The sequence below is a fragment of the Bos indicus genome, chromosome 18 (genome assembly GCF_029378745.1).
Source record: "Bos indicus isolate NIAB-ARS_2022 breed Sahiwal x Tharparkar chromosome 18, NIAB-ARS_B.indTharparkar_mat_pri_1.0, whole genome shotgun sequence".
NCBI lineage: Eukaryota > Metazoa > Chordata > Mammalia > Artiodactyla > Bovidae > Bos > Bos indicus.
The window spans coordinates 19133086-19261110 of NC_091777.1; the positions used below are offsets into that span (position 1 = coordinate 19133086).

The window sequence follows — 128025 nt, forward strand, 5'->3', positions numbered from 1 at the left end:
TCCTCTTTCAGTATCCTATCATTTTGCCTTTTCATACTGTTCATGGGGTTCTCAAGGCAAGAATACTGAAGTGGTTTGCCATTCCCTTTTCCAGTGGACCACATTCTGTCAGACCTCTCCACCTTGATCTGCCCATCTTGGGTGGCCCCACATGGCATGGCTTAGTTTCATTGAGTTAGACGAGGCTGTGGTCCGTCTGTGTGGTTAGATTGAGAGACTAGTTAGGACTATTAATTGACCTAATTTCAGTATCATTTTGTCTCAGGGAATAGGGATGCCCAATAGAGGGAGAGTTAACGGAACAGCCCATTGGTGGAGCAGTCAGTACACACACAAAACTTGGGAATTCCCTGGTGGTCCAGTGGTTAAGAATCCACCTTCCAATGTGGGGGACATGGGTTGGACCGCTGGTTAGGGAACCAAGATCCCACGTGCTGTACAACAGCTAACCCTATGTGCAGCAGCTACCAGGCCTACGTGCTACAACTAGACAGAAGCCTGTGTTGCAGTGAAGATCTGAAGCACATGGTTAAGACCCAATGCAGCCAAAAATTAGATAAATCTCTTTTTTTTTAAATAAAAGGAGCACAAAAAATTTATTAAGTTCATCATCTTATCTTATAGCATCACTGACTCAATAGGCATGAGTTTGAGCAAGCTCCAGGAGTTGGTGATGGACAGGGAGGCCTGGCATGCTGCAGTCCATGGGGTCACAAAGAGTTGGACACAATTGAGGAACTGGACTGAGCTGATTTTATCTAGGTGTGGTTCGTGGTGCCCCCAGATAATTACAATAGTAAACATCGAAGATCATTGACCACTGCTGCTGCTGCTGCTAAGTCACTTCAGTTGTGTCTGACTCTGTGTGACCCCATAGATGGCAGCCCACCAGGCTCCACCATCCCTGGGATTCTCCAGGCAAGAACACTGGAGTGGGTTGCCATTTCCTTCTCCAATGCAGGAAAGTGAAAAGTGAAAGGGAAGTCGCTTAGTCATGTCTGACTCTTAGCGACCCCATGGACTGCAGCCCACCAGGCTCCTCCGTCCATGGCATTTTCCAGGCAAGAGTGCCCATAATTGACCACAGAGCACCATAAAAATATAACAATAGTGAAAATTTTGAAACATTGTGAAAATTACCAAAATGTGACACAGATACAGAGTGAGTGAGCAAAATGTGACACAGACAGAGTGAGCAAATTTATTAAAAAAAAAAAATGCTGTTATCTGTGAAGCACAAGGTGTGCTAATTTAACTCATATATAGAACATGGGCAATGTTAGCACTCTCATCTCCATATCCAGAAACTCTTTGTGTTCAGCAGCAATTAAGTTGTATTATACTATTTTAAAACATCTGCTTTTAAGACCAGAACTCTTCCTTTCCTTGCCATTTTGTTTTTTAAAAATAGGGATTTATAGAGTATTGTTAGTCCATATATTCTTTCCCCTTCAAAATAAAGTCTGTCATTGTCTCTATCTTGTTACCACTTAGATTTTTTTTTCAATTTCTTTCTTTTTTTTTTTACTTTACAATATTGAATTGGTTTTGCCATACATCATTTACAATGCTGTGTTAATTTCTGCTGTACAGCAAAGTGATTCGTTTTATGCATGTATACATTATTTTTCATCTTCTTTGCCATTATGATTTATCACAGGATATTGAATATAGTTCCCCGTGCTGTATAGTAGGGCCTTGTTGTTTGACCATCCTATATGTATGAGTTTGCATCTGCCAATCTCAAACTCCCAGTCCTTCCCTCCCCCACTCCTCTTCCTCCTTGGCAACCACGGCCTGTTCTCTGTGTGTATGAGCCTGTCTCGCTTTCACAGATGAGTTCACTTGTGTTGTGCTTTAGATTCCGCATATAAATGACATCATATAGTGTTTGTCTTTCTCTTTCTGACTTCCTTCACATGGTATGATAATCTCTAGGTCTATCTGTGTTGTTGCAAATGGTATTATTTCATTCTTCCTTATGGCCTAGTAATATTCCATTGTATATATGTATCACGCCTTCTTTATCCATTCATCTGTTAGTGAACATGCCATGTCCTGACTGCTGTGCATAGTGCTGCTATGAACATAGGGATGCTGTGTCTTTTCAAATTAGACTTTTGTCTGGACATATGCTCAGGAGTGAGATTGCTGGGTCACATGGTAGCTCTATTTTTAGTTTTTTGAGGAACCTCCATACTGTTTTCCATAGTGGCTACACTAATTTACATCCTCACCAGCAGTGAGAAAAGGAGGGTTCCCTTTTCTCCACCCACCCTCCATCATTTGTTATTTGTATATTTTTAAATTATGGCCATTCTGATTAGTGTGAGGTGATACCTCATTGTTTGCCTAGATTTATTTCTAAGCATTTTTTTTTATTTCTAAGCATTTATTTTATTTATTTCTAAGCCTTTATTTCTGTTTTAAGTGGACTGTGGTAATGATTGTCTGTTGCCAAAGAAATTCTTGGTCCTTTGGTTGATTCTGCCCTAGGACTTGGACTGTTGTGGAACCAATGGAAAGTCAAGGATTAGTGAGATATTCCCAGCAGGAACACGAGGCCTGTGCTCACACTGGTGTTCTCTTTGGGGTGGCAGCTTCTTACTAGACGGCTCCTATGACTGCACCAGGTCCCTTGTGTCCTGTGTATTTCCAGAACCGATCCTCCTGCCCTCTCATTAATTTTTGAGCTACCCTAGAATAATAAGCTTTCTTTTTAATTTTAAATTTTTGATTTTGTCTTGGGGTATAGCCAGTTAACAATGTTGTGATAGTCTCAGTCCGGGGGGACTCAGCCACACATATACACATATCCATCACATGTATCCATGCTCCCCAAACTCCCTCCCATCCCAGTTGCCACATAACTCTGAGGAGAGTTCCATGTGCTATACAGTAGGTCCGTGTTGGTTATCCATTTTAAATACATCCATGTGTATGTGTCCATCCCAAACTCCCTAACTATCCCTTCCCCCCAGCAGCCATAAGTTTGTTCCTAAGTCTGTGAGTCTCTCTGAATAAACTGTTTTTAATAGCCATTCTCGATTTCTGTTGCTTGCCACCTGAAAACCCTGATCCTTCCAGTACTTTTCTGGGCACATCCATCTATACCTACATGAAAATATTCTTTCTACAACAGGAACACAATGTTCAGCAGCTTGGCTTTTTTCTTTAACAGTAATTCAGAGATGTCATGTCAGAATCATGATTAGGTCTTAGGGTAAACCTTGTTTCTTGAACAGGAAAAATCACTTCATTTCCACATGAGAGTCTATTAGATCTCAGTCTGATAGATTGGGGTGGTTTACTTTTTTAGGCCGCCTCTTTTTTTGTTTAATTGAAGTATAGGTTATTTACATGTTGTATTAATTTCTGCTGTACAGCAAAGTGATTCATACACACACACACACACACACACACACACACACACACAGACATGGGCTTCCCTGGTGGCTCAATGGCAAAGAAACTGCCTGCCAATGCAGGAGATGCAGGTTTGATCGCTGGGTTGGGAAGATCCCCTGGAGAAGGAAATAGCAACCCACTCCAGTATTCTTGCCTGGAAAATTCCATGGACAGAGGAGCCTGACAGGATGCAGTCCATGGGGTCACAGAGTTGGACATGACTGAGCCTGCACACACATGTATAAACATATATATATATATATATATATATATATATATATATATGTTCTTTTTAATAATTCTTTTCCATTATGGCTTATCACAGAATATTGAATATAGTTCCCTGTGCTACACAGTAAGACCTTGTAGTTTGTCTATTTCACATATAATGTGGATTGGATATTTGCATCTCTAGGCCTGTTCTTGAGACAGCACTTTTAAACATTCTTTTGAGTCTTCCAGTGATTTGGAGAATTGAATCTCCTCATTTGTTGGAAGCAATCCCAAACTTGTATTAAAAATAAACCCAGAAGAACTATAAGATGGAAACCAGAGATTTTTAGAAATCTAGTACTTATACAGTAGTAATTCCTAGCCTTTTCCAGGTCATTAATTATGCTGAGAGTCTGATGAAAATCATAGACCCTTCAAATAAATGCACTGCATTAGTAGTTATCTCCTGTGTAACAAGTTATCCCAAATTTAATAGCTTAGAGCAACAAAATTTATTACCTCACAGTTTCTGTGGATCAGGAATTGAGGAGCAGCTTAGCTGGGTGGTTCTGCCTCAGGGTCTCACAAGATTGCAGTGAAGATGTTGCCCAGGGCTGCAGTCAGCTGAAGGATTGACTGGGCTGGAGGCTTTCTTCCAAGGTGGCCCATTCACTTGGCTGTTGGCAGTCAGCCTCCGTCCTCATGACACAGCAAGTGGCTTTCCCCAGAGTCGAGATTCCAAGAGAGAGAGAAGGAGAAAGCAGTGATGCCTTTTATCATCTATTTTCAAGAATATGAAAAGGAATATGTATGCGTATAACTGAATCACTTTGCTGTACAGCAATTAACACAAAACTGTAAATCAACTCTACTTCAATAGAATTTTGAAATTAAATAAACCTGTTTTCAGAAGTAGCACACCATCACTCCAGCCATGTTCCATTTGTTGTAAGCGAGCCACCAAATCCAACCACAGTCAGGAGGAGGGAAACTAAGATCCACATCTTGAAGAATGGAAGAGCAAAGAATCGGTGGACATATTTTCAAACAGACATACCTTTATTCTGCATCAGAGTAGAGGTTGCTTTTGGATTTTTCAACTCACCCATGGACATTAGGTTGAGTTTTGTGATTTTATACTGAGTTGCTTACTCTTCCAACTTTAAGTCAAAAAGTATTCTGAACACTGCTAGATTCAATTGTCCATTGACTTTTAAAAATTTTTATTGAAGTATAGTTGATTTACAATGTTATGTTAATTCCTGCTATATAGCAGAATGACTCATCTGTATATGTATCCATATTTTTTCATAGTCTCTTCCATTATAGTCTATCCCAGGATATTGAATATAGTTCCCTCTGTTATATAGTAAGACCTTGTTGTTTATCCATTCTATATACACCAGTTTGAATCTGCTAATCCCAAACTCCCCATCCTTTTCTCCCCTCTTCCTTGGCAACCACAAATCTATTCTCTATATCTGGGCATCTATTTCTGTTTCGTAGATTGCAATTTGCAATAATGTAAATAGCATTATTTCATTCTTTTTTATAGCTGAGTAGGTAAAGAATCCACCTGCCAATGCAAGAGATGTGGGTTTGATCCCTGGATCAGAAAGATCCCCTGGAGAAGGAAGTGGCAACCCACTCAAGTATTCTTGCCTGGTAAACCCCATGGATAGAGGAGCCTGGTGGGCTACAGCCCTTAGGGTCACAAAGAATTGGACACGACTTAGCAACTGAACGACAACAAGTATTCTACCACATCTTCTTTATCCATTCATCTGTCCATGGACATTTAGGTTGCTTCCGTGTCTTGGCTACTGTAAATAGTGCTGCTATGAACATAAAGATACATGTATCTTTTCAAATTATAGTTTTGTCTGGATGTATGCCCAGGAGTGGGATTGCTAGATCATATGGCAACTCTATTTTTAGTTTTTTGAGGAACCTCCATACTGTTTTCCACAGTGGCTGCACCAATTTACATTCCCACCAATAGTGAAAAGCACCCTCTCCAGCATTTATCTGTAGACATTTTAATCATGGCCATTCTGATTAGTGTGAGGTGATACCTTATTGCAGTTTTGATTTGCATTTCTCTAATAAATTAGCAATGATGAGCTAGATGTAATTGTCTATTAATAGATTTCTTTTATTCATTCAACATTTAATGTTTTATTAAACAAATATTGCTCCACTGTTATATTTTCTCCACACTGGAGTAAGATTAGTCTTTTTGAAACATGAGTGAACTCATGTTGCTTCCTTGCTTTTTACTCTGGATACTTCAGTGGCTCCCATTACCCAGAAGACCAAGTTTGAAATCCTTGCCATCACCTGCGAGTATGCCCAGGTTTGCCTACGAGTCCAGCATAATTACTAATAGGACTGTATTTGACTATCAGAGGTGCTCAGGATTAAGATGAAAGGAAACCAATGATACAGTGTGAGATTCAGAATAGGGTCCAGGACCAGGGTAGAAGCAGCTGTAATGGGCATAACAGACAAGTGACCAAGTTGAACGTGTCATGAACTAGATAATAGTATTTTATCACTGTCAAATGTCCTCATTTGATCACTGTGATTGTGAAAGGGGGTGTTCTTGTTCTTAGGAAATGCACACTGAATCATTTAGAAGTAAAGGAGCAAAGTGTCTCTGTGTGCGTCTTAGTCACTCAGTCATATATGACCCCTTGTGACCTCATGGATTGTGGCCCGTCAGGCTGCTCTCGCCATGGGATTCTCCAGGCAATATCTCTTCTCCGGGGGATCTTCCTAATCTAGGGATCGAACCCAGGTCTTCTGCATTGCAGGCAGATTATTTACTGTCTGAACTACCAGGGAAGCCCTCTGATGTACTCTCAAATGATTCAAAGGGGAAAAAATTCATTTATATATAAATGTAGAGAGAAATAATGGAGAAGGCAATGGCACCCCACTACAGTGCTCTTGCCTGGAGAATCCCATGGACGGAGGAGCCTGATAGGCTACAGTCCATGGGGTTGCTAGGAGTCGGACACGACTGAGCGACTTCACTTTCACTTTTCACTTTCATGCATTGGAGAAGGAAATGGCAACCCACTCCAGTGTTCTTGCCCGGAGAATCCCGGGGACGGGGGAGCCTGCTGCACTGCCGTCTCTGGGGTTGCACAGAGTCGGACATGACTGAAGCGACTTAGCAGCAGCAGAGAGAAATAAAGCAAAATGTAAACTGTGGGACAAAATGGGACAAAATGTAAACAGTGCATTAGGTAAAGGGTACATGGGACCTCTTTGAACTATTCTTGCACTTTTTTCAATAAGTTTGAAATGTTATCAAAATTTGTTGTTGTTCAGTCACTCAGTCGTGTCCACCTCTTTGCAACCCCATGGACTACAGCACACCAGGCTTCCCTGTCCTTCACTGTCTCCCGGAGTTCGCTCAAACTCATGTCCATTGAATCAGTGATGCCATCCAACCATCTCATTCTCTGTTGTCCTCTTCTCGGCCTGCCTTCAATCTTTCCCAGTATCAGGATATCAAAATTAAAACTTAGGAAAGTAACGTTTTTAAATTGGGGAAAACAAAGTTCTTCAGTTTAAACAGTAAATTAAAAGATCATCCCAACCATAATCCCCTACATAGTCTGGTCCTGCTTGAACCTCTCATTTCTCCTGCTCTACTACCTGCCTTGTTCTCTAAGTTTCAGCCTTCTTGTCCTTTATTTGATTGTTTGAATACACCATGTGCCTCAGTATCACATATGTATGCAAACCTACCATCTGCTTGTTTTTGCCCCTTAATCTAGTTAAGTCCTATTCATCCTTCAAAAGTCAGTCAAATAGCAGTTTCACGGGGGAGCTTTCACAAATGCTCAGGACAAGATCTAGACACTCAGAGGGTCTTGTATTATATACCCTTCCTTCATAGCACTTCATTCTTCATCTGAATGTTAGTATTTGCCTAACTGTGTCCCAGGTCAGGTGGTCTGGTATTCCCATCTCTTTCAGAATTTTCCACAGTTTATTGTGATCCACACAGTCAAAGGCTTTGGCATAGTCAATAAAGCAGAAATGGATGTTTTTCTGGAACTCTCCTGCTTTTTCCATGATCCAGCGGATGTTGGCAATTTGATCTCTGGTTCCTCTGCCTTTTCTAAAACCGGCTTGAACATCTGGAAGTTCATGGTTCATGTATTGCTGAAGCCTGGCTTGGAGAATTTTGAGCATTACTTTACTAGCGTGTGAGATGAGTGCAGTTGTGTGGTAGTTTGAGCATTCTTTGGCATTGCCTTTCTTTGGGATTGGAATGAAAACTGGCCTTTTCCAGTCCTGTGGCCACTGCTGAGTTTTCCAATTTTGCTGGCATATTGAGTGCAGCACTTTCACAGCATCATCTTTCAGGATTTGAAAGAGTGCAACTAGAATTCCATCACCTCCACTAGCTTTGTTCATAGTGATGCTTTCTAAGGCCCACTTGACTTCACATTCCAGGATGTCTGGCTCTAGGTGAGTGATCACACCATCGTGATTATCTTAATTGTGAAGATCTTTTTTGTACAGTTCTTCTATGTATTCTTGCCACCTCTTCTTAATATCTTCTGCTTCTGTTAGGTCCATACCATTTCTGTCCTTTATTGAGCCCATCTTTGCATGAAATGTTCCCTTGGTATCTCTAATTTTCTTGAAGAGATCTCTAGTCTTTCTCATTCTGTTGTTTTCCTCTATTTCTTTGCATTGATCACTGAGGAAGGCTTTCTTATCTCTCCTTGCTATTCTTTGGAACTCTGTATTCAGATGCTTATATCTTTCCTTTTCTCCTTTGCTTTTCACTTCTCTTCTTTCCACAGCTATTTGTAAGGCCTCCCCAGACAGCCATTTTGCTTTTTTGCATTTCTTTCCCATGGGGATGGTCTTGATCCCTGTCTCCTGTACAATGTCACGAACCTCTGTCCATAGTTCATCAGGCACTCTATCTATCAGATCTAGTCCCTTAAATCTATTTCTCACTTCCACAGTATAATCACAAGGGATTTGATTTAGATCATACCTGAATGGTCTAGTGGTTTTCCCTACTTTCTTCAATTTAAGTCTGAATTTGGCAATAAGGAGTTCATGATCTGAGCCACAGTCAGCTCTCGGTCATGTTTTTGCTGACTGTATAGAGCTTCTCCATCTTTGGCTGCAAAGAATATAATCAATCTGATTTGGGCACTGTGTGGATCACAATAAACTGTGGAAAATTCTAAAAGAGATGGGAATACCAGACCACCTGACCTGCCTCTTGAGAAACCTATATGCCAGTCAGGAAGCAACAGTTAGAACTGGACATGGAACAACAGACTGGTTCCAAATAGGAAAAAGGAGTACATCAAGGCTGTATATTGTCACCCTGCTTATTTAACTTATATGCAGAGTATATCATGAGAAACGCTGGGCTGGAAGAAGCACAAGCTGGAATCAAGATTGCCAGGAGAAATATCAATAACCTCAGACATGCAGATGACACCACCCTTATGGCAGAAAGTGAAGAGGAACTCAAAAGCCTCTTGATGAAAGTGAAAGTGGAGAGTGCAAAAGCTGGCTTAAAGCTCAACATTCAGAAAACGAAGATCATGGCATCTGCTCCCATCACTTCATGGGAAATAGATGGGGAAACAGTGGAAACAGTGTCAGACTTTATTTTTGGGGGCTCCAAAATCACTGCAGATGGTGACTGCAGCCATGAAATTAAAAGACGCTTACTCCTTGGAAGGAAAGTTATGACCAACCTATACAGCATACTCAAAAGCAGAGACATTACTTTGCCAAGAAAGGTCCGTCTAGTCAAGGCTATGGTTTTTCCAGTAGTCATGTATGGATATGAGAGTTGGACTGTGAATAAGGCTGAGCGCTGAAGAATTGGTGCTTTTGAACTGTGATGTTGGAGAAGACTCTTGAGAGTCCCTTGGACTGCAAGGAGATCCAACCAGTCCATTCTGAAGGAGATCAGCCCTGAGATTTCTTTGGAAAGAATGATGCTAAAGCTGAAACTCCAGTACTTTGGCCACCTCATGTGAAGAGTTGACTGATTGGGAAAGACTCTGATGCTGGGAGGGATTGGGGGCAGGAGGAGAAGGGGACGACAGAGGATGAGATGGCTTGATGGCATCACCGACTCGATGGACGTGAGTCTGAGTGAACTCCGGGAGTTGGTGATGGACAGGGAGGCCTGGTGTGCTGCAATTCATGGGGTCGCAAAGAGTTGGACACGACTGAGCGACTGAACTGAACTGAACTGTGTCCCAGGCACTCTGCTCCGAGGACACCAAGGTCAGGAAAATGTCTTTACAGGGCTTATGGATTCATAGGAGGCAGACATAGTCAGTGTAAAATTACAAAAGTGAAAAGTGCTGTAGAGAGTACACGCTGCTCTGAGGCTGTAAGAGAGACTTGCTGTAGATAGTGAGGTCAAGGGTAGTCTTACCAGGATGCACAGGAGTAACCTGAGAGCGAGGAGAAAAACCAGATGAACGTGAAAACGGGGGCACTAGGAAATGCTTTCGGGAGGAAGGGGCTAAGATTGTGGAATGTGATTAAGGTCCAGAAAGAGGAGAGATGAAAAGCAGCCACTGGTTTAGTGACTCAGATATCATCAGTGTCAGTTAGCAAGAGCTATTTCTGTGGAGTGGTCAGGTCAGAGGTCAGCCTGGGCAGAGTTAGGGGAATGTGAGGAAATGAGTCTGGGGCAGAGACCAGTCTTTAGAGAGATTCGTGAAGGGAGGAAGAAAATAAGGCAGCAATTGAAGGAAGGAGCCATTCTTGTTCACTTACGATAAATCAATGAATGAATGAATTGCTGATGCACTGGTGTGTGAGCGTGCTCAGTTGCCAGGTCTGGTCTGACTCTTTTGTGACCCCATGGATTGTAGCCATCAGGCTCCTCTGACCATGATTTCCCAGGCAAGAATACGGGAATGGGTTGCCATTTCTTTCTCCACGGTATCTTCCTGACCCAGGGATCGAACTCGCGTCTCCTGCCTTGGCAGGTGGATTCTTTTCCACTGAGCCACCTGGGAAGTCCATTGGATATGGACGATAGAGCAAAAGAAAATCCAAGAATGACCCTGGTTTCCAGCTTATAGAACTAATTGAATAGTGGTCTGTTTTTCAAGATTAGAAGCAGACCTAAGTTAGGTAGAACATACCTGTAGCTTAGATCAAGGAAGCTTTTATCTAGAAAACTTTTTAGAGAAGTTGGTTTTTTTCTCTCCAAACCTCAAAACCTGCTTACTGCTTCTGTTGGTAACAAACATGGAGAATTTCAAAGTCTTAGTAAAAGCTTTTTTAATCTTATCCCTTCTTAGTTTTACCATCTAACCAGGATAATGTCATATCTTCATATAATGGAAGATTCTCAAATATTGCCCTATTAAAGAAATTTATATCTTTCATTGAAACTATTTTGATCCCCTCAATTGAGCATTTTCTTATTTTAATAAACAGAACTAACTTGAGTCATTTTTTTCTAGGCAGAGTGAGAAATTACAAGCAAGTGGTTTCCAGTATTTGCTTAAATATATTTTTATCCTCCCTAATCTCCTATAGGAATCCTAATTATGAGAACACAGTTGCCCTAAAATTTTAACATTTTCAGCAATGTATGCCTGTCCATGAAAAGAACAAATTCTTTTTGAATAAAGGAGATACAGTCTTTGATTACTTTCATTTACTGTTAATGAAACCAGGAAAAAATGCTTTCTTACTCTCATTTGTAGGAACCAATTTCCTGATTTTATTTAACATAAAGATAATTAAAGTTATTCAAGTAAAATAGAAAGAAATGAAGATTTTTTGGGAAACTGAGTGCTATTGAATTAAAAGAATAGTGGATTCATTTTTAGGGCCATGAGATTTTAAATTACAGATAATGGAATAGGTGCCGAACATGGAGCCAAAATTATTTCACAAAGGTGTTGGAAATAGTTGCCTTCCTTTTTCTTTTTTATTTCAAAGGTTAGTGTACAAAGTCAGAAAAGAAGCTTGAGATCATGGCCACTTTAAAAACATTATACACTCCAAGGAAGTAACTCCATATTGTGCAATTATTTTCATTAAAATTTACTCGTGAATTTAATGCGTTTCACAATTTGATAAAAGTAAGCTGATAAGTCACCCAAAATTTTTTAAGCCATATGAAAGTTAACGAAGTTTTCACCTTAGGTCTTTTACTTTGACCTTGAAGTATAAAGTAAGTTCTGAAAAATTTCAGAAGATGAGGGCTTCCCTGGTGGTCCAGTGGTTAAGAATCCACCTGCCAGTGTAGGGGACATGGATTTGATTCCTGTTCCCTCGGAGAAGGCAATGGCACCCCACTCCAGTACTCTTGCCTGGAAAATCCCATGAACAGAGGAGCCTGGTGGGCTGCAGTCCATGGGGTCGCTAAGAGTCGGACACGACTGAAGCAACTTAGCAGCAGCAGCAGTAGCTAGGAAGATCCCATATGCCTCAAGGCAACTAAGCCGACACAGCACAATTGTGGGCCCCTGCATTGCAGCTGCTGAAACTCAGGTGCCTAGAGCCCATGCTCCACGACAAGCAGCTGCAATGAGAAGCCTGCACAGTGCAGCAAAGAGTTGCCCCCACTCCCTGCAACTTGAGAAAGCCCGTGAGAGGTAGCAAAGATCCAGCACAGCCAAAAGTAAAATAAACCAATACATAAATCTTAAAAAAAACTCAGATGACATTTTCCATTGCTCTATTGGCAGAAGTTTTATTTCCTTTCAATTTTTATTACATTTATTTTAAAATATTTTTAATTTAAAAGATTTTAATTTTTGACCATACTGTGCAGCTGGCAGGATCTTAGTTCTCTGACCAGGGATTGAACCTAGGTCCCAGAAGTGAAAACGCTCAGTCTTAACCACTGGACTGCCAGGGAATTTCCTCAATTTTTTAAAGTTATAGTCAATAAAATAGGTATTACATGTGCATGATAAGCAATTAAACAATACCAGAAAAGTCTTTTTTTTTTTTTTTTTCAGAAAAGTCTTAAAAAATTTTTCTATCTCCCAGTTCCTCTGCCCCCCAAAAGTATACCCCTTTATACCCCTTCTGTTTTTACATGCATCCTTATAGAACCACTGTCTAACTGATACAGCACATACACGTGTTCTTCCCCTGTTTTGTAAAAATGTTAGTGTAGTTTTCACACGTTCAGTATCTTCATGCTGTTAGTTAATATCTTCAAGAGATTTCCATATCAACTGTTATAAAACTGCCCTCATTTTTTTTCTTTTTTTTGGGGGGGTCTGCACTTCGTGGCATGTGGGATCTTAGTTCCCTGACCAGGGATTGAACCCATGCTCCCTGCATTGGGTGTCTTAACCACTGGACCACCAGTGAGGTCCCCCCATTTTTTTAAAAAAAGCAATGCCTTAGAATTCCATTGAAGTGTTGGAACCTTGATTTAATTAATCTCCCCTCAGAGGAGAAGACAGCATCCAAGTCAAGTGTTCAAACTCTGAAGCTGTATAGCCTGAGCTTGAATCTCGATTCTGCCACTTCATCACTGTGCTAAGTTGGACAAATGACCTGATTTCTGTGCCTCAGTCTTCTCATCTGAAAAAGGGAATAATGACTTTATGCCCTTAATAGGTTTCTTATTGATCATTAAGTGAGTTTATATCTGTAAAACACAGAACAGTGCCTGACACATATTAAAAGCTATACAAATGTTTCTTACCTAGATAGATGGCTAGACTGTTTCTAGTCTTGGCTGCTACAGACACTGCTGAAGTGAATATTCTAGTACTTACACAAATATCTATGCACAAGATCCTAGAACCTGAATTACTAAAGGGTAAGAACTGTATAAGAAAGCCTTCTTCAGCGATCAATGCAAAGAAATAGAGGAAAACAACAGAATGGGAAAGACTAGAGATCTCTTCAAGAAAATCAGAAATACCAAAGGAACATTTCATGCAAAGATGGGCTCAATAAAGGACAGAAATGGTATGGTCCTAACAGAAGCAGAAGATATTAAGAAGACATGGCAAGAATACACAGAAGAACTATACAAAAAAGATCTTCACGACCAAGATAATCACGATGGTGTGATCACTGACCTAGAGCCAGACATCCTGGAATGTGAAGTCAAGTGGGCCTTGGAAAGCATCACTACGAACAAAGCTAGTGGAGGTGATAGAATTCTAGTTGAGCTATTCCAAATCCTGAAAGATGATGCAGTGAAAGTGCTGCACTCAATATGCCAGCAAATTTGGAAAATTCAGCAGTGGCCACAGGACTGGAAAAGGTCAGTTTTCATTCCAATCCCAAAGAAAGGCAATGCCAAAGAATGCTCAAACTACCACACAACTGCACTCATCTCACACGCTAGTAAAGTAATGCTCAAAATTCTCCAAGCCAGGCTTCAGCAATATGAACTTCCATGAGCCATGAACTTCCTGATGTTCAAGCTGGTTTTAGAAAAGGCAGAGGAACCAGAGATCAAATGGCCAACATCTGCTGGATCATGGAAAAAGCAAGAGAATTCCAGAAAAACATCTATTTCTGCTTTATTGACTATGCCAAAGCCTTTGACTATGTGGATCACAATAAACTGTGGAAAATTCTGAAAGAGATGGGAATACCAGACCACCTGATCTGCCTCTTGAGAAATTTGTATGCAGGTCAGGAAGCAACAGTTAGGACTGGACATGGAACAACAGACTGGTTCCAAATAGGAAAAGGAATACGTCAAGGCTGTATATTGTCACCCTGCTTATTTAACTTATGTGCCGAGTACATTATGAGAAACGCTGGACTGGAAGAAGCACAAGCTGGAATCAAGATTGCCGGTAGAAATATCAATAACCTCAGACATGCAGATGACACCACCCTTATGGCAGAAAGTGAAGAGGAACTCAAAAGCCTCTTGATGAAAGTGAAAGTGGAGAGTGAAAAAGTTGGCTTAAAGCTCAACATTCAGAAAACAAAGATCATGGCATCCGGTCCCATCACTTCCTGGGAAATAGATGGGGAAACAGTGGAAACAGTGTCAGACTTTATTTTTCTGGGCTCCAAAATCACTGCAGATGGTGACTGCAGCCATGAAATTAAAAGACGCTTACCCCTTGGAAGGAAAGTTATGACCAACCTATACAGCATACTCAAAAGCAGAGACATTACTTTGCCAACAAAGATTTGTCTAGTCAAGGCTATGGTTTTTCCTGTGGTCATGTATGGATGTGAGAGTTGGACTGTGAAGGCTGAGCGCCGAAGAATTGATGCTTTTGAAGTGTGGTGTTGGAGAAGACTCTTGAGAGTCCCTTGGACTGCAAAGAGATCCAAGCAGTCCATTCTGAAGGAGATCAGCCCTGGGATTTCTTTGGAAGGAATGATGCTAAAGCTGAAACTCCAGTACTTTGGCCACCTCATGCGAAGAGTTGACTGATTGGAAAAGACTCTAATCCTGTGAGGGATTGGGGGCAGGAGGAAAAGGGGACGACAGAGGATGAGATGGCTGGATGGCATCCCTGACTCGATGGAGGTGAGTCTGAGTGAACTCCGGGAGTTGGTGATGGACAGGGAGGCCTGGCGTGCTGCGATTCATGGGGTCGCAAAGAGTCAGATATGATTGAGCGACTGATCTGATCTGATCTGTAGAAGTGTATATATATACCCACACATGTGTATATATATACACACACACTTGTACATATATGGTACATTATATATAATTATAATACATAGTAATAGTACACCATATGTGTATGTGTGTGTGTATATATATGTATATATACATTTCTTATCTTTTAGTAGTTGTGACTAATATATATTATATATAGCATATATAATGATGTCCGTTCCCACCCCCCTCATCTAAAATAGCATACCCTTGGGAATTCCCTGGCAATCCAATAGTTTTGTTGTTGCTTGGTCACTCAGTTGTGTCCGACTCTTTGCGACCTCATGGACTTTAGCCCACCAGGCTCCTCTGTCTGTGGCATTTTCCAGGCAAGAATACTGGAGTGGGTTGCCATTTCCTACTCCAGGGGATCTTCCGGATCTAGGGATTCAACCCATGTTTCATGTGTCTCCTGCATTGTAGGCAGATTCTTTACCTTTAGGACTAGGTGTTTTTACTGCTGGGGCTATCTTCAATTCCTGGTTGGGGAATTAAGATCCTGCAAGCCGTTTGGCTCAGCCAAAAGAAATAAATAAAATAGCATACCTGATGCACACTATACCGCTTTCCTCTGCTGTATATTTCTTTTTTGGTACTTATTGCCATATGATGTATACTTTTATTTGGAACATTGTATTTTTAATTCCATAAATCAGCCCAGATTTCTTCTCTTTATATTTGGAAAGAAGAATAGCAACCAGGAACCAGAGAGATTTCCTGCATTCTAGGGTTTTTCATTGCTTTAAAGAGGGCTTTAGGAAGAACAAGGCATCTGGAAGCCTCATGTTTTGTAGTGCTCACCTGTGCCCTTTCCTGCTTGTGTAGGAAGTCACTGTTCCTGCCTTTGGGGGCTGCAGGGTCCCTGTAGAGAATGAGAGGTGTGTGAGGTTCTGTGATGTGTAATGACATTGGGCAGCTGAATAAATTCTGGAAGAAATAGGAGAAAAGAGGCAACTAATCCTGCTTAGAAGTTTCAGGAGGACATATATGGTGATGTTGTCAAGCAGATTAGCGCTCATCCTTGCCCCTTTGGTGCACACCCGCCTCATTTCCAGCTGCCAGCCCCCTCCTTTCCTTGCCTGAGGACTTTGCTTGGCCCCCAGGTCTTCCTTTGCCCAGCATGACAGGCATGGAGGAAACTTCCCCCTCCCCAACGCCTCCATCGGTGACTGACAGGAGGAGGTGTAATAACTGCCCAGCACACTTGCCCTGGATAGGGTGGCACCGAGGTCCTCGCGTGCTGCTGCAGGGTTAAGTCTTAGTTACTCACGCTGGCACCCTGCTTGAAAACAAACGCTTCACTTGCTGCCTGTCTTCCCCATCTGGCTTTCCTGCTCCCCACTGGTGTCTCCTGGGATCACCTCCCACAGAAACCGTCTTCAGTTGAAACCTTGGCCCAGTGCCTGCTTCTGGGAGAACCCAAAGCAACACAAGACATATTTAAGTTGTGTTTCAGGGGGAAAAACTGTGTGTGTAAAATCCATAAGTTTATAAATTTATATCCTGGGTGTGCAAGAGCTTTGTGCATTAGCCGCAGCCATGGAGTGGTGCTGGGCAGTGCACAGGATGATGATCATAGATTCCCTGCCTTAGGAGGGAAGAGAATTCTCATTTCTATTTATCAAACTAATTTCCTTCTGCAGATATCAAAAATTAAGTCTCTTAGTTGTGTCTGACTCTTTGTGACCCCATGGACTATAGCCCACCAGGCTCCTCCATCCATGGGATTTTCCAGGCAAGAATACTGGAGTGGGTTGCCATTTCCTACACCAGGGAATCTTCCTGACCCAGGGATCAAACTCTGGTCTCCTGCATAAAAATTGCTTATGCCAGCCCACATCTCTATTTAACAGAAATTAATTTGATGATTGATTAAATTACATTTCCATCGACTTAGGATCAGAATAATATAGCTATCTGAAGAAAAATGGGTTATAAAATACTTAGTGGGAAAGTATGATGGCACATCCCACCACTTGTCATGCCATTGGCAATTACAGGGGAAGCAAATTCAAAAGGGAAATCTTTCATCCTAAAGCTCAAAATGGCTTGTGGATTCTGAGGTTCAAACAACTAACTTCAAAGCTGATTTTTGAGACCTAATCTTTGAGTGTGTGGATGGAAATACTTGCTGAACTACATGTGAAATTGCTCTAGAAAAGCTAATTGATAAGTTCTTGTCTAACAGGAGTGAAAGGAAATGACATAGCAGAAAATCAGAGCTACACACCTAGTTTGAAAAGTAATGTTTTAATCCAAGAGAGATAACAGGAATAAAACGTATAAGAACTTGCTTATCTAAATTGTGCCTGGGACTTCCCTGGTGCTCCAGTGGTTGGAGATCTGCCTGCCAATGGAGACGCAGGGGACGCAGGTTGGGTCTCTGGTCTGGGAACATTCCACGTGCCTTGGACAACTCCTTGTGCCACTACTACTGAGCCCGGGCACCTTAGAGCCCATGCTTCGCGACAAGAGAAGCCACGAGAATGTGAAGCCTGCCCACCGCAACTAGAGAGTAGCCGCTGCTCACCCAAACTAGAGAAAGCCCTCGAGCAGCAACAGAGACCGAACGCAGCCAAAAATAAGTGAATAAATAATTGTGCCTCCATTTCTGTATCTGTTAAGAGGGATCACCTTGATGATTACTTGCATAGGTCTAGGGATTTAGAAAACTAAAAATAAAGTCGTTATTAAAAGACCTGCTTTGGGGGCTTCACTGGTGGCTCAGTGGAAGAATCTGCCTGCCAATACAGGGGACACGGGTTTGATCCCTGATCCGGGAAGATCCCACATGCCTCGGGGAAACTGGGCCCCTGCCCCTGAAGAGCTGAGCCTGTGCTCTGGAGTTGGTGATCTGCAACAAGAGAAGCCACCGCGATGAGAAGCCCATGCACTGCAACTAGAGAGAAGCCTGAGCAGCAACGAAGACCCAGCACAACCAAAAATAAATAATTAAATAAAATAAAAAAAAATAATAAAAGACCTGCTTTTAAGAGGCAGAGTGGCAAAGGCTCCTATGAAGATCTTCTTTACAGCAGTGCTTATGATAGCAAAAGACTAAGATGGGTATGTGTCTGAGGGAACGTGTGTGTATGTTTTATTTTCACATTTTTTATTGTTTTTCTCCCCTACTAGATAGTAAGTCCTATCAAATCAAGGACTATGTTTTATATGTAATGTTCACTGCTCTATGTACCTTCAGTGTGCTTACCAGGAGATCAGTAGTTATTTTTATTTATGTGTGTGTGTGTGTGTATGTTCCTCTTCTTTTTTTGTGGTAAAATATACATAAATATATTGTTTAAGTATAATGTGAACTTATAATTTTAACTCTTTTCAAGTGTACAGTTCAGCGACATAAAGACATTCACATGCTGTAGAACCATCACTACCATCCAACTCAGATTTTTTTCACTTTCCTCAACCAGAACTCTGTACCGTTACACATTAACTCCCTTCACCCCACAGCCCCTGACAAGCATTGTTCTACTTTCTGAATCTATGAATTTGACATACTCTAGGTACCTCCATGTAAGTGGAATCATAATATTTGTTGTTTTGTGACCGATTTATTTCACTTAACGTTATGTATTGAAGGTTTATCTATGTCTGAGGATGTATCATTTTTTTTTAACATTTGTCTGTTCACAGACACTTGGGTTGCTTCCACTTCTTGGCTATTGTGAATAATGCTGCTATAAACATGCGTGTATATGTATATCTGCTCAAGTGTCTGATTTCAACTCTTTTGAGTATATATCCAGAAGTGGAATTGCTGTACAGTGCGGTAGTTCTATTTTTAGTTTTTTGATGAACCACCATAATGTTTTCCACAACAGTTTCCACAACATCCCTACCAAGAGTGAAAGGTTGCAATTTCTCCACATCCTTGATAACACTTGCTATTTTTGATGCTTTGATAATAGCCATCCTAATGGGAGTGAAGTAGTCACTAGTTATTTTTTAAATAAACAATATTTCTAAAATTCAAGTATTATTTTTGGATGGCATCTTGTCTAAGGATATTAATGTTACAAAAGAATAACTATTAGTCACTCAGTCATGTCTGACTCTTTGTGATCCCATGGACTGTAGCCCACCAGGCTCCTCTGTCCATGGGATTCTCCGGGTAAGAATACTGGAATGGGTTGCCATTTCCTTCTCCAGTTACAAAAGAATACTTGTATCCTTTTGAGATGCACTCTTTCAGTCAACTGTATCCAGATGTTCAAGCTGGTTTTAGAAAAGGCAGAGGAACCAGAGATCAAATTGCAAACATCTGCTGGATCATGGAAAAAGCAAGAGAGTTCCAGAAAAACATCTATTTCTGCTTTGTTGACTATGCTAAAGCCTTTGACAATGGGGATCCCAATAAACTGTGGAAAATTCTGAAAGAGATGGGAATACCAGACCACCTGACCTGCCTCTTTAGAAACCTATATGCAGGTCAGGAAGCAACAGTTAAAACTGGACATGGAACAACAGACTGGTTCCAAATAGGAAAAGGAGTATGTCAAGGCTGTATATTGTCACCCTGCTTGTTTAACTTATATGCAGAGTACATCATGAGAAACGCTGGGCTGGAAGAAGCGCAAGCTGGAATCAAGATTGCCAGAGAAATATCAATAACCTCAGATATGCAGATGACACCACCCTAATGGCAGAAAGTGAAGAGGAACTAAAAAGCCTCTTGATGAAAGTGAAAGAGGAGAGTGAAAAAGTTGGCTTAAAGCTCAACATTCAGAAAACGAAGATCATGGCATCCGGTCCCATCACTTCATGGGAAATAGACAGGTAAATAGTGGAAACAGTGTCAGACTTTATTTTTTTGGGCTCCAAAATCACTGCAGATGGTGATTGCAGCCATGAAATTAAAAGACGCTTACTCCTTGGAAGGAAAGTTATGACCAACCTAGCATGTTAAAAAGCAGAGACATTACTTTGCCAACAAAGGTCCATCTAGTCAAGGCTATGGTTTTTCCAGTAGTCATGTATGGATGTGAGAGTTGGACTGTGAAGAAAGCTGAGCGCTGAAGAATTGATGCTTTTGAACTGTGGTGTTGGAGAAAACTATTGAGAGTCCCTTGGACTGCAAGGAGATCCAACCAGTCCATTCTAAAGGAGATCAGTCCTGGGTGTTCTTTGGAAGGACTGATGCTAAAGCTGAAACTCCAATACTTTGGCCACCTCATGCGAAGAGTTGACTCATTGGAAAAGACTCTGATGCTGGGAGGGATTGGGGGCAGGAGGAGAAGGGGACGACAGAGGATGAGATGGGTGGATGGCATCACCGACTCGATGGACGTGAGTCTGAGTGAACTCCGGGAGTCGGTGTTGGACAGGGAGGCCTGGTGTGCTGCCATTCATGGGGTCACAAAGAGTTGGACATGACTGAGTGAACTGAACTGAACTGAACTGAACTGATGAGCACTGGGCTTTCCATTTTATACATTATATCTAATAGACCCTAAGACAAAATATAATGCTAAACCCAAATTACTGCTTTAACTATGATAAATATTGTCCATTGTCAGAGAGACCAGACTAAAAGATCTTTCAAGATCCTGTCATATACTGGTCTCATTTATGGCAGGTAGCTGAATATTTAAATACAATAAAAAGTAACATTGCACCTCAAAAAGTTGAAACATAGAATTACCATATGATCCCACAATTCCATTCCAGGTAGGTACCCAAAAGAACTAAAAAGAGTAATTCAAATTAAAACATGTAAACAAACGTCCTTAGCAGCACTGTTTGTGATAACCAAAAATTGGAAACAAACCAAATAAATGCCCATTGTGGATGAACAGATAAGCTAAATGTAGGATATTCATACAATAAAATATTGTTCAGCCATAAAAAGGAATGATACATGCTACAGTATGGACGCACCTTGAAAATCTTATCCTAAGTGAAAGAAGCCAGGCAGAAAGGCCACACTTTTATGATTCCATTTATAAGAAATATCCAAAGAAGGTGACTCTATAGAGATGCAAAGCAGGTTAATGATTTCTAGGCTCTGGGTGGGGTGGGAGACTTATTACTCGTTTTGGGGGTGATGAAGATGTTTCAAACTAGAAAGAAGTGATGGGCATAACACTGTGAATGCCCCTTAGGCATTTATCCCCTTGAATAGTACACTTTTAGATGGTTAAAATGGTGAATGTTTTTCTACGTGAATTTTTACCTTAAAATAAGAAGTAACACACCTTCACCTAGCAGTGAGGGTAGTCAAAGTACTAACCGTATGAAAAGGTATAAGGAACAAATTCTTCTTCCTCATGCCCCCAGTCTACTCCTTAGAGATGATGATGCCAATGGTTGCTTGTAAATCTTCCAGAAAATATCGGTGCTTAAACATATTTTTTCTTTACAGAAATCGGATCATGTTCTACAAACTGCTCTGCACTGTGCCTTTTCTACTTAATGGTATAGTTTAGTGAGTTCTCCATGTCAGTGTGTTTAGTGCTGGCTCATTCATTTTAATAGTTGGATAGCAGTATTTTACTGACTGAGTGTACCTTAGTTTGACTAGCCCCCTCCTGATGGATGCTTGGGTTATTTATAATTCTTGGCTACTGTAGATAATAGAACTTTAATCATTCTTATTTTTTAAGGTTTTTTTTTTTTAATGTGGGCCATTTTTAAAGTCTTTATTGAATTTGTTACAATACTGTTTCTGTTTTGCGTTGTTTTTTTTTTGGCCATGAGGCATGTGGGATCTTAGTTCCCCAACTAGGAATTGAACCTATATCCCCCTTCATTGAGGTCTTAACTACTGAACCACCAGGGAAGTCTCTAAACATTCTTATTTAAAGATCCCTGGACACAATGCAAACACAAATGCAGGATAAATCTCCAAAACTGGATTTGCTGGGTGTTATGAACTATACTCGGAGAAGGCGATGGCACCCCACTCCAGTACTCTTGCCTGGAAAATCCCATGGACGGAGGAGCCTGGTAGGCTGCAGTCCATGGAGTCGCTCAAAGTTGGACAGGACTGAGTGACTTCACTTTCACTTTTCACCTTCATGCAGTGGAGAAGGAAATGGCAACCCACTCCAGTATTCTTGCCTGGAGAATCCCAGGGACAGGGGAGCCTGGTGGGCTGCCATCTATGGGGTCACACAGAGTCGGACACGACTGAAGTGACAGCAGCAGCAGCATGAACTATACTATGCCCCTAACTCCTTCCCCCTGCCAAATTTACATCTTAAAATCCTAACCCTCATTGTGTATTTGGAGATAGGATCTTTAGCGAGGTTAAGGATCCTAATTAAGGTTAAAAGAAGTCATAAGAGTGGGGCCCTAATCCAACAGAACTGGTGTCCTTTTAAGGAGAGGAAGGGACTCCAGAGATGACTCTCTTCCTGTGTGTGCACTTTTAGGACACAGGGGGGAAAATGTTATCTATGAGTTAAAAAGAGAGTTCTCACCAGAATCCAACCCCATTGGCACCTTGATCTCAGACTTCCAGCCTGCAGAACTTTCAGCCCCCTGGTTTGTGATATTCTGTTCAGTTCAGTTCAGTTCAGTCGCTCAGTCGTCTCCGACTTTTTGCAACCCCATGAATCGCAGCATGCCGGGCCTCCCTGTCCATCACCAACTCCCGGAGTTCACTCAGACTCACGTCCATTGAGTCAGTGATGCCATCCAGCCATCTCATCCTCTGTCGCCCCCTTCTCCTCCTGCCCCCAATCCCTCCCAGCATCAGAGTCTTTTCCAATGAGTCAACTCTTCTCATGAGATGCCCAAAGTACTGGAGTTTCAGCTTTAGCATCAGTCCCTCCAAAGAAATCCCAGGGTTGATCTCCTTCAGAATGGACTGGTTGGATCTCCTTGCAGTCCAAGGGACTCTCAAGAGTCTTGTCCAACACCACAGTTCAAAAGCATCAATTCTTCGGCACTCAGCCTTCTTCACAGTCCAACTCTCACATCCATACATGACCACAGGAAAAACCATAGCCTTGACTAGACGGACTTTTGTTGGCAAAGTGATGTCTCTGCTTTTGAATATGCTATCTAGGTTGGTCATAACTTTCCTTCCAAGGAGTAAGCGTCTTTTAATTTCATGGCTGCAGTCACCATCTGCAGTGATTTTGGAGCCCAAAAAAATAAAGTCTGACACTGTTTCCACTGTTTCCCCATCTATTTCCCATGAAGTGATGGGACCGGATGCCATGATCTTTGTTTTCTGAATGTTGAGCTTTAAGCCAACTTTTTCACTCTCCTCTTTCATTTTCATCAAGAGGCTTTTGAGTTCCTCCTCACTTTCTGCCATAAGGGTGATGTCATCTGCATATCTGAGGTTATTGATATTTCTCCCAGCAATCTTGATTCCAGCTTGTGTTTCTTCCAGTCCAGAGTTTCTCATGATGTACTCTGCGTATAAGTTAAATAAACAGGGTGATAATATGCAGCCTTGACATACTCCTTTTCCTATTTGGAACCAGTCTGTTGTTCCATGTCCAGTTCTAACTGTTGCTTCCTGACCTGCATACAGATTTCTCAAGAGGCAGGTCAGGTGGTCTGGTATTCCCATCTCTTTCACAATTTTCCACAGTTTATTGTGATCCACACAGTCAAAGGCTTTGGCATAGTCAATAAAGCAGAAATAGATGTTTTTCTGGAACTCTCTTGCTTTTTCCATGATCCAGTGGATGTTGGCAATTTGATCTCTGGTTCCTCTGCCTTCTCTAAAACCAGCTTGAACATCAGGAAGTTCACGGCTCACATATTGCTGAAGCCTGGCTTGGAAAATTTTGAGCATTACTTTACTAGCATGTGAGATGAGTGCAATTGTGTGCTGGTTTGATATTCTGTTATGGAAGCCCAAATAGACTGAAACACTGGGACAAAGAACATACTCACTTTTAATTTGATAGATATGACCAAAATAATCCTCAGAAGTTCTGCCCTACTTCACCCTTCTAAAGGGCTTCCCGGTGGCTCAGTTTGTAAAGAATATGCCTGCAATGCAGTACATCTGAATTCGATCCCTGGGTCAGGAAGATCCCTTGAAGAAGAAAATGGCAACCCATTCCAGTATGCTTGTCTGGGAAATCCTATGGACAGAGGAGCCTGGTGGGGTCCATGCAGTCCTAAAGAACCAGACACAACTTAGCAACTAAACCACCACCACCACACTTCCACACACACTGCACGCATGCATAGTTACTTTAGTCGTGTCCAACCCCATGGACCATAGCCTGCCAGGCTCTTCGTCCATGGGATTTCCCAGGCACGAATACTGGAGTGGTTTGCCATGCCCTCCTCCAGGGGATCTTCCAGACTCATTGCAGGTGGATTCTTGACTGCTGAGCCACAGGGGAAGCCCTCTACACACAGTAAACAAGGACTTTTTGTCCGGTATCCTCACCAGCACTTGGTATAACCATACTCTTTCATCTTTGTCAATCTGAGAGACACAAAAATTGTACCTAATTTTAATTTATGCATGAAATTGAGATTTTTTTTTCCTCCCAAAAGTGTGTGTGATTTTTAGAGTGAATCCTTTATCTTTCCTCTCAATGCCTGGAAGCCCATTATGTGGTATTACATGAAAGCTCATCCAACTCCCCAGGGACATTTCAAATAACTTTCTTATTCACTTTCCATTTCCTCTTGCTTCTTTAATAATTTATGAGTTTAAGTGGCTATAAAAAATAAAGGTAAGAGAACATTAAGGAGGGGGTCTCTCATATTTGGTAGTAAGATATTTAATTCACTATGATTTGGAAAAATGAGCTATAGATCATATAATGTAATTGATGAACAGAGTTTCCATAGAGTCCAATTTTGTCAATTGCCTGATTGCCTTGTGAAATGTATTTGAACAGTTTTAGAACAGAAGTTATAGTAACAACTGATAGAAGTAGGAATGAGGGAGATGTGCAGTTTTGTTCTTTGAGATATGTTGAGCTAGGTTAGGGCATGTGCCACCAGGACACTCTGCTCCAGGGGCTCCCAGGTGTTCCATTTAAGTTATACATACCTTATGCCTGTCCTCCAGGTTCTTGCATTCCAGCCAAATGAAAAAGTTTGGGCTGAAAAGACATATGGGTTTCCCTCATGGCTCAGACAGTAAAGAGTAAAGAATCTGCCTGCAGTGCAGGAGACCTGGGTTCAATCCCTGGGTTGGGACTATCCCTTGGAGAAGGGAACGGCAATCCACTCAAGTATTCTTGCCTGGAGAATTCCACAGACAGAGGAGCCCGGCGGGCTGCAGTCTTTGGGATCCCAAAGAGTTGGACACGACTGAGCAACTAACACATACACACACTAAATGACGTATATTGATGAGAAAACATGCCAACACACCCATGGACCACTGGACTATGAGCAATGTCCCTGATGTATGCCTCTTTGTACATGAGTGTTAAATGTTGGCAGAATGAGTAAATATATATATGTATGAATGTATGGCAAAGATACCAATTAGGTAAGTTAAATGTTTCTTGGGAAGGATGTTACTTTGGCCAAGAGGCTGCACACAGCTTTTGACCTTCATAGGACTTAGTCATGAACTTGTAGCCATATTGGTGAATTTCTTGGCTTGAACTGATTGCACAATCAAACTGATCTATGAAAAACTGAAATGTTTACATACACATATACACATTCACATGAAGTGAACTATGCTTTGAGAAGCTGGACAGCGATGATATAACTGTTCTTAGCCATTAATTCACAGATGTTGATTAATCATTGAACACTCATTATGATTGTGTGTTTCAGATTTAGAACTTTGAACAAGGTCAATAATCTTATGTTGCTGTGGTCATAGTCCCTCACTAATTGCTGAGAGTGAATAATTATGTCAAAACATTTTCTAGAGCACTAGGAGAAAGGCTTTCAGCAACTCTTAAATTTGTTACATAAGCTAGTTTCAAAACAGATCGGGGCTACACACTTGAAACTATCTCACTGACCTGATGTCTGTAGTTTTTTTTTTTTTTTTTTTATTCATTTATTTATTTTTGACTGTGCTGGGTCTTTGTTGCTGCATGGGCTTTTCTCTAATTGGGGTGAACAGAGTCTACTCTCTGTTGTGCTGTGTGGGCTTCTCATTGCAGTGGCTTCTCTTATAGTGGAGCATGGGCTCTAGGGTGCAAGGGCTTCAGTATTTGCTGCAAATGGGCTCAATAGTTGTAGCTCCCGGGCTCTAGAGCACAGGCTCAGTGGTTGTGGCACATAGGCTTAGTTGCTCTGCAGCAAGTGGGATCTTCCCAGACCAGGGATCAAACCTGTGTCTCCTGCACTGGCAGGCAGATTCTTTACCACTGAGCCATCAGGCAAGCCCTATAGGGTTTTTTTATTTTCTTTTTGTAAATGGTAAACTTGGCAGTTTCTATCTGAGACACACAGTGTATGGCCTCCTAGAGCTCCATGCTGTACTCTCTGACTCAGTTTTCCTTGTTGTGTAATGGGTCCATTTGTCCTCGGCCTGCAAATTTTAGTTGGTTTTTGTTTACCTCTTCCAAGCCAGTATGGAAATTGACCTGCTACCCCATTATTTTGGTCACACTTTTTAAAGCTTATCAGGCCATCCACCTGCCAAGCAGGAGACATGGGTTCAATCCCTGCATCACGAAGATCCCCTGGGAAGGAAATGGCAACCCACTCCAATATTCTTGCCTGGGAGATCCCATGGATAGAAGAGACTGGTGGGCTGCAGTCCATGGGGTCACAAAGAGTCGGACACGACTGAGCGACTAAACTACAACAACAAAAACTCCAGGGTAACTTCATAAGTTAAATTATTCACATTTTTCTTGAATGAGATGCTTTTTAGACTGGATACATGATAACAATAAAGAAAAAACTTGGCACCTCTTGTCTTGAATGGTACTGTAGAAAAGGCCCTTGTGGCTTGGCTTACGCATGTCTGGAAACAGAATTTGCCTTTCTGCTCCTTTGTGAGGCAGTCAAAGCATGATGTGCAAGTGCAAAATATATTTAGTCCTGTCTGTAGCAATTCTTTTGTTGAAGACTGTTGCCACGAAACATCTTGGAGGGAGATTGGGTGGAAATGAATAATAGACCAGGGCGTTGCTTGGATGGGTCAGGCAGAGCACTGCCTAAAGGAGTAAATGCTGAAGAAATGCTTTTACTTTAGAAATCATTAAAATTTGAAGTCACGGGAGCGATTTTGTTCAGTTGTGTATGTGTTTAAGTAATACCTTTATAGCATAAAAATATTTTTCAAATAGTTCAAAAGGGTTTAAAATAAAAGTCTCCTCCCTTCATGGATTTCTAGTATTTTCATTTTCCTCCCTAGACTTTTGTCAGTTTCTCGTAGACCCTTCTAGAGAAATTCTACATTTATGCGGTTAGCTACACACATATTCACACATGAGTGGTAGCATATTATAGCCATATTGTCCACTTTGTTTTCTTTCTCTGTTTTGCTTTTTCATAACAATATACTCATTCAACAGACATTTATTGAGCACCTACCTAATACTGTATCCTGTTCTAAGGACTCAGGAGAGAACAATGAACAAAACAAATTATATTGGTTTTCTATTGCTGAGTAACAAAGTGCTACAAATTTAGTAGCCAAGAACAACAGACATTTATTATCTCTCAGTTTCAGCGGACCAAGAGTCTGGGCACTACTTAACTGAGTGTTCTGCTTCAGGATCTGGCCAGGCTGCAGTCAACATGTTGGCAGGGCCGCATTCTCATCCGAAGGCTCAGGTGGATTCTTCATCTGCTCCCAAGCACACTCCAGTTGTTGGTAGAATACATTTCCTTGCGCTGACTGGACTGAGTGCTTTAGGTTTTCAATTGGCTGTCAGCCGGAGGTCCTCAGTTCCCAGACGCCACCCTCAGACAATTCACAGACATCAGCTTGCTTCTTCAAGACCAGCAGGAGAGTGAGAGTGGATCTGTGAGCACAGAGGCCCCCAACCCCTGGGACACAGACGACTACCAGTCTCTAGCCTGTTAGGAACTGGGCTGTACAGCAAGGGGTGAGCAAAGGGTGAGGGAGCAAGTGAAGCTTCCTCTGTATTTACAGCTCATTCACATTCCCGCCTGAGCTCTGCCTCCTGCCGGATCAGTGGTGGCATTAGAGTCTCATAGGAGCACAAACCCTACTGCACTTGAATCATCCCCAAAACATCCCTGCCCTCCCACCCCTGACCCCTGGAAAAACTGTCTTCCGTGAAACCACTTCCTGGTACTAAAAACGTGGGGGAACCACTGAGCTAGAAAGACAAAGTCTTATATTATGTAACATAGTCATGGGAATGACAGCCCATCACTTTGCACATTCTGGTGGTTGGAAACAAGTCACAGGTCCCACCCACATGGAAGAGGAAGGAATGAAACAAAGACGTGAACACCAGGAGGAAGTGCGGATCATGGGTGGGGGTGCATCTTAGAGTCCATCTGCCTCACAAACCAATCCCCCTCGGGAACTCTACTCATTGCTCTGTGGCAACCTAGATGAGAAGGAAATCCAAAAAGAGGGGACACGTGTACATATAGCCAATTCACTGTGTTGTACAGTAGAAACTAGTACAACTTTGCAAAGCAACTATACTCCAATAAAAATTAATCTAAGAAAAGAAGTAAAACTAGCAGACATTCTAATTAAACACACACACACACACACAAACGCAAGCCCTTGCAGTCATGAAGCTGACACTGTAGGAGGGGAAGACAGACAACAAAGGAATAGACAGATAAATGTTGGGTGCTACAAATAAGTGCTAAATGCATGTGTGCATGCTAAGTCCCTCAGTCATGTCTGACTCTTTGCAACCCCATGGTCTGTAGGCTGCCAGGCTCCTCTGTCCGTGGGAATTCTTCATGGAGTGGGTTACCATGACCTCCTCCAAGGATCTTCTTGACCCAGGGATTGAACCTGCATCTCGTACATCTCCTGCATTGGCAGGTGGGTTCTTTTCCACTAGGGCCACCTGGAACGATAAAGCTGGCTAAATGGAGCAGACGTGCAGGGTACAGTCAGGGCAGGCCTCTCGAGGGGCAGCAATGTGGGAGCAGAGCCCTGACGGAAGTGAGAGGGCCACACAGAGAGCTGAGGGAAGTGGGCTCCAGCCTAAGACAGCAAGTGCATGGGCCCTACCTTGTGAGCTTGCTGAGGCTCCTGCAGCCAGGACTCAGGTGGTAGGACACGAGGCCAGAAAGGAGACAGGGAGAGATGAGGTAGGGCCTTGTGGGTGGAAGGGGTCTCTGAACGAAATACAAAACTGTTAGAAAACTGGGGGCAGAGGAGAAGCACTGTTTGGCTTACCTTTGCAAAAGATTACGTGGTTCCTGGGGTGAGAACAGCCTGAAAGGAGGCATCTGTGGAAGCAGGGAGACCAGTTTGTAGGCTGTTTTAATCATCTTGGCAGAAAACAATGGTGGTTTGGATCGAAGTAGCACTGGTGTGTTTCCTGGAAAGTAGGTGGCTCTAGTTGGAGGTGGAGCCTGTTGCCCTAAGGGTGGAGTGGATGTGCTTGCAGTGGGAAGAAAAGAGAGTGGTTACAGGTGATGGCAAGGATTTGGGCCTGAGCCCCTTGAAGAATGGCATCACCATTTACTGAGATGCAGAAGACAGTGGGAGGAAGAGGTTTTGGAAGAAAAAAAATCTAGAACTGATTTTATTATGTACTTGAAGGAGAAGAATATAGTCAACCTCTGTGCCACGTTGGATTGTGAAGTTAAAGTGTGGATGCTTTGAGATGACAATTGGAAAGGTATTGTGGTGGCCTAGGCAAGGAGTGTTGGTGGCCCAGGGTCAGCAGAATAGGACGGGAGGAGGGACTTCCTGGTGGTCCAGTGGCTAAGACTCTGTGCTTCCAACGCAGGGATCCCAGCTTCGATCCCTGGTCAGGGGACTAGATCCCACATACCACACCTGAAGATCCAACAAGCCTCAACTAAGGCCCAGTGCAGCCAAATGAATGAATGAATATATAAATAAATGAATGAAAAAAATAAAGAATAGAGTGGAAGGACAGGGAAGTGAATGGTCTTGCAATGTGTTCATTGTGCTTGCAATATGACCTCCAATGTGTGGAAGTAAAATAGGGCAGATCAGGAGGTTATCTGAAGGTAGTAGGAACATTTTTGTTGCAGGTAAGACCATACTTGTCTGACAGGCATAAAGCAGAAGGTAAGTCTCAAAGTCAGAACAAGAGCAATTGTAAAACTGGATTCTCGCCAGGGGCTTTGGGAACTTTTTTCATGAAGAAGTGTCTTAGTCAGTCCAGGCTGCTATAGCAGAATACCACAGAAAATCTTAAGGTGGGTTATAAACAACAGGAATGTATCTTCTGCAGTTCGGGAGCCCGGGAGCCTGGGGTTAGGGTTCCAGCATGGTCAGGTTCTGGTGAGGATCCTATTCCAGGTTGCAGACTGCCAGTTTCTTGATGTGTTCTCCTCTGCTGGAGAGCAGAGAGGAAGCTAGTTCTCTCCTGATGCTTATAAGGGCATCAGTTCCATTCGTGAGGACTCCATCCTTATGATGTCATCTAATCTTATATCATCTAATCTTATAATCTTAGAGATACCAAGGGAACATTTCATGCAACGATGGGCTTGATAAAGGACAGAAATGGTATGGACCTAATAGAAGCAGAAGATATTAAGAAGAGATGGCAAGAATACACAGAAGAACTGTACAAAAAAGATCTTCATGACCCAGATAATCATGATGGTGTGATCACTCACCTAGAGCCAGACATCCTGGAATGTGAAGTCAAGTGGGCCTTAGAAAGCATCACTACGAACAAAGCTAGTGGAGGTGATGGAATTCCAGTTGAGCTATTTCAAATCCTGAAAGATGATGCTGTGAAAGTGCTGCACTCAATATGCCAGCAAATTTGGAAAACTCAGCAGTGGCCACAGGACTGGAAAAGGTCAGTTTTCATTCCAATCCCAAAGAAAGGCAATGCCAAAGAATGCTCAAACTACCACACAACTGCACTCATCTCACATGCTAGCAAAGTAATGCTCAAGATTTTCTAAGCCAGGCTTCAGCAATATGTGAACCATGAACTTCCTGATGTTCAAGCTGGTTTTAGAAAAGGCAGAGGAACCAGAGATCAAATGGCCAATATCCGCTGGATTATCAAAAAAGCAAGAGAGTTCCAGAAAAACATCTATTTCTGCTTTCTTGACTATGCCAAAGCCTTTGACTGTGTGCATCACAATAAACTGTGGAAAATTCTGCAAGAGATGGGAATACCAGACCACCTGACCTGCCTCTTGAGAAATCTGTATGCAGGTCAGGAAGCAACAGTTAGAACTGGACATGGAACAACAGACTGGTTCCAAACTGGGAAAGGAGTACGTCAAATCTGTATATTGTCACCCTGCTTGTTTAACTTATATGCAGAGTACATCATGAGAAATGCTGGACTGGAAGAAGCACAAGCTGGAATCAAGATTGCCGTGAGAAATATCAATAACCTCAGATATGCAGATGACACCACCCTTATGGCAGAAAGTGAAGAGGAACTCAAAAGCCTCTTGATGAAAGTGAAAGTGGAAAGTGAAAATGTTGGCTTAAAGCTCAACATTCAGAAAACGAAGATCATGGCATCCGGTCCCATCACTTCCTGGGAAATAGATGGGGAAACAGTGGAAACAGTGTCAGACTTTATTTTTGGGGGCTCCAAAATCACTGCAGATGGTGACTGCAGCCATGAAATTAAAAGATGCTTACTCCTTGGAAGGAAAGTTATGATCAACCTAGATAGCATATTCAAAAGCAGAGACATTACTTTGCCAAGAAAGGTCCGTCTAGTCAAGGCTATGGTTTTTCCTGTGGTCATGTATGGATGTGAGAGTTGGACTGTGAAGAAGGCTGAGTGCTGAAGAATTGATGCTTTTGAACTGTGGTGTTGGAGAAGACTCTTGAGAGTCCCTTGGACTGCAAGGAGATCCAAGCAGTCCATTCTGAAGGAGATCAGCCCTGGGATTTCTTTGGAGGGAATGATGCTGAAGCTAAAACTCCAGTACTTGGGCCACCTCATGCGAAGAGTTGACTCATTGGAAAAGACTCTGATGCTGGAAGGGATTGGGGGCAGGAGGAGACGGGGGCAACAGAGGATGAGATGGCTGGATGGCATCACTGACTCGATGGACATGAGTCTGAGTGAACTCCGGGAGTTTGTCACGGACAGGGAGGCCTGGCATGCTGCGATTCATGGGGTTGCAAAGAGTCGGACATGACTGAGCGACTGAATTGAACTGAACTGAATCTTACATCCAACACCTTGGCCATCTGATGTGAAGAGCCAACTCGTTAGAATAGACCCTGGTGCTGGGAAAGATTGAAGGCAGGAGGAGAAGGGGACGACAGAGGACTAGATGGTTGAATGACATCACTGACTCAATGGACATGGGTTTGAGCAAGCTCCGGGAGATGCTGAAGGACAGGGAAGCCTGGCATGCTGAAGGACAGGGAAGCTTTGGCATGCATGGGGTCACAAAGAATTGGACATGACTGAGCAACTGAACAACAACAGTCTTATACCCATCCCATCCCCCCACTCCTATACCATTACATCAAGTAGTTGGGTTTCAACATGTACATTTGGGGAGGACATAAACTTTCACCCCATAATATTCTGCTTCTGGGTCCCCCACATTCATGTCCTTCTAACAAATAAAATATATTTGTTCCATCCCCCAAGTCTCAAAAGGTATTAAACTCATTCAACATCAACTCTAAAGTCTGAAGTCCAAAGTCTCTTCTGAATAGCATCCAAATCAGGTATGGGTGGAACTTGAGATACGATTCGTCCTGAGGTTAATTCCTTTCCAGCAGTGAAATCTATGAAACCAAACAAATTATGTACTTCTAACACATAAAGATGTCACAAGCATAGGAACAGACATTCCCATTCTAAAAGGGAGAAATCAGGAAGAAGGCAGCAAGTCCAGAGTCCAGCAAGGAAAACTTCATAAGATCTCAAGGCTCCGGAATAACACTCTTCAGTTGCGTGCTCTCCCCTTCAGGCCCACTGGGGCAGAAATCCCACGTTTCTGACGCACTGGGGCAGTGGTTCCACCTCCACTGCCTCCAGAGCCCTAGGAAACCCCATCCCTACAGCTCTGGGGGGCCCTTCCCCTCTGGCTGTGGGCAGAGGCTGTCTGACCTGTTGGAAGCAAGGCAATGGTTATCTTTCCGGAAACCAAGGAGGCAGCCCTGATGATCTCTGAATTGCCTTTGGGGTCACTTGTCTTTAAAAAATATATTTTTTAATTAATTAATTTATGTATTTGGCTGTGCTGGGTCTTAGTTGCAGCATTCAGGATCTTCCACCTTCATTGTAGGATGGAGGATCTTGAGATGCAGCATGTGAACTCTTAGTTGTGACATGTGGGATCTGGTTCCCTGATCAGGGGTTGAACCTGGGACCCCTGCATTGGGATCACGGAGTCTTAACCCCTGGACCACCAGGGAGGTCCCACTCTTCCCTTGCCTTAAAGAATAGCACACGATCTCACCAACTAGGCCTATGGTCTCGTCCTGTAAAATTCATGAAGTCTGACAGCCTTCCTTCATTCCTTCCTATTTCCTTCTTCTTCAGTTCAAACTGGTAGTTTTCCTCCTGGGATGGCTGACTCCTCCTGTGGTTCACACCCCTACTCATTTCCCAGTGCCCCATATGGTCACTTGGCCATATCCTTAGTGTTCTCATTTGTTTTTTTTTGCAATATGGATAGGCTGAGAATTTTCCACATCATTAAGTTCGACTTCCTTTTTGCTTAACAAGCTGTCTTTAAGTCATTTCTCTTTGCTTGAATTTTACTACAAGCCGCCAGGAGGAGCCAAGCCATACCTTCGACACTTTTTTTAAAAATCACTTCAGTTAAATATAAAATTTCATTGGTTGCAAGTTCTATCTTCCACAAAACACTGGAACACAAATCACAGCTCAGCCAAGTTCTTTGCCACTTCTTACAAGGATTGCCTTTCCTCTGGTTTCCAGTAACATGCTCTTCATTTCTATCTGAGACATCACCAGAATGGTCATTACCACCCATATTTCTACCAACATTCTGCTTCAGTTCAGTTCAGTTCAGTCGCTCAGTCGTGTCCGACTCTTTGTGACCCCATGAATCACAGCATGCCAGGCCTCCCTGTCCATCACCAACTCCTGGAGTTCACTCAGACTCACGTCTATTGAGTCAGTGATGCCATCTAGCCATCTCATCCTCTGTCGTCCCCTTCTCCTCCTGCCCCTAATCCCTCCCAGCATCAGAGTCTTTTCCAATGAGTCAACTCTTCACATGAGGTGGCCCAAGTACTGGAGTTTTAGCTTCAGCATCATTCCTTCCAAAGAAATCCCAGGGCTGATCTCCTTCAGAATGGACTGCTTGGATCTCCTTGCAGTCCAAGGGACTCTTCAAGAGTCTTCTCCAACACCACAGTTCAAAAGCATCAATTCTTCAGCACTCAGCCTTCTTCACAGCCCAACTCTCACATCCATACATGACCACAGGAAAAACCATAGCCTTGACTAGATGGACCTTTGTTGGCAAAGTAATGTCTCTGCTTTTAAATATGCTATCTAGGTTGGTCATAACTTTCCTTCCAAGGAGTAAACGTCTTTTAATTTCATGGCTGCAGTCACCATCTGCAGTGATTTTGGAGCCCAAAAAAATAAAGTCTGACACTGTTTCCCCTTCTATTTCCCATGAAGTGATGGGACCGGATGCCATGATATTTGTTTTCTGAATGTTGAGCTTTAAGCCAACTTTTTCACTTTCCACTTTCACTTTCATCAAGAGGCTTTTGAGTTCCTCTTCACTTCTGCCATAAGGGTGGTGTCATCTGCATGTCTGAGATTATGGATGCTTCTCCCGGCAATCTTGATTCCAACTTGTGTTTCTTCCAGTCCAGCGTTTCTCATGATGTGCTCTTTATATAAGTTAAATAAGCAGGGTGACAATATACAGCCTTGACGTACTCCTTTTCCTATTTGGAACCAGTCTGTTGTTCCATGTCCAGTTTTTTTTTTTTTTTTTAATTCTATTTTATTTTTAAACTTTACAATATTGTATTGGTTCTGCCATATATCGAAATGAATCCGTCCATGTCCAGTTCTAACTGTTGCTTCCTGACCTGCATACAGATTTCTCAAGAGGCAGGTCAGGTGGTCTGGTATTCCCATCTCTTTCAGAATTTTCCACAGTTTATTGTGATGCACACAGTCAAAGGCTTTGGCATAGTCAATAAAGCAGAAATAGATGTTTTTCTGGAACTTTCTTGCTTTTTCCATGATCCAGTGGATGTTGGCAATTTGATCTCTGGTTCCTCTGCCTTTTCTAAAACCAGCTTGAACATCAGAAAGTTCATGGTTCACGTACTCCTGAAGCCTGGCTTAGGAATCCCCAAAGAAGACTGAGACTTTCTCTACAGACTTCTTTTCTTTGACCTGTCTTCAGAACTACCTTTAAAAAAGGGAATTCCCAGACCTCCCTTGAGGTCCAGTGGTTAAGAATGCACCTGCCAATGCAGGGTAAATAGGTTCCATCCCTGGTCTGGGAAGATTCCAGAGCCTGTGCTCTGCAACAAGAGAAGCCACAGCTCAAGAGTACCCCAACCGGCTGCAACTAGAGAAAGCCTGTTTCGAAGACCCAGTGCAGCCAAACATAGATACACAAACTAGTAATTTAAAGAGATCAAATTGCCAACATCCATTGGATCATAGAAAAAGCAAGAGAATTTCAGAAAAACATCTACTTCTGCTCGATTGATTACGCCAAAGCCTTTGACTGTGTGGATCACAACAAACTGTAGAAAACTCTTAAAGAGGTGGGACTATCAGACCACCTTACCTGCCTCCTGAGAAATCTGTATGCAGGTCAAGAAGCAACAGTTAGAACCAGACATGGAACAATGGACTAGTTCCACATTGGGAAAGGAGTATGTCAAGGCTGTATATTGTCGCCTTGCTTATTTAACTTTCATGCAGAGTACATCATGCAAAATGCCAGACTGGATGAAGCACAAGCTGGAATTAAGATTGCAGGGAGAAATATTAATGACCTCAGATATGCAGATGACACCACCTTTATGGCAGAAAGTGAAGAGGAACTAAAGAGCCTCTTGATGGAAGTGAAAGAGGAGAGTGAAAAAGCTGGCTTAAAACTCAGCATTCAAAAAACTAAGATCATGGCATCCAGTCCCATCACTTCATGGCAAATAGATGGGGAAACAATGGAAACAGTGGCAGACTTCTTGGGCTCCAAAATCACTGCAGATGGTGACTGCATCCGTGAAACTAAAGATGCTTGCTCCTTGGAAGAAAAGCTGTGACCAACCTAGACAGCATATTAAAAAGCAGAGACATTACTTTGCTGACAAAGGTCTGTCTAGTCAAAGCTATCGTTTTTTTCAGTAGTCATGTATAGATGTGAGAGTTAGACCATAAGGAAACCTGAGCACTGAAGAATTGATGCTTTTGAACTGTGATGTTGGAGAAGACTCTTGAGAGTCCCTTGGACAGCAAGGATATCAGACCAGTCAGTCCGAAAGGAAATCAGTCCTGAATATTCATTGGAAGGACTGACACTGAAGCTGAAACTCCAAAACTTTGGCCATCTGATGTGAAGAACTGACTCATTGGAAAAGACCCTGTTGCTTGGAAAGATTGAAATCACGTGGAGAAGGGGACGACAGAGGATGAGATGGTTGGATGATATTACCAACTCAATGTACATGAGTTTGAGCAAGCTCCGGCAGTTGGTGATGGACAGGGAAGCCTGGCGTGCCGCAGTCTATGGGATCACAAAGAGTCGGACATGACTGAGCGACTAAACTGAACTGAATAATTTAAAAATTGAAAAATAATTTTTTTAAGTGAGGGGGTATTCCTTGGGGGTCCAGTAGGATCCCATGCTTTCATTGCCAAGGGCTCAGGTTCAATCTCTGGCCCGAGAAATAAGATCCCAAAAGTCACATAGTAGGAAAAAAAAAAAGAGTTACCTTTAAAGGGCCGTTCATGGCAGTGTAAGCTTTTCTAGCAATTGCCTCCAAATACCCCAGTCTCTACCCTTTTCCCAGTTTGAAAGCTGCTTCCATATCTTTAGGTATTTGTTAGAGCAGTACCCCAACTTCTTAGCACCAGTAACCTGTAATAGTCAGGGTTGTCCAGGGAAACAGACCAGGAGGATATATATATTGTCTATTTGGATTTATTATATATTTATGTAATATATACCCAGATATAGAGATTTATGTGGAGATTTATTATGAGGAATTGACTCATACAACTGTGGAGGCTGAGAAGTCTCTTGATCTCCTGTCGGCAAGCTGCAGACCCAGGAAAATCAGTGGTCTCATTCAGTTCAAGTCTGAATAGCTGAGAACCAGGGACGCTAATGATATAAGTCCTAGTCCAGGCTGGAAATCATGAGCCAGATGAGATATCTCAGCTGAATCGCAAGGCATGCAAAAAGGGGTCAATTCGTCCTTCCTCTGCCTTTTGTCCTATTCAGACACTGAACCCATAAGGCCCACCCACATTGTTATTTTACTTTTATTATTTATTTATTTGGCTGCACAGGTGTTCGTTGTGGCATGTGGGTCTTCGATCTTCACTGAGACCTGCGGGATGTTTAGTTGAGGCCTGTGGGATCTAGTTCCCTGGCCAGCGCCCCCTGCACTGGGAGTTCCAAGTCTTAACCACTGGACCACCAGGGAAGTCCCCAGGGCACACCCACATTGGGAAGTGTAATCTACTTTTCTGAGACCACTGATTCAAATCAAATGATTGCTTAATCTTGGGCATTGCATAGTCAGTCAAGTTGATACCTAAAATTAGCCACCATACTAAATAACTATTTTTTAAGGAGAAATTCTGGACTACCTTTCAACTTATGTAGGTCCTAGCAAGACAATGTTCTAGAGCAGCAGTCCCCAATCTTTTTGACCCCAGGGACTGGTTTCTCGGAAGATAATTTTCGACGAATGGCATTGGGGGATGGTTTCAAGCACATCGCTTTTCTTCACAGTGCATTTCTTGTGCACTTAATTTCTCTTATTATTACATCAGTTCCACCTCAGACCATCAGGCATTAGATCCCGGAGGTTGGGGACCCGTGTTCTAGGGTGAGGCTCCAGTTTTTAGTAAGAGTCTTTGTCTTTAGAAATGGAATTTCTCTGCTTGAGTTGTTCGATGATGGATGACAAAAGTAAATGTGGGTGAATACTTTCTTCGGCAAGACTGCCTTTCCTGGGGTCTTCTCTCTCATCCACACACTGCCCTGCGGTGACGAGTTATAAAAAGAGATGGTAAAATGCAGTTATGTGAATGTTGCATTCTGACCAAGTTTCTGGGCTTTCTCTCCAGAGAGTGGTTGCCCAGGGACTGTCAGCATCTGCTTTGCCCACTCAAGACCAAGGATGCTACTTTCCTTACAAACAGAAAGGCAGTAGAAGGAGTTGCCTCAATAGCTTTGTGGAAACTTAAATTTGAAAAATGTATGGACTTCTTACAGACAGGTCAAGAATTATAGGAAAATGCACTCATTCTGGCAGTATTTTCTATTTTTTTTTCTCCCATGGTCCATTAGGCTGGGCAAGCAACTCTTTGTTGGGGCTTTAGCAGCTACCGTGGTCATATTATATGAAAACACTGCTCAGAACAGAGATTATCAAGGCAAATCAATAGGGATAGAAAGTAGATTAGTAAAAAAAAAAAAAAAAGAAAGTAGATTAGTAGTTGCCTGGGGCTGGGCAAAGGGACTGGTTGCAAATAGGCCCTAGAGATCTTTTTAGGGTTGGAAATAATCCAAAACTGGATTGTGGTGATGACTGCACAACTTTGTAAGTTTAGTGAAGTAAAGTGAAGTCGCTCAGTCATGTCCGACTCTTTGCGACCCCATGGACTGTAGCCTACCAGGCTCCTCCGTCCATGGGATTTTCCAGGTAAGAGTACTGGAGTGGGTTGCCATTTCCTTCTCCAGGGGAAATTCCCAACCCAGGGATCGAACCCAGGTCTCCCGCATTGTAGGCAGACACTTTACTGTCTGAGCCACCAGGGAAGCTGGTGTAAACTTAAATTTAGTAAAAGTCATTAAATTGTACACTTAAAATGAGTCAGGACATCCCCTGGTGGTCCAGTGGTTAAGAATCTGCCTTGCAATGCAGGGGACATGAGTTTGATCCCTGGTACAGGAATTAAGATTCACCATGTCTCAAGGCAACTAAGCCCATGTGCCACAAATACTGAGCCTGTGCTCTACAGCCTGTGAGCCCAAACTACACCTGTGCACCCTAGAGTCTGTGCTCAGTAACAAGAGAAGCCACTGCAAGGAGAAGCCTGCTCACGGCAGCTAGACAGTAGCCCCTGCCTGGCGCAACTAGAGAAAGCCTGAACACAGCAATGAAGACCCAGTGCAGCCAAAGTAAAGAGAGTGAATTTTATGGTATAGGAATTACAGTATAAAGATTTTAAACACACACGTGTGTACCGTGCACACACACATACACACACAGATACTTTCACTTCAAAAATCCCAGAATGCACACAATTTGAGCCATTTTTTTCCCTGAAAGTTAGGAGTGAAGAAATTTTCACTGTGCAGAACGAGATACAGCCTTTCACATTGCCTGTTCTGTTGAAGTCTCATTGAAATTTAATTCCTTACTTGGAATCCTCTTTGTATTCACAAGAGAGGAAACAAACATGGTACAATGCTGTATACTCCATGCAAAAAAGGGAAAGTTGTAAATGGTGCCTAAGCCCCAGGTTATTAATACCTGGAGCAAATGCTTCATTTCCTAAACACAGAAGATACTAATCACTATAAGTATATGACTATTATTCATGGTTTTGGGAACTCTGGAGTGGAGTAATCACACTAAGATTTAATTATAATGACAATTATTTATAATATGTATGTGCAATTCCCCTTCTGTTTTATTCAAGCTGATAAATCAACAAAATCATATTTAAATTTGCTTGATTCTTGGGTAACTTGCTTCTCATTTCTCTATTCAATTTTCACTCTGCGCAATCTTGGTGTTTCTGTAAATCTTACAAGTTGAGATCATCAGCTCAATATTTTCCCCTCTAAGAATGACTAACAACAACAAAGAGCATGAATACTGAGAATGATAGGACATTACATTATGCAGGAAAATGTCTGGGGTTTTGATAGCTGTATTTTTTGGCTCATCAATTTAATGAAGGTGGTTTTAAAGAATGTAATGTTCTAAATAGCAAAATGAAAAGGTTGAGTAATCAAAATTTATTATTGATATTGGTATAGTCTTTCTCTTTGCTTGCAGTAGTAGATTACTTTGTGACAAAACATCGCAGATTTGTTAGGGAAAGTGAATATATTCTTAGGTATTTTAAAGTTCCCTGGGTACAGTGGAAAGGAATCCACCTGCCAATGCAGAAGGCACTGGTTCAATCCCTGGTCTGGGAAGTTTCACACAACTCTGAGCAACTAAGCCCCTGCACTGCAACCACTGAGCCCATATGCTGCAACTACCAAAGCCCATGTGCCTAGAGCTTGTACTCCGCAATGAGAGGAGCCACTGCAGTGAGAATCCCATGCAGAAGAGTAGCTCCCGCTAGCCACAACTAGAGAAAGTTTGTGCACAGCAACAAAGACCCAGTGCAGCCAAAAAGAAATTCTCTACTGGTTTACTTTAGACCAGAGAGTTTTGAGGAAACTCCCAGAAGAGACAGTCTATGATTCCACACATATTCAACACAACTGCATTGCCTTATCATCCTGCACACAAAGTATATTCCTGCCTCAGGGCCTTTGCACTTGCTATTCCCTCTATTTGATGGATCATTCCCTAGATGGTCATGGTCTACTCCCTAACTTAAGTCCCTGCTCAAATATCACTTCCTCAGAGCAGTCTTCCCTGATTAGCCCATCTAAAAATAGCACAGTCACTAGCCTTTTAGCTTGATTTCTTTCTCTGCACAGCATTTAGCTGTCTGTCTGACCTTATATGCTTGCCTTACTAGAATGCAAGGTTCATGAAGGCAGGGACTGCATCATGTTCATTGCTATATCCCCAGATTCTTATATATTCCCCACATAATAATTGCTCAAGACATATTTCTTGAATTAATTAAATGAATTTTAATTTGACTTTGAATATTTACTTTTTGCCTCCCTAACCAGACAATCGGAGAAGGCAATGGCACCCCACTCCAGGACTGTTGCCTGGAAAATCCCATGGGCAGAGGAACCTGGTAAGCTGCAGTCCATGGGGTCGCTAAGAGTCGGACACGACTGAGAGACTTCACTTTCAGTTTTCACTTTCATGCATTGGAGAAGGAAATGGCAACCCACTCCAGTGTTCTTGCCTGGAGGATCCCAGGGACCGGGGAGCCTGGTAGGCTGCCATCTATGGGGTCGCACAGAGTCGGACACGACTGAGGTGACTTAGCAGCAGCAGCAGCAACCAGACAATACCTTCATGGAAGACAGGCAAAAGTCCTGGTCACTTATTTATCATCTCTAAAATGATTAGCTCAGTTTTACAAGGATACTAGACATTCAACCAAAGTTTACCGAATGAATGCCTTGGAACATGGGTGTGTGACATGGCTGACTGGTCAGTATTGCCGGCAGGTGAACAAGAAGAGTAATATCTCACCTTTCAGCCCATATTTTACAAAGTATACTTTTATGTATACCAATTCATCTGATCATTTTGTTAATACTTTACTAGGTCTTAAGGTTTGCCTGAAGAAACAAGCACTCAAAGATAACAAGTGTTGGTTTCTGACATTTCAGTCAGTTCATTCTCTCACTCAGTCACATACGATTCTTTGGGATCCCATGGACTGCAGCATGCCAGTCTTTCCTCAGTTCAGTTCAGTTCAGTCACTCAGTCATGTCCAACTCTTTGCGATCCCATGAATCACAGCACGCCAGGCCTCCCTGTCCATCACTAACTCCCGGAGTTTACTGAGACTCACGTCCATCGAGTCAGTGATGCCATCCAGCCATCTCATCCTCTGTCATCCCCTTCTCCTCCTGCCCCCAATCCCTCCCAGCATCAGGGTCTTTTCCAATGAGTCAACTCTTCACATGAGGTGGCCAAAGTACTGGAGTTTCAGCTTTAGCATCATTCCTTCTAAAGAAATCCCAGGGCTGATCTCCTTCAGAATGGACTGGTTGGATCTCCTTGCAGTCCAAGGGACTCTCAAGAGTCTTCTCCAACACCACAATTCAAAAGCATCAATTCTTCAGCACTCAGCCTTCTTCACAGTCCAACGCTCACATCCATACACGACCACTGGAAAAACCATAGCCTTGACTAGACGGACCTTTGTTGGCAAAGTAATGTCTCTGCTTTTGAATATGCTATCTAGGTTGGTCATAACTTTCCTTCCAAGGAGTAAGTGTCTTTTAATTTCATGGCTGCAGTCACCATCTGCAGTGATTTTGGAGCCCCCAAAAATAAAGTATGACACTGTTTCCCCATCTATTTCCCATGAAGTGATGGGACCAGATGCCATGATCTTCGTTTTCTGAATGTTGAGCTTTAAGCCAACTTTTTCACTCTCCACTTTCACTTTCATCAAGAGGCTTTTGAGTTCCTCTTCACTTTCTGCCATAAGGGTGGTGTCATCTGCATATCTGAGGTTATTGATATTTCTCCTGGCAATCTTGATTCCAGCTTGTGCTTCTTCCAGCCCAGCGTTTCTCATGATGTACTCTGCATATAAGTTAAATAAGCAGGGTGACAATATACAGCCTTGACGTATTCCTTTTCCTATTTGGAACCAGTCTGTTGTTCCATGTCCAGTTCTAACTGTTGCTTCCTGACCTGCAAACAGATTTCTCAAGAGGCAGGTCAGGTGGTTTGGTATTCCCATCTCTTTCAGAATTTTCCACAGTTTATTGTGATCCACACAGTCAAAGGCTTTGGCATAGTCAATAAAGCAGAAATAGATGTTTTTCTGGAATTCTCTTGCTTTTTCCATGATCCAGTGGATGTTGGCAATTTGATCTCTGGTTCCTCTGCCTTTTCTACAACCAGCTTGAACATCAGGAAGTTCACGGTTCACATATTGCTGAAGCCTGGCGTGGAGAATTTTGAGCATTACTTTACTAGCATGTGACTTGCTCAAACTCATGTCCATCGAGTCGGTGATGCCATCCAACCATCTCATCCTTTCTCGTCCCCTTCTCCTGCCTTCACTCTTTCCCAGCATCAGGGTCTTTTCAAATGAGTCAGTTCTTTGCATCGGGTGGCCAAAGTTTTGGAGCTTCAGCTTCGGCATCAGTCCTCCCAATGAATATTCAGGATTGATTTCCTTTAGGATGGACTGGTTGGATCTCCTTGCAACAAGAGATGCCACCGCAGTGAGAAGCCCGAGCACTCCAACTAGAATAGGAGTAGCCCCCACTTACCACAACTAGAAAAAGCCCAAATGTGGCAACAAAGACCCAGCACAGCCAAAAATACAATAAAAAATTAAAATAAAAAAAGCTAATAAAGACTGTCTTGAAACATACATATGCATGGAGAGATTTTTTGAAAAGCGTTTATTAGTCTTCACAGTAGTTATTTCTAGACAGTGGGAACTTGCTATTACATATTTTGGCTTTGCATTTCTCACTTGTATTTTTAAAGCCAACTTGAAGTTATGAAAATAAAGTTTTTTTCTATACATGCTTTATTTTTTAATTTGTCAATGTGAATAGCATAAAAATATCACTACTCATTTTCCTGGCTATGTAATTCTCAGAACACAGCAAACTTCATTGAGACAACTTTTAATACTGATTTATAGTAAAGCAATAACAAACAAACAGAATGAACCAAAATTCTTTAGCTTTTGTGTGTGTGTTTTCCATATTTATGCCCATGTTATTCTCTGAGCAAGAAAAAAGGTAAAGTGATGCTTTATATTTTCATCTTTGCCAAAAAAACCTTTCCAGGATATTGAGCTCCCCAAATCGGGCGTTAGGGACTCACTCTGGACTTTGGACCAACCTTAAGAGGGCACACATGAAACATGCTCATTTCTTTTCCTTTTTTCTTTTTATGATTTGAAATACTTAAAACACCCTTTTGCTTGTCTTTCACCACAGGGATTTGTGGAAAATCTCTACTGGTGCCAACAATATGGTCCCCAAATTAGGCTTAAAAGGTTTTGGGTTTTCTTTAATTTTGAACTAAGAAGGGTTTTTCATGGTTGCTGATGCATCTTCGGGCACGTGGTTTCTTCACACGCTGAGTGGCTTGTGTGTCTGTCTCCCTGCCTGTGGGTCTGCGTGTGTTTATGTGTGCAAGTCTTTGTAGAGTGGTTTGGGGTGTGTGACGGTGGTTTTGAGCCCATGGCTTACGCACTCTACGAAGAAGCGTGCCCAGCCCTGTAGGTGGGAGCAGGTTTCTTGTTTCGGGGTCGCGTGGGGAAACGCTCCACCAAGTCCTGCGGCTCCCAGTTCTGGCCAGGGCGCGGCAGGGAGGGCGCTGGGGGCAACCGGGTGGCCAAGCAACAGAGGAACCAGCGCAGCTTGCATCCGGGCAGGGTCCCGGACACGTGCTCTGCTGGAAAGAGGGACGCACTTTCCGCCCTCTGGAACGGTGCTTAGAGCGGAGATCTATCCTGGGAGGGGTTAGAGAAGCCCGAGGATCCTGGCGCTGCAGCCTGGGGGAGGGGAGAGTGGGCGGGGCGGCACCGCCCACAATCTATTCCCTCCGGAGCTGGCGGCGACAGGCCTACGTCCGGCCTCACCCAGCCTCGGGGGCCAGGAAACTGAGACTGGAGGCGGCACGCGCGTCAGGGGTGCCCTGACGCCCAGGTACGTGCGACCCCTGCCCCCCTCCCTAGCCGGGGTCGGGACGGTTAGACCGGGCGGTTGCGGCTCCTAGACGCGCCACACCGCAGCCTCTGTGACGCACAGCGCGGCCTCTGGGGCTGGACTGGCGGCTCGGCCCGGCGGGGGCGGGGCAAGCACGGGAGGGAGGGGCGGGGCGGGGGCGGAGCGAGCGGGGCGGAGCCGACGGAGGCCCCGCCCCGGGCCCGGAGGAGCAAGGGCGCTACGGAGCAGGCGCGTCCCCCCCCCCCCGCCTGCCGCCGCCGCCGCCGCCGCCGCCGCCGCCGCCGCCGCCGCCGCCGCCGCCGCCGCCGCCGCGCCGCAGCCGCCGCCGCCGCCGCCGCCGCTAGCCCTTCTCAGGAGCAGCCGCTGCCGCCGCCATTTGCACGGGGACCCCGGTGACAGGGGCTTGGCAGAGGGGCGGAGGGAGGGGGGGAGGGCCCGCAGAGCCCCCGAGGGCGGGAGCGACGCCGCCTGCGCCGGCCGGGCTCCTTGCGCGACCGCGCCGCCCGCGGCGGGCCCCGAGCAGCAGTAGCAGCGGCAGCGGCAGCGGCAGCAGCAGCAGCAGCAGCAGCAGCCGAGGCCGGGCGTGCGCCTGAGGCGCGGCGGCGGCGGCGGCGGCCCTGCGGGCAGCCGGGAGGGGCGGGGGCAGCGGCCGCCGCCGTTTGATGGATCCGAGGATCGCCTGGTTCCAGCCAGAGCAGCTCGGACCGTCCAACAGTCTGTGGATGCAGATCTGGGAGACCACCCAGGGACTGAGGAACCTCTACTTCAACCACCACTGTCACAGCAGCGGCGGCGCGAGCGGCGGCGGCGGCGGCGGCGGCAGCAGCACGGCCACCGGCGGGAGCGGCAGCAGCACCGGCAGCCCCAGCGGCGCTGCCCCGGCCCCGGCCCCGGCCGGCATGTACCGCTCCGGGGAGCGCCTGCTGGGCGGCCACGCGCAGCAGGCGGAGCAGCGGGACTTCCTGCCCCTGGAGACGACCAACAACAACAACAACCACCACCAGCCCGCGGCCTGGGCCCGTCGAGCCGCCGCGGGCCCCTCTGCGTCCCCATCCCCCTCGGCGTCCCCGTCCCCGCACTCCTCGACCGCCGTCCCCGCCGCGGAACCCGCGGACCCAGCCTCGGGCAGCAGCAACAAGAGGAAGCGGGACAACAAGGCTAGCACCTACGGACTCAACTATAGCCTGCTGCAGCCCAGCGGAGGGCGGGCCCCGGGGGGCGGCCGGGCAGACGGCGGCGGGGGCGTGTACAGCGGGACCCCGTGGAAGCGGAGGAACTACAACCAGGGAGTCGTGGGGTGAGTGGTGGCCTTGCGGCCTGGTGGCCTGGCCCTTGCACACGCGCAGCCGGGCACACGCCCACAGAGGGGGGGCTGGGGGGGGAGCCTGGGTGAGGCCCCCCCCAACCTCGGCCTGCCTTAGTTACTGGTCCTCAGGGGTCTGATGGCGTCCCTTCTCCGTCCACACCTTCTCTCAACCTTCGTTAGCAGTCCACACCTTTGCCCCCTCCCTCTCAGCTCCACGCCTTTTCTGGACATCCTCTCAACCCTCCACAACCTCCCCTCACCTCCCTTAGTCATTCACATCCTCCTTCCTAACCGTTCACATCTTCCCTGGACCACCCCCACCCCCACCCCCACCCCCACCCCCCATCCATCCATCCACTCTTTCTTCCCATCCCCCCCTAGTCAAACACACCTTCTCTCTCTTCTCTCCCCATGTCTCTAGCCCTCTCCACCCTGCCCCCCACATCATCACACCCCAAAATGAAGTCGCCTAGCACAGGCAAATCATTCATTCCCTGAGAACATTCCTGTGTTAGTGCCTTTTCACGGTACCGGACCTGGAGGTGCTTTCCTTGCCAAGAATAGAAACATCCAGAAAGCTCCTCCCCCTCCCCCAATCCCAAACAGGAATCGTGGCAGCCCTGAAAGGCTTTGCTGGCTATTGACCCTTTGGCCCATCTCTCTATTTTTTATTTCTTAGAATTTCCTATGTTAGTGATGCCTTGCTGTGTCGGGAGTGAGGAATGAGGTGACAGTTAAGCTTAGGCTGGTGGAGATGGTGAGCTCTTCTTTTCAGGCGCATGGAACTTTCTAGGAGTTCATCGTCCTCGGCCCCAGTTTCTCACTGTAAAGTTGTCATCCTGGCAGAGACAGCCAATGCTTTTCATTCTGGGGGGTAACTTTATGCTAATGAGTGAATGTTGCACCACTAATGACTTTCTGTTTAAAGTTCAGCTGTTACAAAATGGAATTTTACCTGACCCCTAGTGAATTATGTACATAAGCAGTGACTGTTTCCAGGTTGATTTCCCCTGTGCTGGGATAGACTACAAAGTCTTACAAAAATTTTGTAAAATGAAGGTTTTGGGTTATGTGTGTGTGTGTGTGCGTGTGTAGCTTGAGTATGGAGAATGAGCTGTAAAATTGCTTTTCACTCTTCAGATCCTGTTTTACATCATGGGTTACAAGTAGGCAGGTGAAATCACCATTAATAGTCCCTTGTGGAACCTTTTCTTAGATTCACCCATTCAGATCTGCCCTGCTTTGGCAAGCAGAGAGAGTTCTGTGTACCTTTTTGAAGGTCTGGGTAAAATGAGTTGGTGGGTTCCATCTGCTTCTAGTGGGCTGGTGTCTGCTCTATGCTACTATTACAACTCCCACCCTTTATGGAAAATGCAGTTAAGCATTTTAAGACTGGCAATGGGGTATATGTCAAACCTGTCCTCACTTTCCAGGGGGGATCATTTTGGATTGAGTCCTCTACTGCTAAGCTTCAAGGGCGCTCTCCATGGTCATCTTCTTTCAATAAAAGGCTCATGGTTCCATCCTGATAGCATTTCCAAGATGAAGTATAAACCTGTAGTTTGATGACAGGCAAATTGATATTGAGGGATTCTGATAGTTTCATTTCACAGGAATAAGCTCCAGTTAAGTAATCACTGTCAGTTAAAACCTCCAAGTTCCCTAGTTTCGTTTTACTGAAGCGTCTGCTTATGTATGTAGCAAAGGTATATTATAAATCCAAAATGCTGGCTGCCTTTCTTTGATAGCTTAGAAATTCCTTTTTACTTGCTATTTTAATGTTGAGGATACTGTAAAAGGCTCACATTTGAACTTAGGTAGAAGCAAGATACTCTTAGTCCTAGATTCAAATACTACATTGTCCTCAAAGGGATTAAGGAGAGGAATTTCCATTTCCAGAGGAATTGCTGTTTAAAAACGGATTGTAAACCTGTCTTAAAACTGCTTATCGATTCATCATTCTTTTGCCTTCTCCTTTAGAGGATGTCAGCAGTTAAATTTTTAAAATTTTATTAAGTGGGACCTAAGTGTTTTTGTAAGAGTGTCTGAGTGCTTAAAAATTCTTGTTGTGATTTATGGGCCCATATTTCTTAACTTTTAGGAAAGTCTTGCTGTTTTTAATACAGGTATTTTAAAAAATCTGAATTCAGAATGCACCTCAATGTTACGCTATTCTGACATTAGGTATAGTAAAACTATTGAGAGTTCTTGGGATGTGACTGACAGTTAGCTAATAGGTTAAAAAATTGTTGTGGTCCTTGGCCCCTGAACTGGCACGACCATCTAGGTAGGGAGAGGAAGAAAAAGCGCATGAACAGTGGCCTGGAACCTGGGGCAGCTGGATACCCACTCTGTCCCACATCTGTGATCTATTTGTGTTCTGTTTTGCCACAGCAGGTTGACACTCCCTGAACACTCCAAGATGCAGTTCAAAATCCTGAGTTCATTGCTCATGGTCTTGATTTTTTTGTACTTTCTCTAAAATCTTGCAGTGCTTGTTTTGTGCTCTTGGCATAGTTGCTTATGTTTAATTTTCCTTTTATATATATGTTTTATCCACTAGGTTGCTAGTTAAGATGAAACTTCTTTCTTCCTTTCTTTTTTTAGTTGAGGTAAGATGGAAATTTCTTAAATGTAGAGTAAGATGTTTGCATGGCATCCTGAAATCCTCATAGTCCTCTTTCAAAAGGACTCCTCTCATCTGAGCGTACCATCTCAGCCTTCTCCAGGTATCCCTGATCCAGGGAGTTTGTTTGCTTTCCATTTTTTCTTTATCGAGTTGCTTTCACTTACTCTACTTTTGGGGGTTCATTCCCTTCCAATGCTGGCCATGGTGTAGGAAGAAGTCCACCTGCTCCTGGTTGTTCATGAAAGTGAGCTTTAAGCCCTTTTCTTTTCAAAGATTTAATTGTTGATCATCATGGAGAAAGAAGAGATGACAAAAAGTAGCAAACATAGGAAACTTTTGGAGATTCAGAGGCTTTGGTCCTGAGCCCAGGTGTCTAGAAGCTTCCTTTGGAAGGTGCTTGGTGCTCAAGCTCATGAGGATAGGCTTATGTTGGCCACGTGGCCAGATCTGTAAATATTTTTCCAAGGCTTGGATGACTTGTTCAAAACAATGTTTTGGAGTATGAATTTGACAGTGGGACATCAAGAAGTCCCTGCTGGGAAACTTGGGTTTAAGGAATAATTTCTTGAACTGGAATGATGGGGTTGGAAATGGGAAAGAATGAATGTGAGAGGTACTACAAAGTAAGAATGGAAAAGATTCTAACTCTCTTCATGGCTTTAAATCCATGGTATTAATAACAGCTTTGAATTTGAGTGACTGGGGAAATGTTAATGTTATTGTTGAACGTAAGGATTAGGACCATTGGTTTGGAGCAAAAGGTACGGTGATGTTTAGATGGAACTGTCTAGCAGGTCGAGGAAATTTGGGGGCTGAGATATAGTCGTTTGCACTGCAGTGGGGCAGTGTCCTTCCTTGCGTATGTTGTACAGCGTAGCACAGTTAAGTCCAAGATGCTGACACTGTTCTTCAGCACTGACCTTATGGCCTCTTTCTGTTTCTACACAATATGATCAGTGGGATTGATGTTAGTGCTGGCTCCAGAGTGATTGGGCAGATTAATATGAAAGAATTTAGAGGCCTTAGTCCAAGGGCTTGTTCTAAGTATAATTTGGTGGCGCTAGTGGTAAAGAACTTGCCTGCCAATGCAGGAGACATAAGAGATGCTTGAGCCCTGGGTGGGGAAGATCCGATGGAGAAGGAAATGGCAACCCACTCCAGTATTCTTGGCTGGAGAATCCTGTGGACAGAGGAGCCTGATGGGCTGCGGTCCATAGGGTCGCAAAGTGTCGGACACAGCTGAAGTGACCTAGCACATAATTTCTATGTATTTGCGTATGTAGCCCACAGGAATTCTTCAGTGCACTAGGACCTTCAGGTTATGGAATTTTTCTGTATTTGGGTGCTGAAGTGTGCTTTCAAGAAGACATTAGGTTTTCTGCACTGTAGATTCTACACTAACAATGTAATTCGTGTTTGAGAATCTCACATCTGGTATACCGTGTATAACCAAGCTGCTTCCATGCCACAACTCATCTGTCTGAAATCTGTGACAATGAACAGTGTCACCCTGTCAGAATCATTGGCATTTTAGCCTGTTTTAGGTGTTGAAAGGCAAAAGGGAACAGTGACTGGAGCTTTCAGGAATCTACCCTGGGTTCACACAGAAGGTTTAGCTTCTTTTGGAAATGAAGCGTGAGAAAGTGAAAAAGGGATACCAGGAAAGTCTAAGGTAGGGAGGAGGAGGGCGTGTGTGTTCCAGCAATCCGGTCCTGGTGTGATAGATGGCCTTATGTCACAACTTCTTCCGTGAAACCCCATCAGTAAATCCTAGTGTTCGGAATCTGCAAGGGCCATGGGAAGAAAGTATATGGGCTCCCTTGCTGATACTGAACTGATCAAATAGTTGTGGTTAGGTATTCTTATACCTGATGAAGCTGAGAAAAATTTAAGGTACTTTTTTCTAAGGAAAGTAGAAAAGCAAGGTGTTGTGTGATTTTACTCAGCTTTCTCTTTTTCCTTTAGAATAAAATTTAGTGGAGAAAACTGTTTCAGGGTCACACCCACTGCACTGGAGATTGTTAATCATTTAAACACACATGGGTATGGAGTAGTCTTGAAGGGGCTAGAGGCCAGAGAGGATGCTCATTGGAGAATTAGGGTCCAGCTCCCAGCAGCTGACTGAGACTCCTGTTTTGACTCTTTCCTGCCGAGCTGGCTGAACAGCTCAGCCTGCTTCAGGAATTCAGAGGACGGCCAGTAGAATGTTCTTTGTAACCCTCAGAATATTTGTTAGGGACTCAGTTGCTACAGAACACCAAAAAGACTTTCAATTCATTTTTTTTACCATTTTTGACATGACACAAAATTATTTTTTTCTAAGAGTATTTATTGATGTTGAGGATGCCCTCAAGCTAGACTTTTCATTAATTTGAACCCAAACAGCAGCTGTTAATTTACTCCATCCTGTGAGTTACTTGCTGATATTAGAGACTTCTGTATACTTAAGGGCTTTGGGTCATGTTGAAGTTAGAGTTAAAAGATTTTGGGAAAAAACTGAATGTGGAGATGTTTTTGTTGTGTACTGGCTCCTTAATCATGTGAACAGTGTCAGAATGTGAAAAAAAATCTTGCCATGTACATAAGAGATTTCATATAGTATCTGACAGCTGAACTCTGGAATTGTAGCTCAAGTCATGCTTTCTGCTGAAATAGTTTGAATAGTATGCAGAAACCTATGTTTTCAAATTAGTTGCTTTATTAAAAATGCTCTATTCTGTAAAAATGCTCGTGGAGCCTTTTTACCATGTTCCATATACTAACATATACTATGTTAAGCCTTTTGTATTTGTTATATTTTTCTCATGTGTTAGCCCCATCTAATTTGTTTTAAACTTTTTATTTTGAAATATAGATTCCCAGAAAGTGGCAGAAAATAATACAGAAAGATCCCATGTTCCCTTCACCTAGTTTCACTCAGAGATAACATCTTACATAACTATTGTTTAATCTCAAAACCAGGAAATTGACATTGTTATAATCCATAGCATTATTCAGATTTTGCCAGTCCTATATATACTCATTTGTGTAGTGTGTGTGTTTAGTTCTGTGAAAATATTACATGTGTAGATTTGTGTGACCACCACCACAATCAAGATACAGAACTTATACCATCACCTCAAAGATCCCTCATGCTATCCCCTTATTTTCATGCACACGTCCCCTCATTTCTGACCTTTGGCTACTAATCTGTTCTCCATATTTACATTTTTTTTCATTTTGAAAATGTTATATAAATGGAATCATATAGTACTTTGACTTTTTTCCAGTTACCATAATTCCTTGCTGCTGCTGCTGCTGCTGCTGCTAAGTCGCTTCAGTCGTGTCCGACTCTGTGCGACCCCATAGATAGCAGCCCACCAGGCTCCCCCATCCCTGGGATTCTCCAGGCAAGAACACTGGAGTGGGTTGCCATTTCCTTCTCCAGTGCAGGAAAGTGAAAAGTGGAAGTGAAGTCGCTCAGTCGTGTCCGACTCTTAGCGACCCCATGGCCTGCAGCCCACCAGGCTCCTCCATCCATGGGATTTTCCAGGCAACAGTACTGGAGTGGGGTTAATAGTTCCTTCCAGGTCTTAGTTGCACATGCCTGATCTTTAGTTGTGGCATGTGGGATCTAGTTCCCCAACCAGGAATCAAACGCAGGCCTCCTGCACTGGGAGTGATTAGACCACCAGGAAGGTCCAGTCGTTCCTTCCTTTTTAATGCTGAGACACGACTGAAGCAACTTAGCAACAGCAGCAGCAACAGTGTTCCAAAGGGCTTCCTTGGTGGCTCAGCGGTAGAGAATCCACCTGCAGGAGCAGCAGGAGACATGGGTTCGATCCCTGGGTCCTGGAGATCCTTAGGAGGAGGGCATGGCAATCCACTCCAGTATTCTTGTCTGGAGAATCCCATGGACAGAGAAGCCTGGAGGGCTACAGACCATGGGGTCGCAAAGAGTTGGACACGACTGAAGGGACTTGGCATGCATGCACAGTGTTCCAAAATTTGGAGGTACCACAGTTTAACGATGGAAGGACATTCTAGAAGAGTTTATATATCATTTTTGGCTTTTGCAAATAAAATGTTTCATGAAGTACACATTTTTATGTAAATATATGTTTTCATTTTAGAGGGATAAATGCCCAAAAGTGCTGGGTCATTTGGTAAACACATATTTTGAAAGAAATGGGTAAACTGTTTTCTAGAGTCACTGTATCAGATTACATTCCTGCCAGCAGTGTATGTGTGATCTGGTTTCTCTGCATCCTTGCCAGCATTTGGTATTATCACTTTTTTATTTTAGCTGTTCTCATATGAGTAGCAATAGTTTATTATGCTTTTATCATAATAACCTTCTCATGAATAACTCCACCTAATTTTAACTTTTTAATTTTTATTTTAAAAACTTCTTGGCAGTACTGAGAACGTCTGCAGTTAAAAATCTAAGTAAAATTAACTTAAAAGGGCCTTATTTTTCAGTTTGCTTTGATTTTAGCAATATCGCTTGAACTCTCTTATCTTTGAATTACTTTGCAGTGTTTCCTTTACATGTTTCTTTTTCTTGGAAACTGGCATGAAGTAGAGTTTTATTTTCATTTAACTAAAAACATATAAAAGAGTAACTGCAGAGTTGATTTCAAAATTTAGAGTCCTTCTTTTCATATGTTTTGAGTACACTTTATTTTCTCTTGGCGTGGCTGTATTTTGTGGGAGTAAGCCCTGTGCTTAGTGGTGATTTTTTTTGTTGATGGTGATAGTAAGGTTTTGTTTTTAACAATATTTTTATATCTGAACAATACCTTCAGACTGTGTAGAATAAATATTTTATCTTCATACCTTTGCTAAAATAAACTTTCATTGGAACCATTTTCTGGACTGAGAATTGGGACCTGGCCTTTTATTTTTTCGTTACCAGTCCCTTGGAGTCACTGTTTGGATTTTGTCAAAATAACATAACTTTTAGCACTGTCACGTTTGTATTATAAATTAAATTTATTATATTGTAGATTTCTGCCAAAGCAAGAGTAAGGATGCATTAGGATTGTGGTTGTGGAGTTATCGTCTAGTAATTTGGATTTACTAAAATAGGCCTGTGATGAGGTTTTAAATTTGATGTCTTTATTCTTTTATTCACCTTTTATTTTCTGCTTTGTTTGAGGTGTTAATACCACTGTTTGTTAGGATATTTGTTTTTAAAACCAATATATATTTATTTGTTACTTAATAAGTGCTAATTGTCAAAAAAATAGAAAAATACAGCTAAACCAAATGAAGAAAAAATAGCCCCTCTAATACTACTACCTGTGAACTTCCTGATGTTCAAGCTGGTTTTAGAAAAGGCAGAGGAACCAGAGATCAAATTACCAATATCTGCTGGATCATGGAAAAAGCAAGAGAGTTCCAGAAAAACATCTATTTCTGCTTTATTGATTATGCCAAAGCCTTTGAGTGTGTGGATCACAATAAACTGTGGAAAATTCTGAAAGAGATGGGAATACCAGACCATCTGATCTGCCTCTTGAGAAATCTGTATGCAGGTCAGGAAGCAACAGTTAGAACTGGACATGGAACAACAGGCTGGTTCCAAATAGGAAAAGGAGTACGTCAAATCTATATATTGTCACCCTGCTTATTTAACTTATGTGCAGAGTGCATCATGAGAAACGCTGGACTGGAAGAAGCACAAGCTGGAATCAAGATTGCCAGGAGAAATATCAATAACCTCAGATATGCAGATGACACCACCCTTACAGCAGAAAGTGAAGAGGAACTCAAAAGCCTCTTGATGAAAGTGAAAGTGGAGAGTGAAAAAGTTGGCTTAAAGTTCAACATTCAGAAAACGAAGATCATGGCATTCGGTCCCATCACGTCATGGGAAATAGATGGGGAAACAGTGGAAACAGTGTCAGACTTTATTTTTCTGGGCTCCAAAATCACTGCAGATGGTGACTGCAGCCATGAAATTAAAAGACGGTTACCCCTTGGAAGGAAAGTTATGACCAACCTAGATAGCATATTCAAAAGCAGAGACGTTACTTTGCCAACAAAGGTCCGTCTAGTCAAGGCTATGGTTTTTCCTGTGGTCATGTATGGATGTGAGAATTGGACTGTGAAGAAGGCTGAGCGCCGAAGAATTGATGCTTTTGAACTGTGGTGTTGGAGAAGACTCTTGAGAGTCCCTTGGACTGCAAGGAGATCCAACCAGTCCATTCTGAAGGAGATCAGCCCTGGGATTTTTTTGGAAGGAATGATGCTAAAGCTGAAACTCCAGTACTTTGGCCACCTCATTCGAAGAGTTGACTCATTGGAAAAGACTCTGATGCTGGGAGGGATTGGGGGCAAGAGGAGAAGGGGACGACAGAGGATGAGATGGCTGGATGGCATCACTGACTCGATGGAGGTGAGTCTGAGTGAACTCTGGGAGATGGTGACAGACAGGGAGGCCTGGCATGCTGCAATTCATGGGGTCGCAGAGAGTCGGACACGACTGAGTGACTGAACTGAACTGAATACTACTACCAGCACATAACTACTGTTAGCACATTTTTAGACTTTTTAATGTATGTATACATATATTTTGTTTTTTCTATCATTATGGATTCCACTATGGGTATGCTTAATTTTTTTTTTTTTTTTCCTATTTAAGGAAAAAAAATTTTTAAACAACAGAAATGTATTCTCTTGCAGTCTGGAGGCCAGAAGTTAGAACTGGTTTCTAAGATTGTTTTCTACTTTGGGAGAAGGGCATCAGACTATTGTGGGCATACTTTTGTTTTTAAGACTTAAAATTTTTAAAAATGTATTTATGTTTAGTTGCCCAGGGTCTTCGTTGCTGTGCACAGGCTTTGCGGCGAGCAGGGGCTGCTCTTCATTGAGTGCGCGGGCTTCTGATTACCATGGATTCTTTCGTCGCGGAGCACAGGCTCTGGCCACACGGGCTTCCGTAGTTGCAGTACTTGCGCTCAGTACTTGTGGCTTGGGGTCCCTAGAGTGTGGGCTTCAGTAGTTGTGGTGAACGAGGTTTGTTGCTCCAGGGCACGTGGAATCTTCCTGAACCAGGGATCGAGCCTGTGTCCCCCTACATTGGCAAGCAGATTTCTATCCACTGTACCACTAGGGAAGTCCTGTAGGCATCCTTTTTTGAGTTAAAAAAATGTATTAATATAACAAATATCTTGCATATGAAATACATTTCTACAGAATTTTTAAATACCTCATTACCCTTAGTATGACTCTGTGTACCTACTGTGTGTGGACGTGATAGTCCCTTGGTTGAATGCACCTTAATTTATTTCACCAGCTCCCAGGTGAACATTTAGTATGTTTTTCCAATCTTTTGTTTTTTATAAAAGATGTGTCTTTAGCTAACCCTTTGCCCCAGAGAGGATTATTTATTTTTTTTACTTATTTTTACTTAGATAAAATTCATAATGCTGTCATATTTGCCCTTTTAAAATGTACAGTCCAGTGGTTTTTAGAATATTACAAGATTGTGTAATCATCACAGCTCTCTTAAACCCTGTACCCATCATTGCTCTCCACTCTTCCCTTCTCCTTCAGATCCTGGGAGCCTCAGACAGACTTTCTGTCCCTGTGGATTTATGATTTCTGGACATTTCATAAGAATGGGATCATGTAATATGTGGCCCTTTGTGTTTGGCTTTTGTTTCATGAAAACATGTTCTCAGTGTTTATTCATGTTGTAACATGTATCAGTCTTTCATTTCTTTTATGCCTAAATATCCCCGTGTACGAATATACCACATTTTCTTTATCTGTTTATTAGCTGGTGGACATTTGGTTTGTTTCCATCTTTTTGGCTATTATAAATAATGAACATGCATATACAGAATCTTTTGTAGATATGTGCTTTCATTTTTCTTGGGTTAAGTGCCCAGTAGTAGAATTGCTGGATTATATAAAGTGGCAATAGTATTTTTCATTCTCACCACCGGCAGTGACTGAGGGTTTCTAGTTTCTCCATGTTCTTGTCAACACTTGTCATTATCTGTCTTTCTGATTATAGCCATCCTAGTGAGTGTGAAATGGCAACCCTCTCCAGTGTGCTTGCCTGGAGAATCCCAGGGACAGGGGCGCCTGGTGGGCTGCCATCTATGGGGTCAAGCAGAGTCGGACACGACTGAAGTGACTTAGCAGCAGCAGCAGCAGCAGCAGTGAGTGTGAAGTGATGTGGTATCTCTTTGTGTTTTTGATTGCATTTCCCTAATGACTAAGGAAGTTCTTGAGCATCTTTGCATGTGCTGGTAGGCTGCATGTATGTTTTCTTTGAAGAAATGTCTATTCAGGTTGCTTGCCCGTGTTTTCTTTTTTTTAGTGGATTGTCTTTTTACTGTTTATTATAGGAGTTCCTTATGTATTCTGGATTATAGACCCTTATCAGATGGGTGATTTGTAGATACTTTCCCCTATTCTGTGGACTGTCTTTATACTTTCTTGATATTATCCTTTGAAGCAAAAGTTTTGTTATTTCTATCTTATAAATTCCAATTTATCCATTTTTCCCCCTGTTATTTGTGCTTTATGTGTCATATCTAAGAAACCATTGTGTAATCCAAGATCAGAAAAATAGACCCTTATTTTTTCTTTTAAGAGTTTTATATTTTTAGCTCTTATATTTAGGTCTCTGATCCATTTGAATTCACTTTTATATATGGTGTGAGGTAGACATCCAACTTCATTCTTTTGCCTGTGGATATCAGGTTGTCTCAGCACCATTTGTTAAAGACTGTTCTTTCCCCTTAAATTGTCTTGTCATGTGGTTATTTCTTGAGGATGAAGTTTTAGATTGGAGAGTGTTTATATCTTTTAAGGCTTTTGCCAAAATTTCCTGGGGAAGATCAAGTCAATTTACCCTAATGTCATTAGTGTGCATGAGTCCAAATTTTCACCAATGCTGCTGCTGCTGCTGCTGCTAAGTCGCTTCAGTTGTGTCCGACTCTGTGCGACCCCATAGACGGCAGCCCACCAGGCTCCCCCGTCCCTGGGATTCTCCAGGCAAGAACACTGGAGTGGGTTGCCATTTCCTTCTCCAATGCATGAAAGTGAAAAGTGAAAGTGAAGTCACTCAGTCAGAATACAAAAGAAAACAATTTCTTGCCAATTTTATAGGTAAAAAATAGTAACTTACTGATTTCATTTGTGCATGCCTTTACTTGTCTGTGTATTTTTCTTTTCAATTTCTTATTTTCCTTGCCTATCTTTCTCTTGGAAATGTTTGTCTTATTAATTTGTAAGAGCCCTTGATCTGTCCTATTACAAATACATGTAATTTAAAATTCTGATCTTATGATTTATAGTTTTTATTAGAATATAACTTACATAGAGTAAAATTCACCCATTTAAATTGTACAAGTAGGTGACTTTTGAAAATATATACAGTTGTGTAACCATAACAGTCAGTAAGTAGGAAGAAGATATAGACTATTTCCATCACTCAAAAGGTACAGAAGGTACCCTCATGCCAATTCAGCCATTCTTTCCCTCCATCCTTTGCCCTAAGCACCCACGTTTGCCTTTTCTGGGATTTCAATTAAACGGAGTTAAATTCGTATATAGTAGATAGTCTTCTGCACCTGACTTCTGTCTCTCACCATGGTGTTTTGGAGATCCATCCATATTGTGTGTGGCATTGTTGTTTGTTAGTTCTGAATGCCGAGTAGCATTCCATTGTATGGATCTACCACAGTATGTTCATCTGTTCCTTATGACCTGTAGATTTTGCAAACATACCCACTCTTTTTGATTCTATATTACTTACTATTTTGTGACTCATCTCTGAATAGACCAGAATGAGCCACACATTTTTTGGTTGGAAAATCAACTGCTCTATGCAAGCCACTGTGCTAGGCTTTTTGTGGGAAGTAAAGACAGAGAACATTCTCTGCCTTCTAGGAAATTACGGGCTGGTTGGATAAACTATTAATAGATAAGGTGGAGAGGTTGCTTATGACTAGTGAGATAAGGCAAACTTTGAGAAGAGTGGAGATTTTTGCTGTTTTGAAAGATTGGTTAGGTTGTGGAGGATTGGAAAGGACAAATTGATTGTATGGGTTTCATATGATAAACCCTACTGGAATAGGTTGGATATACAGTTGTCCCTGGGTTCCATGAGCCCCTGTCAATACCAAAATATGGAATGTGCAATCCCTTATGAAAAATAGTGTAGTGCAGTGAATACAGTTGGCCCTGTCTATCCGTGGGGTTTGCACCTGCCAGAATCAACCAACTTCAACTGAAATTTTGATCCATGGATACGGAGGACCAACTGTGTGGTATTTAGCATAATTGAGATAGATGAGGAGCAGGATCTACTATGATGGTTGACCTTTCTCAGGAATTGTGAGATCTGAAATTACTTCATTTCTTTAAACCTTTTTATTATGGAAAATTACAAACAGTATGGAGTTAGACGGAAGAGATAATGAATGTCCATGTATTCATCACGAAACTTTGACAGTCATCAACCCATGACCAAACTCATTTTACCTGCATGTCAATCCATTTCCACCCCACTTTATTTTGAAACAAATTCCAAGTGTCACATCATTTACATAAATATATTTATATGTGTCTCTAGATAAGGATTTTTAAAGAAACCATTATCATAATACCATATTAAACCTGAATGAACAGATTACAATAGCTCCTTAGAAAGTGAAAGTGAAAGTCGCTCAGTCCTGTATACATTCCCTTCTCCAGGGGATCTTCCCAACCCAGGGATGGAACCCAGGTCTCCCACAATGCAGGCAGATTCTTTACCAGCTGAGCCACAGGGGAAGCCCAGATAACTCCTTAGTTGCATCAGATATCCAACGTTTATATTTCCTCTCCCATAATTTTTTTTTTTTAACAGTTTGTTCAAATCAGAATCCAGATGAGTTTCTTGCATTGCTGTTGGTTGAAATGCCTTTTAAGTCTTCTTATCAACAGCTTCTCTGTCATCTGTTTTCCCTCCTATTAATTTATTTGTCGAAGAAACTGGGTTGTTTTTCCTAAAGACTCTTCTACTTTCTGAGTTTTGCTATTAATAATTGCATTCCTGTGGTATCAATTTAATATGTTCCGTTGTCCCCCTGGTTTTTCTCTAAGTTTGTAATTAGATCTAGAGGCTTGTTCAGATTTTTTTGTTGTTTGCAAGAATGCTTCATAGACAGTGGTGTGTACTTTCCCCAGGAGAGACAGAGTGTCTGAATGTCTTTCTTTTTGTAATATTAGTAGTCATTAATGATCATTGTTTATATGTGTTAGTTCATTATTAGGGTTGTAAACATTGTGATATCTTATTCTCTTGATCTTTTCTCAGCTATTAGCTGGAACACTCGTAAAAGCAGAAACATTTCGTTCTCAGCCATTTGGCTGTCCTGAAATGCAGTTCTCATAGTGAAAACAGGGTAAGAGTGAGAAAGGGGATATAACTTTTTAACTAGCTCTCTTAATGAGCTGTCATCCTTCAGGAAAGAGAAGCAGGGTGGGCTGCAGGAAGCTGAAGCGGGCTTTGGGCCGACTAGTGCGTGGTATGTGGGAAAGGCAGTCGTGAGCTGTCCTTGGCCTTTGGGCGGCGGCTGGGATTATCAGGGGACCCCTTGGCCCATAGCCACACCTGACCTTTGCTTTCAGCTTGTGGTAGCTGAAGAAAACCACGATGGATGTAGTGGCCTGTGAGCCTCTGCTCAGGAGGCAGAATTCTCATAGCCTTACCTCAACAACCAGGAGTAATACATTTGTTTTTTCCTTTAAATTAAACTTGGATTATGTTTCTTCATCTTGTGCTAATACTCTTTAGCCTTAGGCTAATGTAACCCATAAGCATATAACAGGAAGGATTCCTGCTGGGAGTAAATCTTTAACACTTTCAGTTTATTCAGTTCAGTCGCTCAGTCGTGTCCGACTCTTTGCGACCCCATGAATTGCAGCATGCCAGGCCTCCCTGTCCATCACCAACTCCCAGAGTTCACTCAAACTCAGTCCATCGAGTCGGTGATGTCATACAGCCATCTCATCCTCTGTCGTCCCCTTCTCCTCCTGCCCCTAATCCCTCCCAGCATCAGAGTCTTTTCCAATCAGTCAACTCTTCGAATGAGGTGGCCAAAGTACTGGAGTTTCAGCTTTAGCATCATTCCTTCCAAAGAAATCCCAGGGCTGATCTCCTTCAGAATGGACTGGTTGGATCTCCTTGCAGTCCAAGGGACTCTCAAGAGTCTTCTCCAACACCACAATTCAAAAGCATCAATTCTTCGACACTCAGCCTTCTTCACAGTCCAATTCTCACATCCATACATGACCACAGGAAAAACCATAGCCTTGACTAGACGGACCTTTGTTGGCAAAGTAATGTCTCTGCTTTTGAATATGCTATCTAGGTTGGTCATAACTTTCCTTCCAAGGAGTAAGAGTCTTTTAATTTCATGGCTGCAGTCACCATCTGCAGTGATTTTGGAGCCCAAAAAAATAGTCTGACACTGTTTCCACTGTTTCCCCATCTATTTCCCAGGAAGCGATGGGACCGGATGCCATGATCTTCGTTTTCTGAATATTGAGCTTTAAGCCAACTTTTGCACTCTCCACTTTCACTTTCATCAAGAGGCTTTTGAGTTCCTCTTCACTTTTCTGCCATAAGGGTGGTGTCATCTGCATATCTGAGGTTATTGATATTTCTCCCGGCAATCTTGATTCCAGCTTGTGCTTCTTCCAGTCCAGCGTTTCTCATGATGTACTTTGCATATAAGTTAAATAAGCAGGGTGACAATATACAGCCTTGACATACTCCTTTTCCTATTTGGAACCAGTCTGTTGTTCCATGTCCAGTTCTAACTGTTGCTTCCTGACCTGCATACAGGTTTCTCAAGAGGCAGGTCAGGTGGTCTGGTATTCCCATCTCTTTCAGAATTTTCCACAGTTTATTGTGATCCACACAGTCAAAGGCTTTGGCATAGTCAATAAAGCAGAAATAGATGTTTTTCTGGAACTCTCTTGCTTTTTTCATGATCCAGCGGATGTTGGCAATTTGGTGTCTGGTTCCTCTGCCTTTTCTAAAACCAGCTTGATCTTAATTAGGTTGGTACAAAAGTAATCACTGTTTCGGACTGTGAATTTTAAATCACTGTATTATAACTAGGGTTAAACACATTTTATTAATCAAAATAGGAACCATTACAATTAGCACATTTTTGCCACTGAGAAAGAAGTTTGTTTCTATAGTGTAAGAATCCGTGCTTCAGGCTTCAGTGAACTCTTGGAAAGCATTTTCTGCCTCCTGCTGGTTGTGGAACGTTTTGCCTGCAAAAAGTTGTCTAGAGGATTGAAGAAGTAGTTATCCATTGGCGAGAAGTCAGGTGAATATGGTGGGTGAGGCACAACTTCATAGCCCAATTCATTTGACTTTTGAAGCGTTGGTTGTGCAACATGCAGACAGGCGTGGAGAAGAACTGGGCCCTTTCTGTTGACTAACGCCTGCTGTAGTCCCTGGAGTTCTCAGTGCATCCCGTCGATTTGCTGAGCATACTTGTCAGATGTAATGTTTTTGCCAGGATTCAGAACGCTGTAGTGAATCAAACTAGCGGCAGACCACCAAACAGTGATCATGGCCCTTTTTCTGGTGCAAGTTTGACTTTGGCAGGTGCTTGGTGCTCCTTCTCGGTCCAGCCACTGAGCTGGTTGTCACCGGTTATCATATAAAACTTTTTGTGACATGTCACAGTCCAGTTGAGAAATGATTCATTGTTGTTGTGTAGAGTAAGATGACACTTCAAAACAACAATTTTTTTGATTTTCAGTCAGCTTACAAGGCGCCCACTGAGCTTTTTCACCTTTCACCAGTTTACTTCAAATGCCCAGTAGAATGGTCAATGTTGCGATCTTCGGCAACTTCTTGTGTAGTTGTAAGAGGATCAGCTTCAGTGATGGTTCTTAGTTGTCAACTTCCAGTGGTCAGACATTACCCTCCTCATCTTCAAGGCTCTTGTCTTCTTTGCAAAACTCCTTGAACAACCACTACTCTGTGCGTTTGCTAGCAGTTCATGAGCCAAACACGTTGTTGATGTTTCGAGTTGTCTCTGCTGCTTTATGACCCATTTTGAACTTGAATAAAAAGATCTCTTGAGTTTGCTTTGTCTAATATCATTTTTTTGTATAACTTTTTTTTCAATTTTTTTAAAAAAATTTTATTTTTAAACTTTACAATATTGTATTGGTTTTGCCAAATATCGAAATGAATCCGCCACAGGTATACATGTGTTCCCCATCCTGAGCCCTCCTCCCTCCTCCCTCCTCCCTCCCCATACCATCCCTCTGGGTCGTCCCAGTGCACCAGCCCCAAGCATCCAGTATCGTGCATTGAACCTGGACTGGCGACTCGTTTCATACATGATATTATACATGCTTCAATGCCATTCTCCCAATCTTCCCACCCTCTCCCTCTCCCACAGAGTCCATAAGACTGTTCTATACATCAGTGTCTCTTATGCTGTCTCGTACACAGGATTATTGTTACCATCTTTCTAAATTCCATATATATGCGTTAATATACTGTATTGGTGTTTTTCTTTCTGGCTTACTTCACTCTGTATAATAGGCTCCAGTTTCATCCACCTCATTAGAACTGATTCAAATGTATTCTTTTTAATGGCTGAGTAATACTCCATTGTGTATATGTACCACAGCTTTCTTATCCATTCATCACCATACACAAAAATAAACTCAAAATGGATTAAAGATTTAAACGTAAGACCAGAAACTATAAAACTCCTAGAGGAGAACATAGGCAAAACACTCTCCGACATACATCACAGCAGGATCCTCTATGACCCACCTCCCAGAATATTGGAAATAAAAGCAAAAATAAACAAATGGGACCTAATTAAACTTAAAAGCTTCTGCACAACAAAGGAAACTATTAGCAAGGTGAAAAGGCAGCCTTCAGAATGGGAGAAAATAATAGCAAATGAAGCAACGGACAAACAACTTATCTCAAAAATATACAAGCAACTCCTCCAGCTCAACTCCAGAAAAATAAATGACCCAATCAAAAAATGGGCCAAAGAACTAAATAGACATTTCTCCAAAGAAGACATACAGATGGCTAACAAACACATGAAAAGATGCTCAACATCACTCATTATCAGAGAAATGCAAATCAAAACCACTATGAGGTACCATTTCACGCTAGTCAGAATGGCTGCGATCCAAAAGTCTACAAGCAATAAATGCTGGAGAGGGTGTGGAGAAAAGGGAACCCTCTTACACTGCTGGTGGGAATGCAAACTAGTACAGCCACTCTGGAGAACAGTGTGGAGATTCCTTAAAAAACTGGAAATAAAACTACCTTATGATCCAGCAATCCCACTGCTGGGCATACACATTGAGGAAACCAGAAGGGAAAGAGACACGTGTACCCTAATACCATTTTTAAAGTCTAAAATAAAAAATAAAACAGCAAGTGTCATTAGCAAAAAACATAAAGTGAGAAATGTGCATTAAAATGATGTATAATGTAACCACATTTATTTAATAATGTATTTCAATATCAAAGAACAAAATTCAGCAGTGCAAAACCCACTATTACTTTTGCACCAACCTAATAGTTCCCTAACAAGGGATTGGATCCATGCCCCTTGAAGTGGAAGCATGGAGTCCTAACCACTGGACTGCCAGGGAATTCCCTTGCTGAGTAGTTTTGATTGGGTGTTAGATTTTTTTCCAAATGCTTTTTCTGTCAATTTAATATGACTATCTGATTTTTCTTCTTTAGTCTGTTGATGTGATGTAAATTTATTTTTGAATGTTGACTCAGTCTTGGATACCTGGAATAAATCCCAGTTGGTCATGGTGTATAATTCTTTTTGTACATTGTTGGATTTGATTTACTCATATTTTGCTCATATTTTTACTTCTGTGTTCAGGAGAGATACTGGTCTGTAGTTTTTTTGTTCTTATAAAGTCCTTGGTTTGAGGATTAGGCTGATGGTCTCAGAGAATGAGGTAGAAACGTTCCTCTGCTTCTATGTTCTGGAAGAGATTGTGGAGAATTGAGATAATTTCTTCCTTCAGTCTTTGGTAGATTTCCCTAGTGAACCCATCTGGGGTTGGTGCTTTTTATTTTAAGAGGGTCGTTAATTATTTAATAGATATAGGCCTATTCCGATTGTTGCTCTTGCATAAATTCTGGTAGATTGCCTCTTTCAAGGAATTGGTCTGTTTTACCTAGACCAAAATTTACCAAATTTGTGGATTCATAATGTTCCTTTATTACCCTGTTAATACCCATAGGATCAGCAGTGATGACCCTTCTTTCATTTCTGATATCAGTAGTTAGTGTTGTCTGTCTTTTTTCTCAGTTTGGCCAGAGGCTTATCCATTTCATTGATGTTTTGAAAGAGTCAACTTTTGTCTCATTGATTTTTCTCTATAGATTTCTGTTTTTCTCTGATTTCTACTCAAATTTTATTTTTTTATCCTTACTTTGAACATAATTTGTTCATCTCTTTGAGTTTCCTAATGTAGAAATGTAGATAATTGATTTTTGGATCTCTCCTCTTTTCTAATATTTGCATTTAGTGCAAATAAATGCTATAAATTTATGAATTTTCCTCTGTGTTCTGCTTTCCCTGCACAACACAAGTTTTGATAAGTTGTATTTCCATTTTCATTTAGTTAGGACAATCTCTTGAGACTTCTTCTTTGACCCAAATTTTATTTAATTTTCCAAGTATTTAGTCTCCAAGTTTTGTATATTTAATGTCCGGATACTGTATTTTGGGATTTTCCCACTGTTTTTTAATTACCAATTTCTAGTTTAATTCTGTAGTGGTCTGAGAGCATACTTAGTGTGATTCCATTCTTTGGAATTTGTTAAGATGTGTTTTATGGCCCAGAATGTGGTTTGCTTATGGGACTTTTTTTTTCCCTCCAAAAAAATGTACTGATGTAAAGTTTTTCCCTTTTATTGTATGAGACTTCAAAGTAACAAACAGTTAAAAAAATCAGAATGAAACAACCCAAGGGTTCATTGATGGATGATGTGATAATAGACATACAGTGGAACACCATTCAGCTTCATGAAGGAAGGAGAGTCCAACACATGCTGTGATGGGGATGAAACTTAAGGATGTGCTAAGTGGAAAAAAGCCAGTCACAGCAGACAGATACTGAATGATTCTACTTCTGTGAGATGTGTAGGGAGTAGTTAAAATTCATAGAGACAAAAAGCAGAACAGTGATTGCTAGGGGCTTACGGATGAGGGAGAAGAGAATGGGCAGTTAGTGTTTAGTGAGTGCAGAGTTTCATTTGGGGAGATTAAAAAGTTCTGGAATGAAGTTTCAGGTATGCAATGTAAACAAGTTCTGAAGCTCTATACAGCATAATGGCTGTAACTAATCATCTATTGTGTGTTATGATGTGCTAAGAGAGGATATCATTTTTTTACATATTCTTACAGCACATTAACACATTAAAAGGGGCAGGAAGAAACTTTTGGAAGGTGTTGGATATGTTTCTGCCCTTGTTAGTTGGTGATAGTTTTACAAGTGTAATATACATTAAATATCTTATGTGTCAATCATACTTCAGTAGTTTTTTTAAAAAGTTCTGTAGATAACTAGTGGTGATAGTTACACAAGGTGTGTGTATCTTAATATAGAAATGCACACTTAAAATGATTAAAATGGCAAATTTTAATGTATGTTTTACCACAGCTTTTGAAACTGGAAAAAAAAATTAAATCAGAACATTGACAAAGAAAAGATGAAAGAGTTATTTTTAAAATTTCTTTATTGCAAATGTTTGTATTTGAGACTTACATTACTAGTTTAATTTTCATTTGTGATTGATTTGATAGAATCTAATTATGTTCACTTAGGAATTCTTACGGTGTCATGAAGAATAGAACTTTTATGTAGATGAGTACAGGACTGTATATATGATGAACTGATACTCTCCGAAGAAATTCATGCATTTATTTAAGGACACTGCGTATGGACTGGACTGATTTGTAGCTGCATGGTAGAATCATCATGGGGTTTGAGATCAGAGGCTCTTCAGAGGTAATTTATTCCAATCCAGTCCTTTAAAAAACCAATAATTTGAACCTCAGAGAGGTTAAAGGACTTCACCAGATTTCAGAATAAAATTGGGGGTTGATGTTTCACCTCCTCCTCTGGCTGCTGTTGTGTTTCCTACAGCCTGTGCAGATAATGATATTCTGCTTAATGAGCTTGGTAAGAGCAGTTCCTAAACCAGTTACTTCAACACAAGAGTTCTCAATTGGAGGAAGTTTTTTAAAAAAATTAAAAAAAATTCTAATGACCGGAACCCACCTCTCAGAGATTCTGACATAATAGGTCTGCAGAGAGCAATGGGGGCGTCTTTGGTAAACGATCCACCTGCCAGTGCAGGAGATGGACTAGATGCAGCAGGCTCAGTCCCTGGGTAGGGAAGATACACTGGAGTAGGGAATGGCAACCCACTCCAGTATTCTTGCCTGCAAAGTTCCATGGACAGGGGAGTCTGGTGGGCTACAGTCCATGGAGTTGGCAATGATTTGGACATGAATGAGCACACACAGTGGGTAATAATGGGTGTCATGTCATATTTAAAAAATAATAATCATATTCATGATGAGGCATGCTCATCCATGCAGCATGGATTGAAAAGAACTACTTAAAAGGATCTTTTTAAAGCATGGTTCTCAAACCTGTCCAGTGGTCAGCATCCCCTGGGGAGCTCGGAACTCTGAGACCCCGCTACTGTTAGAAGCATTCCTAGTCGGGGGTGGGAGATGAGATGCTTGAAGTCCTTCATGGTTACACTCTAAATGGAATGTCTTTTGCCTCCCCACTAACTTTTCTGTATTGTTTAAAACCAGACCAAGTGAATGAAAGGACTTCAAGATAGTTCATGTGGGCAACAAGCACCATCTTAATGAGGTGAAATTTGGCTAAGGCTTTGTAACACTTGTTTTTTGGCTGAAAAGTAAAAATGCTTACTAAGGAATTTGAGATTATTAAGAGTTTTAAAAAATTTGATCTTGTACTTAAAGTGCTTTACCCCTTTTTCTGCGAGAATGGTGTCTGGGTTGTTTTTAAGGAAGAGTATTTATTGTTGGAGAGTCAAGTGCTTTTTTGTATTTAAATGTGAAGATGGAGCACCTTCAATGCATTTTATTAGTTTAGAGTCAAACCATCTGTGTTCATATAGATTTGAATTCCCTTATTGAAATATATGATAAATCATGTACAATTTATGACCCAGGGATTTTTGTTAAATTTTAAACAATTGCACTCATCTCACATGCTAGTAAAGTAATGCTCAAAATTCTGCAAGCCAGGCTTCAGCAATAAGTGAACCATAAACTTCCAGATGTTCAAGCTGGTTTTAGAGAAGGCAGAGGAACCAGAGATCAAATTGCCAACATCCGCTGGATCATGGAAAAAGCAAGAGAGTTCCAGAAAAACATCTATTTCTGCTTTATTGACTATGCCAAAGCCTTTGACTGTGTGGCTCACAATAAACTGTGGAAAATTGTGAAACACATGGGAATACCAGACCACCTGACCTGCCTCTTGAGAAATCTGTATGCAGGTCAGGAAGCAACAGTTAGAACTGGACATGGAACAACAGACTGGTTCCAAATAGGAAAAGGAGTCCGTCAAGGCTGTATATTGTCACCCTGCTTATTTAACTTATATGCAGAGTACATCATGAGAAATGCTGGACTGGAAGAAGCACAAGCTGGAATCAAGATTGCCGGGAGAAATATCAATAACCTCGGATATGCAGATGACACTACCCTTATGACGGAAAGTGAAGAGGAACTCAAAAGCCTCTTGATGAAAGTGAAAGTGGAAAGTGAAAAAGTTGGCTTAAAGCTCAACATTCAGAAAACAAAGATCATGGCATCCGGTCCCATCACTTCATGGGAAATAGGTAAACAGTGGAAACAGTGTCAGACTTTATTTTTGGGGGCTCCAAAATCACTGCAGATGGTGACTGCAGCCATGAAATTAAAAGACTCTTACTCCTTGGAAGGAAAGTTATGACCAACCTAGATAGCATATACAAAAGCAGAGACATTACTTTGCCAACAAAGGTCCCTCTAGTCAAGGCTATGGTTTTTCCAGTAGTCATGTATGGATGTGAGAATTGGACTGTGAAGAAGGCTGAGTGCCGAAGAATTGATGCTTTTGAAGTGTGGTGTTGGAGAAGACTCTTGAGAGTCCCTTGGACTGCAAGGAGATCCAGCCAGTCCATTCTGAAGGAGATCAGCCCCGTGATTTCTTTGGAAGGAATGATGCTAAAGCTGAAACTCCAGTACTTTGGCCACCTCATGGGAAGAGTTGACTCATTGGAAAAGACTCTGGTGCTGGGAGGAATTGGGGGCAAGAGGAGAAGGGGACCACAGAGGATGAGATGGCTGGATGGCATCCCTGACTCGATGGAGGTGAGTCTGAGTGAACTCTGGGAGATGGTGATGGACAGGGAGGCCTGGCCTGCTGCGATTCACGGGGTTGCAAAGAGTTGGACACGACTGAGCGACGGAACTGAACTGAATAAGTAAGGCACAAATTTTTTTTCCTTGTAAAAACTCAAAACGTTACAGAAAAGTCTGGAGTGTGGCCACCATTCTTTTTCTGTTCTTAGCCCCAGCTTCTCCTTTGGAGGTAGTGATCGTCTCCAGTGTCCTGTGGATCCTCCCATAACTTTTCCTACCAGGTAGAACGGCCAAAGGAAAAAAAAATATTATTTTGTAAATTTTGCTTTTTACCACATATCTTGAAAATTTTTTCATGTCAGTTCATGTGCTGTGTAGAATTCAACTGTATAGTTCAGTTCAGTTGCTCAGTCGTGTCCAACTCTTTGTGACCCCATGGAGTGCAGCATGCCAGGCTTCGCTGTCCATCACGAACTCCCAGAGCTTGCTCAGACTAATGTCCATCGAGTCGATGATGCCATCCAGCCATCTCATCCTTTGTCATCCCCTTCTCCTCCTGCCTTCAATCTTTCCCAGCCTTGGGGTCTTTTCCAATGAGTCAGTTCTTCACATCAGGTGGCCGAAGTATTGGAGCTTCAGCATCAGTCTTTCTAATGAATGCTCAGGACTGATTTCCTTTAGGATTGACTGGTTTGATCTCCTTGCAGTCCAAGGGACTCTCAAGAGTCTTCTCCAACATCACAGTTCAAAAGTATCACTTCTTCAGTGCTCAGCTTTCTTTATTTTTCAACTGTACAGTTATATCATAATTTTTAAAGCCATTTTCCCTGTTGGTGATCACGTTGTTTGCACTGTTTCCTGTTCCAGTACTGCAATGGACATTCTTGTGGATGCCTCTGTGTGCAAATGTGGTGTGATTGCTGGGGCAGAATGCTAAACTGTCCTCCTGCCAGGCCGTGCTGCAGAGGTGTTGGATTGAGAAAGAGACTCAGGAGAATTTGGAATTCCTTGAATCTGCAGATATTTGAGTTGAAGACACAAGTGTAGCAGAACATATTTTTTTTGTTGTTTATAATTGTCAAAAATTTGAGGAGTGTATGAGGTTTTCTATGCAGACCCTGAATGTCTGCATGCCCAGTGTCAGTGTGCTGACTGCTGACTTGGAAATAGTTGATAAAAAATGCTGAATTAGGTGATGTGAAGATGATTAACAGATAATGGTAGCCAGAATAATTGTGTTAAAACAGCAAGAAATATCAAGAGAATTTGATGAGTTCTGCATTTTCTTTGCTGCTTGCCTTTCACAGTAGTGTTAGAAACTTTCAGTTGTTTAATAATTTTTCTTGTGTATTTGATTCACTTGACTATGAAATAACTATGCCATTTCAAAGAAGCTCTTCATTAAAAAGTATCAACTATGCATTAGTCCCCATTAAACTCTTTATTTATGTCACTGTAAACGATCCATTTAAAATCTACTATTTTTTCCTACTTGAAAGATCTTATTGCTTCTGCTAGTTTACATTTTGCCTGGTCTTTTCCATGTATTTACATAGTCTACAATGTAGGTTTGGGGTTTTTTTTTTTTGGAAAAGGTAGAACATATTTTTGTAGGTGATTCTACTAAGGTTTACTTAAGCGCTCCCATATTGTTAGACATCTAAGTTGCTTTTTGTTTTCTGTTGTGAATAAAACGTGAGAAATATAAGTGTTGTTTACTTTTTCAGCCAGCTTCTCCATCTGTGTTCCTCAAAATAAAATTGCTGGATTTTTCATTATGTGTTACCAGAAAGACTGTGAGGGTTAACAGGGAATGAGGGAAACTGTCACCACCTCTCTAAAGGCTCCCAGGCTTCTTTCCCCGTCCCCTCTCCCCCCACCAGTAAATTAGGCTTTATCAGTTTCCTTATTTTTGTCTTAAAATAGTGGGTTTGAGATTTTTTGCCCCGTGGATTTCTTGGTATATGTGTTTGTGTTTTGAAGTATGTGTAAATGTGTTAGCTATATTTTTCTTCTACTTTGAAGTTTGACTAGTGTGTTAATGTTCTGATTTTTCTTACTCATTGCACCTTCTTATCTGCACGTAAGATAACAGTGAACTTGGCACCACTGAATTAGAACACTGGCAGTTTGTCCTTGGCCATAAGATCATGTGCCCCAGGGTCAGAGGTGAGACGAAGGATTCAGCAGCTCCAGAAATGGGTGGTTGTGTCTTCCTGTGGAAAAGAATGCCAAAGAGCTATTCAGGTTTCTCTAACTTTCCATAAAGTGAGGCAGGGCTTCCTAAGCAAAGGGAAATTTAAGGACATAAACTATGTGCTCATTGGTAGGGAAGTTAATGGTAAAAGCGGGGCGGGGTCGGGGGGGATTTGTATTTGCCTTTCTGTGGATGCTTGAAGGTTATCCTGTGAAACCAGCTGTGCCCAGGAGGGAACAGAGCTGGGCAGGCACAGATTCAAAGGGCAGGTGGGAAAGCTGTTGAGACTCTCAGATTAGACTGATTCTGCATTAAAAGTTCTGAATGCCTTAGATACGTGTTGACTCTGGGATTTCTAGGCCTCTTTGGTGGTCTTAATATTTTCAGTATTTCTAAAAAGGTGACAATTTGCCTGTTACCTTGGTCCACGTGCTAAGTAAAATGGCAAGTTGTTTTGTTTTGGGTTTATGTTACGTCATTTATTACCTGGATATACATGTCTTCTTTTCATTGACGCACAGATTCTCCTATTCCTCTTAATTTTGCTTTGTGGTAACATACAAGTTAAGGCAGAATCTTTTTAGGGCTGTAATAGCAGCTCGTCCTTCCTTTCTGTTTTTTCCCTAAACCATCTCATTGAGATATGTACAGTTCAGATACTTTCTCGTATATTCACAGAGTTGTACGGCTATCATCAGAATAAGTTTTCGAACATTTTCATCATCCCCAGAACAAACCTCTTATCCACCTGCAGTCACTTTCCATCTCTACAGACTTGCTTACTTTGGACATTTCGTGTAAATGGAATTGTATAATACAGGTGTCCGTTTGCGTGTGCCTTTTTCACTTAGCATGTTTCTACGGTTCATCTACGTTGCAGCGTGTTACCATTTCTTTATGTGGCCAGTGATATTTCAGTGTGTCCACGTTTTGTTTATCCATTCATTAATTGGTGGACACTTGGATTGTTTCCACTTTCTGGCTACTGTGAATAATACTGCTAAGAACAGTTTTTGCGTGGGCACACAATTTTAGTTCTCCTGGATAGATACCTCAGAGTGTTCCCACTTTTGGTTCTTAGTGTCATTTTGAGCCTGCTGTACTTTTACATCTCCCATACTTACATGGAAATGGTGTTTTAGCTAAAAGAAAAGAAGATCTAATCGTGTGTGTGTGAGAGAGAGAGAGGGAGAAAGGAAGAGAAATACAAATGACTACGGATGGTGCTAGGATGATTTCCACCCTGATCTTATTTGTATGGTTTTGCTGTAACTGGCAAAGTAGCAAAGCTCCAAGTTGCAGTTGCTGCCAAGCTCTGGCTTATTTGGGAATTTTTGTCTTTTATTGAGAGTTTTTAGTTACCTGCAGTAAGTAATTATGAACCAGTCTTAACTGTAATACTTAGCCTGGCATGAATTCAATTGTACGTTGGTAGAAATGCTGCAGTTTTTACATAAATTCTAATGGGAATTAGTGTTTCTTTAACTTGTGATTTTGGAGGCAAGCAAAAATTATAGGAACAATTATGGTCTCCGAGTGAGTGACGGGTAAGTTTGGCTAGTGAATGCTGATTGACATTCACTGCTTGTTGACTGCTTCCTGATGGCAGCTTAGAGCTGTGGCGTGAGCGGTGAAGCAGGAAGTAGAAGGTGTTCTTGATGGTAAGCTGGGCAGCATGGCCTGGGTCTGGGCTGTCTGCTCATTTATTGTGTAGAATGGCTAAAAGAAGTTTCAATTCCTTACTATATAAACTTTTATTTCTTAGTCATTTAAAGTTTTTACTATTATTTAACATGTGGAAAGGATATAGAATATCAACAAATCCCTTAGTATCCATCACCTGAATAGAATAAATTTGACTTTTTCTTCCCTCCCCCCTTCCTTCCCTTTTTTATTCTTTCTCTTTCTCTTAAGGAGTTCAACTTTTCAGATGTACTTGAACAGCTGTTTGGCCTACTCTCCTATTTACCTCCCTCCTTTCCCAGAGGCAACCATCCTTGCAAGGCAGATGTTTTTATGCTTCTATGTTTACATCCATTGCAATATATACCATTGGTGTCTGCATTTTTAAACATTACATAAACAGTGTAAATTTTAATTCTACCTCTCTAGCAATATTTCTCAGGATGGTCATAAAATACTTTTGATGGATATCCAGTGTTAGCTTAAGTTTTTCTTATTGTGATAAAATATGCATAACATAAAAATTTACTATTTTTAAGTATACATTCCAGTGGCATTAAGTACATTTACATCGTTGAGCAACCATTACCACTGTTGGTTGCCACAATTTTTCATCATTCCAAACAGAAACTACCCATTCCCTGGTGGCTCAGATGATAAAGAATCTGCCTGCAATGCAGGAGACCTGGGTTCGATCCCTGGGTCGGGAAGATCTCCTGGAGAAGGGAATGGCAACCCACTCCAGTATTCTTACCTGGAGAATTCCGTGGACAGAGGGGCCTGGTGAGCTACACTCCATGGGGTCGCGAAGAGTCAGACACAACTGAGCGACTTGACGCTTTATGCATGCCCCATCCCCCCTCCCCTCCAGTCCCTGGTAATTAACCTCTATTCTGCTTTCCCTCTGAATTTGCCTGTTCTAGGTACCTTATACAAATGGAAACATACAGTATTTATCCTTTTGTGTCTGGCATATTTATTTTACTTAGCATAACATTTTTAGCATGCATGTTACAGCATGTATCAGAATATCCTTCATTTTTAACGCTGACTTAATATTCCACTGTATGATTGATTACACTTCATTTTATTTATCCATTCATCTGATGGACATTTGGATTGTTTCCACCTTGTGGCTATTGTGAATAATGCTATGAACATTGGTGTATGAGTTTCTGTTTTCATTTCTTTGGGTTTATACCTAGGAATGGAATTGCTGAATCATTTGGCAGTTCTGCTTTTTGAGGAACTGCCAAACTTTTCCATTTCAGCTAACCATTTTATATACTTGCCAGCAATGCAGGAAGGTTTGATTTCACTAACAGTTTTTAATTTCTTTTTCTTTGATAATAGCCATCCTACTGGGTTGAAATAATCTGGTGGTATTGATTTGCATTTCTCTAGTGACTGATGATTTTGAGTATCTTTTTGTGTACTTATTGGTCATCTGTATATCTTCTCTGGAGAAATGTTCATTCAGGTCCTTTGTCTGTTTTAAATTGGAATGTTTGGTTTTGTTGTTGAATTGCAGGAGTTTTTTGTGTATTTTGGATATTAACATTTTGAATATTAAGCCCCTAGATATATGTTTTGAAATAATATTATCTCCCCTTCTGTTGGTTGTCTTTTCACTCTCTTATTAGTATCCTTTGATGCACATAAGTTTTCAATTTTGATGAAGTCTGATTTATATGTGTTTTTCTTTTGTTGCCTGGGCATTTTGGTTTTATAGCCAAGAAATCATTGCCAAATTCTGTCATGACGCACCAGTGTTTCTTCTAAGAATTTTATAGTTCTCTAGCTCTGAAGTTTAGGTCTTTGATCCACTCTGAGTTAATTTTTGTACGTGGTGTAAGGTAAGAGTCCAGCTTCGTTCTTTTGCACGTGGATATCCAATTTCCCTAGCACCATTTGTTGAAAAGACTGTTGCCCTAGCTTAAGTTGTTTTTATTATAATGTAAGAACGCACACAAGTGTAAGTTTCTTATGTTTAAAAGCTTACAAAAACAAAACAGTTAATCAGTTAAATACAGATAAAATGACAGAGTCAATGAAATTAAAATTAACTGTATGGGACAGATGATGTTTTATTCAAGTTGTTACTCTCACTGTTGATATAGTATTGCCTGCTGTGGTGCTGGCAGTGCTTGGGAAATGCCTTTATTGCCTTGCCATGCAACAACTCATTTCTTTCAACACTTTATTCTGAAAACTGTAAAATTTTCAGGGATGCCATTTGACCTTTACTTGGCATATATGTGTGAAACGTGTATCAGCTCTTACCCTGTTCTTGATTGTTAGTACAGACCAATTGAAATTCTATTGTTTGGCCTTGGCCTGATGGTGAATACAAGTCAGCTGGGCAGCTCTCTGTGTCTGGGGAAGCATCTGGATGATTTAGAACAAGCTCATGCTAATATTATTAGAGTAATATTGAAGTGGAAATTTAAAAAATTCTCTTAGAGAATGTATGGACTTGAAAGAAGTGTCTACAGGCCCAGTTTGAGACACATTTCATAATATTTGGCATCATTGCCATATTTCCTGTGCTACTTATAATTTTTCCCCCTCACATTTACTCGAGATAGAGATGCTGATACTCAAGTTTGGCAGGAAGATCTTGTTTTGCCTTTTTCTTCCTTTCCTTTTTCTATAGTTAGCATTTATAGGGCATCTCACTGTTGTCTGCTTTACCCTTACCTAAAAAAAAGGATTCCTTAATCTTTTTTTTTAAAAAGGTGGTCCATTTCTTTTTCTTCATTGCATTAAGTTCAGTTATTTTTATTATAACTTTAGGGGTTTTTGTTGTTGCTGCTTATCTTTACTGCTTTTATATCTTAGTGCTTTTTCTCTTGAATACAACCAAAATAAAAGCTGGTATTCTTCATCTCAGACCATGATGTATGTGTTTAAATATAATTTTACTGCCAAAAATGTGTCAAGTTGGCTTTTATTTCCTAAGTTTTCTTTGATGTGGTTAACATGGCCCTTGAATACCATTGTCTTCTCACTGTTAAATTCTCAACTGAGTTGGCCCTATTTAAAGTGTAAGTCTGCCAGTTTGATTTTAAAATATTGGAAGTGAATTATGGTGAGTGAGATAGAGCTATGAAGAAAGAATCTTCATATTCCTCTGGTTATAGATGCCTTTGGCATTTGTTTCTACTTGAAGACAACTTTTATCTAATGCTAATGCTATTTTGAGGGAAGAATTTCTCAACTTTTCAAACTAGTCTGAGGGAAAATGGCTAAATGACGTGAACCAAAACCCTGGGCTCTCGTGTCAGGAAATCCCCTTCACACGCTCAAGTGTTTCAGCATTTGAGCACGTTTCCTGCTGGTGTCAACTCCTTCATGTCGTACCTAAAGTCAGACTTTATCTTCTGTGCATGACATGGAGTTACACCCTAATCTAATTCTTAGATGTAATTAAATATTTCTATTAAAATATAATGGTTTTCTAAATTTGAATCAAGAAGCAACGAGAGAATCGTATTTATTAAGATAATGACCTTTTTGGTGTTTCTTTTCCCCAGACTAGTAGCATTTATGTGAAGTAACATATTTCTGTGATTGATAGTAGAATAGAAGCTAGTTCTTCAGAGGTGTGTCTAGCTACATGGAATCTCAGTGAGCTGTTGGCTTTTTTTTTTTTTTTTGAGAATAGTGCACTTTTTTTGTTGTTATTTTAAATGCTGTTAAAATTGTAAAATATGTAAAAATACAATTTATTTTTATAATGTATACACTTTTAAAGGTATAATTTAGACGTATGAAATGCAGTTGACCCTTGAACGACATTAGGGGAGGAGTTGAAAATGTGTGTATTGAACATCCCTGGTGGCGCAGTGAGTGAAGAATCCGCCTACCGTTGCAGGGGACAGGGGTTCGATTCCTGGTCTGGGAAGATCCCACATGCCACAGGCAACTAACGCTGAGCCCATGTGCAGCGGCTGCCGAGGCCAGCATGCTCTAGAGCCTGTGCTCTGCCACAGGAGAAGCCGGCGCACCACAACGAAGGCTAGCTCCCACTCGCCGCAACTGGAGAAAGCCCGTGCCAAGCAGCCAGAAATTAATAGTTTTTAAAAGTAAATAAATGTTAAGAAAATCTTTTTTTTTTTTTTAATCTCTGTATAATTTAAGAGTCAGGCCCCTGACCCCATTCCTCCCTATCCACAGTTCTGCATCAAAGGATTCAGTCAACCTCAGGTCCTGTATTTATTGTTGAAAAAAATCCTCGTGTAAGTGGACCCGTGCCGTTTAGATCTGTGTTGTTCGAGGGTCGGCTGGACCATCACGATGTGGTGCAGCCATTGCCACTGTAGTTTCAGAACATTTTATCCCCGAACAGAACGTTTTACCCCCTACCTGTTAAGAAGTCACCCCTCATTTCCCTTCTCAGCTTCTGGCAACAAATAATCTGCCTTCTGTCTCTGGATTTACCTGTTCTGGACATTTCATATAAATGGATTCATACAATGTGTGGTCTTTTGTGTCTGGCTTTCACTTAAAATTTTTATAGAGTTTTTCCATGTTGTGGCATGTATCAGTGCTTCATTACTTTTCATATCTTTTGTATGGATATATCACATTTTATCAATGTTTGGATTAGCTAAACTTAAAAGTTGTGGTAAAAATTACACATAATATAAACTTTACCATAAAGTTCAGCAGCATTAAGTACATGTACTTTGTTGGCAAGTCATCCCTATTACTGTCCATCTTCAGAAATTTTTCATCTTCTCTAACTGATACTTGGGAGAAGGCAATGGCACCCCTCTCCAGTGCTCTTGCTTGGAAAATCCTGTGGACGGAGGAGCCTGGTAGGCTGCAGTCCATGGGGTCACTGAGTCAGACACGACTGAGCGACTTCACTTTCACTTTTCACTTTCATGCATTGGAGAAGGAAATGGCAGCCCACTCCAGTGTTCTTGCCTGGAGAATCCCAGGGACGGGGGAGCCTGGTGGGCTGCCGTCTATGGGGTCGCACAGAGTTGGACATGACTGAAGCGACTTAGCAGCAGCAGCAGCAGGGACAACTGATACTTTGTACCTATTAAGCTCTAATTCCCCACTCTCTGCTTCCCCTAACTCCTGGCAACCACCATTCTATTTTCTTTCTCTATGGCAGAGACTTGACTATTCTAGGTACCTCATTGGACTTCCCAGGTGGCTCAGACGGTAAAGCGTCTGTCTACAATGTGAGAGACCTGGGTTCGATCCCTGGGTTGGGAAGATTCCCTGGAGAGGGAAATGGCAACCCACTCCAGTCCTCTTGCCCTGAAAATCCCATGGACGGAGGAGCTTGATGCAGGCTACTGTCCATGGGGTCCCAAAGAGTTGGGCACGACTGAGCGACTTCACTTTCTTTCTTTCATATAATCGTATGGTGTTTGTCCTTTTTTAAAGTTAATTTTTATTGAAATATAGTTGAATTAAAGTGTTGCGTTAGTTTCAAATGTACAGTAAAGTGATTCAGTTATACATCTATACAAATATATTCTTTTTTTACATTTTCTTTCACTATAGCTTATTATAAGATATTGAATATAGTTGGTAGGTCTTTGTTGGTTGTTTTATACTTAGTACTGTGTATATTTTAATCCCAAACGCCTACAAATTTATCCCTCTTCTCCCCCTCCCTTTTGTTTTCTGTGTCTGTCTGAGTCTGTGTGAGTTGCTGCCGTTTTGTGAGTCTGTTTCTGCTTTGTAAATAAGTTCGTTTGTATCTGGTATTTGTCCTTATTTCATTTAGGGTAAATTCCTCGATCCATTTTGTGGCACATGTCAGAATTCTCTCCCTGTTTTAGGCTGGATAATATTTTATTGTGAGATGTGTAGATCACGTTTTGTTTCCCATTCTCCTGCTGATGGACACTTGGGTTGTTTCCACCTTTTGGTTATTGTGAATACTGCTGCTGTGAACATGAGCATACAAGTATCTTTGGAGTCTCTGCTTTCATTTCTTTTGGCTGTGTACCCAGGAGTGAAACTGCTGACCATGTGGTAAATCTGTATCTGACCTTTTGAGGAGCAGCCATACTGTTTTCCGTAGCGTGAACCATTTTACATTCTGTCAGCACAGGTCATACTGAATTCTAGTTTCTCCACATTCTCTGTTGAAAACCTGCTGTTTTCTTGTTTTATGGTAAGGACCAATCGCAATGGCTACTTAAAAAATGTGTTTTTAAAGTATAGCTAAGCACTGTTTTTTTTTCTTCTTTTTATATCAGTGACAAATATACCCTTAGTTGACGCTTTGATATGAATTGGGATGGGTGCTTAGAAGATGTTACAATGGTGCTTCTAAAAATTATGTGTGGTTCTGGAAGTTTGTTTACCCCTAAATAATGTACAAGGTGGTGCATAGAAATAACTTGGTAGAGTTGGTCTATCAAGTTAATCTTGGCTATCTTAAGGAGGCCACCTGTAAAGCAGGGGTAAGAAAACTTTTTTCTGTAAGGGTAGTAAATATTTTAAATAGCTGTGTTTGGTTCTAAGGTTTCTCTCAGCTACTCATCTCTGCTATTGTGACGTACAAAAGCAACCGCTGACAGTTTGCAAATGAGCAAGCATGGTCGTATTCCAATAAAACTTTATGTATACTGTAATTTGAGCTGCATATATTTTACACCTATCCCAAAATGTTATTCTTCTTTTGATTTCAACGATTTAAAAATGTAAAAGCATTCTTATCTTGTGGGCTGTACACAAACAGGAAGTGGACTGGGTTTGAACTGTGGGTGTGTTTTGTTGACCTCTGTGTAGAGCAGTAAGTGGATATTAGAGGTAGTGTGGAACTTGTGTGATACTTGAATTATTTGTGCAAATATTTTGGAGATAGCTTTTTGGTCCAGGGCAAGGGCCTAGAGCTAAGGGAGTCAGACTGCTGGAGAGGAGTAGTAAGCTCAGAGTAACAGATCTGAAAATCTCAAATGCAATTTATTAATATGTGTCTGTTATAACAAAGGTTAAGTGATTGAACCAACATCTGGCACAGTGGTTGGCACATTATCACCTTTCATAAGTCTTTGTGGAAAAGCAGATAATGAGGAAGAAGAGTGAAGGGTAGTCTGAAAAGATAAAGTGGGGCGGTGGGGGGGTGGTGGTGGGCGGATGGCTGCTATGTTAAATGAATGTTCTGTTTTGGTGGAACTGTCTTACCAAAGAGACTAGTCATACCCTCCTACTGTCTTTGTATATGTATGAGCTCATGAAGACCCAAAGCCTGAGTCAATAGGAAATATAAAGTATATACTAAGTGCCAGATTGGGGTACCACTGCAGACTGGAGCCTGACCGAGCTGCTGAGTGGGCATTCACGTCCCTGTTTTATAGATGTGGGAACTGAGACTGAGGGAAGTTGGTAGCTTCCAATAAAAGATTATTCAGTTAGAAATGTCTTAGCTGGGATTTGAGAGTAATTTTAGCTCTGTGATCCTGATGGTGTGTTAAAATGAGGAGATCCCGTCCCATCAATATCAGTTTGAAAGCCTAGTGCAAGAACTGGGTACTTGATTCTTTGGAGAAACCCTAAAGCTCTCTGTGAGTTTACTTTCCTTTAATATCTGTATTAATTATAATGGAAGCTAAAAGAGAAAAGGGATGGTAGTCAGAATGTCATGGTAAGAATGAACTGGTAGCAAAGCAGCAGGGCCCACATTTAGACCCCAAGCTACTCTGATTGATGCTGGATAGCTACCGGTGCGCACTGATGGCCCAGAGTTAGGAAAACATAGGAAAGGGTTTCAGTCATAGTGATGCAGCGTATTTTTCATCATGATTAAAGTTTTAGTATGTAGAGAGGAAAGTTCGGCAGTGCTTATATGTTTCACTTCTGTTAGTGAAGAAGTATTGTTTTATTATTGTTAGTGTCTCTTTAAAATTACCAAAGTGTTCACAGTCTTCCAAAAATTTATGTATAAATATATATAGATTGGTAGGTTATCAAGATCTTTTTATATTGCTCATAGGTCTTAAATTTTTTAAATTATTTTCAGGAATTAAGGATGAATTTAGTGACAGTCTTTACAAGTTGACTTACAAGTCGATGAAGAAGCGTTATTATGATCAAGTGCTATATCGCCAAGAACAGACGTATTAGAAATAGTCTTGAAATAGTAATCATCCGGCTTTACTTTGGAGTAGAAGAAATAGTGTAGAAGAACTTAATAGTACTTCGTAGGTAGATGTGACTGCTAGTAACTTCATCTTTTAAGAGAAGGTAGATGGTAAATGAGACCTATGTAAGTTGACCTTTGAATAGCATGAAGCTTAGAGATACTGACTCTCTGCAGTCCAGAATCCATGTATGACATAGTCGGCCTCTGAGTCTACAGTTCATCAGTGTCTGCAGTTCCTCCATATCCACAGTCTCAACCAACACGGATCCTTTAGTGCTGCAGTCTTTACTGTCGAAAAAGAAATCTGTGTATAAGTGGACCTGCACAGTTCAAACACATGTTATTTAGTTGCCAAGTTGTGTCCGACTCTTTTGCAACTCTGTGGACTGTAGTCCGCCAAGCTCCTCTACCCATAGGATTTCCCAGGCAACAATACTGGGGTGGGTTGCCATTTCCTCCTCCAGGGGATCTTCCTGACCCAGGGATTGAACCCACATCTCCTGCACTGGCAGGCAGATTCTGAGCCAGTAAGTAAGCCCCTCAAACATGTGTGTTTAAAATTTATTTGGTTTAAGAGATTTAGCATGATGAAATAGTACCAGGCTCAGATAATTTTTACAATCAACATTTAAAATTTTATGTATACCCTGAAAATATGACTTCTTGTGATCTGCTGATTGACTGCTCAATGAAAGTATCAGGTTTATTGTTTCTGTTTTGTTTGATGTTTATTGGATTAAGAAAGTTACCAGGTTAGGAATATGGAGGGGTTGATTTATCAGGATAGTGGCTTTCTGTTTGACTTTAAATATTGTTGTTGTTACTGTAATATTAGTGGCTTGTTTGTGAAATTTGTTTGGCAGGAAGCTAGAGTTGCAGTAGCTTTTCCTTTAATCACTATCCATCATCATTATTGTTATCTTGAAAGGAAGACGCTACCATGTTGGTTTATTCTGGCAAAAACTATAACATACTTTGAGGGAGGCCTTTGATAAAATTTGTTAAAAAGAGTACAACTTGAGTAAACTAGGAGTATGCAGACACTTCCATAACCTGAGGAAGACTGGCACTTTCAAACCAGTGTACAACATAGAAACATTTCCTATTGAATCAGGAGCAAGACACTGATACTTGCCTTTACCCGTGTTATTTGGTCTTATCTTGGTAGTTTTCCCCCATGCAGTTGGGCTAGAAAATTGGCTGGTTAGAAAATAAACATATAAAAATCATTAGCTTTTCTATAGAACCGTCAGAAAATATAATTTTAAAAAGGAAAAAAGATTTCACTCATTACAGCATCAAAACCTCTAAAATTATTTAAAACACATCTAGAAATGTGAAAAAAATTTAAAAACATTATGGTGGGTGGCATAACAGACTTGAAGATGTTAATTCAACTCATTAATTTGTTAATTAATGTAATTCAAATATAAATCCCAAAGAATTTTTTCAGAGGGGAAAGAGTAACTTGTGAAAGTGATTCTGAAGAGTTGCTGAAAGAATAAACAGATAAGAATAGCCGAGAAAACTGTGGTATTGAAAACTGTGCATGAGTTTGGGGAGGAGTAGTTTGGTACTATTGTTTGTTGATTTATACACAAATTTTAAAGTGTAACCTGAGCCCTAGAAAAGGCAGAAATAGCAGTAGATCTGAAAAGAAAGCCTAAGACCTGACCCAACTGTGCGTGAATTTAATACATTATCAAAGGCTTAATGTGTGTAAATCAGGATTTTTTTCAAGTGCAAGGGAAAGAAAATGAACCATCTTGGTTTAAGCAGAAACCAAGCAAGACACTTGCTTTGTCAAGTACCTGGGATACCCGTGGGGTGGCATTTGCTTCAGTTGTTCCAGAGGCTAAAATGCCCTGTCTCTCCCTGACTTTGCTTCTTTCTCAGAGTTGGCGCCATTCTCTTCTTTTGCTGCTGGGCTTCCTTTTTGCAGCTAGAGGAAAAGGAGGTGTGGCTGTTGTTGATTCCGGGCTTCTATTTTCAGAGCTCAAGGTCAAAGAAGAAAGTGACCTTCCTTAGAGTCAGCATGTAAAGTCCTAAGGAAGGACATCACGTAGCGCGCTGGGGTCACGTGCCCACCCCGGGCCATGTCTGTCGGAGGCTGCACTCGTAGGGTCACCCATGCCTGCTCCTCCCCAGAACTCCACTGGCCCTGCTGTGCGGTCTCATCAGAATCGTAGGAACACTGGGAGAGGAGTTGCTCCACAAGGGAACTGGGTAGGTTAGAAGAATTACTGAGAGGGAAGCAGGGGACAGGCCATTGGGCAGACTGGGGCAGCAAGTGTTGTTAAGAAACAGGATGGCATATTTAATAAAGGGCACTGGATACTTGATTAACTGTTTGGGGAAAAAGTTATATCCTTGTCTTTCACTGTGTTCAGTTAAATTCTAAATGAATTAACTACCATTTGGTAGTTAATTTGGAAAAAGGAAAAAATTAAATAACTAGAAATATAGTCAGAATTTTTAAAGTAAACTTTATTTTTTTGAGGAGTTTTAGGTTCACATTACAATTTGGTGGAGAATACGTAAATTAATTCCCATTTTCCACCAGGGCCGTACATTTATTGAAATCAGTGAATTAATCATCCGAAGTCCATAGTTTACATTAACGTTTACTTTTGGTGTTGTCCACTTAATGAATTTGGTTAAATGTATAAAGACTTGTGTCCGCTATTACATCATTCAGAACAGTTTGTCCTAAAAATCTTCTGTGCTCTGCCTGTCATCCCTCCCTCCCCTCAGCCTCTGGCAGCCAATTATCCAACTCTCTCCCTAGTTTTGCCTTTTCCAGAATGTCAGATAGCTAGAGTCCTACAGTATGTAGCCTTTTCAGGGCTTCTCTGGTGGCTCAGTGGTAAATAATCAGCCTGCCAATGCAGGAGACACGGGTTTGATCCCTGATGCAGAAAGACCCCACAGGCGGCGAAACAGCTAAGCCCGTGGGCCATGACTGCCGAGCCTGTGCTCTAGAGCCTGAGAGCCGCAGCCGCTGGGCCCACACGCCCTAGCGCCCCCGCTCTGCAAGAGAAGACATTGCAATGAGAAGCCGGAGCCCAGCAACTGGAGGGGAGCACCCCCCCCCCCCCCGCCCCGTCCCCCCACCCCAACCACGTCTCTGCAACTAGAGAAAAGCCCGTGCAGCAATGAAGACCCAGCCGGAAATACGTTTAAAAAGTAAATAGAATTGAAAAGTGTGTAGCCCTTTCAGATTGACTTCTTTCACTGGGAAATATGCAGTTACCTCTGTGCCTTTTCATGGCTTTGATAGCTCATTTCTTTTTAGTATTGAATTATATTCGTTGTCTAGATGTACCGGTCTATCTCGTTACTTACTGAAAGGCATCTTGGTTGCTTCCAAGTTTTGACAGTTATGAATGAAGCTGCTATAAACATCTATATGCAAGTTTTAGTGTGGACCTAAGTTTTTAGCTCATTCAGATTAATACCAAGGAGTGTGCTTGCTGGATCATATGTTAAAACTGCCAAACTGTCTTCCAGAGGGGCTGTGCCATTTTGCATCCCACAGCAGTGATGAGAGTTTTGCTGCTGCGTGTCCTTGGAGCATTTGGTATTGTCAGGGTTTTGGATTTAGGCCATTCTAGTAGATGAGCAGTGGTGTCTCACTGTTGTTTTACTTTGCAGTTCCCTAATGGCACATTATGTCAAGTATCTTTTCATGTGCTTATTCATCATCTCTGGAAGTTTGGTTTTGTTTTTGGTGAGGTATCTGCTCAAGTCTTTGCCCATTTTTAAGTTGGGTTTTTTGTTTTCTTACTATTGAGTTTTAAGAGTTCTTTGTATATTTTGGATATCAACCTTTTATCACAGGGGTCCCCAACCCCCAGGCGGTGGTTAAGTTGTGGTCCAGGGACTGTTAGGAACCAGGCTGCACTGCCGAAGGTGAGCGACGGGTCTGGAAGTAGAAGCCTCATCTGCCTTCCCATTGTTGTCATTACAGCCTGAACCATCCTATCCCACCACCCAACCACACACACCTCCATGGAAAAATCGTCTTCCATGGAACCAGTCCCTGGTGCCAAAAAGTTTGGGGACCGCTGCTTTCTCAGATTATGTGTTTTGCAAATCTTTGTTCCAAGTCTGTGGCTCGTTTGCTCATTCTCTTGATAGTTGAGTAGTTTTCTAATCTCAAAGTAAAAAAGCCTTTTGAATACACAGAAAAGGGAGACTTAAAAGCAGAGATTGCAGACTGATGACCTAACGGCTAGATCAGACCTGCACACATGTTATGTTTTCCCTACACTCTTTGGTTTATCTTGTAAAAATTGTGTCCAAATTTTAAAATTAAAGTTTTGCCTAGTAGTCCGGATTTCTGGCTTATCTTAAAAAATGGGAAGTATTTTTGAAATATTTCCAGTATTTTCACTTCCAGGCAGTGCTGAACTCACATTGCCGAGTGGCAGCCGCTGGCCAGCCCCGAGTAGCTGCTGCTTCCTGTCTGTGGGACATGGGCTTTCCTGTTGGCACCTTCACCACTAGTGAGCCCTGCCTTTTCTTGTTATATTTATTTGCCTTAGCTGTTCTCTTCAGGCAGAGACTCATAGGTGTAAATCTGTTTTTTAAAAAGTTTTTATGCACATTAAAAAAGCTTTGCAAAATGGAAGACTAATCAGAAAGAGTTATTTGCTATCTATTTCAGAAGGTTAATAGCCATAATGTATAAAGAATGCTAATGAACCAATAAGAAGATAAGACAGATCCAACATAAAGATCCAATTAAAAGTTTATTTTTAAAATTAATTCCCAGTAGACTGTAAGCTTCATGATGGCAAGGACCATGTCGGTCTTGTTCAGTGGAGTATCTTATCACCTTATTCAGTGCCTCATACTTCAGGTGTTTATTAAATTGTTTTTGTCGTTTAATCACTAAGTTGACTCCGACACTTTGTGACCTCATGGACTATATATAGCCCACCAGGCTCCTCTGTCCATGGGATTCTCTAGGCAAGAATATTGGAGTGGGTTGCCATTTCCAGGGAATCTTCCCAACCCAGGGATCAAACTGGTGTCTCCTTCAGGCAGATTCTTTACAACTGAGCCACCAGGAAAGTCCGTTTAATAAATAGCCAGTGTTTATTGAGGTTTACTGTGTGCAAAGTAAGCAGTAAACCCTATGCCAAGCCCTTTCCATATTCTTGTTTAATCCCTATAGAAACTCTTAAGATGATAGTATTAGTATTACTGTCCACAGTTTGCAGGTGAAAAAGGGGCCACCGGGAGAGGTAGAGCACCCACCCGGGCATACCTGTCAGTGGGAACGCAGAGGTTTGACCCCAGCCTGTGTTCTTTAAGTGGACTTGCCAGGTGGCTCAGTGGTGAAGAACCTGCCTGCTTGTGCAGTGGACGTGGGTTCAATCCCTGGGTTGCAAAAAGTCAGACACGCTTAGCGACTGAACAACAACATGGTGTTTAAACTGCTTTGTTAGTTTCACCTAATAGTTTGTTGAAATGAGTTGAAAAAGAATACAAATATCCAATAAGCATTGAGAAAATTCCTAACCTTAATAGGAATAGTCTGGCGTGCTGAAGTCCCTGGGGTCGCAGAGTCGGACACTGAGTGACTGAACAACAACAATAGGAATCAAAGAATAAAAACAGAACAGTCTCCATTGGTGTGGAGGTTGGGGAGGGACCGTCGTGCATTTCTGTGGGAGACCTTATCATCTCCCATTCTGGTGGAGAGTGTTTGGGGAGAAACCTTCACAAGTGTTAACTGTTCATGCCTTTCACAAAAGGCTTCCACTTGTTAAGAATTTATTCTAAGAGAGAAATTAGTTGATTACAGGTTTATGTACAAAGACAGCGTTATAATGTGAGTTATAGTAGCGAAAAACTGGAAGCAGCTTAAACGTTTAGTGATAAGGGATTGGCAGAATAAGTTAGGTACACAGGGATACCTTGGGCATAATGCAGGTTTGGTTCCAGACCACCACGATAAAGAGCAGATTGCAATAAAGCAAGTCACACAGATTTTTTGGTTTTCCAATGCACATAAAAGCTATCTTTTTACTATTCTGTAGTCTGTTAAGTGTGCAATAGCATTAGGTCTTAACAAATAATGTACATAACCTTAATTAAGAAATACTTTATTGCCAAAAAAATGCTAACCATCATTTGACTACATGGTTGCTACAGACCTTCAATATGTAAAAAAATACAATATCTACAAAGCGTAATAAAATGAGGCTTGTCTGTATTTATATGTTGTATTTATATACAGTCATTACAAATAGATTTTTATAGTATCAGATGACATGTGCAGTGGCCATGGTATAGTCACTTTGTTTTTCCACTGACTTTAAAGTGGTGTGTGGAGTAAAATAGTTTGCAGCAGGTATTTGGTGAGTGTTTGTGTCTGGCACATAGTCACCACCAGCTGTGTTTGCTGCTTTTTTGGGGTAGAGCTATAGGTGGTTTTTAAGTGTACCCCCTGGCGTGTGCTTTACAAACCACTGTAAACTTCCTTATTTATTTCAGAGTTTATTTTGTTGTTCTTAAATTTGAAAGAATATGGGAACTTGAAAGTCAACCTAGGTTTATAAACATTATGTTTTTGGTGTAAATGAACTCTTTGTGAATCAGTTTGTCTTTATTTTTTCACTTAAGCTCAAAAAAATTTTGTAAACAGTGCCAGGACTTACCCCAAAAGATCTCAACAGTACAGAGGAAAAAAAGGGTAAATTATAAAAGCCGTTGTTGGTTCTGTGCCTGTTTTACCAGTAGTTTAACACAGCAGGAGACACTGCAAGCGCTCATGTATTTATACAGCAGTGTTGAAGAAGGAAACGGCAACCCGCTCCAGTATTCATGCCTGGAAAATCCCATGGACCGAGGAGCCTGGTGGGCTACAATCCATGGGGTCGCAAATAGTTGGACATGACTGAGCGGCTTCTGTGTATGTGTGTGTGTCTGTTCTTAAATATCAACTAGAAATAAATAAATAAATGAAAAATAAAAAATAAATATTTTTGTATTAGAATTGTATGGATTAAACACATCTACATGTCATTGTTATATTTAAAAATATAACAAACTTCTGTAGAATGAACTATTCTTGTTGACATTTTAACCTGTGGAAAAAGATTCAGCCTCTTTTTTTTTTTTTTTTTAACTTCAGATATTTGAGTACCTTTCATTTGAGGGATAAATCTGATAACTGAGCTTTTATTTCAAGGTAATTTATCCTTAATTGGGAAATACTATCAACTATTCTTTGAGCTACCCAACTTTATCCAGATTTGGTTAGATCCTACTCAGAGTGGCGGAGGGAGTTGAGAATTTTTACTGATAGAGGGAAGAATGAATGCCTAGGATTAAATAAAGCAACTCTCAGGTAGTCGTTTCTTTCTTCTTGCCTCCCTTTTCTTTGTCTTTATACTTGCTCGAAAGTAGTAGCAGGGTTGTGTGGCAAAAGTTAAGAGGCTTAGAGGAAGCAGATGGTTTTCATTCTCTCTTCATAGCAGTAAAAAAGGAAGGAACAGGAAATCAGAGGAAAACCATCCTTCTGAAACACTGGCCTAATAAAACTGTGATCCCAAAATTGAGAGCAGCAACAGATGATGACATTTAAAAGGAATGCTCTAATTTCTAGGAAAGCAGGTCTGAACACCTCTTAAAAGAAGAAAGAAAGGAAAACTTTATAATTTAGTTCCATTCTCTGCAGTTTTACTCCCATGTCCTAACCAAGGAGGAGTTGACATAGCAAATAGCACAGTCTTCAACTATGAATAACAGTTTTAAATGCCTATGAAGTTTGCAAACCTGAAGTGTGTATTTTAAATGATTTTATGTTGTCATCCATATTTTCTTTCTCCCCCCCTTTTTTTTAATCTTAGTTTATAGTGAGAATTATTTGGGGTGTGAATACTTTTCTACATAAAGAAGAGTTCAAGGGCTTTTTCTTTTTCACTCTGATACTGGTGATCTTCCTTGAAATATTTCAAAACTTCAGCTTTTTTTTAAAAAAAACTCCATGCTCATTGTGGATATTTTCTGATAGCCATATCGCTCTGTACATGCAGACTTATTTCCTTAGGCTACGTTCTGAGAAGTGGAGTTACCCTCTCTGACTCTACGTCCGTAGTTTGGGGGCCAAATTGCCCTTCTTTCTGGTTCTGTCATTTTCCACTGTGTGAATGTCTATCTCCTTGGATCCTGGTCCTGAGCTTATTTTAAGGTGTATAATATCCCTTCTGTGACATGTGGGCATGATCACGGTTGGATGTACATACGTCATCTGAGGTCCCTTTTTCCAGAAGCGATTCTCTGTGCTGCAGCTCTGGGGACACAGAGCTGAATCGGAGAGTTGAGTCAGCAGGGAGGCCTGTGAGCCAGGGATTCACTGTGAACTCATTGGGGCTGACAGCTGGACAGGAGGTAGGACCAGGACTAGAGTGGTCAGGAGCACTGAGGAGGAGCTAAAGGAGTGCTTTTGGCAACCTGACCACGGAGGTGCCAGCTGAGCTTCTCAGAGGCTGAGTAAGAAGGTACTACAGGCGCAGGGCCTGCCTGTGCAAGGGTGGGGCTCTTGCAGAGATCTGGCATGTTCCAGCACAGTGCCTTGTGGCTGTACTGGGGAGAAGAGGCATCAGGAAGTGATACAGATAGCTTGAGGAAGAGTGATCACGTGGAAGATGGCCCAGAGAAGGGAGAAGCTCGGGGCAGCGAGATCAGCTTAGTTTCCATTTCGGGGAAACAGTAACTAACGCAGGGAGGAAAGTCCAAGAAGGAAGATTAGGTTTTGCAAAAAGACAAGGAGTTTCATTTTGAACTTACTGAGTTTGAGGTGACATCTATGTAGACGAGTCTAGCTGGCAGCTGGAAATACAGAATGGGTATGTGTGTGTGTGTGTGTGTGTGACAATTTCTTTGTGTACTTAGTCACTCAGTTGTGTTCGACTATTGTGACCCCAAAGACTGTAGCCTGGCAGGCTCCTCTGTCCATGGGATTCTTCAGGCAAGAATCATGGAGTGGGTTGCCGTTTCCTTCTCCAGGAGATCTTCCCAACCCAGAAATCGAACCCAGGTCTCCTGCATTGCAGGCAGACTCTTTACTGACTGAGCTACGAGGACAATTTCTTTGTAAAAATCAAATTTTAGAGCCTCCTGAAGATGTCACTGAGACTGCTGTAGGCATCACCCTAGGGCTTGCTGTTACTCACCTCTCTTGGTTCCTACTTGCATTTGGAAAACATCACATAGTGCAAAAGAGTATATAAATCCCTGCACCTCAGACCTCAGTTCCATGCCCCAGAGGGAACTACTGCGAGCATGCATTCTTCCTGAAATTGCTCTTGCATGTACACACACATTTAAGTCCCTAGAATAGATGAGTCCGACACCAAGAGAAACTTAGTGCTACACTCACTGCGTCGCATCACGCGAGCAGTAGCTTCCCAGATGTGTCCTGTGTCTGTTGCTGCGTGCCTGCTCTGGGGCCCCTTTCTGTTCATACCTTCCAGGCGCCTGGTTTGTGACCTTTTGGTCTGCAAAGCTAGATTATTAGAATAACGAGTCTTTTGCCTTCAGGTGTTAGTTTTCTTTAATGATATTTTTCCTTGTTATAAAAATGCATACTTAATATATATGCATTTTAAAAGATAGACTGTATACATCAGTGTATGTGAGCTGTGTGAAAGTCACTCAGCTGTGTCCAACTCTTTGCGACCCCATGGAATATAAGTCCATGGAATTCTCCAGGCCAGAATACTGGAGTGGGTTACTGTTCCCTTCTCCACGGGATCTTCCCAACCCAGGAATTGAACCCAGGTCTGCTGCATTGCAGGCGGATTCTTTACCAGCCGAGTCACCAGGAAAACCAAGAATACTGGAGTGGGTAGCTTATCCCTTCTCCAGAGGATCTTCCCAACCCTGGAATCAAACCGGGGTCACTTTAAACAAAGTGAGTCTCTACCCCAAAGTTCGCTTATCAGGTTTGATAATCATAAACAGTATGGTATGTGGACCCTGTTCTATGAGGTGGAGGTTGGGGGAAATACACATGCATGCACACGTGTTTATTTTCACATGCAAAAATTTAAAGAAGATGCAAATGACTGTAATCTCTCCAAAAAGATAATAATGATTCCTGTTAGAAAAGCAGACAACAAACAAATACTCGCTGGTGGTTTAAAAAAATCACAAAATTATACACAGTGATATGAAATAAAAACTAAAGGTCTCCCTAACTCGCCCACCATGCCCTGTCCCTAAGGTGATCACTGATAACAGTTCTCCTTCCAGAAAACTTGTAATGCAAATAGAAACGTGTTGTGACTTTCTCTTGTGTGTTTGCGTATGTGTGTGTCTTTTTTAATGTACATGAAAGGGATCCTTTCTTTTAAACATAACAAATCTTAGGTCTTTCTCTGTCGAATCAAACAGCTCTTCTCCATTCTTTTTAATGGATTATTGGCTATAATTCAAGAGAAGGTCAATGAGTGTTCCTATGATTATGTAATTGGACCCCACTGATGGACATTGAGGCTGTTTCTAAATTAGTTAGTATTCCAGATCATGCTGTGGTGAATATCCTTGTTCCCTTATGGAAATATTCTTGGAGGATTAAAAAAGGGGGATTTGTTTTTAAACAGCTTTGCAAAAAGCTGCACATACTTAATGCAGATATTCAAATTGATGAGTTTGGATGTATGTTTACTCCCATGAAACCAGGGTGGTGATATGTCCAAGGCAGTAGATATTTGGGCTTCCCAGGTGGTACAGTGGTGAAGAATCCATCTGCAGTGCAGGAGACATGGGTCTGATACCTGGGTTGGGAAGATTCCCTGGGAGGAGGAAATGGCAACTCACTCCAGTGTTCTTGCCTGGAAAATCGCAGGGACAGAGGAGACTGGCAGGCTACAGTCCATGGGGTTGCAAAGAGTCAGACATGACTGAACATGCACGCATCCATCCATGCAGTAGATATATCCATCAGCTCCAAAAGTTCCTTGTGTCCCCTCACTTGCTTGTGGTAAGAATACCCTGAAATCTACCCTCCTAACAGATTTATGACCAACCTAGATAGCATAGTCAAAAGCAGAGACATTACTTTGCCAACAGAGGTTTGTCTAGTCAAGGCTATGGTTTTTCCTGTGGTCATGTATGAATGTGAGAGTTGGACTGTGAAGAAGGCTGAGCGCCGAAGAATTGATGCTTTTGAACTGTGGTGTTGGAGAAGACTCTTGAGAGTCCCTTGGACTGCAAGGAGATCCAACCAGTCCATTCTAAAGGAGATCAGCCCTGGGATTTCTTTGAAAGAAATGATGCTAAAGCTGAAACTCCAGTACTTTGGCCACCTCATGTGAAGAGTTGACTGATTGGAAAAGACTCTGATGCTGGGAGGGATTGGGGGCAGGAGGAGAAGGGGACGACAGAGGATGAGATGGCTGGATGGCATCACTGACTCGATGGACGTGAGTCTGAGTGAACTCCGGGAGTTGGTGATGGACAGGGAGGCCTGGAGTGCTGCGATTCATGGGGTCGCAAAGAGTCGGACATGACTGAGCGACTGATCTGATCTGAACAGATTTTTAAGTGCACAACCCAGTATTGTTAACTGTAGACACTGTGTTATACAGTATATCTCTAGGACCTGATTCATCCTGTTCGACTGAAACTATATCCATTGAACAACTCCCCATGCTCCACCCCACTACAGCCCCTGGCATCCATCATTCTATTCTCTGCTTCTGTGAGTTTGGCCGTTTTTAGAGTGTGTAAGTGGAATCACACAGTATTTGTCTTTCTCTGATTGGCTTATTTCACTTAGCATAATGTCCTCTCAGGTGTGTTGGTGTTTCACATGGCAAGATTTCCTTTTTAAGGCTGAATAATATGTCATCATATTGTTTCCTTTGACTGTTCATCTGTCAGTGTATTTTTGGGTTGTTTCCGTATCTTGGCTACTGGGAATAATGCTGCAGTAAACGTGGAAGTGCAAATACTCTTCCAGATCCTGATTTTAATGAAAGATGGGGGATTTTAAAGATTATTTATATAAATATCATTTATCACTTATACAATAACCTCTTAGATTGTAGTGATTTACATTTTTACATGCAGCATGTGAATGCCTTTTCCATATGTCCTTGTCAGAATTGTTTATTATTAATCTTAAAATTTTGCAGGGGAGGAGTATCTTGTTATTGACAGTAACTGAATAGACTTGGTCAGTTCCCTGGGGACTCAGATGGTAAAGAATCTGCCTGCAAGGCAGGAGACCTGGATTCAATCCTGGGTTGGGAAGATCCCCTGGAGAAGGAGACGGCAACCCACTCCAGTACTCTTGCTTGGAGAATCCCATGGACAGAGGAGCCCAGCGGGCTACAGTCTGTGGGATCACAAAGAGTCAGACACGACTGAGTGACTAACACATGACATATGCCTTCATATAGGTCTGAGGTTACAGTTAAAGAGGACTTCAGTTATGGAACTGAATGGCTTGACCTTGATGTGACACTGTCCTCAGGCACATTGCAAGCTGGGCAGGTGTCCCCCAGGAAGCAGTGTTAGCCCCAAACAGATTTTGGGTGAACTGCCGGGGCAGTGTTGAGCAGAGGGGCCAGCAGTGGGTCATCTGCCCGCCTTGGCCTGGCGGTATCAGGGAGACTGCCATGTTGATTTTGGTTCTGAGGTTGCAGGCACTGCTAAGAGACTCACACCCCACCCTGGGTTGCCCAGCTGAAAAGGTGTGAAGCAGTTCTTCCCTTTTATAGCCAGAGAAGTTGAGCCTTTGAAGACTGTTTTGAAAGGCTAGCATATCTCCTCTGGGGGAACTCTTCTCAGAGCAAAAGTGATTTTTTCATGTCTTTATGACCTAAATTATCTGTGGGTACAGAAGCTATTTTTTTATTGACATTTCTTCTTTGTTCCATTAAATTTTTGTGTTATCATTAATTTTTGAGTTTAAGTTTTACCCCAGCAAATTAATTTTGATTCTCATTTTCTAAAAATTTTGGGTTGGGGCATCCTCTCCAGTTATATAGAGGCACTTATTTTATCATATTGCTTTTATATACTTTTCCACTTTGCTGCTCACTTTATCTTTTAAGAAGACATTGCTATCCTAATAGAGGGCACTGTGTTTCTGTCACTCAGGAATTCTGATCACAGGAGAGCTGTGTTTTGTAATTCTAAGATGAGAAACTGTACGGTTGGGTGTGTACCACACAGCAGTGTTTGCTAATTTAACTAATACCGAGTTTTAACCCAGAAGTGGAAGAAACTGAAGTTTTCTCTGTGTAGTTGATACCAGAGGCATAATTAATGTGTGAAAGCAAACTTGCACACTTTCTCCAGTTTCCAGCCTTTATTAGGTCATCATGTCACTCAGAAGTGTGCCAGGCATGTAGTAGGCACTCCAGAAATGGGACTCGGTTCCTTTAGGATTTTTAAAGCACCTGGATATACGTTGTACCATGCCAGTCAAATTATGTGGTCCATGGGGAAAGAGCCCCTCAAAATTATCTTAAAATTTTCATTGGAAGTTTATCTCCTGATTGTACCAAGATTTCTCACTTAGTTCTTTAATAAGCATCTTACATAAAGCCGGTTAAATATAGATGAGATAGGTAAGAATGTTTGTGTTTGGCTTGGGTAAGGAGATGACCCTGGCAGGCCTGAGATGGTTTCTCTGGTTCTTACTGTTCAAATGGTTTTTTGTTTTAACAGCCCTTCTTTTTCCGCTTACTCCTCTTTCCCTCCTTCCAGTATGGAAAAGGCAAAGTAATAAGAGAGGTAAGATAAGCTGTAGAATCATATTTTCCTAAATAGGAAGATAGTTCCATGGATTGTTAAAATTTAGGATATTTTTTTCCTTCCATAACAGCTTTATTTTTAATAGCTGTTAACTGCTAGCATACCAGCTGTCTCTCAGTAGGAGAATGCGTCAGCAAACAGTGTTAGGGTAGTCTTTCCCTCCCTCCCCCGGTAATTATTTTTTTAATTATGAAAGTATGATAACACATTTACAGGAGACTTGGAAAATACAGGGAAAAATTACATATAGTTCCACTATATATTACAATTATTTTTAAAAGTAGATAAATAGATATTTTAGTTGGCATTTCAATATCAAACTCCCCCAATTTATTAGAATGAATAGACAGAAAAGTAGAAGGATATAGTACACCTGAAAAGCACTATGAACCAATTCAACATAATTAAGATTTATACAATTTTCACACAACAGCAGGACACAAATTCTGTTCAGATTCCCGTGGACTATAAATCTGGAGACACTGGAACATATCCAGGGTCATAAGAAATGTGCAAAAATTTCATGGTCTGTCTGAGGTATTGAAATCATAGAGTCTGTTCTCATATCACTGTGAAATTATGTTAGAAATCAACACCAGAAGTTATCTGAAGATAACCCACGTTTTCAAGTGCAGTGTGACAGTTACCAAGAGAGCTCTTTAATTTAGCCATTGAAAGTGTGGTAGGGTAATCTTGTTTTAATGATTTGTCACATAAAACTATCATACCTTTCCTCCAAATTAATGTGTGCTAATTAGAAACTTGACAGCCTAGTGATAAACAGGAGTTCTGGAATCTTCTCCACCTTGTAATAATGCCGAGTTCAGAAATCCCTTACAAGACCTCTGTTGGCTTTGTGGTCATCTGAAAGTGACTTGAGGTGACGAGGACCTCACCACCCTGCAGGGCGACCTCTTTGCACTTCCGGAAGCTGTCATAGGAAGGCACTCCTGCTCGTCTGCACCCTGCCTGTGGGGAAGCAGCGTGGGATATATGTATCACACACACAAACTGCTTCACATCATGAGTATTTGTTTCCATCACTAGATGGACACCACCCAGGGCAAGGATCATGTGTGACTAGCTTTTTTCCTTGTAATACCTTGAACGCAGATACTCAGTAGTGTTTGGAGGATGACTTCTTACTTAGTTTCATATGACTTAAAGATTAACTAGAGGTTGGGCTAAACACTTTTTGCCTGTTATTTAAATTATAAAATGTGTAAGTTTCTCTGAGATCTGCTCTTCCTGAAGTGGATCCATGATGAAAATAGCCTAATCTGAGCATCAGAAAAGACCCCTTAGTCTACCTGATGCATGATCTCTATAGTTCTGAGAAGCAAAGAGTAATTTAAAGTAAGGGGTATGTGTGTGTGTGTGCGCACGCGTGTGTGTGAAAGTGATAACTGAGGACTTAAGTGATGGGTGGGTGAGAGCTGGCTGGGAGGGTGTGTGTAGGAAAAGCTGATCAGTTCTGAGCAATGATTAAAAGGTTTTACTACAGACCTTTATAACTATGAAGGTTTCTACACTTGATCTGAGCTCAGAATTTTTTTTAAAAAATGTGTAAGTGGGCCTTTGTAGGGTAGCTAACAGTCAAATTTAGGAGGTTTTTCCCATTGGTTACAATGGAAGTATTCTACAGTGATATGCTTTCAAACCACAAATAAACTGATAATTCATAGCAAATGATCTAGTTAGATAAGAAGTCCATTGTTTGGTTGTTTATTTGTGGTTCTCATCCCCACCAAAAGTGCAGAAGAGTAAAGCAAGCCATAAACTCTCTAATGACTAATGATTTTAGCTGTTGTCTCTCAGAAACCAAAGGGGATGACCTTAGAGAATATATTAAAAGCTGAGAAGCTTAAAAAAAAAAGTCTGAAGATACTAGGGTACCTGGAAGGCACCTAGTTAAGTCAAGGAAGACTTGACTCCACTGGGAGTCTCTGGGTTTAGCGGCAGAACTCCCTGGAGTTTTAAAATCCAGTTTTCCTGTTCCACAGTGAACAGGCACAACGCTGCCGTCGGTCATTCCTTACCAAATGGCCCAGCCGTTGGACACCAACGGCCTGAAAATGCTCCTGGCTGCTGCTCCCTAGGTTGTGCCTGAGAACTCTGAGGCCAGAAAAGGAACACAGCTGCCCTCAGGCAGTGCCTGAGTATGGAACTTAAGTGTTTTGACTCTAAAAAGAAAATATCAGAAGAAGCAGAAACTACTGATTAAAGTTTACTCTGCCACATTCTGTTAACAGCCAGTGGATGTTGAGATTTGGTCTTCTTTCCTTTCCTTGCAACCATTTTGGGTCTCCTGGTGTTTCTAGCTTCCTGTGGATCCCAAACCTGCTCTGGACCTGAATGGGCTTGCAGCTGCGGGCACACCCCTCCTTCTAGATTTTGTTACTTGGAGGCTGCCCTGCCTCCCACTGCCGCTCCCCCTGCCGCCGCCGGCATGCTCCCCTCTGGTGCTTGGCACCCATTGCTGTTTAACTGGTGCCCTTCTCCTGGCTTCCTGGTTCATCGCAGCTGTGCTAGACCGAGATGACCACCAGAGCATCCTCAGTCTGGTATATTACCTCCAGCGACCTGGAGCTGGGCCTCACGTCTTGTCTGCATCCAACCCAAGTTTTGCAGATTTCCTCCCATTTCATACTGAGGGAAACTGCTGGTGACTCGGACAGTAAAGAATCTGCCTGCAATTCAGGAGACCCTGGGTGGGGAAGATCCCCTGGAGAAGGGCATGGCAACCCACTCTAGTATTCTTGCCTGGAGAATCCCATGGACAGAGGAGCCTGGCGGGCTACAGTCCTTGGGGTCACAAAGAGTTGGACAGGACTGAGTGGCCAATCTTACTTTCCCTCCTAAAGGTAGCTCTTCACAGCTGCACCGCCTTGTTAAGGAATGCGGTTTTCATTTTCTTCTGTTCTGATTCTTCGTTTTCTTCTGTAGTAACTGACTGCACGCAGCTCCCCAGCCAGCCTTCTTAGTGTTTCCTTTCACCTTGTTCATCCGTTCCCGCAGCGCCTCAGACCTCAGACCTCAGCCCTTGCAGGCACCCTCACTCTTCTCTTCCCGTTTCTGGTCCTGCCCTGTGGCCCCGCCATTGTGTCTGTGTGTGTGTGGCATTTCTGAGCCCATTTCTTACCTGCCGCCATGCTCCAGACCTTGAGCCAGTCCTGCACTCGCAGTGATCTGTGAGCCATCCTTTCTGCATCCAGCCTTGTCTCTTTGCCAGCCTGTTGTTGGCACCATTGCCAGATCTTAAAATCTTAAAATGCTCCATTTTTGAAGTCAGTCTTTCCCTGGTCCCTTTCAGAATCGTTTAAATAGTTCCCTGTTACCATCCGGGAAGGTCTGAACTTGTCGTGTGTCGCTCAGAGCCTGCTGTTGTCCGGTCCTGCCTTCCTCTCGGGACCTGCTCCTCCCTCTCCTCCTCCCCCTGCCACAGGCTGTGCCCTCTGCTCGGTGCTCCCTGAGGGGGCCTCGTACCTCTCGGTCTCCGAAAGTCCTTTTAGCTCCTTTATGGAGCCTTGTCTGCCAGCCATTCCTTTTAGGTCTTTGTTGATACTCCCTGGCTGACCTATTCATTTGACACTTAATTCACTAAGCAGACATCATGAAAGACATGCTTTTTTGCTCCTGTGAGGAATGGATTTCAGAGGGGGAAGAGGGTCACCCCCACTTCCCAGAAGCTTGTCTGTGTCTTCTTGTGTTTATATCTACTGGATCAGAAGTGTAAAGGCAGAGTATAAAGGCCTTCACTTGAAATTTAAGAAGTTTTGAAATCACCAGCACTCAGCAAGTATTCTGCACAGGCAGATAATAAATGTGTGAGAGCTGCTAGTACACTCCAGTAAGACTTCTTGGAATTTGGAATTTCTCGTTTTTAATTACTTTTGCATTTTGATTAAATTTTGTGCATTCCTATTTTAGCTTAGCGTGAACTATAACATTAAAATTAAGGTGAGAAATCTATGAATGTAAAACCTGCAGATGACTTTAAGACTTAATTGGGTAAGATTATTTAAAATAGTGATTTCTCATTAGATTGGCCTTGTCCGTATTAACTTCTCTGCTTTTTTTCTTCAGTCTGCATGAAGAAATCAGTGATTTTTATGAATATATGTCTCCAAGACCAGAGGAGGAGAAGATGCGGATGGAAGTGGTGAACAGGATCGAGAGTGTGATTAAGGAGCTCTGGCCCAGTGCTGATGTGAGTACCTGTCTGGGTGCTTAGGTAGTATCCCTAAGATGTATGTGCATCTGTAGAATTGTGGTCTAATGCAGTTTCAAAAACTAACCATTTTCTCCAGCCTTTAGATAAAATTTTGGGCTTCCTAATTGTTTGCATTGAATTGAATGACTGACTTAAGACTACTTCTTTGTGGTACTGCTAAAGGCAAACTATATTTAGGAATCATTAGTATAAAGAGAAGAAAGACAAATCAAGCCTCTTTGTGTTGATAGCAGTGGGTTATTTGGATGTGATGTATCAAAACTCTGTTACTATTTTGTTCCAGCCTGTCAGTATGAACATTGCATAATTGTTTATAGCTGAATGAAGATGTCAGGTAGAAATATGTTGTGTCATTTGAAGTTCATTTTCATAGTCTAATGTAGGCGTGTACTCTACTCTCCTGAAACTGCCGTTTCCTTCTCTTTTTCTTATCACTCCTTGTCTCTCAGTATAACCCCCACCCAGTGAACAAACTTTTGCCCAAGATTTCCTCTGCTTGTTTGTGGTTCTTATTATTGATGGTCACCTTGGGGGGCTCCTTTGAGGGTTTATTCTACATTTTGTTCATTCAAAGAAGTAATTTATTGGAATGCCTTCCTTTGTATTATGTAACTTTTCTTTAGACTGTGTCATGGGATGGCAAGAGCAAATCCAGGGAAGCTTTTTTGATCCAATTGGCAAAACAGAGAAGCTTCAAATAAGATATTATAGGTACAGGGAAGAACGCATGCAAGCATGCTTAGTCATGTCAGACTCTGTGACGCCATGGACTGTAGCCCGAGAGGCTCCTCGGTACGTGGGAGCCTCTAGGCAAGAATACTAGAGTGGGCTGCCGTTTATTTCCTCCTCCAGGGGACCTTCCTGACCCAGGGGTCGAGCATGGGTCTCCTGCATTGGCAGCTGGGTTCTTTACCACTGAGCCGCCGGGGCTTCCCACAGGGAAGAGCGAGTGACACTAGTATTTTATCGAGCAGCTGCTGTGTGCCACGTTGCTGCTCCTGCGTGATCTAGATTGGTGACTCCCTGGGAGGCATTTGGCAGTGTCAGAGCCATTTTTGATTATCGTGACTGTGCCCCTGACACAGTGAGCAGAGGCCAAGGAGGTGGCTAGACATCACACGATGCACAGGACAGCTCTTCACAGCAAGGACTTACCTGCCCCAGATGTAAGGTTGAAGTTGAGAAACCCTGATCTGAATCAGTCCTCCTCCGGATGAGGGCGATTTTAGAACATGAGGCTGTGATTGAGTCCCTTGGTGCACCTCACCTCACAGGCTGAACTTTTTTCGTGGTTCATCCCTCATGGCAGCTACTTGTGTGCACGTCTGCCTGTGTCTCCCACTGTTCTCTGTGGGTAGAGATGGGCTGTGTGCTGGTGTTGTGCCGCAGTATGCTGCTATAGCGACAGTGCCTGGTGTTCTCTGTGGAGACTGCCTGCAGGCTGCCGCTCGTCCTGTGACGGAGGCAGTCTGCCCGTAATCCAGGAATCTATGAGGAGATTCCTGCCTAGAGGAATAGAAGTTAAGGATTTGGGATTGTGTCTTTAGATTTTTTTAGGGCAGCAGCAGCAGTGAACATTCCTTTTGAAAGGTTTCTGTTTAAGTCCACATGTTTGATATTTGAACCTATATTTAAACTAACTTTCAGAAGTAGTGCTACTTAATACTACTTTCTGTGAGACATGGAATCTTGCTTCCCCGAAAGCGTGGTGGTAGGAAAAAAAATGCTCTTGTAGTACTAAAAGTGACCAGTAGAGGGTAGCAAAGTCCTACAGTTCTCCATGGTTTGGCCTTTCATCTGATATTTTTTGTTGTTGTTCAGTCCCTAAGTCATGTCCGACTCTCTGCAACCCCCATGGACTGCAGCACGCCAGGCCTCCCTGTCCTTCACTATCTCCTGGAGTCTTCTCAAACTCATATCCATTGAGTTGGTGATGCCATCCAACCATCTCATCCTCTATCACCCCCTTCTCCTCTTGCCCTCACTCTTTCCCAGCATCAGAGTCTTTTCTAATGAGTCGGCTCTCACGTCAGGTGGCCAAAGTATTGTAGCTTCAGCTTCAGTATTAGTCCTTCCAGTGAATATTCAGGGTTGATTTCCTTTAGGACTAACTGATTTGATTTCCTTGCTGTCCAGGGGTCTTTCAAGAGTCTTTTCCAGCACCACAATTGGAAAGCATCAATTCTTCGGTGCTCAGCCGCATTTATGGTCCAGCTCTCACATCTGTACATGATTACTGGAAAAACCGTAGCTTTGACTGCAAAGTGATGTCTCTGCTTTTTAATACACTGTCTAGGTTTGTCATAGCTCATATTTTAATATAACTTTTTCTATTTCAGGTCCAGATATTTGGAAGTTTTAAAACTGGCTTGTATTTACCTACAAGGTTAGTACATTTATGAAGCTTTCAAGGAATTGTGTATTTTTCTAGAGTTTATTTGACTGTTAAATATGTAAGAATAGAAACAAAACAGATTTATGAAAACTTACTTGTATTTTATTTGAGTTACCTTGGAATAGAGTATCACTACAGAGAACTGTTCAAGCCCATAACGTAACCCACTAACACAGATGTTAATGTAATATTATGGTCATGACCTGGTCATGCTCTAGAGCTCTGTATACTCAGGGAAGCCAAGTCTCTCATTTTTTATTAAGACCTCATATTAGCTCCTGTCACCATATTCTGACTCAAAAATTTAGGGTATAGACTCTTCTCTGAGGAACGTCTTGGTCTTTTCAGGCCCCTTGTTATTTTAGTCTTCTCAAATGAGGTCTGTCTTGGCCCACAGCTGGGGATGAGAGTAGGATATGTATGTTGGGGCTGCTTCGAGGGGATGGTAAGACTTATTGAGGATCAAGTACCTGTTCTTCAAGAATTAAACTGCCGTGGTCTTCATGAAGCAAAAACATTTCATCGTGCGTTTGTTTTTATTGTGGTAAGAGCACCCACCATGAGATTTACCCTGTAACACACGTTCAAGTACCCAGTATGGTATGATTAGCCGCAGGCATCCGCCATGGTTTCCATTTGAGTTTGCTTCAGCCTACTTTACCCAAACTTAAAATATGTTCAAGTGGATGCATCCTAGCAATTTTCATTCTTCCCATTGTTGTCCTAGGCCTACAAAACTCTGAAATATTCAACTTTGAGTTCTTTAATATTTTTTCCTTATTTAGGTTCTGAGCATCTGCAAAGCCTGAGTCATTCTTTCTAAAAATTTAATTTTTGTGATAACCTAGTTCAGATTTGAAAAGGGCACAAAAATAATGACAATGAAAAGTCTGAATCCCACCTCTGTCCCCCAGTTTCTCTGCTTGGAGGAGCTGCTGTTACCAGCTCCTTGCATATCCTTCCAGAGAGATTCTTTATATGTAAAAGGAAATGTGTGTTTCTTCCTTTCTTACACACATGGTGGCATACTGGATATACTGGTATGCCTGCATCTTGCTTTTATACTTGATAATGTAAGTCACGATTAACCAGTTAATTTCTTTCACTTGGAAGGTCTTAAGGTTTTTAGTACCAGAAGCCTTTATGAACAGGAAACATTAACTGATGTTTTTGAGGGTTTACTTCATTCAGAATCACCCTGAGACATGACTAGGAGAAGTAGGAGGTTGTTAAAATCGCCAGCCTCCACTTTCTGAAAAACAGTCCTCACCGACACATTTAGTCTTCATTGGGCAGTGTGAGAGTGAGAAATAAGTTTTCATCATGCTGGCAGTAACTTGCTGGCTGTAGCTTGAAGGAGTGACAGTGAGTACAGTTTCTTGCTTCTTTCAACAACTCCTGTCTGTGCTCTGTGTTCAGTGACATTGATCTTGTGGTATTCGGGAAGTGGGAAAACCTACCCCTCTGGACCCTGGAGGAAGCTCTTCGGAAGCATAAGGTTGCAGATGAAGATTCGGTGAAAGTTCTGGACAAAGCAACTGTAAGTTCTTTAACATTTCATCTTAAACTCTCCAGTTACTTATGCATGGAACGTGTAAAATTAAATTTTAATTTTGCACACAGTTGGATTGTGACTGAATGATTCCTTCTGTTCATGATCCCAGTGCTTGCACATAAACAGTTGCATTTGTGAGACAAATGAATTGTTCTGGTTATCTATTTCTTTAAAAATTTTTACTCTATTTTATCATATAATACTGTATAGATTTTTTAATATAAAAAGTGTAAGTAAAAATATGGATATCTAATAAAGTTTTAGTTACACAGATATTCTTCTATCATATTTTGTATCTTTGAAGAATTGTATTAATTGAAATTTTATAGATCAAGTCATTTTAACTAATGGAGTGAACATTAAGAATTTTCATGGAAGCTCATTTTAGAAATAAATATGTCTATTTTAGAAGTTTGGATATTTGCATGCCAGGTTTTATTAGAGCGAAATGGGTGGTTTCTTTATTAAAAACTATTAATTTGGAAATCTAGTTCTGTATATCAAGTTTGCTGGTCTCAGTTTTCTAATGCATGGTAGAAGAAGAGCTTTTTTTTCTTTTTTTAAAAGAATTTCTGATACTTCGTATAAACCATTCCATCATTTTTCATTTGAGAGTAATTATTACATTTTAAGTTCTCTTGTCTGGTTGTTTTTTGGGCTATTTGCAAAACTGACCAAAAATGCCAGTGACTTATTGTGTGTGTAGCTTAAGAATCTAGCAGTTTTCTTACTGGAAACAGTTTGGTGCTGTGGGCCGACATTCATAATTCTTGATCTTCTTGTGTTGGAAACTGTTCTCCAAAGTAGATTAATGTCGAGAAAAGTTTTTGTTACTTTGTTTCAAAACTCTCAATCAGTAGAAATTCCAAAATACACTGCATGAGTTTAAATGCTAAATATGCAACATAAGATATCTAGACAGCCAAGTCTACTCTGGTATGGCGTGTTCAGAATACTCAGTGTTTAAAGTCTTCCTGAGAAGGTCAGGATCTCAGCTCTGGTAACCTTCCGTCCTCCGACTTGTCATTTAACTTGTCTGACGTATTTAAGTTTTACCTTTCTTTTCTTTCTAGGTACCTATTATTAAATTAACAGATTCTTTTACCGAAGTGAAAGTTGATATCAGCTTTAATGTACAGAATGGCGTCAGAGCAGCTGACCTCATCAAAGATTTTACCAAGGTCAGAGAATTCATAGTGTTTATTCAATGAGACTATTAGAAAATGGAGTTATGTTTTGAAACTCTGTTGTGGTGGTGTTTTGGTATACTTGGCTAAACTATTTTTATATGTGTATTGCTGACAAATGCTTCTTTTCTGTGCGGTGGTTTTTACTTTCCTTGAATCTGCTTGTCATAATCAGTAATTTATAGTGTGGCCTCAGGTAAGAATTAAGGGTTGAGGAAGCCTTTGAAGAGCTTCTCTGCCCTAGATCCTTCCTCTTAGGGAGATTCGGGCTGAGTCATGCCACGCAGTTCACTCCTGTCTGCTTTCAGTCTCGCAGGAGTTCCGATTAAGACCCTCTCTAGGAGCCTTTTCTAGGTCTTAATCCCCGGGTCACCTGCGCGGTAGGTCCTGCAGATGTCCTTCCCTTATCTTGGAGTGATTTAAGTCTGTTTCTGCTTGTTCTGTTTTCTTCCTAGAGAGTTCACAATTTATCAACACCATCTTCAGCTGGACGCATTGGCTTTTTTCTCCCTAAACTAAAACTCTGCACTGCTTTGGCTTAAATTATCTTTTCTCTCCATTTGATTTTTTTCTTTAGCAGTTCTTCGAGTTCACCTTTTTCTTTTTATGTAAGAAAAAATTATAACTCTCATGTGATAAACATTATATTCTCATATGAAATGTGCAGAAAAAGAAAATATCCTTAATCCCATTCTTTTGGAGATACTGGGTGTGTGTAAATTTTCTTTTTACCAGAAAAGAAACTTTTTAAAAAATTGAGAATAATACACATAATTAAAAAAAAAAACCTATTATAAAAGGGTAGCAAAAAGTGAGTTTACTTTGTCTGCTTAGATCAGCTACATAGGATTTGCCTTCATCAACTTCTTTTCTTTGTTTATCATCTTCTTGAGATTTTTCACTAAAGAAATAGCATACCATATATATGATGTCATACTTTTTTTTTTAAAACTTGCTATTTTGGAGGATTTTTGTGTCAGCAGTCAGGAGTTTCTTGAGTCTTCTCATTGGCCACCCTCGTCAGGATGGGCCATGCCTTGTGCAGGCAGCTCTTCCCGTGTTGCTCCCAGTGTCTTCTGCTCTTACAAAAAGCGCTTGGTGAGCATCTTCCACGTCTGCATCTTTCTTTACACTAATACATTGTAAGAAGATTCCTGGAAATGGAATTTCTGGGTCAGAGGATATATGCAGAGAAAATTCTCTTGGCAGTTTGCTTAATTGTTCTTTAAAGAGACTACATCTATTTCCGAGTTCAACCATAGTGTTTAAAAATGTTTATTTCTCCATATTTTTGTTGTTTCTCACGCTCGCTTACTTTGACATGATTTGCCAAAGTATAAACGCTTTTTTTCCTTAAGGAAGCTGTGCGTGTGCGCTATAAGCGTCAAGGAAAGAATGGCGATTAGTGGCTTCCTTAAGGCTCCTTTCTCCACGTGTGTTGCCGGCTTTGTTCTCGGAGTCCCTACTCCGGGGCCCGACTTGCGGAGAGGACTTACTGAGAATGAGCTTGAGTGAAAGATGGACTCAGGCTGTCCTCCTCTGCCCCCGCGGGTGTGCGCGCCCTTCCTTGTAAGGCACGGAAGGTGGGCTGCGTGTTCACCTGCCCTCGCCGAGGACCGCAGGCAGGGTGACCTGCTCTGGGCTCCGCAGGATCGCCTGGAGGGCCTGGTCTGCCTGTGCTGTTCTACTTACAGAAGTGGTTCTTTAAAATCCCATGGATTGACTGCTTTGAGAGTTGAGACGTCGTCCCCTACCGTTTTTTTTATCTATTTACAATCGAGACTTGTTCAGTAAATCATAAAATGAGTGTCACGCGATAGGTATTGCTAGTGTTCTGTCCCATAGTGAATGCTGGGGTGCTCTCTGTGTTTGGGGTTTTAGATGTGAGGACACAATCCTCAGTTACTTAGAGCTTACTTTTTTATAGTTTGTTTTTAAAGTGCGCAAGTATATATCTTCACCAAAGTTCGTCATGTAAGGACCAGTTTATACTGAGAGACCATTTATGCTGTTAATGTTCCAGCTATTACTGATGTAGGAATTCATTGAAAATGTAATTTTCTTTTCCAGAAATATCCTGTATTGCCATATTTGGTTTTAGTATTGAAACAGTTCTTATTACAGAGGGACCTTAATGAAGTATTTACGGGTGGAATTGGTTCTTATAGTCTCTTTTTAATGGCAGTAAGTTTCCTTCAGGTAAGTAAGTTATACCCTGCTAGTGTACACTAAATGTTTTTTGTTAAATAAATCAGCTGGGAATCATTTTGGAAAAAAATTTTACTCAAGCTCTAATTAGAATACTTCCCTTGGTTACTGACAACTTTTCCCTTTAAACGCTTTAAACCAGGTACCTTTTTTATAATTTAGCAATTAAATATTTTAAAATCCCAAGGAAAGAATTTTTTTTTTTTAATCTCATGTGTTCTAATATTTTTGAGACTTTTCACTACAAATTTTAAAACAAAAAGTATGGTGCAGTTTCCATAGGTGTGCATAGTAACATAAATGCCAAAAATAAGAATGTCTTTCTAAGCAGTTACTATTCTAAGTGGAGACTTACAGTTGAGTCTCACTCGATGTCTGGGTAAGATGTGTTGGAAGTCTTAATATCCTCAGTGAGCGTGCTCATGTGGTACAGCAGTGTTGCCAGCTGCCTGACTCTGCTGGTGAGTCAGAATGACTTCCTTGATGTTGGGCCAAGCCGACTCTCTCAACATCCTGGGCAGCTGTGAAATCCAGCCTCGTAAATTATCCCCCACACCCATGGGCTCCACCTACACCCTTGGGTTCCACCCGCGCCCATGGCGCTTTCGGTTGTCTATAACACAAGTACTGTTACAATTAGTCTGCTCTAACTCTATTATCTGTTGGCTGCTCTGTGAAACTAAAATTATAATAATATTGTTTATAGAAGTTAGAATGTCATTTACTGTCCTCACCTTGAATTCAGAGAAAATCCAATGTAATTTTTTTTTTTTCTTCTCGTTTTAGTTACATCCCAGGGAAGATGCTTGCATCCCCAATACAAACTATGGTGTTCTCTTAATAGAATTTTTTGAATTATATGGACGACACTTCAATTATTTAAAGACTGGCATCCGGATAAAGGATGGTGGTTCCTATGTGGCCAAAGATGAAGTACAGAAAAATATGCTAGACGGCTACAGGCCATCCATGCTTTATATAGAAGATCCTTTACAACCAGGTATTGAATTTAGGTAAATTTATGGACATTCAAGAAGAGGGCATTGGGAATTCCCTGGAGGTCCAGTGGTTAGGACTTTGAGCTTTCACTGGTGAACAGGTTCAGTCGCTGGTTGAGAAACAAAGATCCTGCAAGCCACCCAGCTCAGTCCAAAAAAGGCTTAGTCATTATATTGTACTTTAAACTCTCTTCAGGTGAAAAATTAGGGATTAACTTGTAATTGTAGTCATTCATTTTTCCTCAAGATATTTTATAAGCAAACACATGAACATAAACACACACACCAGAAAAACACATTGTATGCTTGCAAATGAGTGGGGTTAGGAGTAAAATTTATTTGACTCTTAAAAGCAAAGGAGAACAGATATTAGCTCTGTGGGTGGGTTTGTGTGTCTCCAGTTTGATAGCCATTTTAAGTTCTTCTCTCTTTAGTCCTTACTGCTCCTGATTCTAACCAGTTGTCAGCCAGGGATGTAAGTGAGGATTCTGAGACACACTGCATGTTTCAGAGCTCTTGAGAGAGAGGGAACCAAGAGACAGTTTATTTTCCTTTTGGACCCTTCTTCCTTCTTTAATTTTGCATAGTGTGCTTTTTCCAGCTTTATGTTGGCTTGAAAGTGAGTGGAAAATTAATTCCTCCTCTTTTCATGAAGCTCTATGTTGCTTGCTTGTATTCTAATTTTTCTGGACAATATTTTTTCCTGGTATAATTGTGAAATATTTAGATTCTGCATTATTGGACGTCAGTAGAAATGCTTTTAGTCATTAGCTTTAATGTGTTGACTTTGAATATACATACATATATATAATATATATATATAGAGAGAGAGGCTTCCAGGGTGGCGCTAGTGGTAAAGAACCCACCTGCCTATGAAGGAGACTTAAGAGACCCAGGTTCGATCCCTGGGTCAGGAAGATCCCCTGGAAGAGGGCATGACAACCCACTCCAGTATTCTTGCCTGGAAAAATCCTGTGGACAGGGGAGCCTAAAGGGTTACAGTCCACAGGGTCGCAAAGAGTCAGACACGACTGAAGTGACTTAGCACGCATGCACGTATTGACTTTGAAAATAAGTAAGGAAAAAAAGTTAAAAGAATAGTTTCCTAGGAGCCCTTTTCTGGCTGAATGAACCATCTTATAAACAGTAATAGATTATTCATTGAGTAAATGTTCTTTGAAAGCCAGCTCTACGTAAAGGACACAAAGGATTTTTTCAGTAAGATGGTCCTTGCTTTTTAGGAGCTCATTATGTAGTGCAGGAGAGGTTTATAAAGCTAACAAGCAAAAAAATAGGTATTTCTAATTTAGTTTTGTTTTTGTTTCACTCTTAGGAGAAAATAGGCAGTTGCTTCTTTTATTTTCATAACTGTGTAAGGGCTAGTCCCTGTTGGGCCAGAAGACATTCAGGCAATTTATATGCCATAATGACATATTTATGCATGATCTACACGTTTAGAGCCTGGGGAGCTGTGGGGCCAACTAGCGGCTCATATTCTGAGGACAGTGATTGCCCTTGCTCTCCCAGAAGAGGGCTCGTGAACTTTCAGTTCATATTAAGCCACAGTAAATTTTAATATGTTATGTATATATTTCTTTTGAAGGTAATGATGTTGGAAGGAGTTCATATGGGGCCATGCAGGTGAAACAGGCCTTTGATTATGCCTACGTTGTCCTGAGTCATGCTGTATCACCAATAGCAAAGTACTATCCCAACAATGAGACAGAGAGGTAAAAGTTTCACTAAAATCAGCCCATTGCGTCAAAATTGTTTGCGACTTCTTATCTTCGAATTAATGTACCTTCGTTCTTTTTTTTTTTTTTTTTAACACTTGCAGCATATTAGGTAGAATAATTAGAGTAACAGATGAAGTTGCCACATATAGAGATTGGATATCAAAGCAGTGGGGCTTGCAGAATAGGCCCGAGCCTTCATGCAACGGTAAGAGTTTTTCATTGATCGATTGAGTATTAGAGGCTTTTCTGTGTTGTGTGTGCTTAATGGGAAGAAACGTTTTCCAATCTTTTGCCACTCTTTCAGGAAATGGTGTTACCTTGATAGTAGATACTCAGCAGTTAGATAAATGTAATAATAATCTATCTGAAGAAAATGAAGCCCTTGGAAAATGTAGAAGTAAAACTTCGGAATCTATTAGTAAACACTCTTCAAACTCTTCATCAGGTCCAGTGTCTTCCTCTTCAGCCACACAGTCCAGCTCTAGTGATGTTGTAAGTATGAAGACATGGTTTTCTACACCTAGCCCCTAGGGGTTCTATTGCTGGGATAATTCTATCTAGAGAGCCATGGCTAACTCATTTTCTTATTTGTTCCTCAGAAATTTTAATAACTTTAATGATTGTACTTTTTCTCAACATTGTGTTAAAATTTTCAAGCATACAACAGAAAGGGAAAGAATTTTAGTGAACATCCGTATACACTACCACTAGCCTCTGTCATTAACATTATACTGGCTTACACAGAGCTATCCATTCATTTACTAATTCATCTTATTCTTTACCACATTTCAAAGTTGCACAGATGTTAGGATACTTCCTACAAAGTACCCTCCTGTGCTTGTCATTACCCACAGTTCAATGTTTGTCGTTTTTTCTTTGTATATAAAATTAACATGTAAGGAAATCTTAATTATACATTTAACAAATGCTTACACATGTGTAACCCAAAATCCTAACAAGATGTTGACTATTAACATCTCCCCAGATGTTTTCTAGTCAATCCCCAATCTTACCGTCAGAGGTAACCACTGTTAGGATTTTTCTAATACCATCAATTAGTTTTGTCCTTCAAAATTTTATAAAAGTGGGATATAAATATATATACCCCCTCAATCACCATTTATAAATGTACAATTTAAGTGGCTTTTTTTGGGGGGGATATTTATAGTATTGTATAGCCCTCACCACTATCTAATTCCAGGACATTTCCATCACCCCAAAAGAAACCTTTTAGTAGCCCCTAATTTCTTCTCTCCACCATGCCCTGGAAACCCCTAATCTACTTTGTCTCTTATCCTCATAGAATTTTCTAGTATCAGTTATACCTACCTACATTACTTATCCTCATCAGAGTTACTTTTGAGTTTGTTTAAAATTGAAATCTAAAATGGCCTTTATTGACTTTTATAAGTATACATGACAAAAAATAAGCTCAATGTGAAAAAGACAGTTTTTTGTTGTTGACGACCATTTATCATCATGGAGTCATAAATTCTCACATGCGGAATCTGCTTGTGTGCTGTTCTGGTTCCTAGAGCAGAGCCCTGGAGGACAGAGTGCTGAGCTGGCTGTCACAGACACAGGGGCGGAAGCAGAGACGCCATGAGAGGGAGCTCTAGGGACTGAGAGTGTGTGTCTCTGAGCTGCTGGGCAGAGTGCGAGGGCCAGGGCAGACTTGGGGAGAGGAGCAGTCACGGCCCAGGCAGCCCACAGACGGGTGGGGCTCGGCCCGGCGTCTCTGGGAAGTCCGGTCTACTCGGCATGTTTTTTTGGAGGGAGCACTGAGTTGTCATCGCTCTCAGAGAGTGAATCTTGTGAAGTGATTGTTGTGTATTTGGTTGAAGACATTGACTCAGGCACTGCACGTAGGCGCTCACTCTTCACCATGCTCGCTCCACAATACCGTGGTTCCTTTTCTGTAAATAAGAATGCGGATAAGCTTGGACCTCTGGGAGCTCCTTCAAGGCCGATTAACAGGGTCAGGCGTGGTCAGTGGATTTAACAATGAACAGAAACTCTCTGATAAAATAAGCCACTTTAAACCTTTGGAGGAGAACTTAAGCAGTTAATTTTATAAATTCCTCAGTGTGCTTCCTTTAACTCACAGATGTTCAGACTTAGTCCAGAGAGTGCTTAGCTGAAGTTGTTTTCCTTTCTTAATGTTGAACGTCTAAATCATTACTTGTCACGTTATAACTCACGTGACTTGTGTTAGGATTCCGACGCGACACCATGCAAAACCCCGAAACAGCTGCTCTGCCGTCCGTCCACTGGGAACCGGGTAGGGTCGCAGGACGTGTCCTTGGAGTCCTCTCAGACAGGCGGGAAGATGCAGAGCACCCAGACCACTAACACACCCAACAGCACCAACAAGTCCCAGGTGTGTGCAGCTTGTGTTTTTAATTGTCAGTGTTGAGTGTGGAATACCTAGAGTTTTGTACATGCATATACACGTGCACATGTGTATACACACACATTATGGCTTTGAAGAAAGCCCTAGGTTAAAGAACAAATGTATTTTATTCTAAGAGGTTCCAGAGCATGACAGTGCTTCTAGTAACAGGGTGTCCCGATTATCCCATGTAACATAAACCTTTGTGGAAATCTAGCAACTGGTGCTTCTTTATAAGATGTCTGGTCTAGCCAACACCTTACTACAGATATACAACATACAAATATTTGCTTCAAGTTATAAAAAGTTTCAGTTGTACCTGAAGTAAACTCACATGAAATTTTGGCATGACCTCCCTGCTATGTTGCACAATCTGAGAAGAACATATCCTTTTTTATTTTAAAATTCAATACCCAGTTGCAGTCAGCCATGGTCAGCTGATTAGCTTTAGCTTTGACTTAAAAAGGCCACAGAGACACTCTTGTAAGCTTTTTAGGTGCCTAAAATTTTATTCATCTTGAGTAATGAATCAACATGAGGGGAAGAAGCCATTTCATACTGGACTCTGGCCTAAGGCCATCACGCCCTCTCCAGTACATCAGGGACCCTGGGGAAGGCCCCTTGACAGTAGAGATTGACCGTTAAGTCAGTCACCACATGTCTGACTTAACTCACAGAATCCACTTTATCTGTACAGCTTTACACATGTGTGCATGTGCACCAAGCACAGACTCATTTAGAAATGGCCATTGAAGTGACGTGTGATAGCCAGAAAAGAGTGGCTAGCCGTGGTGACCCCTGACCTGGCAACACATCTGCATATCTAATTAACAGCTTCTTCCAGTAATGCCATCTATTATGTGATGTATTGATCGATAGGTTCCTTAAGAAAAACTTAAATTCCATGTACTCTGTTAAGAAGTGGTCTTATGTTTTTTCATATTTCCATTAAAAAATTATGTAAGCCCCAGAGAGTTAACCCCTTAGCATGGTTTTCTGCCTATTAGATAAGTCAGTGTGTTCCTAATTATGAAAACTCCCAAGGGAGGTCTTACAAGCGCTGTGTTGAATCGCAATACTGATGTCTTTCTGACCGCTTTCCTTCTCTGCAGCACGGATCAACAAGGCTCTTTCGTTCTTCCAGCAAAGGCTTCCAAGGTACTACCCAAACAAGCCATGGTTCCTTGATGACAAACAAACAACATCAAGGGAAATCAAATAATCAGTATTACCATGGCAAAAAGAGGAAACACAAGAGGGACGCCCCCCTCTCAGACCTTTGTAGATAGTCGGCGTCGTGCGACGGACTGTCTTCTGTGTGCAATGATCTCACGCGAAGGACAGTTGGATAGGGACTCCTGGGAGACATTCGGGAGCCTTACCCTGTTCAGACGTTGATTTAGCAACTGCGTTTTTTCCCAGCTCGCCACGGAATGGATCATGAAGACTGACAACTGCAAAAACAAAAAGCAAGCAAAAAAGGGGGAAAAAAAAGGCTGCTCATTTGATAAGTCATATGCTATAACAGGGTCATTTTAAGATTTAAAGCTTGAATGTAAAATAAATCTATTTCTCATTGGCTTTATGCAGAGTTATAGGGGATAGTATTCAGTGTGGGTAGGGTGATAGACACAAGAAAATTTCAGAGGATGGGGTGGGGAAGGAAAACACAGGTATCATATAGGAAGTCCAAATTTCAAAGGGGAAAGTGATCTGTGCATGTTTTTTTTTTTTTAATATTTTTGCATATATTTACCATTTTATTGTGTGTATATATAGATGACCATATAGGAAATTGATATTTGTAATAGTGGATTTGTTAATACTTTTTACATAACATTACTGTTTAAATTGTAAACAGATTTTTCTCAGGATTAGTTTGAAAAATAATCTGAATTGTCATCTTAACATCCATCTATAGGGAAGTGATTAGTTCTATTACTCAAATTTGTTTCCTCAGCATTGAAATGACTTAATAGAACCCTCGTGACCTGCTGCAAAAATTTTCCTCTAAAGAAAAGGTTATGGTGGCAAATGACGTTTATTTTATTTTGTAAAAAAAGAAAAAAAAATGTACTATGTACTTTTGTGTAAACACTGAAAAATCTCTAGTCATCTCTAAGAATTAACTTGCAACTGTTTTCTATAGTGCTGTCGTCTTGGGCAGTGGGCAGTTACATGACTTCGTGTTTGTTTCCTTTGCAGTCTTTTTTTTTTTTTTTTTTCTTCCTAATAGGGAAAAAAAAAAAAGGCCACCCGCATCTGGTCCCATTCCTGTTGCAGTGAAACCTCGAGTTCCACAGACTTTGCATGCTGGCTCCTCTAACCCTGTGTGCTGCGTGTGCTTGTTTTTCTCATCTCTTATTCTTTTTTAAATTCATGCTTAACAACTGTGGGAGAGAATAACTGTAAACAGCTTTAATTAAATCATACTTATAAAAAACTATTTTCTTAAACTCCACTTTATGCTTTTGGTATTGTTGATCTTTAAAAATTAAATGGTCTTTGATAATGGATCTATTTTGTATTGCCTTATTAAGACCAAATACTTCTTGTCATCCCATTCTTTATCCTCTCCTTTCATGGAATTGTTATCTTTAATTAAAACTTTTTTAAACATTGGCTTGTTTCAATCATACTGTAAATTTTGGTTGTGGTCAGTTTTGAGTGCAAATGAGATGTATCATTCTGTTATTCATCACGTGTTGAGTTTGAAACTCAGTTGGAAATACTTAATAGAATGTAAGTGGTATTTCTGAAAATGCTTTCTTTCAAGGTGAACGCTTTTATGTTTAGCATCAGTGTCTGTGGCTCTGTTAATTACAGCCATTTCTGAGATGAGATTCTTTTATATATATATATATATATACATATAAAGTACTATTATTGGCTTTTAGGAATTTCTTTTATATACGTTTATGAAATACTGAAGACCAACCAGACCGTTAATGGACACTTAGTGCAACTTTTTATAAAGAAAATAATGCTAAAATAAGACCAAAACTGATGTCATCACTGAAATTAACAGTTTTCAATATGTTCATATTTTAATTCACAATGGAAAAATGTGTTCCAAAACTGGAAATTCATAATGCTTGTGTAAAGCGTGGAAGATTTTAAATGTGATGTTATTTTGACAATGTTTGAAATTTTAGAGTCACATTTTATTCTGATCAGAATTTTTATCAAGATGTTGAGCTTTTGTTTTTTTGAAACTAGTTTGTCATAACATATTGTGCATAATCACAGTATTTATTTTCTAGGATTATTGTGAATGTGTAGACTTATGTTTACTGCTAAGGGAACAATTATTTATAAAACAATATTAAATCCAGTATTAGCTGCCTATTTCAGACACTTAATACTTGCAGAGACCCATGTTACATTTACCACACTGAAGTTTTGTTTTGTTTTGTTTTCAAGAATCACCTTCATTGTTGAAAGTAAATGTACTCTTAGGGTGCAGATATTAGTGTTCCAATAAGCATGTGATTATATTAAGGTGGTGGTAGCGGGAAGATAATCTTGATTCCATTGGGAATCTTAGGTTTTCGTAAATTTATTGGGAAAATAGTTTTTCCTGTACTGCTGACGTTTCTTTTTGGTAAACAGTATCTTTCTAAAAGAAAAGCATGAAGGAGAAATTGAGGTGTGTACATTTCCTCAAATGACCAGCATTGTATTCGTGAATACTGTGTATCTTGCAATGAACAGTGTGGAAGCTGTTCATTTTTCAACCTGAAGTAAAATACTTTCAAGAACTTTTAGTTTGCCTGCTCATTTGTTTTGTACATTTCATCTCTGTATTTGACTCCTGTCTTTTTTTATTTTTTGAGTTTAAATACTTTCTCTAAAGATTTTGTGACTATGTCGGAAACGTGCCATTTAGATACTACAGTCCATCCATATCCATGGGTCATAACCTTCCTGTGCTAGTACTTGTAGAGAGGGACCTTTCAAATTCTGCCTTACTGTGGTGACATTTCTCTGGCGGTCACGTATGTGTACGTGGCTGGTGTGGAAACTCCTTAAAAAGTCATAATAAGCTTATCAATACTGGTTTTTAGAGGCGCTGATGTGTCAAAGAGGGGTCCGTCAGCGCAAAGTCTGAGCGGTTATGCTTTGATGATAAGGGTAAATGCATTTTTTTTCTTCTGAAGGTGCCCAGTTTTTAGTGTCTTGGATTTGTTTGGAGATGCTGCACATGGCTTGCAAATCTAGCTTTGACCTGTGGGGTCTACTGTTGCCTTCCAGTCTTTTAACAGTTGACCATATTATTATATGTTCGTTCTGATTTGAGTGTTTTACTTGGATTTTGAGCCTCTCATTAATATTTAGGTTATCTGCTTTGGCTCCACATATTCCTGGATAAAGTCTTCACAGAGCAACATGTGGTAGGGAGAGCATGTTAATAGTCTTTTTTTTTTTTCTGCTGGAGTCTCATATCTCCATGTGTTTTCTTTTTGTTCCCTTCCCCATGTTACCGTGTGTGTACACTGTATTTCCCTTAACCTATGGACTACTGTTTGGGGACTCTGAGCTGTAGGTGAGTCACAAGAGAGTATGACGGCTCTGAGCTACAGGACTGTATTACTGGACATGTATTCATTGCAAAGACCTCTCTAGTGACGAGGATGTAATTTCTTAGGTTGCTCTGTAGAAATCCCTGGGAATCACCATCATAGGGTATTGTTAATAAGTTTTGCTGATGTTTTTATTGTTCATGGCATACCTTCCCAATTTTAACATTGATCTGAAGCTTGAAACCAGTCAGTTCCTTGAGTTAAACCACATGCTGTTGAGTTCTTAAGAGTTTCAGTCACTAACTCTAGATTGTTGATAGGAAATTAGTTGCTTGTCAGTTAACTTTTCAAACATTAAATGGTAAAGTATAAAAAGAGATACCCCCAGTTTTGCTGTGATAAGTATTTAAATGTCAAATAAATAATCAGAAGAGTGCATGCTTATCTATCAGTTCTTACTCTCATTAACTGTTTGAGTTAGTGGAAAGCCACATTCTCATATGGTATTTTGTGAGCAGCGTATTCAATAAATGACTGTTAAACCTGAGTGGGCAAGTTATATTTCTTAGTTATGGTTTATCCTGATGGTCATCAGTGACGTAGTTCATGTGGTGAAATGTGTAGAGAATGATGTAGTACTGAAGTGAGAGCAGAGATACATGTGAGCAGTTCCTTGGAAAGGCTGCTGATCTGTTGGCTATCCAGAGTGAAATATTTAAGGAGAATTTTTGGCTAATAAACTGCTACCCTGCTAATGTTTGTTGTACTTGTGTCAGGTTGGGTTTTTTTTTCCCCTGAGTATTTGGCTTTACATTTTCTACTTGAGTGTGTGCCTTACTAAATTTAAGTTTAGCCCAGTCCACATTCTGCTCGCCTGAAGGAGGTAACACTTCAGAAAGCAGCTGAACCAGAGCGACAGAGATAGCGCATCCTCTTTGACGACTGAAAACGTGAGGTGCTTCCTGGATTTTCTGAGAGAAACGTTAGCCATGTCAGTAGGAACAGATGCTAACAGGGAAATCAGGTGTTCTCTTATTCCGTGTATTTCAGCGAACATGTTGATTGGTACTCGCACATGGTACTCGCACATCATCTTATGTTTTGCGTTTTAATTTAAGTCCTTTTGGTTCCACACAGTCGTGGCTTCATTGCAGCAGCTTCTCCGTGTCCTGATTACAGGGAAGGTCTGCACCACGGAAGCAGTCTGGGAGAATTTGTTAGAAGTGTTGTTTTTTCTTAAAGATGCTTTTGGTAACAAGAGATTATGAAACAAGCTGGTCCTTACGCACTGCTGGGGTGTGTGGGAGGGGAGATGAAAGAGGCCCAGGAGAAGCACACTCTAAAACCAGTAACTAGGTGAAATTCAGTCCTTGTCTCATGGATTAGTCCACCATCCCTTCTAAAGAGAATGAGATTTGTGGGTATCAGCCACGTTCTTGGAGTTTCAGTTTATCTTCACCTTTCCGCTTGGGTTCTGTGCAATTCATAGCTGTTTCTAAATCATTTCATACTACTTTTATATTTGGTTGCAGTTTATGTTGTGTGTTTCTTTGTCCCTAAACATAATCTCTATTAAAATTTAAGATCACCTCTCTCTGGTTTTTACATGCTGAAATTTCCAAAGTCAAGTCTTTTGAAAGTCCTGTAATTATGAAACATTTCAAAGACTTGTTATAAATATCAGAGTCTTCACACTATACTCAGGACTAAAAAGCACCATCTCGTCAACGTGGTGTTAAAGATGAGAAGTTAGGTGGCAGCTAGTGTAGTTTCTAGATATGAAATGTGAAAGACTGTTGAGATAAACCTTTTTTAGTGGAACATACATAGAAACATGTATTTAGCAGTTTGATGAACCTATGTTTATTTTTAATAACCTTTTATTTATTTCCTTCTTTGATTAGCATTGCCTTCTGTGTTAAGAAATGCGGATTCCTGTGAGGTGCTGGAGGTTTGAATCATCTTGTCTAGTTACCGCTGCAGAGGCACTAAGGAATTTACCAGAAAATGAGATTTGATACAAATGATTTATGAAATCTCGACATTTCCTGAGGTCTTATCACTGGGCACCAGTTAACAATGCTATGAGTGAATTGCACATCTGGAAGCTTTTTTCTTTTTTAAGCTAACGACGACTTCTTCAAAGATGTGAATTGTTTGCCTTAAAAATTTTATAAATTGCATTTCTACACACATCTGCCCCCAGTGCTTACCATTGGGTTTATTATTCACAATCTGCAATTCAATAAAGGCTTTGTGCTTTGATTTATCTTCAAAACCTCTGGTATGAGCCTTTATGTAAGACTTGAATAGTTACTGTAAAAAATTACTTTGTAATTCTAAGGACAGCCCAGTTTGCACTGCTAAGAGGTTGTCTTGTATATGTACAGATAGTATTTCTGTGGGTTTTCATTTTTTTTAATGCCAGCAGAGGAGTGGTAGAAGCTTGAAGATGCTTTTCTTTTTCCCTCTTGCCCATGTCCTAGCTTCCCCGATGGCTCAGCAGGTAAAGAATCCACCTGCAATGCAGGAGATGTAGTTTCAACCCCTGGGTCGGGAAGATCCCCCGGAGGAGGAAATGGCAGCCCACTCCAATATTCTTGCCTGAAACATCCCATAGACAGCGGAGCCTGACGGGCTATAGCACAAAGGGTTGCAGAGTCAGATGTGACTGAGCACACATATCATAGCCAAAGATACCCTTTTGGCCTCCCCATGGCCATTGTAAGACTATGGGAACTGACTCCTTTGAATTTGGATGTTGGCAAGTACCGGCACGGTTTTATCCTTTGCTTTAATATAAAAGGTTGTGCTTGCTGTACTAAGAAATTGAGTCACCATGTTCAGTGGAGCAGATTACACAGACAATAGAGTAATGAAAATGTTAGGTTCTCCGAAGAACAGAGAGAAGCAGGGTTAATAATCAAGTGCAACCAAAGCGTGTGTTCAGAATCCCTGCTCACCCAGGGGGCAGAACTGGCAGTCCAATGGCAAGGACTTGCTGGGAACCTGACTGGTGGTGGGGAAAATCCTGGATTGTTTGCTTCGGGATAATTACAAGCTTCGTTTCGGGTGAAGAGTTGCTCAGCAGTCTGTAGGCAACTGGCTGGTAAAACCAGACTGCCCACTCCAGCTTCGTTTCTTCTGTTCACCTCTTACATTTTTACTGGAAATGTTCTTTTTTAAAAAAACAATAAAGTATAATCCTGTTAAATAGCATCCCAGAAATTTCTCAAAGTAAATTGGAAAATAAACAATGTACAGAACAATTTTGTCCATATACCCAGTGAATTTACTTCCATTCCTCAACTAATATATGAGTGTATTTTATATTGTGAAGAAATGTAATATGTAAATATCTACATAAAAGGAATTATTTACCCTTCACCCTCTTAATCCCTCAATATTAGAGCCAGCTACTTTAATATTTGGGGATGTGTACTCCCAGTTTTTAAAAAGTCCATTTTTATACATAAATATATCTGCACAAATATAATTTCAGAGGGGTCTTTTCCCCATCTTACATAAGTGGTATCATTCTGTAGTAGTCTGCAAATCCCCTGTCACAGAGAGAGATCTTTAGCGGTCTTTCCATGTCTGCACATCCAGATCTACTACTTTTTTATATGCTAACATTTGCTTGTAAGTAGCTTTGGTAAATTCACATGTCAGATGCCCCAAGGCTCTTAAGCTAATAAGCGCTTATGAAATGTCCAGCACTTTTCTGCTCAACTTGGATTGGGGTTTTATAAAATAACTGCTGTTTGATGGCACTTTCCTTCTGAACTTTTACTGAGAGAAAAAAAAAAAAGTCCCCCAGTTTATCTTTTAGGTGAATTTTCATGAGTTGCTTTTTGATACTTTTGTTAGGATTTAAATGTTATAAATGTGGGGGCTTCCCTTGTAGCTCAGTTGGTAAAGAATCTGCCTGCAATGCAGGAGTCCTGGGTTTGATTCCTGGGTTGGGAAGATTCCTGGAGAAGGAAATGGCAACCCACTCCAGTATTCTTGCCTGGAGAATCCCATGGATAGAGAAGCCTGGCAGGCTACAGTCCATGGAGTTGCAAGAGTTGGACGTGACTTAGTGACTAAACCACCAAACCACCACCAAGTGTTATAAATGCAACATGGTTGTTTGAAACTACACCCTGCTACTTTTTTCTGTATTTCCATGTTTAAAAAAAAAAATGCCTCTGGCACAACTGATAAAAAAAAGTTGTATTGGTCATTTTCCACCCACTTGCCCCTTAATCTTTTAAGACCCCCCTCAATAACTGTAGCAGCAACATCCATAAAATTCTCTGTAAAAATAAGTTGTCTTAAAGCAGAATGAATCATACAGTGAGCCAAGAAAGGGAACTCTGGAGAGGAAAAGAATCCAGCTATTTGGGTCAGGAGAAAGCAGAGAACTGCCTTGGGTTTTATTGGAAAAATCTACTGGAAAAATTTGTTGGAAAAAGGATGAACAGTAGCTGTGGGAAACTTCGGATGGTGATCTCTGTAATCTTTAGGAACTATCATTTTCTAAAGCGCTACTTTCTTATGTGATGGTAGGATTTCTGCTATAGTCTCTGTTCATTAGCAGTAAAGTCTGATGAGATGGTCTATATTTAGCAGGTTAGCTTAGGAATACAACAACTTCGACTTTTAAGTTGGGACCATTTTTTATGAAAAACATGCTTTATACTTCTTGTCTAAGAAAACCACTTAAAAATACCAATGAGATAAAAAATTTACATTTTATGGCAAGACAAAAATTGAAAGATAAAAGTTTACTCTGCCTGTTTGGGCTGCCTCCCTCCCCTCTATGTACATCTCCATTATGCAGTAGCCAGACACCCCCAAGAGCAGAAATACCTGCTGAACCATGAATATCAATTTTTTCTCTTTCTGATGCCAGCCATGTAACTCCTTAAAAGATAATATTCCTTTCTCAGTCCTGTAAGGAGTCATGATAATTTGTACATGCAGACATCTTTGGTAGACTTTATGTACGATGCCACTATATTATTCTCCTTAAAGATGCCAGTTGGTGCAAAATGCACTGGTCAGATGACCTGGAGTCATACTGGGCTGTACCTAATGGAAGTTCTTAAAAACTTAGGACCTTATTAATGTTACTAGCTATATTACTTGTATTTTGCCTATTTTACAGGATTACTGTTTCTTCCATTACCAAACGTGTAACTGAACCGCAGGTAAAATTAATGATTGTTGTTGTTCAGTTGCTAAGTCGTGTCTGACTCCTTGTGACCCCGTGGACTGCAGCACGCCAGGCTTCCCTGTCCTTCACTATAGCCGATGATTTAGGCAACTTGAAACAACTGATCAAATAGATAATTATAATAGTGTAACTCCATATGTGGGAAGAAGCAACAAGAGGGAACCACTTCCTGGGCCATAACAGACTAGTAAGACAGGCGGCCCAGAGGTTTCTGGCTACTGTTAACAGGGCCTCGTCCACTAATAGCAAGTTGAGTGGCCTATCAACGAAATCCTTGCCTGACCTGGGACCAAGCATTCTTGGTCACAAAATGCCTCCCAAAACTTGGGTCAAAATTAAGACCAAAAGGTAAGGGGTTGTAAAATGAACAGTGTGGCTCAGCATTCAGTCATCAGCCACTGCAGCTGCTGACCCCCAGTACATCCTGAAAGGGATTCAGGGTAAAGATCACCATGAGGCACCCTGTGCTCTGAGACTGGCTCTCAGATATTTTCAGGTGAAAATGTTACGGCCCTTGCATCTTGTTATGCATATCACAACACATCTATGTTATGATCTTGCATCTTCCTATACTTCGAAAACCATTAACGAAGACGTTTGTTCCTCATGGCCAGCAGCAACCTTCTACTGAGACGGGTGCTTGGTTGCAGGTACCTGGCCTCCCTGCCTAACTTCTCAGCAGTTCTCAGATCTCTCTGGAGAACTATAATCTTCAGTTTGACCCGAATAGAGTTTACCATTTCTTAGATTGACTTTTTTCATCAAAAACCCAAGCTAATATGTGAAATCATCTGTTTGGGAAATAGCATAAATTTGTGTTATATGCATGTTTAGAAAGCAAGTAACTAATTCAGACTTGAAAACAGGATTAAAATGTTGAAGAGAAACCCATCAGAAATAGAAATGTCAATTTTTTTTTAAATTATGAAAGTATGATAACACATTTAAGGAGACTTTGAAACTACAGAGCAAAGTTATATATGCTGCTAAGTCGCTTCAGTCGTGTCCGACTCTGTGTGACCCCAGAGATGGCAGCCCACCAGGCTCAGCAGTCCCTGGGATTCTCCAGGCAAGAACACTGGAGTGGGTTGCCATTCCCTTCTCCAATGCATGAAAGTGAAAAGTGAAAGTGAAGTCACTCAGTCGTCTCCGACTCTTAGCAACCCCATGGACTGCAGCCTACCCGGCTCTTCTGTCCCTGGGATTTTCCAGGCAAGAGTACTGGAGTGGGGTGCCATTGCCTTCTCCAAAGTTATATATAGTTCCACTGTCTATTACGGTTATTTAGGTAAATTAAGACTTCGATGGAGTTTCAATATCAACTACTCAAAATTTAATAGAATGAATAGAAAAGTAGGATATAGTAGGCCTGAAAAGCACTATGAACCAATTCAACATAATTAAAATTTATACAGTTTTCACACAACAGCAGGATACATTCTATTCAAGTTCCCATAGATTATAAACCAGGAGACACTGGAACATACCCAGGGACATAAAGAAAAGGTGCAAAAATTTCATGGTCTAAAGATACTGAAGTCATATAGTCTGTTCTCTTATCATTGTGGAATTTTGTTAGAAATCAATATCAAAAGATATTTGAAAATAACCCACATATTTCAAGTGCAATGTGACCAAAAATGTCAATGTTTAATGCCAACATTAATGTGAAAGGTAAGGAGAGGGTTAAAAGTATCAAGTGACCTAATCAAGTGGTGTATCAATACTCAAAAGAGTTATTGCTCAAGTTGGATTGCAAATCACTTTTGTACTTAAATCACTTAGCAGGTATCTTGAGGAATGTGGTTTCATGCAAGCACTCAAAATAGTTGAAAGGTGGTTACATCATGCATCTTGTTTTTAAAATCCAATTCAAGAAAACAGTGCTTTCACGTAAGTAGGCAAGGCATCTGTACAGGAAGATCCAAGTGATGGGGGAAAGGTAACGCAAAACAGCCTGTGGAGAAAGTGTGTAAGGCAGCCAGGCTGGCACAAGGGGGTCCTGACAGGTTGGGCTGGGCCCTGCCAAGGTGAGAAGCAGGTGGATCAGGCCAGAGCAGCAGTTTTGTTCATAGTTTGAAACCAATAGTTTTAAAAGTTTGTCTCCATTCCTTCTGCTTTCTACCTCCCCACATTTTGGGAGAGTAGAGTGTTTGCTTCCATGTCTCTAAATAATATATCTCTAATACTCTTCTTGATTTTTTCGTACTTGAAATTATGTATTGACTTCCCACCAACCCTGAATTCCTGTGCCCCAGCCTCCCAACAGTTACACTCAATTGTGCTTAGCAAGTGTACAGTGGTTACACTATCATTACTATGTGGATGCTGTTCTCATCCACTGAGATGTATAACTTTTTCTTTGTACAATTTTTGTTTGTTTTTCCTGGTGTTTTGTGTGTGTGTGTTTGTTTTTCCATGTTAATTCACCATCAGTTCAGTCGCTCAGTCGTGTCCTACTCTTTGCAACCCCACGAACTGCAGCATGCCAGGCCTCCCTGTCTAACACCAACTCCCGGAGCCCACCTAAACTCATGTCCATTGAGTCGGTGATGTCATCCAACCATCTCATCCTCTGTCGTCCCCTTCTCCTGCCCTCAATCTTTCCCAGCATCAGGGTCTTTTCAAATGAGTCAGCTCTTCGCATCAGGTGGCCAAAGTATTGGAGTTTCATAATTCACCATAAACTCTGCCAATTTCCCAAGTCTCTCCACATGCTAAGGTACATCAGAGGCATCTCCCCTGGAGCTTCTGTCCAGCTGTGCCTGTGCACATCACCCTGGTCTGTCCCACTTCCCACCTGGACATTCCCTTCAAGTTCCCTGTGTTGCACCTCCTGTTCTCTGTATCCTATGCTTCCCTCTTTTTGATAAACTCTCTCCTTTCATTAGCACACCCCCTCCCCCCGCCCAGTAGTTTGGGCTTCCCTCATAGCTCAGTCGGGAAATTATCTGCCTGCAATGCAGGAGACCTGGGTTCGATTCCTGGGTTGGGAAGATCCCCTGGAGAAGGAGGTGGCAACCCACTCCAATATTCTTGCCTGGAGAATCCCATTCACAGAGGAGCCTGGTGGGCTACAGTCCATGGGGGTCGCAAGAGTCAGACACGACTTAGCAACTAAACCACCACCAGCCGGTAGCTTCCTGGAAAAGGGTACACAGACAGTAAACACCTGAAAATGTCTTTGTTCTTCATTTATGCTCAACTGATTGGCTGGCTGGGTATAGAATTCTGAGTTGGAAAACATTTTTCCCTCAGAATTTGAAAGCATTCCTTCATCACTCTCACTGTTGTGAGAAAAGCTGGTTGTGACCTTTTTTTTTTTTTCCCTTTCTTTCAAAATGTTTAAGATCTTCTCTTTGGTTCTCAATGGCCTGAAATTTCACTACTATGGAACTGTGGTGGTTCTGTTTCAAACAGCTGTACTGGGCATTAGATAGCATCACATGAACTTCAGTGCTGAGAAACCCTGAATTCTTATCCAGTCTGGCATTGCATGATCTTTATTACTGGAAAATCTTGCATTTTTTATCTTCCTCTCTTCTGTTTTCTCAGGAATGCCAGTTATTCTGATAACTGTGTCTATTGGACTGATCTCTCATTTTCTTATCTCTTCTCTATTTTCCATCTCTGACTTTTTATTCAACTTAACTTTATCTTCCAACCCTTTTAATGGCTTTTCATTTTAGCTATCATGTTTCATTTGAGGTTTTTTTTTCCCCTCAGATGTTCCTTGTCAAAAAGTAGTATCCTATATGATTTTGTGGTTATGACAAATTTTTGACTCTCTGAAAGTATTAGTGATACAGTTTTTGCCTGTATAGTCTCTGTGAACTTTTTCCTCCCTCCTATTGTCTTGGACTCTGTTTTTCAGGGTTAGAGGCTTTCTTCGGATTCCTGGTGTTTTCTCGTTGCCTACATGTGTGTAAAGAATGGGGCCTAACAAGTTCGTGGGACACTCTGGACCCAGTGTGGCATCCAGCTGTGTGCTTCTCTCAGGGTGATCAGGCTTGATGGGGGTCAGGGGAGGGTCTTCAGGGGCTCCCCACAGAATCCCTTCAGCCTGGGAGGAAGAGTCTGGCTGCCAACATCCTGGGAGCTAGCTGAGTGAGTGGGGAAGAGGGCTGGCTTGGGCAAGGGGGGCAAGGCTGGCTATGTCTCAGTTTTCCATATAAATTTGCCTTTTAAATTTCTCTTTTCTGACAGCTGGACTTGGCGTAGTCCATTCCAGAGACTTGTTTTAGCTTTTCCAGAGAAAACCCTTGCAGACTTCTGTGTGAATGAGGAGGGGTACCCAGCTGGGGGTGGGCGGGGACATTGGTGGTCAGGGTGGGGGAGAGGCTGGCAGTCTTCACTGCTCCTGAGGTTTTCAAACTACCTTCTTTACTTGAGCCCTATGATGCTTCCTGAGATACTTGGCACTTCCACTTTTCAAGACTTTGGAGCTTATCCCAGTATAATTGGGATTGAGTGTTCGTTTCCCCAACTGCCAGGGGAAGATTCAGTTTCTCATGTCTGCCAAGTCAGCACCACTGAAAAGCCTGCTTTTCACCTTCCAAATCTGTTTTTTCTTCATTTTCTTCATTCTTATGGGACTTAAAAAATGCTTTTATTGCTGTTTTAGCAGGTTTAAGGAGGCAGCAGTAAACAACGGGTTCAGTCTACCATCTTTTCTGACCAGTTTTTTGCCTTCAATTTTATTGAGGTACAACTGACATACAGCACTGTGAAAGTCTAAAGGGTGCAGCATAATAATTTGACCTGGCGAGTTTTCTAATATAAAATTGGGTTGCCAAGGAGAAGGGTGTAGGAGACTATATCCCAAACCTTGAGAATGAGTTATCTCAGGGAGTGGCATTTCATCCTTCTTATCCTTGGATTGTTTCATTTTTCTACTGTGAAGTACATTTCCCCTTTCTAATTTAAAATTGATATCCACACAGCCCATACACAGGTACTCACAGGGCATCTGTCCATGGCAAGACTGCTAAAGGGAGTGAGGACAAGAATAAAGCTCCTTCTTCCTTAGGGGTAAGTAACAAGGACCATCTGGCTGGGAAGGTGGACGCTGCTCCACATAGTAATGAGTGAAGAAGTTGGACCAGGTCTGAAATGACAAGCACCAACCTCAGGAAACTTGTGTGCTGTCCTGCCCAGCCTGATAAGGAGACGGGTTGAGTTTGCTGAGATAGGCAAATCATAACTTCTTCTGTCGTGATTTATTTTAGGTTTTTGAATCTTCTTCTCCCTACACAAGTGAAACAAGGCCCCTGAACTGTTGTCTACCATAGGAATTCATTCAGGCAACAAACGTTGATGGTTTTCTAGCAGCAGACACTGGCCCTGTGGAGGGGGGTGGGGTACACTGCCCCTGGGGCAGTTAGAGGGACTCTTCAGACAAATGTGTTTTCAACACTGTGGATAATTAAAATCACAAACATGCTTGATGTGGACATTTGGAGACCCACTTACCTGGACAGACACGTGCAACTTTTAACTACAACCCTTCAGTGTGGATTTGACTTCCTATGCAGGCTTCTCCAATCCAAAATTACTAAAGTACCTTCTTTTGTAAGTTTTGTTTTCATGAACAAAGATCTTGAGTCTATTGGTTGACTGTTGTTGTTACTGGTCTTTTAGTATGGTGTGAGTTCCATTTATCCTTACAATTTAGAATATACTATATTGTCTTTTTGGCTTCCCAGGTGGCTCAGTGGTAAAGAATCCACTGTACCTACCACGTAGGAGATGCAGGTTCGACCCCTGGGCTGGAAAGATCCCCTGGAGATGGAAATGGCAACCCATTCCAGTATTCTTGCCTGGAGAATCCCCATGCACAGAGGAGCCTGGTGAGCAACAGTCCATGGGGTCTCAGAGTTGGACACAACTTAGCAACTAAACAACAATAACAAGAGGTGCTATGTATCAATAATAATTCTGCCTCTGCTACTGTCTGACTCTGTGAGACCCCATAGACGGCAGCCCACCAGGCTCCCCCATCCCTGGGATTCTCCAGGCAAGAACACTGGAGTGGGTTGCCATTTCCTTCTCCAATGCATGAAAGTGAAAAGTGAAAGTGAAGTCGCTCAGTCATGTATATTGATGAAGCCATTCCTTCCCTTTCTGATTTCAAGTGCCATCCTTGACACGAACTAAACTCATGTGGGGGTTTTTACTAATGCATGTTCACAGACCCACCCCAGGACCAGAATCTCTGGGAATAGGATCCACCCATAGTTGGAGACCAGTGCCTTAGAGCCTTCTACACAGGCTGGCTCAGTCGAGTCTGGCTCTGGGGCCCCAGGAACCACAGCCCGCCAGGCTCCTCTGTCCATGGGATTTTTCTGGCAAG

The 128025-nt window shown here is 41.5% G+C and overlaps 1 protein-coding gene and 2 non-coding genes across 9 annotated transcripts; all 3 read left to right on the forward strand.

Annotated features, from left to right (window-relative positions):
* The first annotated feature begins 44961 nt into the window (after nt 1-44961).
* Nucleotides 44962-118727, forward strand: TENT4B (terminal nucleotidyltransferase 4B). 7 transcript variants are annotated; one of them, XM_070770532.1, is made up of 13 exons: nt 44962-45049; nt 45760-46367; nt 99308-99431; nt 101795-101841; nt 103270-103390; nt 104479-104586; nt 106663-106791; nt 107587-107800; nt 109402-109528; nt 109636-109739; nt 109839-110026; nt 111750-111914; nt 113039-115687. In XM_070770532.1, exons 2-13 carry the CDS (start codon nt 45793-45795, stop codon nt 113213-113215), a joined length of 2079 nt encoding a protein of 692 aa, XP_070626633.1. In that variant the 5' UTR covers nt 44962-45049; nt 45760-45792; the 3' UTR covers nt 113216-115687. The 7 variants fall into 7 exon arrangements, with proteins under 7 accessions (XP_070626633.1, XP_070626639.1, XP_070626636.1 ...); XM_070770533.1 differs by lacking the exon at nt 44962-45049 and having other exon boundaries at nt 45540-46367; nt 109980-110026; XM_070770531.1 differs by lacking the exon at nt 44962-45049 and having other exon boundaries at nt 45545-46367.
* LOC139177395 (small nucleolar RNA U2-19) lies at nt 96478-96559 on the forward strand. The gene has a single exon (XR_011561841.1). It is a non-coding gene; the product is annotated as a small nucleolar RNA U2-19 (small nucleolar RNA).
* Nucleotides 96698-96767, forward strand: LOC139177394 (small nucleolar RNA U2-30). Its single transcript, XR_011561840.1, has one exon. It is a non-coding gene; the product is annotated as a small nucleolar RNA U2-30 (small nucleolar RNA).
* Nucleotides 118728-128025: the final 9298 nt, after the last annotated feature.

Bases quoted from the DNA above. Each gene is read 5' to 3' on its own strand.
- TENT4B (XM_070770531.1), top strand. From the start codon at position 45,733: ATGGATCCGAGGATCGCCTGGTTCCAGCCAGAGCAGCTCGGACCGTCC. The intron at 46,368-99,307 runs GTGAGTGGTGGC...TTTTTTCTTCAG, and splicing joins TACAACCAGGGAGTCGTGGG to TCTGCATGAAGAAATCAGTG. The intron at 111,915-113,038 runs GTGTGTGCAGCT...CCTTCTCTGCAG, and splicing joins ACAGCACCAACAAGTCCCAG to CACGGATCAACAAGGCTCTT.